The sequence below is a fragment of the Catharus ustulatus genome, chromosome 1 (assembly GCF_009819885.2).
Source record: "Catharus ustulatus isolate bCatUst1 chromosome 1, bCatUst1.pri.v2, whole genome shotgun sequence".
Taxonomy (NCBI): Eukaryota; Metazoa; Chordata; class Aves; order Passeriformes; family Turdidae; genus Catharus; species Catharus ustulatus.
The window spans coordinates 82322912-82467090 of NC_046221.1; the positions used below are offsets into that span (position 1 = coordinate 82322912).

At 38.8% G+C, this 144179-nt stretch overlaps 1 long non-coding RNA gene across 1 annotated transcript; it reads left to right on the plus strand.

The window, feature by feature from the left end:
* The first annotated feature begins 6073 nt into the window (after positions 1 to 6073).
* LOC116994354 lies at positions 6074 to 114684 on the plus strand. The gene is made up of 3 exons (XR_004417471.1): positions 6074 to 6211; positions 113231 to 113321; positions 114128 to 114684. It is a non-coding gene; the product is annotated as an uncharacterized LOC116994354 (long non-coding RNA).
* Positions 114685 to 144179: the final 29495 nt, after the last annotated feature.

A 144179-nucleotide genomic window follows, 5' to 3' on the forward strand; every position in this document is an offset into this window, starting at 1 on the left:
ATAGTCTCCAGAACAGACAACCCTTTCAAATTTTCATGAGATGAATTCACGTTTTTTCAAAGTAAAATGAGAGTTACTGCAGAGTTCATGCTTTGATCTCTAGAAGTATCCAAAATACGCTTCAGAGCACACAGTACTCTAATGAAAACAACAACATCACAGTGCTCTCTTCAGTATAATATTCTTAAATATTTTAGTGTATGCTTTAATGCTGGAGAAGGTTAAAAGCTGTAACAGACACAATTATTTCACTGAAATAACTTACAGTGTCAGTTCTCAGAGTTGTCCAAAAAATCCATCACAGGAGTAGAAAGATGGATTCACAGAGATCTTAAAGGGATGCAAATCACACATTTTAATTTTCTTTCAGGTAAAACCCTATGACACATTTCAGAATTCCTCTATATAAAAGGAATTACAGTAATTTCACAACTATAAGGTGCACCGGACTATAAGGCGCACCCCCCGGATTCGGCAAAATTTGCAACTTTGTAGATCAGATAAGGCGCACCGGTCTATAAGGCGCACTTTTTTTTGTGCAGCGAGGCCCCGCCTCCAGCTCACCCCGTGTGGTTGCTGGCCGAGGCCCGCCTCAACCCGGCAGCCATTGGCCCCCGGGCCCGCCTCCACCCGGTAGGGGCGGTGCTGCGAGCCACCGGACCACCCTGGACCCAGCAGCCATGGGTCCCCGGGACTGCCTGGACCCAGGAGTGGGGGTGCCGCGGGCTCCCTAGCCCACATTCACATGGCAGCCATGGGCTCCCGGGACTGCTTCCACCTAGGAAGGGGGGTGCCGCGGCCCCCCTAGCCCACATTCACCTGGCAGCCATGGGCTCCCGGGACTGCCTGGACCCAGGAAGGCGGGTGCCGCGGCCTCCCTAGCCCACATTCACCCGGTAGCCATGGGGCCCCAGGACTGCCTGGACCGGAGAGGGGCGGTGCCTCGGGCCCCCTGGCCCGCCTCCACCCGGCAGGGGCAGTGCCGCGGGCCTCCGGGCCCGCCCCCAACCAGCTGCTGTGACACTTCCGGCTCCCCCCACGGCTCTCAGCTCACACTTCTGGTTTGGCAAATTTCGCCGCTTTGTACGTCAGATAAGGCGCACCAGACTACAAGGCGCACTTCCGGGTTCGAGGGAAAATTTTAGTCAAAAGGGTGCGCCTTATAGTCGTGAATTACTGTAATGACTTTCCTTTAATGAAAAGTATTGACTTCTTGAAGAGTACAGATTACAGGTACAGAAATGGTTTAATCAGGAACTTTATCAGGACCAAAAAGTGGAACATATTTCAAGCAATGATCTCATTTTGTTGTGACATGGGATGTCCTTGAAAATGCGTAATAACTTCAGTAATTTCACAATTACAAGCCGCACTGTTTTGACTAAAATTTTGCTCCCACACCGGAAATGCAGTTTACTCTCAGGGGCAGCTAATATGTGAATAATTTTCTGACATTTCCAAACCTGGAAGTGCCAGCCAGGATGCTGAGCCGAGCACCTGCCAGTAAAACCCGGCTTTACGCAATTGTTACAGATTGGTTACTCTGTTGCCCCGAGGGGGGAGCCGGGTTCCATCCCAGCAGTACGGGGGGAAAAGGCGAGGGACTCCCTCCTTCAGGCAGTGCAGCCCGGGGGAGAGGCGGGGAGCTCCCTTCTGCTGGCCCCACAGCCCGGGTGGAGGTGGGGGCTCCCTCCTGCTGGTCCCATGGCCTGGGGGGATGCGGAGGGCTCCCTCCTACTGGCCCCGCAGCCCAAGGGGGAGGCAGGGGGCTCCGTGTTGCCAACCCCGCAGCCCAGGGGGAAAGCGGGGGGCTCCCATCCTTGCCTGCCAGCGCCGCCGCAGGAGCAGGCAGGCTCCTGTCCCCGCCTGCCGCGGGAGCGGGGTGGCTCCTACCCCTCCTGCTGTTGCTGGGTGCCGGCGGGCTCCGTCTCCGCCTACCACCGTGGGACAGTGCTGGGCCCAGGTGAGGGAGCCCAGCGGAAGCGGCGGCCGGTCCTGAGGGGCCCTGCCGAGCGACAGCACCGAGTTGGGCCACCTGGCCCCATCGGCATCCCTGATCAGGCCGAACCCACAAGCCCGAGCCAAGCCAGTAAACACCCCGATCCCATGATTCTGTTACTATTTGGCAACTTTGTTGCACGCAGATCCTCGCTGCGAATGACAGAGCGGGTTATAATTCAGTGCGGCTTGTGTATGAACAAAGAATGAAATGTTGCCAACACCCGGAGATGCGGCTTATAGTCAGTGTGGCTTGTAATTGTGAAATTACTATAATTCAGTTTCTCAAGTCTGCCTCTTGGGTTTAGAGGATTGATCTTGTATTGACTCATCTCACTTGTACGAAGGTGAGAATAAAAAGTCCTAAAGGTTTCTAGCACAGGGAAAACTAGTACAGTAATTTCAGGATTATAAGCCGTACCTGATTACAAGCTGAACTTTCGTTTGCAACGAGGACCCGCTTGCAACAAAGTAACGAATTAGTAACAATCGCCACGATCACAGGGTTTACTAGCAGGTGCTCAACTTGCAAGCATTTTTCATGGATCGGGATAGCCTTTAAATGCAGGGTAGCCTCTAAAAAACTAAAAAAATACAGAGAAAAATCACTCAGTTTTATTAAACCTGCCAGCTCTGCTCTTGCCCAGGTGAGGGGAGTGTGTGGCCCAGAGGAGTGAGCGCAGTGGGACCAGGCAGGCTGGGGACCTGCTGCCCCAGGCCGTCGGAGGCGGCAGGGGCCGCAGGCGGGAAAGTTTCCTGGCAAGCGGCAGAGCCCCCCCGAGCACTTTACCGGCCTGCCCTGGTGCCGGGGTGGCCCTTAGCACTGGGTGGACCCCGTTGCTCACCAGCCAGGTGGTGCCCCGCCCCGGGCGCTGCTCGGCAGCGGGCAGGAGCGTGGAGACCGGGCCCACTGGTGTCAGGGGCTGTGAGCCCAGTGGAGCTGCTTGGAGGGGTCCTGCGGGCGGAGGTGCCGCCACCCGGTCGCTACCTGCTGCTGGGGCCAGGGAGTGCCGCTGCTGCACTTCTGTTGCCCCACCGCCCGGGGCCGGGTGCGCTCCAGCTCGGCTCGGGGCTGTCGCGGGCTCGCACTTCTGAGTTGGGAAATTTCCGAACTTTGCTCATATATTGGCCACTCCTGAGTGTAAGCCGCACTTCTGGGTTGGGACCAAAATTTTAGTCAAAATGGTGCGGCTTATAATTGTGAAATTACTGTAATTGGAATATTTTAGGCTCTTTCTCTTTATGGAAATATTAATTCAGAGAGCATGGCACAGAGTTTTTAATCTTTCCCAATCTGGTCTGGCTTTTAATATGGAAATGTGGAAAAAAACAGCAATGAATATTGTGTTTTATCAAAACATGATGTACTCAGGGTGTCTGCCATGCATCATGTCTACCTCTGGATTCAGCATACAAGCAGAGATGGGGCCCGGAGCTTCTCAATCAGAAAGTACAACATCCATTAATTGCTGCATTTATTTAGTGGCCTAGGGCATGTCATTATGTCATGATAACCCCTTCCACTGACCAGCTTATTACCTGATTAATTGCTGGGGGGAAAAAGTGATCTCATAAGGGTTTTGACAGGTTTTTTTCTTTTTGGAGGTCTTGTTCAGTTTGGGGAGTTTATTGCACAGATATCTGGGTAAATGGGCTGGTAAGCATGTTTTGTGCATCTTTGAATTTACTGCAATTTCATCTCTGTAATTCATAGGACTTTATTTCAAACTGATGAACTGTAACAGAGTCACCAGCTGTTTTTACTCCTACCTGTGTTCATCTTATTTATCTTCTTAATAGACCTACCTCATTACACTGTTCTCAAAACTGAAAATTATGTGTGTACTACATTTAGTCACTTGTGTGGCTCAGAGAGCAAATAACTAAACTGAAATTGTGGTAAATGCTGAAAATCGTGCATATTTCTGTCAAAAAATAATTTCCAAAAGCTATTTTGTGATCAAACAGGCAGGAAAAACATGAGATATCACACAACTTTCTAGTGCAGATTGCTCCAAAGAGGTGGAATGTGTTGAATATTTTCAGTACTTTGCTGGAAAAAAATTTGTAAGTTTCTTGCAATATCAGCTTATTCTTGACAATTCAATATCTCATGTCAGAGCTGGTATTTTATTCATTAATAAAATAACATATAAAATGATCTTATATTTCCATCTTAAATTTGCAGAGTAATAAATTTCTTTTCCTAAATGAATGCATAGTGCTGTCAAAAGATACCCTGATATTTAAAGAAAATAAAAATGGTCCCAGAGTCAAATAATCCCCAGAAGACAACTATTTAAAATTCAACCCAGAAACCTCTATTTTAAATAGATATATCTATAATTTACTGATAGGAGATTGAGACTACTATGCAGAAGAGACTCTGAGAGGAGACACATGAAGAATAAGAAGCTATAATGTTTCGTATCAAATCTAAGTAGTCATATCCCCAAATTAGTAACAATTGGCAAGCCCAGTAACATGCACATAGAACCTTAACAAAATTAATATTTTGTTCCCTCATCTGTTATCCTGATCCTTTTGAAGCAGAAGCCAGCCTGCTAGGATGTCACTTAGGATTTCATAGCTGTGAAGGGACCCCAAGTTTGCCAGTACCCGGAGGTGGGTCTGTCAGCACTTATTTCTCAGAGCAAGTGCCCCCAGAGCCATGCCATGCTATGCAAGCTCTAGAGCCAGACTGAATCAGAACAAGAACAAGAATAAACTTTTTTTTTAAAAGAGAATAAGCTCAGAATGAGGCAGATTATAAGTAAAAATGTTTTATAAACAACTGCACACCATCCACTGTGTCCTTGGAGTGAGATCCTTTGGATCTAGACTGGATCCTAGTTCAATAACTCAGTTGCTTTTTGGGTGAGACTGAGATTTGTACAGTGCTGAAGTTTGCACATTCCCTCTTTGGGTCTGTTGGGAAAAAAAATCTCATGACCCCTGGGGCTTGGCTTCTTCATGTCCCTATTTTTCCCAGCTGTCTTCCTCTGTCTGCTCTGCTGCAGGCTCCTGGTTCTTTGTTATCTTTCACATGCTCTGCCTGCCCTACTTCACTCTCAGCAAAGGTGCCCCTCAGCTATGCACATTTGCTTGCTTTGGAGGGTTTGTTGCCCCTTTCCTCAAAAAGGCCCCGTGCAATCCAGCAAGACACCAACTGGAAAAAATCTCAATATCTTTCCAGCAATTTACCATAGCTTTTGGGTAGAAACAAGCATTCTTTAACAAAATAAAAAGCAAAGGTACCAAATTAGCAGCATTCACCATTAACCTTATTGAGATCTTCCACCACTTGAGTGACTCCTTTTAATCTGCGTTACCTGTGCTGAAGTCCTGAACATTTAACTTTAGCTAGTGCCAGAGACATTGTTCTGCACTTTGTCCTCTACATATCCATCTTGTCCAGTTCATCTGGCAGATGCCACAGCTTTCTTCATGCCCTCCCTTTAGCAGTTGTGTTCCTGCTGACCATGTATTTAAACTGCTGCCACAGAGCTCAAGTGAGTCTTTTTGGACAACAGCAACTCAGCACATGAATTTCAAACAAGAATGTCCCCGAACAATTATGAAACATAGCCCAAGATTATCACCCCTAGCTGTTTGCTTTGGCCAGACACTTTCCAGTTTGATCTTTGCTTCACATTTTGAGTTTGTACTTTGCTCCTCTTTCATTTCATTTCAACAAGCACTAACATTTTCTCAAGTTTTAGTAAAAAACTATCAATATGGTGCGCATCTAAGTGCCCCTACTCTGATGATGCGATATTCCTTCAGAATATCTCCAGAACTGCTTTTCCATTCATTAATTCACTAGCAAATCTTACTTGTCAATACCTGTGCAGAAATATCTGCTTTGAAAAGCAGACACTTAATTCACATTGACAATCAGTCAATCACTTTTGAATCTTATGAAATTGTTATCAAATTGAACAATATATGAAACATTGTGAGCAGAGGAAGGAGTATTAAAAATGCAAGGAAGACAAATGCATGGAGTGCATTTTTGAGGTGAGTTAAGAACTGTTACCCTGCTGTATCTGCCTAGCTCTCCAGCACTCTTTAAACACAGGCACAATTCACAGACTGTCTCCTGCAGCAAGCACCGAGAATCCCAAGCAGTCATTCTGGTCTCCTCTCTCAAGCATTTACTGAAATGACGCATACTTTTAATGAGAAAAAGAACAATTTTCACTACCAAGAGGTCAGTAATATTCTGTGTTCTGTGCTCAGCTTTCTTTTCCACCATGGTTTCATATTATGTTATATTTTATTAATGTCAAAAATGTAATAATTGAACTAGTCTGTTTAGAAAATGATATTTTTAAAAAATGGTTGATCTTACTTATCTGTACATGTTATCAATTAAGCAATTAAAGCTATGCATCTCTGTCAAAGTGCAGAATAATTCTCTCATAAATAAAGGGAATGATGCAGTAATGTTCAGAAGACTAAAGCACACACAGAGGTTAAGATGTCTGCAATACCAGCCTTTGTTTAAATACATCCAAGAAAGGAAATCAATATTCCTCAGGAGAGCATTTTGTTGGTACAGCTGCTGTTGCTAAGATTGGCTCAGTGTCATGTTCTCATTAATACAGTCTAATGGCAGTCCTAAGATTGAGAGTGTGCAGACAGACATAATGAATTTATACTAAAAACACAAAATGTAGAAATTCTAATTGCTTTGGCCTGATTGGCTACTTTAAATCTTGAAAGGATCATGTTTATAAATTAGAATTTAATGATATTTATGAATCTCAAAATTAGTCCTTCTTTGTAGCAATCATTAACATGAAAGCAATTGCTGCTGCACTTTGCCCTTTAAGAGCTACAGCACAAAAAGACTGGCATGCTCCAAAGCATTTGCATTTTTAGAGCAAATTGTACTACTGCAAGTAAAATGTTAAGGTTTAGTTACAGAAGCATACTTGCTAGCATTAACTCTGAAGCCCATTTCTCTCAGAGGAAGAGACATCTCTCAGTGTGCATTGTGCAGTGCCATTCTGTGAAAGGAAACATCCCTCTGTATCAAGCATTATCAGTCCTCCTCACTGTCTCTCTGAAGATGCACACTGCCCTGAACGCCCTTTCTCGTTCAGCTGTTAGTTTCTCTGGTTGAGCTCTGGAAGCCTGAGAGAAGCAGGCAAAAACATGAAAAAAGCTAATGGAGATTAAAAAAAAATATATATATATACATAAATATATATATATACATATATATAATGTGATAGGGAACATTAATACAGAAAAAATTTAAAAAAAAAAATAAAAAAAAAAAGCAAAGACCCAACTAAGACAGAAACAACATCTGGGCAGCACAGAGCTGGCAGCCTCAAAATGACTGCTTATCAAACATAGGTTACAACCCTAAGAGAAAAACCTGTGGGAGAAATTTGACATCTCCCTCTGCAGAATGGCTACATCTTGAATTTTAAAATAAAACAAACCCAAAACCAGAAAAATAAACAACAAACCAAACATTTTCATGACCCCAGATAACTAATTAAAATCTTGCAATGAGTTGCACAAGCATCAAGCATACACAAAAGCGTGATGTGCAAGCTGTATACATTGTAATCCTTCCTGCCCCCATCCTTCTCCAGCTCTCAGTGTCTGAAGGAGCCTGTGCTCTGTATGATACAGCACAGGACACCTTTTGCCTCCAGTGGCCTCTCTGAGTCTTGGACATCCCAAAGTCTGTGAAGTAATTGTCTCCACACTCTTGACTAAGATGGTCTTTCAGTGTCTGGTACTCCTTCACCAATTATTTTACTCCCATAGAAATTTGTTTAGGGAATACTGCTTCAAGTATTATTCATTTTTTTAATTAGACAAGCTGAAATAAGGATGTCTGAGAGTGCATGACTTGGGCAACCTAAATTAAGCTACGTGGGCATGTATACTACCTAATGTTTGGACTGCAATACGGCATGTGAGGCTTACTCACTTGCACAACTGGCCTACTTGGGTCTCAGAAAGGACAACGTGTGCCATCATCAGCTAATTTGCAGGTGGAATTTAAGCACCACAGTATCATTCATATCATCTGACATTTCAGCATCCTGCGTCCAATGCAAGGCTTCACAGCATCTTACACCCATGCACCCAGTCTCCCTATATAAACAGGGAACTAAAACTCCAAAAGGAAGACACAGAAAGGCAGTACACTGAGCAGACAGCCAGTAGGAGTCATTAAGGACATGTGTATGCCTTACATTTTACTGCTTTTTACAAAATAGATACTATTTTGAACTGTAGAGAAGTATCTCTGGGTTTCATAGCCCTAGGCCCAAAAATATTCTCTTTAAAATAGAAAGTAAAATTGATCAAGCCTTTCACTGGATGACTGAAAATGGCTATTTCCCTCATGTTCACACTTCTCACAGGTCAACTTGGTGCTTGAATAATGCACGCTGAGGATATCATGCTTCAAAGAAGTATAATTTGTAAAGAATTACAAAACTGATGCTTAAATCCCACTTTGATGCACACACACATTCCTCCATTGTTTACTTACTCCTGAACTAACAATGCTATGAAAAGGCTGGTGTTTCAGCTGATAAGACTGGGTGCAACCATATCAGTAAACACTGTATTTTAATATAAGGAAGGTTGCAGTTTTCTGCATGCTTACTGTGGGCATAGCAGTAGTCTTATTCTTCTAGATGTCATTTTTATGGAAAGAAAATAGATAATTATTGTCTTGAACTGAACAATGGTCAAGCTGGGCAAAATCAGAAAACCAACAAAAACCTCCTGCCATTCGAACAAAGGGTATTTCAACACCTTTGCACAAAGGGGAGCTGGCCAGATGCCCTGTTTTACTGTGTATCTGTCAGGGCACAACAAGAGACAGGATTCTGGGGAGCCAGGGGTGGACACAGCTGCGGAAGGTTCACAGCTATGAGTCAGGTCCAAGGGCAAGACAGAAAGCACCATGAAGGTTGGAGCCTGGTTTGGTGGACCCCACAGCCTGAGCTGTGGGGAGATGGAGACCAGCCCTGCTGGGGCATTGCTGGGACAGGGGCTGATGGCTCTGAGGGGCTGGCATGGGATTCTGTGCTGTGGGAAGTGTGGCAAGTCCCAGAGGGTGGGCAGGAATGGTCAGAGTTAGTGGTGCCCTCAGGGCTATGACAGTAACTTTATTTGTGAGGATTTCTGAGAAGACTTAAGAAATGTGCTTTTGCAAACCAGGAAGAGCATTCCTGACATCCTGACAGAACTTAGTCCGTGAGTGCCACGTCTGGATGCTCACCTGAAAGACTTGAGGACCTGGCTCTTAGTAATTGTACCTGCAAAAAAGCACCAATAGAAACTGCTATGAGCACAAATTAGAGTCCAATATGATTCAAATTTCTCCATTAAAACTGTGTTATAAGTATTTTTCAGACTGGCACCTGAAATAAAAATAAGTTTTGGAAAACTGAGTTTCTGTTTGTCATATTTATTTAATGTACTTCAAAATATCCAAGGAAAGGATCACAAGTCCAGACTGGCATATCTTGGTTCTTTTACTATAATGTGGATGTCTTAGATACCCTTGGATTTCTCTGAATGCCTGTGTTTAGCAAACAGAATCAAGCCCATAGTATCCTCTCTACTTTAAGAGAATGTGTAAAACCAGGGGAGTGAATTATTGCAGAGGCTTCTTATAAAAAATCATGTCTCTGAACTTGCAGATAGTTCAGTGTTTAAGAAACACTTTGAAAAATCTAGTAATTTCTTCTGCAGTGTTTAACACAAAGTAACAGATCCAATAGAGAGAAAAATGAACTATTGAAGAATTACCCATTCAACTTTTGGATCACAGGTAATATTGTGCCATTGACATATTCTATTTCCTCCTTGGGACTTGTGCACTTTTATTCTAAGTTTTACCCATTATATTTAAGATTTCACATTTCACAAAATTTTGTTTAAGAAGGGGATTTTTTCTGCCATAATTCTGTAACTTAAAAAGCAATAATATGGAATTTAAATTCACTTCAAAGTGTTTCAAATAATGTCTTCAAAGGTTTGTAAAATATTTCTTTTTTCTCACATTTGCTAAGTGACAGAAAGGCTATGAGAAATCAGGTATTTAGACCAGTTCAGGTATTATAGATTAATGAGATTCATATAGGCTTAAGTGACAAAAAATTAAAAACCTGCACTATGAGGCTGTGACTTGGTCCAGGTTTTTCCCCTGATAGATGAAAATTCAGTAATTCATTACTTATGCACTCCAAGAAGAGACTGGGGGGAAGAACTAGTTCGGGCACACACGGATTAGCTCATCAAACAGTTTGGCAAAAGATTTTGATGCAGAAAAAATAATGCTTTTGTGACAAGGATTTTTTTTTAGTAAGTTCTGCTTTGTTAGAAACAGTACTTTGGCCTGGTTGTTTTCCCTGGAAAAAATTATTAGTGCACTCAGTTGCCTTCAGTCCCTTTCTATTTCATTGCAGTGTAGCTGGAGACAGACCACCTGCAGAGACACTAATCCAATCTAGGCAAATGTTACAAAGCAGGGTGACAGAATTGTGGCTGAATTACGCCTCTCAAAAGACAGAGCCCCATCAAGAGTGCTGGGGAAATTTACAGACTGAATGCAATGCACTGGCCAGAGTCAGCCAGACCAAGCAACTCGAGTTGCTGCCAGAAGTGCCTGAGGGATTAGGCTGAAAGGTGACCCCAAAGTGTGCTGTTTAAAAAAAAAAAAAAAATTAAAAAATAAAAAAGAAAGATGTGGATCTTTAATCTCACACAGAGTATGTATCGCTGAACTGGGATAAAAGGGTTTTTGTTTTGATCAAACAAAAGCCCCAAAGTGTGAGCACGCTTATGTAGATGAAGAAATGTTTATACAGAGCAGAAGATGCAGGAGGTGTTGGTACATCAGCAGACTGGGCTGGAGGGTGAGTCAGGGTACTTAACTGTAGCTTACACTTACTTTTCCTATTAGACTTTGTCACCACTGGGATAAAACAACAAGGAGAAATGCCGTCTGTTTGGAAGGGAGAGGGAAACCCCACAATATTGTACTTATCCACGTTTACTTTTCCAAAACCACAGGAAATGCTGCAAAAATGACAGAAGACAAGTTAAACACAAAGGCAGAGACAATCTGGTTCATGATCCGCAAGAGAAACTTCAGCAGTTCCACAAGGGTTTGGTAATTCAAATCTATTAGACTGTGATGTTCAATGCAGTATAGGAAACACAGATTTTCAAGGTAGAATTCATGGGAGGGACTCTACATCTACTGCCAAAGCATCCCTGCAAAAGGCAGTTTCACAAAAACATACCAGAGTATCCATTTGTAAGATTAAAAGAAAAAGGGATTCTTCAGGTTTTCAAGATGCCTGTTCATTATGTAATCCTTCACACTGAATCAAATTTGCTAGTGAATCCTTCCTAGGAGGTTAGTGACAAATTGTGACTAGCAACTAGAAAAGAATGACATCACCATACTGAGCAACCAGCAGAAAAAATTAGTAATTGAAAGGAGATACTTGGAAGCAGTTGGCAAAAAATAAAACCAAGTTCAGTCAAAACACAAATTCTGAGGGGTGTGAATGCAAGGATTCTAGAGGCATTAGATCTTGAGTACTGTGGTTACAATCTTAATACATCTGCCTGTACTGTGCTTTTGTGCTGAAAGTGAGTCTTGCTGAAATATCCAAATAAGCAAAATATAAGGTCTCATGAAATAATTCTGTAATGGTTAAAAGCTATGAAAGTGTGTGCTTTATATCCTCAGATAACCTTTACTAGCTTGACAAAAAGACCTTGCAGCTCATCCTAAAGCACTGTCTGTTTGACAGAATATAAAACAGATTTGAAAACACCGATTACTGACTGGTTGCTTGATTGCAATTAGATAATGCAAAATTATTCTGCTGAGGAAAATTACTTGCAAAACAGCACTTATATGCAGGCAACATGGCCCTTCAGTCTCATCCTGTCCCCTAGGAGGCAGTGGGGGACACACGGGCATGGCAAAGGCCAAAGCAAATCTTCTAGACCCAGGCCTGAACTAGAAGAGGCTGGGGACTGCAGCTCAGTCCAAAGGTGAGGGGATCCTGGCAAGGGAGAATGGACAACACAGGACAGCTGCTAGGAACAGCCTTTCAGTGGGCAAGTCAGAAACAGCACACAACTCCTACAGACAGCTTAACCAGACAAGACTGGATATGCTCCAGAAAAGACTTTCTGTAGAAATGTCTGACAAATGAGAACTGTTGCTGTTGTTTCACTAATTCTGAACAACCAGGGCTGTGTTTGTGTTAGCAAAGATCATTTCACAACTTCTTCCGCAAGCCCTTTCTTTCCCTGTTGGTCTTCAGTGTTTGCCTGTTGTCATCTGTGTCTGTTAGTTCTTCATAACAGAGACTGGTCTGTTTGTGCATGTACTGATTCACTGTGGTCCCTGAATGTTCATGAAAAGTCGAAAAAATATATAACAGCAGGAACCCCTTACCAAAACCTTGAATTTAATTTTTACTCTCAAAACACAAAGTAAACTTACTCTTCATATTATTTGGTTTTAAAAGGAAAAAATAATAGAGAAAAACATGTTGCCTTGGTTATAATGAAGAAAAGGTGCACAAAGGTTGTACGATAGTTTCCATGTGTTGGTAGCCAAAATGAAGGTAGAAATTTAGAAGTGACTATAAAGGGTCCTATGATTTCATTAAGTTAATTCAATGTAGATGACACTGAAAAAAATACTATTTTATTGCATTTTTCTACTCTTTTAAGTGTCTCCCTGAATAATTATCCTTTATTCTTTTATTTATAAAAAAAAGAAATAGAGAAAAAAACCAAACAAAGTGTCTGAAATGTCACAATATAAAGCTGAATGATCATTTTTGCATTGGTCAGTGGATTTAATTTGATCCAAAATCTTCAAGTTAAAATTTTTAAGCTGATTTTTTCCTGAAGAATTATTTTGTTAGTCTGGCTTACTGAATTTTATAGATTTATACCAGAAATGTTCTGGAATTAATTTTCAGATGTCATGCTCTCAGTCTTTTCCTAAAAATTTGTATACAAAGGAACCAATTACCAATGTGATGATGGACTTTGAAATAGATTACAGTAAATTCACAAATACAAGCCGCACTGAGTATAAGCCGCATCTCTGGGTGTTGGCAAATATTTCGTTTTTTGTCCATAAATAAGCCACACCCGAGTATAAGCCGCTCTGTCATTTGCAGCGAGGACCCGCATGCAACAAAGTTGCCAAAGAGTAACAGAACGGTGGCAGGGTGGGGTTTACTGGCTCGGCTCGGGCTGTGCAGGCTCGGCCCGCTAGGGGCTGCTGACGGGGCCAGGTAGCCCAGCCCGGCGCTGCTGCTCGGCGGGACCACTGGGGCCAGCCACCGTTGCCACTGGGCTCGGTCACCACAGCCTGGCACTGCCCTGTGGTGGCAGGCAGGGACGGAGCCCCCCGCCGCCTCCCCGAGCCGCAGCAGTGGCGGCGCGGGGCCCCCCCTTCTCTTCCCCAGGCTGTGGCAGAGGAGGGAAAGAAAGAGCTCTCCCACCTCTCTCCCAGCCCCCCGTGCTGCCTGCAGGCAGCCAGGCTCCACCCGCGGTGCAACAGAGTAACAATTTGTAACAATCGCAAAATGCCAACTTTGCAGCTGCTCGGCACGGCACCCTGGCTGGCACTTCTGAGGTTGTAAATGTCAGAAAATTATTCACGTATTAGCCACATTTCCGGTTTAGGAGCAAAATCTTAGTCAAATTGGTGCGGCTTGTATTCGTGAAATTACTGTACATAAGCAGCAGAAGAGCTTTCTCTTCTTTCTTTAAAAGGTGGAATTTTGATTTCTTCAACACATATGGCCATTTTCTATTAAATGCATGGTTGTTTTCTTACACATAATACAATTTCAAGAGACTGCAAGGATTTCAAATATTTCCAGTATTTAAAGCTGGACCTGTTTTGTGCAGTTCTTTTAACTGCAATCACTTCTTTCATATTCTGACAGCCAGTGTTTTACAATAGCTTCTGTTCACTTAACGTTGTGTTAATCAACAAGGTGCAAGAAACTAGGTAAGTTAGGTCTATGCAGTGCTCTATTCATTTAGTCCTGTGTCTCTATTCAATCAGATTTAATATCCTGTTTGAGTGTTTCTATTCATATCTTGTTCCATCTATTATCTTGAGATGCCAATAAATCGGTGATCAACTGATCTATAATTGATCTATCCATTCTATGCCACTGAAAAATTATGGAACTTCAGCGTGAAGCTTTTGCAATGTTAAACAAAAAGAAAGGAGAATATATAATTTAAAACTGAAGTGTTCTGCTGAGACCAGGACTGAGACATTTCAGGTTTACACATTCCCTGTTGTGATTTGGCTGTGCAGACATTTCAAAATCTAATTTACAGATAAGATGAAACAAGAATGGAGTAGCATTGCCCTAATGAAATTACTTCTTTTTCCTGTGAAACCAAACCATGTCCTACATGGCCTGACAACCTGTCTACTACCAGCTCTGTTTAAATAATGCTGTTCTGAGCACAGCATCCTCCACTGCCACACCATGACTCAGTATTTTCATTTAATCTGATTTCATGCTCAGACAGACTTTGCCACATTTCCATATATATTCAAATGCACCTGAAAATACCTACTTCTTGCCAGGCTTCTCAATAGCATGCAGAAAACACAGGATACAACAGTGTAGATAGTGAAATGTGTGCCACTAGCATTTTATCACAAGGCAAAATCCTCTCCCCGTGGCTCCAACAATCAACAATGTAAGCATTTTGCTTTTTGAAGCTGAGGTGTTTCTGAATATCCACAGTCTGCTCATTTAAAGTAGACATGACTGTTTTGGTTGATTCACTCCATTGTTGGACTGTGCACCCCTCAGGATCACACAGTAGTGAGTCAGTCATTTGTAAAACAGGAGAGAAAAAGCCCAAATGAATAGAGAGAACCACAGGCTTCATTCTTGTGATTAAAAGCCTCAAAGAAACCATGCAAAGGGAGCATAATTATTTATTGAACAAAACTTATAACATGATCTTTCCTATACAACCTCGGCAGTGCCTGCAGCTGGCCTTACTCACTATTGAACTAGAAATAATTTGCACTTCACTAAAGATAACACACGCTTTGGATTCTCCCTTTGGGAAAAGAGGATGAGTTATATATTAATTTTCTTTTAGTTAGGGACTGCATCATGGGCATTTTTTTTCACAAATAGAGACGTGATTTTAGGTATATTTCATGAGCAAAAATAATGTGTTGGGTTTGCAGGCCTGAGCACTGAAACAGCACAGGACAACTTACAGCAGAGAAATACATGCTTACTACAAGCAGAATCAGGCTGAGGGGACTTAAAAAAAAACATTGCTAGGAAAGGATTTTTGCAAACACAAAGCTAATGAGACTAATTGGTATTATGTCAGATGTATAATGTTTCAGTATATTGTTTTTTGGCAGTGGTGGTTTGGTTTTCCTGGGCTCAGAGCCCAGTTTCTGTTTAATTTTCTGTAAGGTTTCATAGCAGCCTAAACGTACAGGGCTGGCTTGCTTGCAAATAACCACATATCTCAGCATACACATTGATTAGAATTCAAACACACCCAGCAGCCTGTTGTATGGATCTGCTTATGACATTCTTATCAGAAAATTCTCTTCTTCAAACCAAAGAGGATTTTTCCTATAAAAGAAATTATGAGGTTCACCAAAAAGAAGCTGGATGGAATTAAAGATTAAAAGGTTTATTTCACATATTAAAAACACATTGACACATCATTATGACTTTGAGCCCAAATCCTGTCTCAGTTCTGAACAATTTTGTATGCCTCCAGTGACCTTGAATATTTATTAGGTCTAAAGCAAGATTTTGAACTCAACAGAAGGTTTTTTCCAGGGTGACAACAGTCTTCTAGGTCTGCACTCTCCCAGACATCTTGTTGGAGGCAAAGGCTCTTCAAGGGGAGTTTCCTGAGGCACTGTGTTTCCCAGAGAGTTCAGTTCAACTCACAGAGGTATTAGCTCAGACCCAAATGGATTTTAGTGGCTTTTATCCAGTGTTATTCCTAAGATAATGAGCCTTATGGAGATAATAAGATCTTGGCAGAAAAGTGGAACTTCCTGTGGAGGCAGCCCTAGGGTCAGCTCCCACTGCCCTCCACACTTTCATTGTCACTTTGTGTGGCACAAGTCTGACTGCTCTCTGCATCTGCACAGCACCACAAATCTGTAGGTGCATATTTGCCTGCATCTCTGTGTGTAGCTCAAGACAGCAAAACTGAAAGGTCTACGCGCAATTCTACACCTCCTTGAAAATTCTAAACATTAATTATAACAAAAAGTGAATATATCCCTCAATAGTGCATTTATATTTACACATATTCATCTTGTTTTAAAGCTCATTGATTCACAACAGACAAGACTATGCAATAAAGTCAGAAAGGAATGAAAAATAATGAATATTTAAATATCTGGTTACTGGAACTGCATAGGTCTTGTGCTTGCTTCATGTGTCTTTTTTAAAATTTTCTTTCCAGAAAAAGTTAATAAAAATGGCATTAGGGTTCTTGGAATTTTTCATAGCAGGAAATTTATATAAGGTTTTTGCAAACAATATTTGTATGTGTTCAGTCACAGAGTGCACTTTGACAAGTGCAAGAAAGTAATGCAAGTCCCAGTTATAAAACATAAAGATAAGATTTCTAATGCATACAAAGCTACAATTATGACATGGATGAAACTGAAGACTTCTTGATCTGCTAAGGCTGTTCACAGAAGAGGGGAAAAGTTGTTACATACAAATGTATTTAAACTGTTATGATCCAAATCACTCAGAATTATTTGGAATGAATGCTCTTGTGAGACCTTACCTGGAGTACTGCATCCATGGCTGGGGTCCTCAGCAAAGGAAAGACACACACCTGGCTGGATTTACTGCAGAAGAGGGCCACATGGTTAGAGGGATGGAAGAGGGATGGAGCACCTCTACTACAAATAGAGACTGAGAGACTTGGGGTTGTTGAACCTGGAGAAGGCTTTGGCTGGCACTTATTGCAGACATTCAGTGCTTGAAGAGAGTTTATAAAAGAGGAGGAAGAGTGACTTTTTACATGATAGTGACCGGACAAGGGGTAATGATTTTAAGGTAAAAGAGATTTAGATTTGATATTAGGAAGAAATTCTTCATTGTGAAGACAGTGAGGCATTGGAACAGGCTGCCCAGGTAAATTGTAGATGTCCCATCCCTGGTTGTGTTTAAGGCCAGTTTGGATGGAGGCCCTGAGCAACCTGATCTATTGTGTGGCACCCGATCTTCTAATGATCTTTATGGTCTCTTCCAAACCAAGCCATTCTATGATTTAGGTGGCTGTGATTTTGGTCACATTAAAATTATTTATTTGTCTCTTCCTTTCCTCTTTGTCCACCGTTTCTGTTCATTTATTTCATATCATCCCTCAGTGACTGCTTAGAATAGAATCCATTAGAATAGATTTCATTTTGCACTGAGTCTCCTTTATAAGGATTTTCTGTTGTATCACTTTAGTTTGGTGGCCAGTATTGGCCACCAGAATCAAACACATCATTCACTTTATTATGCACAGGTATCTTTGTTGCAGCTGTTTAGAGCATCCTGACCTCTGATTTCACTTTTCTGTTCATGGAAGTTAAAAAATTGTATATAATAATAATGGAGTAGTGTGGTGAAATTGAAGGAGGAAAAATACCCATTCTTTTTTTTCTTGCCCAGAGAGACTTCTAGGACCATTAATAGTATATAATGCCACTGATCTCTACTCTGCACTAGCTTTCATCACACAAAGTCACCTTCAAGTCACACAGCAAAGAAGAAAACTTTTAAACTAAAACACTCACACTTCAATATCTTTTGATTTGAAATGTCTTCAGATAAGACTTTTCTTGTGGCAGTTGGAGATCATTAGCCTGGAACTGCAGCCTGAGCCAGAGTCTCTATCATCTTGCAATATTGGATTAAAAAAAAAAAAAAGCTATAGCATTTGAATACTATTATCGTCAGACTATTATTTCTATAAGTCTATCGTATAATAATATAATAGACCAAAATACTCTTATATTATATTAGTATAAAAATCATTATATAGAGAGTATATTAAGATATGCTTCACTAAATCACATTAAAACTTTCCCAATAGACCCAAGGGATTGTTTCTTGCTTGAATATCAAAGTGGAATATCTTTCCTAACTATGTGTTTTCATCCTAAAAATGATACATAAGAAAGAAATTATTTGCTGCAGATATTGGCAATGATTGTGTCAGAAAAAGACAAAATGGCTTCAATGCATTCATGTTTTGGGTTCACCCAAGTCAATGACAGGCAGATAAAATAAGACCAGTGAGGGATAAAATGTATTGGGTCAGTAGCAACCAAGGGTCATTAAGCACATCACTCCCCATATAATATAGAGTCATCCAGACAATTAAATTTACCATCACATTTAATTCTAATTGTTCCCATTGTTGACAGCCTCAGTAAAGAAAATCGAGAATGAATTACATGTTGAGCATACCACAGGTCACTATGGATACACACTTACAAAAAACTTTGATGTATTTTCCTTGCTAATGTGTTCCTGTAAATGTTCTGTTGAGTAGATTTCTACTTCTATTGCACAATCACCAATCAATTAAAATTCAATTAAAAATAAAAATAGAACTCAAAAGCTCAACATCCTGCTAACTGAAAGGCTTTTGGGTTTTGGGTTTTTTTTTTCACCTTCTCATTTCAAAATCTTAGATCAATTCAATTGGTAAAATCCTGTCGGGAAAGGAATAAGAAAGTATGTTGTTTTTGTCAAAATGTAAGTACTCTCAAATCAAACTTCACAGACTGCTTTAACTGACGGCAGGTGAAAAAGTTAGTCTAGTTCTCACTTTCTTGATGCTTTATCCTTGAGCAACTCCATTGAAAGAAAAACTAGAAATGTAAAATATTACAAAGATACACATCAGCAAACATGTAAAAGAATTAGGTCTTTTATTAGGCAATTTCTGAGTTTCTGACTCACAGATACTTTAGGGGTGGATTGTTTCTGCTCTTTTGAGATTTTATTTGATTTTGTCCCTTCTAACATTAGGGAAAACCTAAAATGGGAAATGTCTGCTATTAAATATAATGAAAAGCTAAGTTTGTCACTTTGAATTGATTACCTCATCCTATATTTTGTGCACTTCACTTTTATCCTGTTTGGTATAAGGACATGTTTCAGTTAAAGAAATGTCCTGTTATTCATAGTTTAATAGTGTTTCGGAGCATCATAGTGTCATCTAAATTTTGTAAAAATATATAGATCCTATCCTTTCTTACCTCAAACTGAAATCTGGGTGATGATGTCATAATTATGTGGTCATAATCTCAAATAAAGCAAATCAGTTATTTTTTCTCACTTGTTCAGCTTTATTATCAATTTTTCACCTCCAACATACCAAGTTCCAGCAAAAATGGCTGCTTCTTATGACACAATGCAACACATGGAAAGGAATTCTTCATTTATTTTAGTAACTTAATTTTTTGAGCCTTGCTAATATAAAGAGTAGTTCCCCAAAACCCTAGCAACAAGAAAATCACAGAAAATTTATTTTTCCTTCCCTATTTATGTCCTTTATTTAGAGTGTAGTAACACAGCTTGGGTAAACCACGTGGAGTGTTGTTCATATAAATTATTTCAATGATGACTCAGCTGGAGACACAACACCTTCACATAGATAAGACAAATTCAAATATGTGCTGCACTGACAGAAAATGAGACCCCTCGTTTGATTGCATTTCATTCTTTCACATCTGCTAGGCTGGCACCACCGTGGTAAAAACTGAGGGATGTTTCCAACAACAGTCTCTAGTTTTCAGAGAATGGAGATGGAGTCAGGGCTGGAACACAGGTTCAAAACCATTCTGAGAAGAGGACTGGAAACGGGGATGGAGACAGAGTTGCCTACAGGGTGTTCCTAAGTCCATCCAGCAAATCCAGTCCGTTAACCAGGACAACAAGGGAGAGAACCTGGACCACAACCATGACCAGGACCCAGGTTTACCTGAAGGAGTCCCGGGTAGGTTACTGACAGTCCCTGGCTGGGCTGAAATGAGCAGCCTGGAAGGAAGGACCCAGGAGTGGCTAGGTAGGAACAGTCAGGGCTGCTCAGGAGTCACACATTGTTTCATTGGTTTAGGGTAAGAGAAGACAGTAAAAGATGTATTCACTTCCAGATGTGTAAGACTGTTAAGATAAATTATTGATGTACAAAAGAATGTTTTCCATTTTATTAAGAGTAGTAATTACAGTAATTTCACGATTACAAGCCACACTATTTTGACTTAAGTTTTGCTCCATACCCGGAAGTGCAGCTTGTATTTGGGAGCGGCTAATATATGAAAAAAATTCAGAAATTTGCCAACCGGAAATGCAAGCACGTAGCAGCCCCGAGCTGGGGCCGTTTCCTGGCGGGGGAGGGGGAGCTGAACCGAACCGGGCTGTTCCCCAGAGGGGGAGGGGGAGCCGAGCTGGGCCAGTGCAGCTCTCCAGTGGGGGAGGGGGAGCCGGGCGAAGCCCACACGTCCCTGAGCCAGTAAACGTCGTGTTCCTGTGATTCTGTTAGTAATTGGCCACTTTGTGAAAGTTGCACGGGGATCGTCGCTGCAAATGACAGAGCAGCTTATCATTGGGTGCGGCTTGTGTACGAACAAAGAACAAAAGGTTGCCAACACCTGGAGGATGCGGCTTATAGTCAGTGCGGCTTGTAAACGTGAAATTACTGTAGTTCTCAGCCAGGATGCCCTACAACTTTTCTGCCTTTCATAAAATATCTATGACTTGGTAAACATCAATATCCAAAAATCAATTATTTACTATGTCATATTATAAGAAATTACCTTCTTTTTCATTTTAAAAAATGGTATATCTTTTAGACCTTGTATCCATGAAGAAAACAAAATTCAAAAAAGGTAATAAAATGGTATTGCTTTTATAAAGGACTTGAAGTCAGCCTATCTCAGAGTCTGATATTGATATCTAGAAGAAAAGACAGTTGACTTCTGGTGCAGTTTACCACAAGATGCCATTGTATGACGTGTCAAATAAATGGTGCAGCATCTTTTCTGCAAAACTGTTGGCTTTATTTTTTAATCAATAAACTTCCATACTGGCATTACCTCAACTTCATTGTTGGTGGATTTGTTCTCACCTTACAAGGGATTACACGAGGACTAAAGCGTTTGGGAAGTCAACATCACTGACTTTGCTCTGCAGTATCAGCCTTGAGACAGTAAACCATGCTTCCAGAGCTGTGAATAGGGCATCTTCATCCAGAGCTAAATTCACATAACAAAAGCAAATTGAAATAAAATATGGACTCAGTATTTTCTGCAAATATAATTCAGCTCCATGCAATATTTATAGAAAGCCTCTAGTTTTTACCACCTTTGGTGGTTGGGCTGTACCATATGTATAATGGGTACTGATGACTGAAACAAAGGAGAGACATCAACACATTGAGTTTTATCCTCTTCTGGGCTATAGTCTAGCTGATCCAAGCTTTAAAAGCATTAGTACGAAAGTTATGAACACTGATGATGTAACTAAAAATTGACTGTCTTTTCCTCCAAAAGAAATTTGCCTAAGCTAAAGATGGAAAATCACAGTTTCATGAGCAAAAAGTAAAACATGAGTAAATTATACTGTCTCCTGGCATTCTTTTTTCCCAATTTCAAAGTACCAACTGGATGATTCCCAGAATTTAAAGATATGTCATTTGAGTAGTGATCTTCATTGTTTTCAAGTTTGAAAAAGCTGAACTCACCATCCAGGTATGCAGTCCAAAAATCATGGTACTGAAACAGAGTCAAAAAGTGATGCATAAGGTCTTGGTTGTTTTTGAGTTTTTTAATATTGTCCCCTATATTTTTATTGCTTTCAATTGATATTGACTGTGAGTGGACCTGTACAAAAGTTCATAGAGGACATACTGATCACTGTTACACTTGGATCCCCTGTCTCACTTTTTCCATCTAGAGACAATAACATCTTTCATTTCCTAGTTTCAGCTGGAATGAGTTGTTCGTTAGATAAGGATCACTCTCTTTCAGTCAGCCAGTGGGGACAGTCTACAAATTCGGGAAGTAGAAAAGTACAGCAGTATTTAGCAATGTGATATTTTAAAATATATTTACAGTAATTTCATGATTATAACCCACACCATTTTGACTAAAATTTTAGTCCGAACCCAAAGTGCGGCTTATAATCAGGTGCGGCTTATATATGGACAAAGAACAAAAAGTTGCTGTTTTAGTTTGGAGGACAGGTGTCTGCTGAGAAAGGCAGGAACTTCTCTTTGAAATGGAGAATGCAAACCCCCCCTCTCCAAATTATTATATTTTGGAAATCAAGGGGCTTTCAGGCAAAAATATGGAAATTAAGAATAACAGTTCTTTTCTAGGGAAATCAAAATAGAAATACAGTACTACAAAGAAACAAACCCCAAACCCTGACACAGTCAGAGTACAGCCTGACACCCCGTCAGGCAGGGTGTTGGTAGCAGTCCCATTAAATGGTGGCTGCATCCTCCTGCAGTGACAGATGTGGTTCAGTTGGAGCAGTGCTCCTGTACAAGGTGCAGTTTCCCTCTGGAGTCCAGTGGTGATGTGGAGAAATCCAGTTTCCCTCTGGAGTCCAGTGGAGAAAGGGGCTCTCTTAGTGTCCCAAAGACTCTGTTTTTATCTTGGTAAGAAATGTTGGGCTCTTTCCCCCTGGCTGGAGCAACTTTCAATGGGATGCAGTAATTTTATCAGTCACACAGTGGGACTCAATGGGCCATGAGCAGACAATGACTCGCTGGAGGAAGGATGGGTTGTGAAAAGATAAAGAACAATGCCCTGCCTGGTTTCAATGGATGGCCCATTAGCAGATTATCTGCCATTGAGATAAGGATCACTGTCCCCACCCTCAACAGATGGTGATAGAATAGATACCTTTTATCACACTCTGTATTGTAATGTGCGGCTTATAATCAGGTGCGGCTTATATATGGACAAAAAACCAAAAAGTTGTTGAAACCCACAAGTGCGGCTTATCTCAATGGCAGATATTCTGCTAATGGGCCATCCATTGAAACCAGGCAGGGCATTGTTCTTTATCTTTTCACAACCCATCCTTCCTCCAGGGAGTCATTTTCTGCTAATGGCCCATTGAGTCCCACTGTGTGACTGATAAAATTATTGCATCCCATTGGAAGTTGCTCCAGTCAGGGGGAAGAGCCCAACATTTCTTACCAAGATAAAAACAGAGGTTTTGGGACACTAAGGGAGCCCCTTTCTCCACTGGACTCCAGAGGGAAACCGGATTTCTCCACATCACCACTGGACTCCAGAGGGAAACTGCACCTTGTACAGGAGCACTGCTCCAACTGAACCACATCTGTCACTGTAGGAGGATGCAGCCATCATTTAATGGGACTGCTACCAACATCCTGCCTGACGGGGTGTCAGATTGTACTCTGGCTTAGTCAGGGTTTGGAGTTTGTTTCTTTGTAGTACTGTATTTCTATTTTGATTTCCCTAGAAAAGAACTGTTATTCCTAATTTCCATATTTTTACCTGAAAGCCCCTTGATTTCCAAAATATAATAATTTGGAGGGAGGGGGTTTACATTCTCCATTTCAAAGAGAAGTTCCTGCCTTTCTCAGCAGACACCTGTCCTCCAAACTAAAACAGCAACTTTTTGTTCTTTGTCCATATATAAGCCGCACCTGATTACAAGCCGCACTTCGGGTTGGGACCAAAATTTTAGTCAAAATGGTGCGGCTTATAATCGTGAAATTACTGTATTTTAGAATGGGTTTCTATGCAGAAAAAGGATGCATCATTTCACCTTTAAAGATGTACCTCCAAGAAGATGAGTCCTACATAAAATTGTTTCCTAAAAAAATGTACACAATCTCTCGATCTCCAGAAAGAAAGAAATTTAAAATTCTAATATAATTATTATTTGTGATAGTGTATGTCATGCCTGGGTTTTTGCTTATTACTTAGAGGTCCAAATGGGCATTACCTTATACAAAAACAAAATAAAATAATTTTGAAATTTTGCAGCACATTTACATTAATTATTCACCTCAGTTGATCAAGTTTTTGTCTATTTACCTAAAATGTCAAAACTTGATTATTTTATGCAGCTTCTTCCGTAATTCTTAGTTATTAATAATACTTTTTCTTCAGTGTCAAAACAAAAACATAATAGATTCTTAGTTGAAATCGTGAAGTAAGTGAATTCTACAAGTTGCTACATTAAGTGAAATTATACTACCTGTATTTGTCCATTCAGCATAAGGCTGAATAGCATAATACCTGTATAGACAGAAATCACTGACCTATTTTGCTGGAAAGGCAGGCAAGTTAAATATAATCCTACTGGTAAAAAACACAGTTAATAAGGTGTTTGTGTCTTCATGTATTCCACTTGCCTCATGCTACTGTGTTCTCCTCTGCCATGGTGCAAATTGCACTTTCCCTCAGAGCAGGAACTTCTGTATCCTCTCTATTTTTTCCCCAGCCATTTGAGTGTGTAGCCTAGGCAACAGCAAGAATTTTTACTTCTACTTTTCTAAACTGTCCACCTTATCATTAGGAATAAACCTCAGCAAAACTGTGCCCACTAGACAAGGAACTGTTGATAACAGTTCAAACACAATGGAAGGTGTAATGCAAAAGCAAGATAAATGCATATTGTATTTTCTTCCAAAGGGTATTGTCTCTGTCCTACAATCCCAGCCCATCATGACTGTACTACAACCTTGAGTAGGTTAGAGAGATATGCAAACATGTTCATACCTCAAGCACAAGTGGTAGTGCTTCGAATTACTTTGATCACTTATTTCCAAGAGTTCTGTAAACATTAATTACCACCAACTCTCAGATAGGCAATGAGCATATTTACATCTGACAGTCCCTCACCAGTTTCAGAGGGATCTTTGCCCAAACATAAAGAGAATATTCAAACCAATTTCCTTTTTCTGTCTATCAAAGTCAGGAAATTTGGCTTCAAGAAACTGCAATGTGATCACTTTCTGTGAAAGTCAGGACAAAAAATTGTGTAGCCAAATTCAGTAATGCAACCTAGATCAACCATACATCAATTAGCAATAGAGTTTGAAGCTTGTAACATGTAAGATGCAGACAATGCTTACTCATATTGTTGCATCCCTTAACTTTTTTGTTTATTTGATTGCTGTATTGGCTTTTTTTGGGTTTTTTTTTGTTTGTTTGTTTTTGTTTTTTTTTAAGTTGCTTTGAGTTTTGAAAGCCTTGTCCTAAATGTACAGATGTACAGTCACGTTCCACTTTACTGTGTTGTGAAATTTAACTGACTGCACCAGGATTGATCTGAAATCTAACAGATGAATGCAATCCAGCACCTATGCTTTGAAAAAAACTCGAAAGAGGCCATGCAATTCTGAAGATTTTGGGAAGCTGACCAGTAATTGCTAAGCTTTTTATTACAAGAGGATATCTTTAAAATGATGGAAAGGATATGGGCTTCCATTTTATTTCTCCCAATGAATAAGGTAAAGGCTTTTATCTCTCTATATTTAGCAAATAAGATGCAAATCTGTCATTCTCAATCAATGTTTGCAAATTCTAATCAAGCTGATAATGGATTTATTGATGTCATGCCATATATTCTTGCAAGACTGTACACCAAGGAATAAGTGAATGTATTTTCAGTGGGATGGTTCACTAGTTCCAAACACATTGAATATGCACAACTGTGTCTAGAAATTTCTCAGAACAATTAAAAACTATATTCTCTAAGTCAGAGAAGAAAAAAAGAATATATTTCAAACTACCGTAGACAAATAAAGCTACTGTGGCAAGATTTTGTTTCTTGAGCTCAACTCTTAACAGAATATTACACATACATTGAGGAAAATATTTAAATATATATAGCTGTAGGAGATGAAAACTAACACTCGATGCAAAATAGTAAAGTCAGCAAAGAACTATAAGCTCAAGTTATGACCCATGCTTTTAGATAGAATGGACTTCCAAAAACTGCTTTCTTACATCACTTGCAAATGTTCAGAATCAGGCAGGTCAGGAACTGGTATGTGTTTTTATAGTGAGTGCCTTGCATCACAGCACCATCCTCCATCCTCCACGCTTGCCATGCAGCAGAGCATTTAATCTTTTACACAGTTCATCTCTGAGAGTAATCCCTCTGATTTATTAATTAATTTGTTGCTCCAGATATGATCCATTGAAAGGAATTGCTCAGGTATGTCAAGTTGCACAGATATTTAAGTTTGCTTGTGGTAGTATTTTTCTGCCATTGTTAAACCTCTACATGTCACTAACCAAATTATGCAACAAAAAGATTTTCAAAATAGCTCAAATAATAAACAAGGACAGAATTTGAATGTATTCCCACTGTGTGATTTTGAGACAGATTATGAAAACTTTACCAGTACAGTAGCCCTTCTGAAATACTCTAACCACTCACTTCAGGGCCTCGGTAGTTACAAAGATCCTCCTTGAAAACCTGGCACAAAAGTAAAGATTAATAACTTCTGGAAATCTGCTCTATAAGAACAAGTATTCCTTAAGCCAGCAAATTAAGATGTATTAAGATGAACTGTGATCTAATACTAGCTCATTTTGCAAAATATTTTTTGGGAAAGAGCATCCTGGTATATAGATCACTTGATATGTGCAATGCAACAACTGCATATATTCACCATGAACCTCTATCATACCACTCTTTAGAGACATGCAGAAACATTTTGGGGAGCACTCTGTGAAATCATGCAAATGGTCCAAATTTGAAAGCATATTACTGCTTTTATAAGATGATTTAAAATATTTTTTTTTATAGATTATTTTTTTTTCTATCTGTTTCTTTTCTGAGCTTTCATAATCTGAAATATTTTCCATCCTGGAAAGTATTTTGAGTTAGATGCTGAAATTTTATATGTAGTTTCAATTTTTGATGAGAGTTTCATATTTAGGTTCTTCTAAGAAGTGCTTTGGAGATTTTTCAAGACAAGCACTTGACAATGTTTTCATTTGTGCAATATTTGAAGGATACCTGAGCTGCAAGAAGGAAAAAGAATAAACTCAATTTTTCTTTCTTAAATTCCTCATTCTTAAAGAACTGCTTTGCACTCTCAGATGTTATTAAAGACTTTTCAGGATAGATTACTGCATATTGCAAATATTACTTGAATTCCAATCTCAAATGACACGGCTTTTGAAGACACAGAAGTCACTTCTGTTGATTATGTATTTTCTAAAGAAGAAATGGAAAAAAAAAAATCACAAAAAATATCTCTGATTAGTTCTATACTTAAAAACATCCAGTCTGATTCACTATTACTCTTCATATGTTTGGTTTTTTCTAAATCTGATCCTGTGTTCAATGATGAACAACTACAGTCGTGAAAGTACAGACCAGTCACATTAGACTCTTACATATAAAGGAGAGCTGTTATGCAAGAAATGTATTGTTTGATAAAAGCCCCAAAGCAAAGTGCTGTATATATTGCTGCTTCATGCTAGGTTAGAGTTTTAAATAATTACTCCCTCTTTGTCTGATAATACAGAGGAGAAAAATTCTCTGATTAATAGATAGGAATACAGCCCCCTTTTTTAATACAGCAACAAATGTTTTTCTTTTGAAAATATGCCTCTTGCCAGGATTAACAAGCAAGATACAGAGATGAAAAGGAATAAAAAATATTTTTGAAGTTCATTCATTCAAGAAACAAACTAAAATTGCAGTTTCTTTTCCACCTTATTTTTTTGAACACATTTATTGCTGATGAAATGAAGCAGAGAGAACCAAATCAATAACTCCATAGTCAGGTGAGCATCAGAAATTCAAACTTCACTTCATTGTTCAAAAACATGCCTCAACCTTTTTACCTGTCTCTGAGGTTAAAGAATAAATGAAAGCTTCTATTTTGGTCACTGGCCTTTTTGGGGCTGACAGTAACCTTGGCAATTTTCTTCCATATACTGTGAGTCATACAGGCTTACGGGATGATATTCAAGCAATTCAACTTTGTGTTCCTCAGACTGTTTGTCTGTGTTATGACTGAGGTCTTTACCCCATAATCCACGTGAGACCCATCTACTCATGGCAAGCTGAAGACACAGGTTACAGTAATTTCACGAATACAAGCCGCAGCAATTTGACAAAAATTATGGGTGGAAACCCGGAAGTGCGGCTAATAGTCGGGGGCGGCTAATATGTGAATAATTTTCTGACATTTACAACCCCAGACATGCCAACCAGGGCGCTGAGCCAAGCACCTGTCAGTAAAAGCAGTCATTCCGCGATTGTTACAGTGTTACTGTGTTGCCCTGGCTCCCTGCAGGCAGCACGGGGGGCGGGGAGAGAGGCGGGAGAGCTCTCTTCTTCCCTCCTCTGCCACAGCCCAGGGGAGGACGGGTGAGGGGGCACGCCACCATTGCCGCGGTTCGGGGAGGACGGCGGGGGGGGGGGTGCGCCGCCATTGCCGTGGCCCGGGGAGCCGACGGGGGCCCTGCATCGTCATTGCTGCGGCTTGGGGAGCCGACGGGGGCTCTGCGCCGCCATTGCCGTGGCTCCGGGAGCTGACGGGAGCCCCACGCAGCCATTTCCACTGCTTGGGGAGGAGGCGGGGTGCTTTGTCCGCGCCCGCCGCCGGCGCCACGGCCGCGGGAAAGCTCCGTCCCCGCCCGCCGACGCTGCCGTAGGAGCAGGGGAAGCTCCGTCTCTGCCTGCCACCGCGGGGTAGCGCCGACCCGGGGTGACCGAGCCCAGTGGCAGCGGCGGCCGGCCCCGAGCGGCAGCACCAGGCTGGGCCACCTGGCCCCGTCGGCAGCCCCTAGCGGGCCGAGCCTTAGCTCAGCCAGTAAACCCCCCCCTCCCGCGGTTCTGTTACTAATTGCACACGGGTCCTCGCTACGAACGATAGAGCGGCTTATATTCGGGTGCAGCTTATTTATGGACAAAAACCGAAATACTTGCCAACACCCAGAGATGTGGCTTATACTCAGTGCGGCTTGTATTCGTGAATTTACTGTACTTTTTTGGATACACTTCAGCTCCCTGTTTTTCATTTAGATGGTGAGACTTTGTGAATCTGCTCTCACAACAAATTTGTAGGGCACCTGAAGCATAGGCCTATATGCACCAGGATAATTTGTCTCAAAAAGAATAAAATGCAGTAATTTCACGAATACAAGCCGCATCATTTTGACTAAGATTTTTCTTCCAAACCGGAAATGTGGCTAATACTCAGGAGCGGCTAATATGTGAATAATTTTCCGACGTTTGCAACCTCAGAAGTGCCAGCCAGAGTGCCGAGCTGAGCAGCTGCAAAGTCGGCATTTCGCAATTGTTACAAATTGCTACTCTGTTGCGCCGCGGGTGGAACCTGGCTGCCTGCAAGCAGCATGGGGGGCGGGGAGAGAGGAGGGAGAGCTCTCTCCTTCCCTCCTCTGCCACAGCCCGGGGGAGAGACGGGGGGGCCCCGCGCCGCCATTGCCGCGGCTCAGGGAGGAGGCGGGGTGCTCTGTCCCCACCCACCGCCGCTGCCACGGGAGCGAGGGGGGCTCCATCCCTGCCTGCCACCAAGGGGCAACGCCGGGCCATGGTGACCGAGCCCAGTGGCAGCGGCGGCTGGCCCCCAGCGGCCCCGTCGAGCGGCAGCGCCGGGCTGGGCCACCTGGCCCTGCCAAGCCCCGAGCAGGCCGAGCCTGCACAGCCCGAGCCGAGCCAGTAAACCCCGCCCTGCCTCGGTTCTGTTACTATTTGGCAACTTTACACGCAGGTCCTCACCGCAAATGACAGAGTGGCTTATACTCAGGTGCGGCTTATTTATGGACAAAAAACGAAATATTTGCCAACACCCAGAGATGCAGCTTATACTCAGTGCGGCTTGTATTCGTGAAATTACTGTAATCCATTATTCTATAGAGACTTAAGGAACCAACAAGAATAAAATGCAGTGATATTAATCCACTCTTCTAATGAGACTAAAGGGACTTGAAAGAGAGGAAAGAATGTCAGTCCCATTCTTTTGTTCCTTCAGATAGTGCAAATGAAGGGAATTGCCTTCCAAACTGGAAAAGTTCAATTACCCAAAGGTACTTTTTCTTTCATAGGGAATCTTTTGAAATTCCAAGATGCTCTGTAACTTGATTCTGTGTCTAGGCACTTAATTTCTATTTTCTGTCACTTATATTTTGCAGGAACACTATCCAGGTAGTTCCCTGTGTCTTAGTACTACCTGAGTATGCTAATATAAGGTATTACTGCCTCCTCACAAGCTGAGCATCAGTGATGACCATGTAACTAGTGTTTATCACTCTTTGTTTCTCTTAACCACTGTATATAAAAACAGTTTACACTGACTGAGTTTCATACGTAACAGGGTACTCAAAGATTTGGTATAAGCCAAACTCTGGAGCTGTCATAGTAGGACCATCAAGATTCCTTTTTCCTTTTCTTGCTTAACACCCACATTACAGAAAATATTCTGAATGGTTTTTTTTAGATATAGTCTGCTCAGATGACAGCTGGTCACTGAAGTGTAGAGATTTCCTGCAGAAGGAGCCAAAATATTCATGAAAATTCTTATATTCTTGTTTCCAGCCAGACAGCACAGAGACTTGGATACTTAGGAGTTGTCTAACCATCACATTTTTCTGAGAATGTATCTCTGTCTTTTTCCTTTCCTTTAGTAAGCATTCAAGCATGAATCCTGATTGCCAGTTTTCTTCTTCTTCTTCTTCTTCTTCTTCTTCTTCTTCTTCTTCTTCTTCTTCTTCCTCTCCACTCTTTGTGATGAGCAAATTGAGCTGACTTAGTCACACAAGATAGCTTTTATCTTGCTAACCTTCTCCCAGTTATGCTTTGACACTCAAGATGTCTTAAAAGATGTAGCCATCTGGCTACAATTCCACCTGAAACTGACTTTTCTAGTTTTGAACTAGATAGTTTTGAACTAGCTGGATTCAGGCATGCTCTTTTCCTAGGATTTCATAACTTGCTTATGTGACTTCCAATTGTTTCTCCACAGGACCTCATCACCAGTCTAAAGCCTCCATTTACAGAGGGACAAAGGGCATCAGATGGACTATGGAGAAATTGCACTGCATGGTGATTGAGTATTCCAGAAACCCAGACTCGGATGACTGAGTTTTCTGCAGTGCTATCAGAAGTGTATTTTAAAATCAAAATTATTTTTTAATGGGAGGATAATGGAAATGGGAGAAAAAAGTAAAACTGAAAATTTTTAAGATGATAGTCTTAAAGTTCCAACCTTTATACATTAAAACACCAAAATAGGAACATTAACAAGAGAAAGTTTACAACCAGTTTCAGAAAAGCTGAGTAGCAATGTGTGAGGTAAAAATGATTTTATTTTCTGATTTGGTTTTTTTTTTTTTTTTTCTCTCAATGAAAAATATTTAGCATACTAGGGGTTGGGGATCCACTAGAACTTGAAAAGATCTTGAGTTTCACAAGACAAAAACATGTAATCTGAACCTCCTCACCCACTGGATTCCTCATTCCTAAAGCTGAAGAGAAATTACCCTGGAAGTCTAGCAGTTTAGAAAAGGAAAAATAATCATTTCCTTCTGACTAGAAAGGCATATTGCATACATGAAATAAATTAGACTGGAAGTGCCAGGACCTCAAATTTAATGGCAAGGAAAAACTTCTTCACTTCAAGAGGAAGAGGAGGCTGTTTTCTAAGCAGAGAAGAAATTCAAAGTAGATTACTGCAGACTTTTCCACAGCTTAAGTAAACCAAGCACTTAAAGTGATACAGAAAACAGAAATAAAGCTGAAAAAAATTCGTAAAAGTACCTGTGCTGTGAATATCTTCAGCATTAAAAAATAACCGGAGTAGTGTGAATGTCAGCCCTTTGTATTTTTGCACATTTGAAATGATCTAAGAATGGGTAGATTTTATATAATCATGCTACTGAATAGCAACTTTTTTCTTTCTTTCTAATATTTTAAGTTAGATCCAAAAGCAAGACTCTCAACTTTTTTAAGCATTGACATCTGAAAAGTAAGTTTTTTGGGAAATACATGCTTTTATACCACCTTTGAGTGTAGTTCTGTTTCTGCTGATAAAACTACCATTGGAAGAAAAGTAGGTCTGAAGAAACTTTGTGTGAGGTTTGGGTTTTGCAGTAAAGGTTGTGTGAGTATAGGTGGCAGTCATAATATTTCCTAAAGGAGTGGTCCACCATGACCCTGGAATTAAGGCTTTAGTTTTTTTCTTCTTAGCATAAAGCCACCTTTGTACAGAACATTTTGTGTGGGTGTGAACATACAATGCCATAAGAAAGAAATAGGTATTTATGCCTGATTTAGTAAATTGGTTGGTAAAAAATGCTTTAGTTAAAATAATCAAATTAAAATTATTAGACCCCATGAGGTGATGATGAAAGAAAATTCAACAGCAGTGAATTTAAGAGAAACTTGGGTTTCCATTAAGAAAAATATACACAAAAAATACATGCAAATTATAAATTTTGAAAGAGCCTTTACTATTTTCTAGCAACCAAATCAGGTGTCAGTTCCCTTCCTTCACCCTTTCTACAGCGAAATCTTTCAAACCATAGTCAGGAAAGCCCAGAGTAAACAGAAAGTTTAAAAAAAACTCATAGTGTTTGGTTTATCCAAGAGGCAACAAGTGATCTAATAATTATCTGGGAAAAGAAAAAAATATATAAATATAATTTAAAACTTGAAAAGTTAGGAAGGAATGTCAGGAATAACAGGAGTACAAGAATTTAATCAAAGAAATACAAATCAGAAGAGAGGAAAATCAAGGTAGCATTTGATCTGTTACCTTGTTTTGATAATAACTCACATTTAGATCTTACTTTGCATCTGAACTTAACAATCCCAACCATATCTAGAGCAATTTTTCATTTTCTTCTCTGAAAGGCATTGCCTATGTTCTCATGTGCACAAAACAAGAACAGACTACAGCACAAATGAGTCTAGGGAAACAGATCTCACTAGTCTAGGAAAAAGGCTCACTACCTTCTCTTGTCTTATTAGAAGGGTTAACCAATATTTAGCATTTCTTTCATGAAACATGTTGCATCTACATTTCATGTAATTTTTTTTTTTTTAAATTTGTAACTGTAAATTCGTACTTCTGTCTTGGAAAGCACATTCAGTTGGCTTGAATATTGTCCATGTTCCTGTTTCTAGTCAGAGAGAAAAAGACACACCTAAAAAGATGATGCAAAGAGTTTAAAGGCAGTTAGGAAGATATTTACGGCTTGCCAGGAGAAAATTCTCATTAAGTTTGTGATCTTTGGTGGAATTTAGACACTGGAAATTGAATAAGACGCTTCAGCAGATAACTTTAATAAATGTTTGATAGTAGGAAACACATTTTATCAAGATACCAAACTTTGTCTGCCTATTTATTATTTGTTATCTAAAGAAAAATATCTCCTGTCCTCTAAATTTAGCAGTTTCTCTAAAGCTGCAGAAAGTTTCTTAGTGCCACAGCCAGAAACCACATCCTGTGTTTGGGAAGATATGATAGATGACTGTTAATAAACTGGAAAGCACTGAAATGCAGATAAAACCTTAGCAAAAACATACTGTTAGCAATCACAATTGAAGCGGACAAGATGCTAGAAAGTATCAAAAAGTGAGAGGTGTGAAAAATCTATAAATTATTTTTGATCATGTACTAAATACTTCATGTATCTGTTGCAGAAAAAACAACAAAAGCAGCAACAGAAGCAACAGCAAAATATTTATTTTATAAAGCAAATGTAATGTAATTCTATTACTCTAGGTAACTAGAACTTTAAGAAACCTGTAATTCCGAGGAATGCGAATTCCAAGCCCCAAGAGCATCCTGAATTTATGTAGCTGGAGAAATAAATTACTAAAATCCCTTGTGTCTTTTTATCTGTGATACTGAGATGTTCTGCTTATGGTGGGTTCCTCTTACCTCATGAGATTTGAAAGACAAAACTAAGAATTTCACTGGATCACAATACCATTGCATGGAGGGAAAAAGCAAATAGGGACAAAAGGATCTTTATATCTATATTAAGGCCTAGATATTAAGGTACATCTGCAGGACTGTACAGAGACATGCATGCTTGCAAGGCTGCATGACACCTGGGTAAGAGCTAATACAGTTGCACAGCTCTTGGTGCAGTGATAAAGCACTCCTCAGCAAGGCCTAACATGCTTTTCAAACTAGATTTGGCAAGAGAAGGGCATGCAGAGCTTGCTTATTTCCATCTGTGCTTTCCAGCATACGCACTTTCTTCATAGGCTCTTCTATCTACCTTCTTTTGAAATTGGTAAGAATAAAGTATCCCAGGGTACCAACAGGATTTCAGCACCCAGCCAGGGGCCTCAGTATCTCAAAAGCAACTTACAGACATGAGACAGACAATGGCCATAGGAACCAAGTGTTAAAGAGGTCTTCCTTTCTATCCAGAGCAGCATTGTTCACAGAACAGCTCTTGGCAACCAATCTCTAGCCTTGGCAGGAAGGCTTTATACTGACAGCTTCAGCTTGCATGAACCGCATGTACCTACCAAAAGCTTTTAGGCAAAAACCTAGATTTGCATTTCCTTAAATATAATATGTAACTCCAGGATTTTACATATATTTTCTTAGTTTACATGAATCTGAAAAATGGAAGAAGAGGAAATTATATCAAGCCAAGTAAAAAAAGGAATGGTGTGAGACTCCAGTACTTTTTGAGGTCAGACTGAGCCCAAAAGAGTTTTACTTTTTTCTCACACATAGATTTGTGAGACATACATAAAAGTCTTCCCCATACAAACTTTTCCAGTGCAAATCAGAAAACTTTACGTTTTCAGAAAGTGTTCACACTTGCTCTATTTATTCACCACTATAAGGGACTACTAGAAGTGTTTTCTGTCCCTCCAAGAGAGAAGCAGCAGGAGAAGAGAAACAAAGTGTACAAGAGCAAAACTACTGCCCATGGAAAAAGCATAATCCCTGCTTTTTTGGTGTGACTCAAGTAGCAAGATGGCAAATTTAAAAATCTGATAGTCAAAAAAAGAAAAAAAAAAGCAATCTTATTTAATAATTCCTTGCCAGTTGAGGTATCCTGTTGTGAACAGGTAAGACTGAGTGTACCTTGTTGAATTTGGGGTGAATGAAGTGACATGTACTACGTGCACTGTCTAAGATAGGAGGCTGTGAATGAGCCCCTTCTAGATCAAAAGGTGAAAACTGGCTGACAGCCACCAGAATATGATCACTGTTTGCTTCTGAGAAGGCAGAGACACAACACTGGGGTCGAGTCTTTACTGCATGGTGCCAAAATACAAGGTAGCTGCAAAGTCTAAAGCAACACTGGTTTAGCAGAACTTCTCAGGACCTGAGGGGCTGTCTGTACAAGACCTCCACTCTGGAAAGATACCTACACAGAGATGATGAAAGCACCTGAGCTAAATTAGCTTGAATTAAAGCTTAGAAATACCGGTGTGCAACAAATATTCTTACAGCTTTCCTCCAGTCAATGCATCCCTACTGCTCAGCCCCTGGAATATTACTCATAGGATTTATGTTTTGGACGGGTGTTACTAAGAGCATAATTTAATAAGTGGGAGAGGAAGAGAATAGGAGCCTTTTTTGTTTGGGCTTTTGGGGTTGGTTCCTTTGTTTGTTTTTTGGTTTGTTTGGTTTTGGTTTTTTTCCCCTAAGAGTAAATCTTCTCTCAGATTTGCAGGAGAAAAAGAGGTCTTTTTGCTGGAAGTTACATCATGTTGCTTTCGTACTTCCTTGTAGAATAATTTGTATGGTACTATTTTTATATATTTCAGGCAATGTTCCCATTGCTACAGACTGTGACAAAATGAAAATGTAATCCCCATTCAGCTGTTAGCCTCTAAAATGAAAGATATCTGTAATGCTCATAATTCATAGATTTCAAAGTTCATAATAATTAGGGTTATTTCCTGTTGTTGCAGAAATAGAATGAACCTTTAACATTTTAGGAGTTTCCAGTTATATGGAGAACTGTCCAAAAGCCTTTAAGTTCCTTAAAACAGTGGAGTTTAGTGCCTAAAACTGTAACAAAGATGAAGAAGTAAAATCAGCAGATGCTTATCTATCCCACAAGCAGTTCTGCTCACATTCTTATTTCCACTTTTTTAAATGAAGAGCAATGCAGATTAGTTCTTTTATTCCATTATTATGACTTCATCTATTGCAAGGTAAAACTTCTTCTATACTCTCTTGTACTTGCTCAGTTACTGCAGTAGAATCTGGACTTGATTCTTTTTTTTGTTTGGTTGGGTTTTTTGGTTTTCTGTTTTTTTGGTTTTTTTGTAAACTGGGACAAGAAAGTACCTGAAATTATTTTACATTCTTCTACTAGTCAATTTCTGAAACATGCAAGTGTCAGACAGGCACACTACCCTTGTCAGTACCTCTGCCTTCATAGCATAGATTTTTTTCCCAATTTCATATTTATGTTTATTGCTCATGCAAAGCAAATATTTGCACCAGCCTGTGTCTAGCTGATCAGCATTCCCTACTAAAATAAAGTTCACCATTCCAGCTGGAGATGTTTAATGGAAGAGTTCATGTCATAGACTGTTAACAGCCTAAATAATAGAGGCTTCATTGAAGCTCCTACCCAAACTCCCAAGATCTCCCTCATCACTGGAACATGGAGGACAGCCCTCACCAAAAGAAAATACGTAGGCTGAGTCTTCTTTCAGAAGTGCCATCTAATCTCAGCTGCTGAGGGATCACAGTCAACCATCTGAGACTGAAATACACAGAATTTTTAAAGGGTGTGTAACAAGTAGTTCTTACTGAAAACAGCTTTCAGCCTGTCAGCTTCTTCTGAATAACCCACTCTTGCTTGTACTTAGTACAAGACCATGTAAATATAATTTACCTAATGTTTTACTTTGGTGTATGGCTGGGTAAAAAGTTCAGGAAGAAAGGGCTGTGCGCACCTGGACACAACAAATGCAAATAGCATGCTTCAAACTGAATCTGAGCAATCACTCATTTAATTCCTTCCAGATGAAATCACAGAGACCATGAGTAGGAAAGAGCTTTGCACTCAGTGCAACACAAAAGACCACAGGAATCCTCTAAAGCTACTTAAAATTCTTTCAAAATGAAAATAACTCATTTGAAGAAAATACATCTTAAACTATTTCTAAAGCTCTTCAGATATTTGTTATTATACTTCATATAGTCTTACCTAAGTTCAAGAAACCCCTGACAGAAGTCTGCAACTATAAACAAGGGTATCTTAGATTAATCCAGGTAAGAAATATTGTCTTTTCTTCATAGTGCAATGAGTGCAAACTGCCTGGAAGCTGAAGTAACAGCTGCAATTTATATGAGGCAGCCATACAGAGGAGGAAGCACAAAACTAATTCCTTGAGAACTGTATAGGTCTGTGTTAAAAGTGTCTAAACTATGATGCTTCCTTGATTTTGTTGATAACGCTGTTGTTTCAGAGCAAGTTACAGTGAAGAAATCGCACTGCACAGCTCCAAGATTACTTTTTGATTTTGATATTTTCTTTTCTTTTACCTTTTCTCCAAAACTAAACAGAAAAAAAGGAAAAGAAAAAAGGACCAGTTTTCCATAACACTTAGCCCCTTTTAAATGTCCTGCAGTATTGCAACAACATAATTAATATGACATTAAGATAATATTTTAATCCAAGGTAATTTTGATTTGACTTACTGAAGCCACTGCTAACTTTTCAAAACCCTTAAACCAACAATATGAATGAAGAGAGTAGTCTTAATTTTAACACTTGGTGGAGAGTGAGTTCTGGGATGATTGGGCACAACCAGGCTATACAGATAACTACTCTGATTTAACATGTGTGAGCTTGGGTGTAATTTCTCAACAACAATTTCCAAGAAAATTTTGGATTTGAACATTTTAAAATGTGTTTTGTTTTGTTATTCACAAAATATAAGCATTAAATCTCACTGCTAAAAGAGAAGACTATATTAGCCTTTGAAAACCCCTATATAAGGAGGACAGTTTCATGGTCATGTATGAATTCCAGTGAAGTTACCACAGTCCAGTGAAACACCATTTTAAAACTCAAGGGTTTCTCACACCAATAAATTGTATTAATTACCTTGGTTTTGAAAGAAAAAAAGGGATCTTTCAGAACAAAAAAATCTTTCACGCACTGTCATAATATTGCCTGACGCTATAGCTGTATTTTCATTTTGGCTTTGGTAGGTTAAAGCCAGAGTGATTCACATTACTCCAGTGCAGTTAGACTGGAAAGCAAGGTATTTCTGAGGAAAGAAATTAATTATAAAATCTTTAGACAAAACCTAAAAATTTAGAGACAGAAAAGATCTTAGAGAAGACATTTGAGTGGTCACAGTTTAAGTTAAATTATACTTAAGAAGAGAACTGTTACATTTGTTATTCTGATTATGGCAAGAGTCTTAAAGAATTCTGAGAGAATCACAGAATATAGTCTCTATCACAAGGGTAAATTTTTTCCTTTTTACACTAGCAGTCTAATAAATGGTGTCTCTCAGATGCTGCCAACATCATGACATATCTTCCTGAAATTACATGATCTCATGGCAAAGAGTTTAGATTTGGTGCAAAAATCTCATGGTTCTGGTCCCTGTTCTGTCACTGTATTTTGTTCTATGACTCCTTCACATATGCAAGCCATCCTTCCCTCCACAAATATAAACCAGCCTTGGATTAGTGGTTGCTCATTGGATCAGTAAACAGGCCAATGTAAATCCTGGTTTGGTCATTCGTTTTTGCCAATCACCTTCTATTGAACAGATGTTTTAAAAGGCAGATGTGGCAAGAATGAGAATCACTTCAGCTAACTTATAAATTATACTTAAATTACTCATTTAAACTAACTGTAAACTATCATTGAATAATATTGACCAGAATGAAGAAAAAAGTAGATGCATCAAGATTGCAGTGCAAATAAGGCCAAAAATAGGCTAATGCCCTGATGCTATCTTTTCTCCCAACAATAGTGGTTTTTAAAACTGTCATGAGGTACATCCAGCCACAAAAAAAACAAAAAAATTACAAGTACCTGTAAAAGAAAAAATAGTTTGGGCACATAGTTTGCTGTTTTACAAGAGGTCTGCTTGATACCTCTTGTATGATCTACTAATTACTCTTTCTGTGTAAAGATCAAGAAAAAAAAAAAAAAACCACCTGAAAATCACTGACTTGTAGGATCTTCACTAAACCAGCTATTTCCCCTCCAGAAGTTTTTCAAATTGTCTCAAAGAAATTAACATCTTTGTTAAGACCTCCTTTTTTGGATGCTATGTCCAAAACAGGACCTATCTCACTTTTATATTTCCCTATTAAGCTCACTGCAAATTTGTAAAATATTTACCAGGACAATACAATCAGATCAAACTTTCAGGATGTTCTGGACATGCCATGAATGACCAGGTGTTTTTGTTCAGTGGCAAGGCAGATGACTACATCTAAGGACAGGCACTAAGGGGAATTAAGAGCCAGAACTTGAGTGCTCCCACACAAACTTGACATTTCCATCCCACACAGATGGTAGAAAAATAAAAGGCAATAGCAACTATTGGACAATAAATTATTTATAATTCATACCATCTCCCATAGAGCCAGAAATTTTAACAAAAACATTGAAAATATCACTGTCATACTTCCTCTATATCAGTAAAGTTTATATACAATGTGCTAGTCTGATTACTTTTGAGCACTCCTACTCCTCATAGTCTTCAGCTTGCTGTCTGTTAAAGCAGCAAATTAGTAATAGATTTTTATTGAGACAATATTGTTTAACCCTTACAGAGATGAGCAGATGCTTTGGAAGGCATCTATCCATGGCAAAGATAATAATTTGCATTAACGGTTATTTTCATTTCTGTCTGTGAGGTTTTGAGATTCTGAGGGGATTGAAACACATTTTTGGCCACCAATTTATAGCACTTTTTGGCATTCCAGTTCTTGATTGTGTAAGCTGTAGAAATATTTAGGGATAGGCAATTTTTTTTAGAATAACTGATTGTAAGAAAAAAAGAGTTACACACTAGATTTCCATTCATACCAGTGCCTCTGTGTCATTTTCAGTGCAGAACCACAGCTTCACTAAACAGATTCACCCACAGCTTTCTCCCAGGAATTTTTTATCCTTTCTTCCAGGACTGGGCTTCTGACATAAACTACTCTGACAATGCTCTTTGGACTCCTCTGGTCATGCAATGGGCAAGTTCCTTAGAGGTTTTCCCAGCTGAGGGAGGGCCCCTCTGCAGGTTAAGAATGTCTCACTTGGACTAATGACACGGCAGGGAAATGCAGACAAACCTTTCAACACTCTTTGAGGTTTCTAAGTGTTTACATTGCCTTGGGCACAGCAGTGTCACTGCTCACCTGAAATTTACCACAGAGCACCACTCCAGAGAAGTGAAAGAGGACTTACTTGTTCAAATGAAGTCAGCAGTCACATTGCTGCTATTCTCTCCAAGACTTTCTTGGATGTCTTCAGGGCACAAAACTACAAAGAATAAACTCTGCAGATATTCTTAAATGGAGCAACCTGTCTTTCAGAGAAGTCTCTGAACAGGCATGTGTCACAAATAATCATTTTATGTGCTCCACTTTACCTTAGTTGTCAAAAAGTAAATTCCTCACAATAAGACTGTAGTTTGGTTATGGAATAAACACACTTGAAAAAAAATATTTTTTTTCCAATGCATACAAGTTAATCAAGATATCAAATAGAAAAAAAATGTACTAATTAAGTTGAAAATCGTAGCAATGCTCTTATAGTTCTTGGAATTGATTAATAATTTGTAAACTGGTAATTGCAAACACCTCATACTTACAATATAACCCAAAATGTTATTTTAGTCCAACAAGCTTCATCATTGAAATCTGCCAAATAAATTTCTCTGTTAATGTAATATTTAGTGATTTTTTTAATGTACTTCCCAACAATAAAGAAATGTTGTCCTGTATTGGCCTCTCAATCTTTTTTTAACATTTCCATTTTTTAAAAGATGACTGCAAGGTGGGATAATACGTTCAATGGTCAAATATCTCCTATTTTCTCACAAAATGATGACCTCCACACTTACCATTCCTTTGCACAGATATTGTGCCAAAATTATAAAGATTTGATAGCCAGTGTTCTACGATATATATTGTAAACTGTGTTACTCTTTTGATGAAAATCAGTAACTCTTTTCAATGAAAATCAGTAATTAAAAATGGCCCAACATCTATTGATTCTCTAAGAAATAAGGTTTTTCATTTCTGCATAATGAATCACCAGCCAATTCTGCTTAGATGGAATGCAGTATTGCCATCAAAATCTGGCCATTGCCTGTTTCTGATAACAGAGATTTCCTACCAAAAAAAAAAAAAAAAAAAAAAAGATTATGCTGATTATCTAGCTGACATTCCTAATGAATCCAATGAAGAAAAATTTGGAAGTGAAGTTATTCAGGGAAATTCTCATTAAAAAATGATATTTTTTTCTTCTAAGTTAAGAGCCTCAGAATTGCAATTTTAATTATGTGTACATCTTAAGGCAGACCAAGTCTAAAACATAAATAATTCCAATAAAATAAAACCTACATTAAATTCTTTTGAAATTGAGAAGCAGTCAGAATCTTCACCTGGTGACAGAATATCTTTCCATAGGAGATTAAAGGTGTTTCTGTTACATTCCTGTTACTTCTAGTGTAATGTTATCTCTGGTGAAACCGTGGGAGGTATTGTTACAGCAACAGGTGTTGATGTTATAAATCACAAGCTGCTGATGTCTAAGAACTCAGGATGAAATTTTTCAGAAAAAGCAGAGATCTAATGTATGAAATGGCTTTGAGACTTATTTAATGGGGAGAGAAAAAACTTGCAATGTGACCCTTTCCTGCACCGTGTGAGCTTTGGTCTAGTGGCACCTCTCTGAGTTTTTCAAAGAAGAATCTGTCCTTGTGAACATCTCTTAAGGAATTTGATGTATCTTCCACATTTTTTGGCAAAGAAATCACCCAGGGGCAATGCTAAGAGACTAAACATTGTTAAGTTCCTCAACAAGAGGCCAGATCATGAAGACAGTATTATCTGTGACTTTTCTACAAAAAGGACAATGGCAATATTCAAATAAGCCCCAGAGGGGGAAAATGTAGTGATTTATGCAAGCCAATACTCGTTTGAAGAAAGGAAGGAAGGAAAAGTGACTGAGCTGTAGGACTCTGATAAACTCAGAAGGACTAAACAGCAAAATATACATAAAGTAAAATTGAAGAAAACATGCAGATTTATATGACTGCAAAAAGTCTGTGTCAAATTTTGCAAATAAGAGATTAGACAAGATAAAATTATGTCCAATACTTTAGATTTTGATGACAAATAATAGTTTGAGGGTTTTTTTCCATTATCAATGAAGGAATTTTTATAATCAGTTCAATTTCAATATTGACTTAACATTCGTAGTTCAGACATTTCATTTCTTATGACATATTACTATCACACACTTTGATAACTGACATTTCAAAAATCTTATAATATGTGAGATACATCCTTCTGCCTGTATATTTTTTTAATATGAAATTTAAAAAAAAATCTTATTTTGGCAAAATGCAAACAATGTCTAAAAACATCCAAAACCTTTTAAAAAAGCCTTTTTAATCCCTAGCCTAAAGACACTTCACTAGTGTATATATACATGTTTTTGTTTTTTTGCAGACAATTTGTTATCGTCCCCATGAAAACAAAAAGTATATGCACCAGGAAAAAATTTTGAATAATAAAAGGTGAAGTCTGTGTGTATTTTTTTAATGTTCTGGGACTATCTCCTGTAAATACTCAAGAATTAAAGTGGTTCATCTGAGGGAGGAATGAGAAAGGGAGTTTTTATTGCTATTTTATTTCCACACACTTGAAACTTGTCTAGATATGAGCAATGACATTATTGAAATATTACAGAAAACATCCAGAATAATTCCAGTATTATGGGTCTGGAAATAAATCAAAGTTCAGTAAATTTTCCAAATAAAAACTTTACTTATTGATGCAACTGGAAATTGTGCTATAAAATTATCATCCCTGTCCTCTACTCCTAAAATTACTTATCTAAGAAAATCAGGACAGTAGAATAATTTGATTAGATACCTAGAAATATCAACACAAATATCTTGATAATTCCACACCAAATTAGAAAATCAGCCTTGCAGAATCAGGATTTTGACAACATTGCTTCCATGTTTACAAGATAAATTTATTTGTGTTTAATAGAAAACAAATTCATATTCTATCTATTGCGATGAAAGCTTAAGGATCATATCCTCACCAGATATACATTAATTCTATGAAGTTCATTTGTCTTCAAACGGATCATACCAAAATTTCCATTGCAATGGTGAAAACTCTAACCACATTAAGCTCTGAGAATCCATGTTGCTTAACACATTCCTTGCAGGGTGCTCTCTGCTCCTCATGAGCACACAGGACCTCCCCATGCACGCTGGAAAAGTAGAACACACATAATTTGATGTGGGTCAAGTCCTATTCTCACTGCAAAAGAGGTCTGTGAGACCAGGATTTCAACCTATGAGCATGGCTTAGCTATCTGCCTAGATAAGCTGCCATACCAACTTCTGTTCTTACAGGTTGTCACTGGGGTGGATTAGAGAAATAACCAGAACCACCTAACGAAATGGCACAGTCTATTATATTTTTTTGCACTGCAGTTTAGACTGCTCATCTGTCTTTTCCCTATTTTTTTTACATCTTCTGCTTTACACATGGAACTTCCCAAGCAACAAGTAAAGACTGTCCTGTCAGTAGTATCCATCATGTTTATTTACACAAGGGATAAAACTGCATATATGATTTGGCCATGCAACATGCAAGATACATAATGGAATAAGAGGTAAGATTAAATAGACACTGACAGAAAACAACCGTTTGAAAGCTATGGATGCCCTTTCAGTTTTTGCAGAAATCAGGCAATTGTCTGACTTGACCAAGGCATCACCAAGAAATTCTGGGAGGCTTCTCAGTAAACAGCTGCTTCTGCTTCTTTCTGAGTAAGTTAAAACATGTCCTGTCTCCTAATAATTCCTATACTAAGCCAGGTCTTCTGCACCATGGTTTAAATTCTCATTCATACCTAAATTCAAATCCTTTTTGTGATCATTCTAGTAGAGCAAATGAGATTTCCAAGGCCACACACAGACAGTCTACCCATAAAAAAAAAAAAAAAAAAAACCATGAATAAAAGCTGATTCAATGACTGATGTCTTCGTGACAATTTGTATAATGTTAATCCTGACACGTTACTGAACAGGTTTTATATTTAAGACAATTTCCTTTTGACAGCAATATTTCAAATCTAGTAAAGAACTGATTACAATACTTAATATTTCCTTAAATTTGAAAACTATTCTAAATAGAAGACAATAATTAAAGACATGTTTTACTGCAAAGACTTAACAAGGAAGTAGATACAAACCTGTAATGTTAACAATGTAGGAGTTAATGAAATTCTGTCGCAGGAAAAGATGAAAGAGCACAAAAATTAGTCCATTTTTCTATCTATTCTGTTATAGGAAACATAGGGGAATGAGAAACTTACCCTATTAAGTGAGAGAAGGTTGCTAGAGGACAAACAACTTCCTGCAATTTCACCAGAGACAACAAATCAGAAAAGAAGCTGCTAGGGAGTTTTCTGTAGTAACAGTGAGCACAAAAGAAAAGAATCTGTGAAGACAAAGATAAGCTTCAACCAAATACTTCACTCCAAACTTTCTTACCAAAAGCTTTGTGCCACCAGCAATATGGATGTTGAAGAAAATATGCCTTCATTAAAAAAATAAAAAAGCTTTCATTCTCTAATACTTTTCACATGAAAGCTTGCCAATTTTTCTCAAAACAGGATTTTCATCCAGATAAATGGAATTTCTATTTCTTCTTTAGTCAATCAAAACTCCTAATGAATAAAATAGCAATCCCTATGTTTTTAATACCTTTAATCATTTCAGTAGGCCAGAAAGGGTCCAATTCAGCATTTTTCATGTGTCTTTTTACTCAGATTACAAGCAAAATTCCTTGCCTTCTTACAAGTTCCTTTTCATTGTATATTTCACTACTGTTCTAAATCTCCTGGTACCTGCTTTTATGTTCACTGAATGATTTGTTTAATCGCTGCAGCTGAATTTTCTTTCAAGACATCCTTCTCTGACATTGCTCCAAGATAAAATGTGTCATAGAGGCTGACACATTCTGTAGCAAATCTCTCAAAAATTATTAAAACATCAGCTGCCCAGAACTTCTCAAGCACTTAAAATTCACTCACTAATTTTTCCAGTTGCCCATGGCTATTCACTCCTTCCTTCCCCCATTAGCAACATGGCCTGCTTCCAGATGTATTACCCAAGAATTTTTCAGTAGCCAGGGATGAGTTGAAATTTTTTATTTAGAACAGTGAGTGGACGAGTAACATACTAGAGACTTCATTCTATCACCTGTTCCACTAAATGAGACAAGGATACCCATTCCAAGATTCAATTCTACTGCTGGCAAGATTTACACACCCATTTTTACTTTCACATATCGTAAGCCATCCCATTCTAGTGCTCCCATGCATCAAATCAACCCAAACATGGGTTTAAACTCTTAAGGATTAGGGTTTCATGGTTGAGTTCAGGCAGGTTCAGAATATCATGACTTCCAGCTTTAATAGTGGTGGCAGGACAGATGTGTGACCACTCTTCAGCTACCCCAGTTCTTGATACAGCGTCATAAAATGTGCATTTCTGCAAGTTGTAAACCTTAAGCCAAAAGAAACAAAAAACAAGAATTATACTACTTCATTGAATGCAATATTTAGGTGTGACATAGGAGATTTGTTGTTCAGAAAAAAAGAAATTTTTATAGTGGTGTGGAACATTCACACATATATATATGTGTGAATATATATATATATATATAAAATAAATATGCAAATAGAAATATTAGGATATTGTTACCTTTCTGTGTGCAGCAAGGCAACATAAATAAACAATTGATTGAAAACAATTACAAAATGTTTGCATATTTCTTAGCAGTTAGAAGACTGTTCTACTGCATAATTCTGTGTGGATCTGTGTAAAACTACTGTGGATCAGTTTCCGCTCTCTTTCAATTAGGTCATTTTAATTTGAAAAATTTTTACATTCCTCCCATTGTGGAAATTCAGCCCATTTGGGAAAAGTAGAATATAATAGTGTCTGAAGCTTTTTGATTTAATATTTGATGTTGTGTTTTGCTACATATGCACAAAGACTTTCATACACACACAGACACGCGCATGAAGCAATTTGGTTGGTTGTGTGCTTGTATATTGTAACATACAAAAACTCCCACTTTACTGTCATATAAATCCAGTATTTGACAGTTAAGTGCCTCAATTAATGACATCATCATTTCAGAGCTATTCACATAATTCAAAAATGTAGAAGAAAGTGATTCTGTAGTTCTCCTCTTTCCATGGACCAGAGAGACCATGACTACAGGAAGAAGGAAATGAGTTGAGTAAATAATTAAATAGGTCTCTGAAACTGATGGCTAGTAGAATGAGAAGAGCATGAACCAAATTCAGCAGAATTTACAGCAATTTAAGCTCATTGGAACACAGTTATTTCTGTACCCTTTCCTGAGAGCCCCAGAGGAAGAGTAAGCACATTTCACTATTTGATTTTGCAAATGGGGGCAGGTACTAGCTCTCAAATAAGAAACAGATCTAATAGGTCCATATTAAGTCATTACAATACATGAAAATAGATATTATTATGAAGAGATCAAGACCATTCAGCTTCTTCAGCCCATTTTTGCAGATGCCTCCTAATTAAAAAAAGACTACAACCTTCAAATGCTTTGATAAGAATTCCTTATCTATCAAAGCTTGGGTTCCAGATTAGCCAAATCTCTGTGCCAGATGCCCAGCTGCTACAAATTCATGGAATTTCCCTGATTTAAATATACCAACAAAATGCCAATTCCTTTAAGTGTGCAGCTCAACTCCTTCTACCCATAGGGTGTTTTTTCTTTCTTTCTTTCTTACTTAAGAAAAGATTTTTGAAAAGCAAAGCCTGTGCAAGTACTATGGTGAAGTACTATTTGAAAGCACAAAGCGGTGTTAAACTCCCTCCAAATAGGTAAAAAATTTCAGCTCTGCTATGCCACTCATAAGTTTGTACTCAGGATAATAGTGATCAGATTTTTCTCATATATGGAGAAATGTATGTTTCCACAAGTAAGAAATGGGAAAAAATAGATGGAAAAAATCAGCTTTCTAGTTTACCATCAGTGTATCTTTCAACACCTGAAGCAAAAGTTTTCTACTTCTATATTTTGCTCTAGAGTCACAACTTTGTTTTTTGAATGGCATATAATATTTCTACTTCAGTCATCAAAATTACTTCACAAGTTCATTTTGAAGTTGAAGCTTGACACTTTGACACGATCTAGGAAATTCCAGCAGAGCAACCAAAGACAACTTAAAAACCAGTTTCATCCAAGTGGATGTGGTACCTCTCATAGTGGAAAAAAAATTAATTTTGAATGACTGCCAAAACATTGAAGAAGAGAAAGGAATTTCCCTACCCTGGAACTTCCTATATAGAAGTGCACAGACAGGTAATAGAAAACCAATGTGTCACCAAAAGACTTAGGTTTGGATTAAAAAACAAAACAAAAAGGAGAAACAAAACCAAAACATTTTCTAGAGAGAAGAGAGTAAACATGATAAAGAGTTGATCCAGGAGGGTTGTGGTACTAGTTACTAGTTCTTCAGTTTGCATATTGACATTATAAGTTCTTGCTGCTGCAACAAACAAGTCAGGAAATGGTTTTTCCCTTTAGAGGATCTGCCAAAACTCAAGCCACACATCGAAAAACTCTTTTGTCGTTTCTTCAAATCAAAAGAGTTTGACATATATGAGATTCAGCAACAGGAAATGCAATACAACAGAGACACAGGTTCAACATCTGGAAAGTCTGACCCAGGGAAAATGCATGTACACTACGGGACATGGAAACTCATCAGGCTCTGGATCTGTGTACTTGCGTGTGCATCACAACACGAAAAGAAACAAGTTTCCTCTATTCTTGCAGGAATGTAGCCCTGCCGGTTGCACTGAAAGAAGAGTTTGTGAATTTTCTCAATGTTGTCAACCTACATTGGATCCCAGGGAACATTTAAAAATTTCCAAATGTTACTAGCAGACACAGAATTCAGCTGACTTTCCAACAACCTTCCCAAATAATATTTCAGAGTTATTTTAAAGCTTCCATTTTTCTCTGACAAAGCTAACCTTTAGAAATGAAACTGTGAGAAAAATTTCAGTGTAACTGAAAGGAAAGCTTAAACTTTCCTCACATACATGATGGAATGAGGAATACCTCCCTTAGACTGAACTCAGGCAAAACTTGCTGCCTTATCCCAAGGGGTTGCAAGAATCAAGTGTAGGATCACCCATACTGTTCCACAAAGACAGACTTCTCAGAGAATTATCTCGTATTAGAACTTTTGTATGTGTCACTTATGATTGATTTAGTGAAAATGCAGGGTCAGGAATGCATTCACCTATATGTATCTCTCAAGACATAGTTTGAAGTGCTGTCAATGGTATAATTAAGTCTAACATCCCACCTGGAATACAGAGAAGACTCTCACACAATTACAGTGAAGGCAATGCTGTAAATACTCCCATCAGCTTCTCACAGAGTTACAGGAAGTGTTACTGCATAGATTCTGTTTATTCCTCTGAACCTCCATGAAATTAAATTCCAAGAAAAAAGATTCACACAAGTACCAGGAAAAATAAAGATAAAACAAAACAAAACAATTATGCATTCCTGGAGATCTGCTTACTTGAAAGTAATGCGTCCAGAATTTGGTTGAAAAAAATCCAAAGGAAATTAAATTCAGAAGCATTTTAATTGGTGTCAGAGAGCTATTTTTTTCCAGATTATGTTGAGAAATTTAATTTCAAGTAGGAAAGAGCACAGACATCTCTTAAGAGCAATAGATAAAGAAATGAGGTTCCTGTGCCATTGTTTCATTACTGAATTCAGATTTACAGGTGCTTCACATCATTCAATTAAAACTGAGTGAGAGAGAACTGAAAACTTTTTTGCTTTGCTGACAAATCACTTGAAAAAACAAAAAGTGCAAGCTAGTTATTAGAATGTTTTTTTTCAGATCTGTAGCCATCTATGAGGTATTATAAAGCCTATTTTCTGAAAACATAGCCATGAACTATTTTATATTTCCTGAAAAATGAAGTTATGGCGTCAAACATGAGAAAACTCAAAACCTGTGCTTATACTTGTTATAGATATATCGTTATTTGCCATAAAGGAACACTTTACATGGCTGGGAAGATGTTTTCACTTCAATAACCTCTCCTAACAGCATCTGCAAGTAACAAACTCAAATAGAATTGATTAAGCTCTCACAAGGTCAACATGGACCTGAGCAGTGAGGAGTATAGCAAGGGGATGGAAAATATTTCGAAAAATTTATTGAAAATTTCCCTTTACCTTATCTTTATATACTTCTACATCTATTTCATATTAAAACTGAAAAAGATAGTAGGGAAAAGGGGTATGTGAATTTTTATGATCATATGAAAAGCCTCTGTTTTGTCTAATCCTTAGCCTGTTTGTAGAATCAAATTTTGCTGGATATCTTAAAATTTTTGTTATGACCTTATTTTTTCCCCACTTTTTTGTCTTTCTGTGCTTCTAGTTGTGGAAAGAAAATGTGAAGATTCTCATGAAGCTTACTGAACAGTTTCACAGACCAAAAGGTCAAATTAAGATCAGATGTGGAAAGGAAAAGCAAATAGAAATGTGAAAGGGAATGTAGTCTCCTACACCTGGTTTGAATTTTGTTGCACTCTACTAATTCAGATACTCTACCTAAACTATTTCATTGTGAAGCACTCAAAAAAAGGAAAGAAATTTATTCAAGAGGGATTACCTTTATTTTAACTTTGTATTGTTACAAATCTTGACAGAGGCAGAACGTCAGGTAACACACTAATATTCATTGTATGACAAAAAAATAGGGAGAGGACTGAGCCATGATTAACAGTAATTTTAAATAAATAAGATATTCAAATAAACATTGTTGTATATAATTTTTATCATTCATTTCTCTGGTGTATGTAAGTTCTAGTTCTGGACCACCTCTGATAGAATCAATAAAAGCAGAAATAAATAAATAAATAAATAAATAAATAAATAATGAAAATGAAAAAAAAAAAACCCAAAACCCAGACCTGACTGGGCTTCAATTACATAAACCTTATAAAATCCTCCTAAAATTCTTTGAAAGGAAAATAGAAAAAAATTAAAATAAAGCAATCTTTGTTACTTAGCTCTTTAATCTACTGATCTGCTCTATGTCTGCTTTCCTGACTTTATAATGGTTGTAAAATTTTTTCAAATTGAGCCTGTTTATACCTGCTGTTAATAGCAATTTCCTGTAGTTATGCTTTATTTGCCAAGTTTTTTTACACTACAAAATGTTGTGCCTGTGAAAACAGACCTGAACAAAGCTCAATAAAATGATTGAAAGTGCTGATGAATTAGAATACCTGCTGATCAGCAGAAAACATGTTTATTTGTTATTGATCCTGACTCTTTACAGTCAAATCTGATTAGTTTAAACCACTTTAAATTAAAGATGGATATTCCATTTGGAAGAATAGATTTCCCTTTGGATGCCAAAACAGAAACAGTGCTGCATATTGACAAGATATTCTATTCAAAGCTGGACTGTAAGGTGAAATGACACAGTGGCTTTTGTTTCAAACTATCAAATGGCAAATCCAATTCCATTCTCTTTTTAACAAAACAAACTGTCCACTTCACAGCAGAGATCATCCCAGTATAGCTGCTTTGTGTCCCTTTATCCTGCTTCACATTAGTGAACTTAAAGCCAACTAAAGCACTGATGTACCCACAGCTGGATAAAACTGTTCTGTGAGTATTGCAAATTGGTGATGAAATTTGCTGAATAAGTTTCTTTAGTTGGTAGCATTGTAATTACTGTCTACCAAGGTTTGGACCATGAATGGGAATTACTTTTTGAAAGACTTTTAATCTAAACTTCAAAGTTATCATGGAGTCAGGTAGAAGATAAACATAGCTCAGTTTGAGAGAATGGCTAGGAAGTAACATGTCATTTATTATTAGAAGCAGGTGTGATATCTCTTGAAAGCTCAGGGTTTGGGGTTTTTTTCCTGGGTGTTCGGCGTCAGCGTGCTGACACGTCTAGTTTATAGCGATGAAAGTGCTTCTTCATCTCAGTTCACCAACTTTCAGGCTGTTATGGAATCCTGCCAAAGTTTAGTGCACACTGACAAATTCAATCTATCTCAGAACTAACCTCATTTTAGCCTTATTACTGTCTGCACAACTAGATTGATGAAATGAAAAAGAGGAAGTCTTCTATAGACTTGCAAATGAAGGAAGATGTCCTTTATCACCCCTATTCCTGAATTTTCCACCCTATTCTTACAAAGGCATGACACTTCAAAAATATTTTTTAAAAACCTAAAATATTTAACTGTTGCAGCTGAAGGTTTCTGCCATTTACTTAAACTTGGAACAAATATATATATTTATATATATATATATATATATGTTTGGGGGTTTTTTTAACATATAAATATATATATATTTAAATCACCATTATTTTCACAGATCTTATAAAAGAGAGGAAATACTGCAAAATTATTAGGGCAAGCTTGGGAGAGAAATGTAACAATACCTTCCCTGCCTCTCTGATTCAAAGATCACCTCTGCTTATTGTGCATCCCTGTAGCAAAATTCATCCTCTACCCACTTGTGAGCAACACAACATGTAGGATGATGTCCAGAAGACAAAAATATTTCTGCTACAAGTACTTTTAAGATATTCATGCCTACCTGTCTGGAACTAAAGGGTCTATTGGCCCTTTTGGTTATAACACCAACAGGCAAAAAAAGGACAATACACTTGAACTATGTAGCTGTAATGCAAATCCCATCTTGCTCTGGGGTCTTCAAGTACTTGGAGGAAAAAAGGGAAAGTTAGGGGGAAAAAAAAAGAGACAGAATGCAACCACCAGTCCACTCATCTCCCACAACATTCATAGACAAGTCTTAAACAGTGCCAGAGGAACAATTTCTCCTTCTATATAAAAGGTGTCTGCACTGAAGAAAACATGAACCACCAAATTTGACTCTTATTGAAAGATATCTATTTATTCTAATGTTGCTGTAACTCTTCTTAGAATTGTGTTTGTTTAGATAGCAGACAATAATTAGCATTATAGGCACTATGAGAAAAATGTGATATTATTTAAATGTGAAGTCTTGATTTTTATAACCAAAAAACAGATTTAGAGTAGATTGGAGTCATTAAATGAATGGGCCACATGAAGAAACAGTTATGACAGTTTCAAATCTACTTGATTTTGCCTTTAGGATTCATGGTTTTACATTAATAGCCAAACTGCCAAAGAGACAAAAAATTAAATGACAAATGCTGAACTTAGTTAACCATAGTGAATCTGTCTGCATCTTTAACGAAATATTCCTTACAGCAAAAAAATTGGATGGAAAAATACAAAAACAAAAAAACAAAGATTTTGCCCAGCAGCTTGTGCAAAAACATATAATTTTCTTCTCTAGATTGATAAATCATTCTGGTTTAACCTCCTTCTTTGGTAGGAAGTGCTGGGTTACGTGAGTGACCTGAGCCTGAGGCTTCAAATCTGAGCATTCAGAGAAATTAGGAAATTGTGCAGAGCACACAGAAAAAGAAGGGTTTGGCTGTAGATTTGCTACCTGAAACTTAGACTGGTTAGAAAAGAATATATAATTTGTGGTATTACCCTAGGCCTTGATTTCACTTGTCTGCATGCTTATGTCCTGCTTCTTAGTAACTCCAGCTCCTACCATTTATCTTCAAGTCTTAGGCATTTTTATATTGGGCTGGGGCTAGCTTTGTGATTATATTAATATTTGTGGAATGCAAATCTATTTGGGGAAAACCCCTTCTAATTCTGATCTGCCTCAATTCCCCTTTCAGTGATCAGTCAGGCCTACATCCTTCTAGATATTTAAACACATAGCTACTATGTGACAGTCTGTCACTGAAACCAAAATATCCCAGATTTTACTACTTTTGGACTCCAAATTTTTGTGTCATATTTGTGGTTGATAGTCTTGGTGTCCTTCTACCATATCCATTTAATATCTGTTGGGCTGAAGATCATAATGTCTGTCCCTTTCTGCAAGGCTCTATGAATATTTTGTGTGCTTTTCTTTGGCAGAGCAAAACAGCTCTTTGTAGCAGACAAATACAGAGAACACAACTCTGTGGTCTATCTCACTTCAGAGTGTTTAGAATATATAAAGTTTTAGTTCATGGCACATATGGTTCAGCCAAAAATTCCAGGTCATATGGAGTTCTAAAACAGATAACTTGGACCAAAGCCCACAGAACCCATATTTTAACCTAAAAACACAGCAGGAAGAGTCAAAACATGACTACCAAATATGTTCCAGCATTTCGGTGTTTACACTGCCATGAATTAGACTGGAAATTTAAACATCCCATTTTGTTAAAATATTATAAACCAAACTAAATTAAACACTGATCTTGTGTTCTAGGGTTCAGACCACTCACCACGCATGTAAATGACATTTTACACAAACCTTTACCATCAAAATCAGTTGTGGTTCATTTGTGGGCAAGGCAGTACCCAGAGGCTATGTTCTTCAGCAAAGTGGGCATTAACTTCTCTTCCCTGTGTCTGTTTGTTACCTTTCTTAAATGGTGTAAAAGCAACATACTCGGTAGTGTAAGAATATATATTTTTTATTGAGGACTGACTTTTGCTTACTTGTCTTTAACTGTGGACATCCATTCTTCTGACACATTTCTCATAAGAGCAGGGGAAAAATAAGGAGTACAGTTTGGATTAATGTATTAAAGGGTGAGAGATGTCATTTTTGCGTTTTTTTCTATCTATTCTCTTTCTGTCTTCCTCTTGAGAAGGTTTTAAATACTCTCTTTTACTAGTTTCCCTATTACTACCTCTCAATCAGTTTCTAATTTGTGAAAATAGCACCTCTTATGCCATGCATCTAGGAAAGCTCTAAATCCACTGTGGATATGCCCATGTCTTTTAAGCACAGTTGTCTTCCCCAGACCTCCAGTTGAACACACACACTCCTGATTTACAGTTCACTTTTTCAGGGATACTTAATAGCAAATTGACAAGCAAATTTTTTCTTGCATCAGGATAAGTCCCTCGCAGTACTTCCTCACATAGCATTTAATCATGCTAAGGTATTGTCTCGGCTGGGTCAGGGTGCTGTGCAGCACTCAGAATCCTTCCTCTCCCCTGGTTTTACTTCCCAGTAGTAAAAAAAACATCCTGTATGTCACCAACCAGTATTTAACTTTTTCTTCTCTTCCTACTCTCTTCAGCTTTCCAGAATCTTGCTAAAATAATTTCTTAAAACCTCAGGCTTCTTTCTCAGGCTTCCTCTTCTTGCAGTCAAAGTACTGCTTTGTCATTCAGTCATCTCTCTGGAGAACTCAGGCTTGAAAAAATGTTGTAGAAGAAGTAAAAGTTGATTCATTCAGATGAGCTTCCATGCAAATAAATGATCAAGAGTGAAAGCCACTTTGTTGCCAGGGCTCTGTTACTTTCTCTGAGAATTGCTGTGTAAAGTAAGGCAAGCGAAAAGACAGATAAGCTCTTGCATGTGTTGATAATAGAGAAATTACAGTATCAAGTGTGTTGCATGTTATGTACATACATACATACATACATTTCCTTGGTTCAAAATTCAAAATTCATTGATGTTGTGTATAAAACACTGGGTAGAGCAAACAAGTATTTTCTGCAATGTTAACGGGATTTTCATTTGAGAATTAATGTTATTCACTCGGAAAACATATCATTGAAATAAAAAGGTTGCAAATTACGTAAATATGCACAGGTATGATTTCAATTCATAATAAGAGCTTTAGTCCACACATTTTACCCAGAAGATTCCTCAACACTGCATGAAAATACACTATAGCATAAATGAAATTTGAGCACTGTATTTTACTAACTAGAAACCAAGAACCTATGAAAAACTAATTGCTAGAAAAAGCAATCTCTCTAAAAGAGGAGAGAGATTCTGGTCCACTTAAATCAGTAGTCTTCCATTGACTTCAGTTGAAGTAGACCATAAACATTTTGTACAGCAGATTATCTTCCAGATCAGCGCTAACACATGCTTCTTCTGGTCTCGGCATTCATTAAATTAGTGGCAAAAATGAACTTGGGAGGAAATGCAAAGCCTCAGGTGGATGGTCAATTCAGCAGGAAGTTGTGAAAATGAAATGGTCCCAATCTCAAAACAGTAGGGCATCAGTTTGTAAATCTATCTCCCACCAGGTGATGTTCTGCCATCATGGATATTGCCTGCTGTGTCTTCTGCCCTTTGCATTAAACTTCCCAGGCACTCACCTGCATAGCCCTACTTTTGGTAAATTTGAAAGGGTAATTAATAGGTTCTTTTCTTTAGTACCTTATTTGATTAAACCATTGGAATCCCCACCATGCACTCTACAAAACATTAATCTTTGTACATTATCTTGTTTGCATTATTGGCATAGGTTAATCTGTTGCCTTGGTGATGGAGAAGATGGGTGGTTTTGCCATAAATGTTACTCTGTTCTCCAGAGAAAGAAGGTAAATGCATGATGCAAACAGCCTCTTAATTCCACCTTTCATTTGAACTTACATCTTTAAAATAGAAGTAATTAGAAGTATTCTGAAGATATCTACTTTTCCCTACTTGTCCATAAATAGAATACAATATTAAGAGGCAAGGAACATGAGTATTAATTCAAATTAACGCTGTCATTTAATATCTACTTCTTTATATGCCATCTCACAGCTTCAGTAAGAGACCACTACTAAGCAATCAGGTTTGACTCCAATCCTCAGCTCATCTTCTTCCATGTACAGCAAATATAGCAAATCTACAAATCCAGAAGTCACAGGCAGAGTTATTTTTAGTGCAGTCACATGACTGGAATTTGGAGAAAAAAATAGCACTGTTATTGAACATCCCTACTGTGAATGCATCATGGGAGAGAACCATGTAACAGTTCTTTTTCTGACACAGCTGAGAAAATGCAGAAACCAAATTTAATCATGACACGATCAGTCTTGAGAAAGATTTTCTATAAAATCTTTAAATTCCTTACTTTTTTAAAATTTTAATTTCAGCAATGGCAATAATAAGCAAGATAGCATGCTGTAGGGAAAAAATGCATCTACTTTTAAATACAATCATCAACTTTTCAATAGCCATGATTATTTTAACACTACTTTTTAGATCATAGAAAAGCAAAAACCAGGAACACTAGACTGTCAGTATCTCAGGAAATAGATAAAAATTACAGTAGACTGATCACTGTAATAAAAGTGATAAGAGGAGACAACCCACACTCCTTTGCTTTGCAGACAGAGTGAGGCCAACACATATCAGACTCTATAAATAAAAAATACAAGCAATTGCTATATTTTGTGCTATATTTTTTCTTTATCACTTGAATCATTAAAAGCATAGGTATTAGTTTTATAAATCTAAGCCTAGGTTTGAATTCTTAAATACAGACAGTTTTTCTGAATTGCTAACTCTTCAACCCTACAAAAAAAACAGCACTACAGAAGGAAACTAATTCGAATATTTATCCAAAATTGTCTACAGATTTATGCTGCAATGATAATAAGTCAATTGGCTACATGAGGAAAAGGGAGGAACCAACATGGACAAATGCTAGAATCTATTGTTCTATCCATTCTGGCTCTATGCCTATTGAGTTTTCAGGTACACAAATTCTTACTGCATCTTAAAGAATCAGAATCTCTAAAGAAACTATTTTCCTCTTTTCCCTATTCCCTTGCTTGTTCTAAGCAGAGAAAAGATGGAAGTAATTCAAACTGGCAGCTGCAGGCGAATTTGGTGGTAAAAATAGTAACTAAGAGCTTGGAGTTGTTTCATAAGATCATTTCTCCAGCAGTGAGGTTTCTGTTTAGACAGAGAAAACTAGAGCTTTTAATTCTCTAGATGAGTTCTGGAAGCAATAATTCTAACAAGTGAGGTTGTTTATAAAGCCTATATGATGTCCAGCACTATTACAAAATCTCTTTGTCTTGCAATGCTCAATACTTGGAAAACTTGCAAATTAATCCATTGGCTGCTAGTCCAAAGGCTGGCTGCTGGTTTTCTCTTGCCCAGGAGGAGAAATTACAACAGATGAGAACTCAGTAGTGGAGCCAGTTGAAACATTCCAAAAAATTACTCACATTATTATAAAAAAGTTACATCTTGTGAACATTTTTTGATCATTTCTCGTGAGCAGAAGGGGCAGGGCATTGGGGATAATTCCATGACACTCATCTAACTCTACAAAAAACCACAAAGGCCTGGAAGGCATTCACTGAAATGGACTTTTTGTACATGCCACACTAAGCACCAGACATGGGCAACCCAAGTATGAATGCACTGCTGGGTGCACAGCAAAGTGCCCCAAGGAGAGGGGATCTGCAAAGCACGAGCACATACAGATACAGACATAGAGATGCTGGCATTACACACAGAGCAGCTTGCAAACAGCTGGATGCTTTTGTTGTGTGGCGCAGACAGAGTTTTATGTGGGGAGCAGAGGAAATAGAAAGCCTTTGTGCCCCACTGTCCCTTCCTTACATAAGGACCAGGCTGAGCAATAGGGCTCTCCACCAGCCCCCTGACTCCTGCCTTTGAGGCAGAGGCAACAGCAGAAGAAAAGGGACGCTATTTAGAGAGAAATCAAGGGATACATTTTCTGCTTTTCCCTGCCATGTGGCAGCAACACATCACAGTGGTGGCTGTGTTTCTTGCAGTGGAAGTGAAAGCTGACTGCCTGCTTTGTCATTTAGGGAAGAACTGCCCTCCCTCAGGTCCAGGTTCAGCACAGCTGAGCTTGTGGGGATTAGGGTAGAGAGGGAATTTTTAGGTACCTCCAGCACACTGAAATCTTCAGGTGATGCAGTGAGCACATTGAGAAGCAGAATGCTGAAGTCTGACACTGCAAGGGAGAGTATTTATCCTGCTGTGCTTTTCTCTTTTTTAAGACAATGCCCAAGGAAATCACTCTGACCTTAAAATTACTACACACCTACAATAGATTATAATAAAGGCATTATTACACTGATATAACTGTTGCTGGGGATGTGCAATAACATGTGGTTCAAAACTAGTTTTCAATTCTGGGGAATAAAAAGCTAAAACAAATTATATACCTGTCACAAAATGGATAGATAAAGTAAATAAATCTCAGTAGACAGAACAGATGAAAACAGTGTAGATGGGCATAATCAATTCAGAGATCTGAGGAATTCTGAATACTGCCTGTTGACAAAGGATAAGGGTAAAGCTAGAAAACAAAAGGTGTATATATCTAATGGAATTCATTCAGCCACAAGGTTTGGGGATTCACTATACAAAAGGCACATAATTAATTATGCTTCAATCCTTGACCTATTTTATGTCAGTAAACCACAAATGCTTATGTTCATGTTAAGCCTAGAAATAAAAGCAACGCTGTGTCAGCTTTCAGGATGAAAAACACTACTTTTTTGTTGCCTCCATGAAAGTGTGTTTAATTACCTCCTAAGGTTAAAGCCAATAGGAAGGTTAAACTGTGATCCATTCTTGTTATTCATTACTCTGATTTTCTGAACTAGAAATGTGTAAGGTTTACACCAAATAAATACAACCATCTCCAGGCCTATTTGCAAAGTAATTCAGGATTTCCACCAGTAGTGCCTTGAGGTTTGCCTGGTGCAGAAACTGAAAGATGGGACTCCTTTTGGACAATCTGACTTAACACCAAAGAAGTATCACTTAAGATATTAATCCTGAAGTCATACAGCAGAGCATACAATGGTTTAATAGGTCTTTTAGTAAGCTCTGTAGCTAATGGAGGTAGATAAACTCCTGAGAATCTGAGCAACCCTCTAGTTCAGGCCAACTGGGTTACAGAACAAGGCACAGTCTATATTCTTTTGCTGTCCTTTGTGTCATCGTGAGCTAAGTAGTGCAGAGTGTGTTCCCCGTCTCAATAAAATAATGATCTTTATTTGTCATTCATGGCTAATTTTGGTTATCAACTAATTCCATGAAAGGAATCACAGTAGTTACCCAGCCAGATGTCAGAAACTTCAAAGTACAGTAATTTCACGACTATAAGGCACACCCTTTTGACTAAAATTTTCCTCTGAACCCAGAAGTGGGCCTTATAGTCCGGTGCGCCTTATCTGATGTACAAAGTTTGGAAATTTGCGAACCCGGAAGTGCCAGCTGCGAGTTGAGCCGGGACCCACGGGAGCTGCCGCTGTGTGGAGGGAGTCAGGAACCGCGGGAACCGCGGCCACCGGGTGGGGGAAACTGGGAATGGCGCGGCCGCTAGCCGGGGAGAAGCGGGGGGAAGTAGCGAGGCTGTGGGGAAGCACCGAGAAGCGGTGAGAAAGTGCCCCGGGAAAGCACCGAAAAGCGGTAAAAATTGCCACAGGAAAGTGCTGAAAAGTGGCTAAAAAGTGCCACAGGAAAAGCAGCGAAAAAGCGCCGTGGAAAAGTGCCAAAAAGCAGTGACAAAGCACCGTGGGAAAGTGGCGAAAAAGCGCCGCAGGAAAGCACCGAAAAGCGGTGAAAAAGCGCCACGGGAAAGCAACGAAAAATGGCAAAAAGGTACTGTGGAAAAGAAGCGAAAAGCGGTCAAAAAGTGCCGTGAAAAAGTGGCGAAAAGCAGTGAAAAAGTGCCATGTGAAAGCACCGAGAAGCAGCAAAAAGCACCGTGGGAAAGTGCCAAAAAGTGGTGAAAAAGTGGCGAAAAAGCGCCGCGGAAAAGCAGCAGAAAAGCAGCGAAAATATGCCGCAGAAAAGCAGCGAATAAGCGCCGCGAGAAAGCACCAAAAAGCGGCAAAAAAGCACCGTGAGCCATGTCAACCGGGGCTGCGGGCGGGTGGGAGTGCCAGGGCCAACTGCACGGCGAGGGCACCTGGGGCTGCATTTAAAGGCTACACTGATTTTTGAAAAATGTTTGTAAATTGAGCACCTGCCAGTTATTCGTTACTTTGTTGCACACAACACGGCTCCTCGCTGCAGAAAAATAGTGCACCTTATAGTCTGGTGCACCTTATATGATCTACAAAGTTGCAAAAGTTGCTGACTCCCGGGGGGTGCGCCTTATATTCCGGTGCGCCTTATGATCGTGAAATTACTGTATTTTGTGACTTGTGAACAGTACAGCCAGCTCAGCCTACCTGTGCAGAGAACCAGAAGAGAAATATTTCACATTGATTCTCCAATAAAACTAGAAACAATTAGGAATAGTAGACATTCTTTTCTTGTCCCTGATTTTATGCTAACAGTTATTATATTTGTAATTTGCAAACACTCTTGTTCTGAATTTGCTGCAATATAATTATCATTCAGTTTTCAGAAAAACTTGGACCCACTGTTACTACTTTTTGGCCATTTTCCTGAAACCAAGAGAAGTCTCTTAATAATAAATATCTAACTATGGAGTTGTCCTAGTTTTGACTGGGACAGGGTTAATTTTTTTTGCACTATCCAGGAACTGGTGTGACCAAAGGACTCTCTCCCGCTCGCAAGGAGAAGAGCTTTCCTTCCACTAGAGAAAATGTGGTGGGGAGAGATGTTGGGAATTGTTTTATTGTTGTGGGATCTAACATGAGCATTTTTGCGTGTTCATCATTCTCTTTATTTGTATACTTTTGTTATTAATATTGGTGTTACTGTCCCTTTTTTATCTCATTACTGTTGAAGGTAAATTGCTCTTATCTCAAACCATGATATTTGCCTTTTGTGGTTCCAGTTGGAGGGGGTCGGGGAAGTGAGCATCACTTTGAATTTAGTAGGAGCCCTAAATTGAAGAAAACCCTCTCTACACCACATCATAGGCATAAAGGAACATGTAATGAGAGAGAAGACAGCTAGAATTTAAACTGCTATGGGTTGGCCTTATTTACCATAAGAAGTAAAACAGATTAAGTAAAACATGTCAGTTAATGCCACTTCCAACATAAGACTTTAGGATCTTTGGAGATACTCCTACTATTAATTCTTCTAATGTTACCATTTAATGCATTTCCATAGAAATAAATCTTTACATTTTTCCAGATATTTTTTCCCAATCACTTCCATCGTGATGTATCTCTGCACACCTGAGTAAAGCACAAAGTTGTAAACTTAAGAACAGCCATAATGATTGAAAAAAATCCACACATTTTTATAGAGAATCAGTGAATGTCAGAAGTCAAGTCTGGGTGGATTTTATATTTCAAAATTCTTTTAGGAAGAGTTTTTTCATTAAAAGAAAATATTCATCTTTTTAATAAAGTTTCATTCATACAATATAGATAGAAAGACTTCATTACATTAGTTGCAAACCTCACATTGAATTCAGCAGAAATCCTGCAATCTAAGCAGCACACTACTTTCAAAAGACGGGGAAGAGTAATAAATTTATAGCAAAAAATCCAAATGTTTGTAAATAAAATATGATTAAAAAGTACAGTTTTAATAAAGGTTTTCTTCTATGCTCCCATGACTTGCATCAAGTTGATAATTCACACAAAATTAGAATTTTAAATGGACAGATAAAACAATAAGCAGAACTTTTTTTTTTAGTGACTCAAAGCTATATTTTCATTTTAGCACATTTCCTACTGATTTCTTGGTACTCATTTTGCTGAGGTGTGTAGTAAACAAACTTCAAATGACACCTAAAGCAGGAATACTGGATCTGTCAGCTAACTCCTACATTTTTGACAAAAAAATTTCTTTTAGTTACTATGCTGACAATTTTTGCATCATTCTTAGAAGTAAAAGGAGAAGGACTCAGAGAGAAAGTAGGAAAGAAGACAAGGACCCAGCAAATATTTTGAATTTCTGTTTTTAAGGAAAGTGCACTATACTAGAAAGTGTACTATAGGAAATAAGACGGATACACAGTTCCCTGCTGGTGTGTGTGGAGAAGGCACTCACAGAAAGGCTCCCAAAGCCAAACCTAGAAACTGCAAGTCATGGTAACATCATTTCTTGAGACTGTTGCTAATATTTTTGAACTCCAGAGCCTTCACTGCAAGCCCTTGTCACATGAATTTGCTTATTTTATGGAGAAAATTAACAAAGGTTATAACACATGCTATTTAACAGAAGATCTGGAAATAGAAGTTGCTTCATCTTCAATTTAACACAAGCTTGTCTTGTTGCCTTTTGGCAGGGAAAAACAAAAATATTAATATGGTAAATATATAGCCCCCAAGAACATTTTGCCTTCCTGTCACTTTGAATTTGCAGAGTTCATGTGCTGAATGCTACATCGTTTTGAAGAGATTTAGGTCTTCAGTTGAAATAACAAATACACTCTCATATTCTGAAATCTGAGAATCATTCCCCCAAGAAAATCAAGTAGATAAAAACTCTCCCCAAGTTTTATCTTGTAATCATTCTTCAAAAGAGGATGCACAAGCCTCATTTTGAAGGTCAGATGCTGGAATTAAGAACATGGATTCTTGATTTATCAAAGAAAAGAGGAAAAAACAGCATCAGGAAGTGATTGTGTCTGTGTTTCTTCCACTCCTGGACCTTTGCTTAAACCACCTGTGAAGGTGAGTAGCCCTAAAACAACAACTAGAAATTGGAGCATGGAAAGTGTAAATACAGAGTGTTTTATGCTGAGTGTGTGCTCAAACAGTAATCAACAGCACAGAGGGTCACTTCTAAGCAGTAATGCCTGAAAGGAACACCAGCAGTGGATGGACATTAGAATCCTGTGTTTTTCTAAAAGACTGGGGATTGGCTCAATTTTTTGCAATCGACTTAGGAAGAAAAGTTATTTAAATTAGGTTTTGTAAAATCTAAGACTAGTTACTATTTCAAAAATAATTTCTCCATAATGTTTTCCTCTGACTAAACCAAGAACTCCCATTCAGGGACAAGGATTTAACTTTGATCCCTAAAGTATGTAATTACATTCCTCAGAATGTTCCTATTGATGTGATGACTCCTTTACTGATATATCAACAGACAGATGACTGTCCACTTCAATAAAATGTCGTTTCTCCAGCCCAATGAGCCCTCACACTCATGTTCACTTTGAAATACCATCAACTGCAACTGCTTCAAGTCAGGGTCTTCTGGCTTTTGGCATTTTGGTTTGGGTTTTTTAAAAAGATAGAGGGCAAGGGTCGTCACAGCTTCTTTTCTTCATCTTCTGGGGCTTGAAATTACACATCAAGGGGAGAAAATAGAAGAGGAAGTCAGTAGAGAAACTTGAGAGAAGTGGTAGGGCTCATATCAAGAGCAGCAGAGGAAAGGTATGGTTAGTAAATCCTACTATACAAAGACTGTGGGAAGTAAGCAGAAAGAAGAATAACTACAGTAATTTCATGAGTATAAGGCGTACCGGGGTATAAGGCGCACTTTCTGGGTGTCGGCAAATTTCCGAACTTTGTCCATATATAAGGCACACTGGAGTATAAGGCGCACTTTCATTCGCAGTGAGGATCCGTGGGCAACAAAGCAACCGATTTGTAACAATCATGTGATTGCGGGTTTTACTGTCAGGTGCTCAATTCGCAAGCTCTGCTCCCCCCATGGCACCCGCAGCAGCCTGCTTTCCCCCACAGTGCAGGTGGGAGGGAGCCCGCTCCCCCCGCCGCGCAACAGAGTAACCAATTTGTAACAATTGCGCGATCACGGGTTTTACTGACAGGTGCTCAATTCGGGAGCTCGGCTTGGCCCGCGGCTCGCACTTCTGGGTTGGCAAATTTCCGAACTTTGCCCATATATAAGGCGCACCGGAATATAAGGCGCACTTCCAGGTTGGGACCAAAATTTTAGTCAAATGGGTGCGCCTTATATGCGTGAAATTACTGTACATAAATTTTCTACTCTGAATGATCTGACTGCTCTAGGTTGAAGATATTCTGTCATAATTTTTTGAGAATGACATTTTTTGAGAATATCTTGTTGCAGAGGTGCAAAAATCTGTATCAATGTTAACCATAATTCTGCCAGACAGTTTGCAGCAAATAAAACAGTAATTATTTTTTCATAGCAGCCTCACAATGCAGAAAAGGTGATATAAAATACTGATTTTACAGAAACATTTCATTTGAGGACTAGAAACACCTGATTATAATTAAAAATGCACAACATATTTATAATCAACCTGTCAGCTAAAACCAAATTACACAAAACTGGAAGGATCTAAAATCCCTTACACAAAAGGAACACTAACAATAGTCAATAATTGGCCAATCATGACGTAGATTATTTCTTTGGGAATAAAGAGAGTTTTAGGAATTTGTCACTTATTATCCCATTTACAAATAGTTTATGAATAACTAAGAATATTTTGATAATACTCCTGATTATGTCACAACCATTGATAATATGTACAATATCTGGCTCTAAGCAATGCATTATTATAAATTACTCATGAACTTCTAGGGCTGATTAATGGCATTTGATTGGGATTCTGCTGGGTCTATTAATGACACGGTGTACATAATTTATAAAACCTTAATGCAAAGTTCTACAAATGTTTATTTTGACTTTTAAGTTACAGTCCTTATTCTTTGCATAATGGTTAAATCAATGTGTGAAGAAAACTAATGGAAATTGCTGTTGCAGAAAGCATATTTTTACCACACATCATTTTTCAAGGAAAGTATTTGTGTTTGAAGACTGGAACTCTAGATTAAACTTACTTCATATTCAGATTGCAAAGTGAGTTATCCTGCTAATTTACTTTATCAGGTTACTTTATGTGCCAAAATCTCTGCTTGGACACCATCTCTGTTGATGCACTACTGTCAGAAACAGCTATAAAGTGAACCACACCTTAGAAACAGGAAAAATACTGAATCTGAAATGATGCCATAGGAAAGGAAGTTCTGATGCCTTTAATTCATTCTGCCCTTCAGGTCTGGTTTCAGACTGTTCATTTATGATACACGTTTCCTACTTGCATAGTTTTATTGAATTTCTGACAATTGCACGCAGCCTAAAATCTGATAATTTGCCTGTACATGTGTTGCAGAGGGATGATTTGAGGCATCTTGAAATTTCGTCTCTGCTTCTCATAGGCCTTTATTGTATATGTGCCTGTCTTCCTCCCATGTACTGTCTTCCGTTCTCGATATTTAGTTATTGTGCCGTTTGAACAATGAATTGGTGATCTACTGTGGAGAAAATAAAATTCACTGTTTAAACATTGAACCAAAACCTAACTTTAAAAAAGGGTTTCTATTTGCTTTTCAGTATTCTGAAAAAATCTTTTCAACAAAGAAAATATTGAGAACTCTCCCAGTCATTGCTGAGTAATGATCCTGTATTACTGTCCCTGTCATCTTTCTTCTAACAGGGTCCGTTTATGGATATCTGTATCACCTTTTGCATTTTGACTGTCCTAGGGTATTTGAAAGGACACAACGATTGAACTTATACTTCTGTTGGTTGTCCTCTGCTGACCTCCACCATGCTTCAAGTCAAGAGCTTTACTAAATTCTGTTTTTCCTTTTCACATGAATAAAGGAACTAGGGTGATTCAAGGTATTATTAAAAAACAAACAAACACAAACAAAACAACAACAACAACAACAACAAATAAAACAAAACAAAACAAAAAACTAAACAGGGAAGATGTGTGAATTTCTTAGCCATTTCTTTCCTTTCTGTAGACTAAAGGGCTGCATTCCCCCCATATACCAGCATCAAATATGTCTTTCAGACTACCAGTACACATCTCTTCTCTGGAAAAGATTTCAGAATAGGCAGGACAGTCATAGCATTTCCAAATGAAAGGTTTAGATGTTTCTCTAACCCAACTATTTTGGATGAAAATGTAGAAAAGTCTAAATGCCTCTCACCTGTTCTTAAAATGTCCAACCAAGTCATTGTGTAGCTGTGCAATCACACTTTCAGTCTAAACAAGCCACGTGCAAAGCGCACGTGGAATGGAATCCGATTCCAAAGTACATTCTAAGAAATGTGCCCTGCATGCCTGGTGCAGTTGGTTCTCTGATATCAACTATTTGGCAGCTCACTGTTTGCACAGTATAGTCTGGTTTCTGCTTGGACACAATACCTACTGTACTCAGACTATTTACTCTGTAAATAGAAATAAAATTCCCCAGGGAAACTGAGGCAGTGGCAACACTTTGCTTTTAATTATTTGACTAAATTAACCAGTTCCAACTGTCTCAGGTTTGATCAGTTTGTAGTCATTCCATTATTAATTCAGTCTTCCTCACACAGTTTGCAATGACCATAAACAAACCTGCTGTATAAAGTGAAATTATGCCTTAAAACCAATAATTAATAAGGTATCATGCAGAGTATTGTCAGCTTGCAGTCTGGTACTTTCATTAATGTACAGGTTACACAGGCTTTTATTATCTTTGCTTCTTGAAGTTTCCATCTAAAAACTCACTAGGTCTATGAGAATGGCATACCTGAGCATTTAAAGCTGATAAAATAGTATTCCCTTTTCATGGTCACTTTTCTTGGCATGGGAAGCAACTTATTAAAGCCCATCCTGGTGAGAAAATCCATAAACATGATCCGCTCTTGAGCTAAGTTCTACACTTCTGAAGATAATCCAGCCTCTCTGAACACAGGCTCTACTGAACACAGACCACGAGTTTTACATAAAAGCGCATTATTCTCCTAAGTGGCACAATTATACCTCAAGTTATTTTGCTACATGTCTAGGAAAAAGTGGCCCAAATGGTGGGACTGTGAACTACCTGAGTAACTCTGAAAAATAACTCAGCCATTTAGGTCATTCTAGTCAAAGCAATGACACCTATGGGAGTTTTCAAATATTCCTGGGAGTCTATTTCAGTTTATTTCAATTAGAGATTAAAGAGGTTACTTGCATCTTTCTACCTCTAAGTATTTTTCAAATCTGGCCACTAAGCCATACACCCTAAAAGCCTGAATATTTTTGTCCCGGAGCTATAATTCCTCTCTAAGCCTTAAACAGGTTGATCACTGTTCCCATGAGTTTCTTACCAAATAATGACATACAGAAGAAAATATTTTTTTAAAAATCAGTTCACTTAAAGAAAGATGGTGTTCTCATTGTTGTACCTCAACACTCACTTGCAATAACTTCCTACTGATATAATTGGAAGAATCTTTCTGTCCCTTATCTTGAAAAAGAATATGAATAAAAACAGAGTGGTCTTAGCTTTATTTGCAAGACAGAAATAAAACTGTATGAAAATGAAGTTGAGAACACACCTCAATCCCCACCTCAAATTTTTTATTTATGTGGTTACAAAAAATACACTGTTCTTTCTAATCTTTCTAATTCAATAATATGAGTTATTTAGGGTATACTCTGTAGGACGGTGAAGTTATTAATTAAAAAAAAATAGGGAACAACCATTTTATTTTTCCTATTGAAGATATGTTTTGTTTATGACATCTATTATCTCTATCAAAAATGAAACACTGATTTTTGTCAATAAATTAGAATGCTGTCCAAGCGTGGCCTACATTGCCTACTTAATCTGTGTATAAGATTGTACAGTAATTTCACGACCATAAGGCACACCGGACTATAAGGCCCACCCCCTGGGAGTCAACAAAATTCACAACTTTGTAGATCATATAAGGCACACCGGACTATAGGGCGTACTTTTTTTTTGCCGCGAAGATCTGTGCCGCACTCAACAAATTAACTAATTAGTAATGGAATCCCGCGATCGTGGAGTTTACTGGCATGTACTCAAATTGGAAACATTTTTCACAGATAGATGTAGCCTTTAAACCCAGTCCCAAGTGCCCTCCCCATGTGCGGACCCTGGCACTCCCGTCCACCCCCAGCGCTGGCTGGCAAGGCGGGGCTTGGAGCGGGCGGCACACAGAGTGGCAGCGGTACGAAATGGGTGGTGCCCGGCAGCTCTTTGCTCCCACCGCGGCCAGTGGTGCCCGGCAGTGCTTTGCTCCCCCGGCAGCCAGTGGCGCCCAGTGACTCTTGCTCCCCCCGCGGCCGGCGGTGCCCTGTGGCTCTTCAGTCCCCCTGCACCCAGGCCAGAGCTGGCAGCAGCTCCCTCCCTCTCCGCATAGCTCCTGCCAGCTGCGGCCACCCACTCCCGCCCCCCCTCGCGGCTCGGCGCTCCTGTGGCACCACCCCCCATTGCGGCTCACACTTCCGGGGTGGTAAATGTCGCAACTTTATACATCATATAAGGCGCACCAGACTATAAGGCGCGCTTCCGGGTTCGGGGGAAAATTTTAGTCAAAAGGATGCGCCCCATAGTTGTGAAATTACTGTAATTTCTTCTCCACCCACATTCATATTTTGGTTTATCAACTTCTTTTTCTCATTGTGGTTGACAGTAATCTTAAAAGGATTACACTATCTCAACAACATGTATGAAGGGAGTTGACCAGCTGGGATAAGACACAGCAAAAGAAAAAAAAAAAGCAGAAGTTGAACTTGGAAACTAACAACATTCAAGCACAAGTCAGCCCTCGGTAATATTGATAAAGAACCACAGACAGTTATATCCAGAAAGGAATGAAATTAAAGCAATGTTTTTCTAACCTGATAGTAGAGTGACCACTCAATTTATAGATGCTGATCAGGACAGGTTTCTCAAAACTAGCAAGCTTACTTTCAGAGGCCACAGACATAATTTCTGCAGGTATAGGCAGATGTAGTACTTTAGAGGCACTGAAATATTTGGTTATGATTTTTTATTCCCTTACTCTTTTGATATCACATTAAAAATGAAGGATGACTACCAGACAAGTGGGCAAGCCTCTCCTCTATGTTATCTTGTTATTTCATTAAAGTACAGCAATTTCACGAGTATAAGGTGCACTGGAGTATAAGGCTGACACTTCCAGGTGTCAGCAAATTACCAAAGTTTGTCCATATATAAGGCGCAGCGGACTATAAGGCACACTATTTTTGCAGCGAGGATCCGCACGCAACAAAGTAGCGGATTAGTAACAGAATCATGCAATCACGTGGTTTACTGGCTCAGCTTGGGGCCAGGTGCTGCCAACGGGGCCCGGCGGTTTTGCACTTCCAGGTTGGCAAATTTCCAAACTTTATCCATATATAAGGTGCTCTGGGGTATAGGATGTACTTCCGAGTTCGGACCAAAATTTTAGTCAAAAGGGTGTGCCTTATATTTGTGAAATTACTGTAATTTTGTATATGTTTCCCAACTTCCATAGTAAATTAACACCATTTTTTAATCAAGATTTTTGTATGAGAACTGAGTTTTAAATTTTGACCCTTAAATTACCACACTTGCAATCTCATCTATTAAAGACATGCAAGATAATGTGATTTAGTTGGTTCACCTTTGACAGTTTAATTTGAACTTCACTTTCAAAGCCTGCTTTTGAACAAGCCCAAGTAGAATAACTGTGTTCCTCAGAAACTAAATATTTTTCAAGTTGTAGCTCAGCATCTAAACAAGAAGAATTAATAAGCCAAAAAAAAAATTAAGAAAATAAATTATTTGCATAAACTTTTAAGGGACCAAACTGATCCTAAAAGAACCCACTGATCCTAAAAGAATCCATCATGTATAGTACCAGAACCTTGTATGAGCATCATACGTGTGCAGATACAGCTGTACACAGCTCAAGAAAAACATAGGAACTTATGTTAGATCTAATTTAAAGGGGTGCAGAAGGTCAAACAGACAAGAAAAATTCTACTTCTGTGCTACAGGCAGGACTTTAAAAAGACGCTATTAAATTTCCCATGCTCAACACAGACCTGATTTCTTCTCAGGATTGGTTGTCATCATGACATCTGAAAATTAAGACAGATTTTGAACAGGTTTGATAACACTCAATTCTCAGGAACACTTCACTCTTACACAGATGAGGCCAGAATAAATCAAACCAAACCTGTGTTGTCAAAGCTGGAGTTAAAAGCATATTGATCGTAGAAGTGTAAGACATCTATAAGCTGTTCATATGAATTCAGGCAGTGATGGTTGCACACCTTACCCAAAGTCTTCTTGCAAAGCCTCCAGCTGGTGCTCTGCTTCTGCTCACTAGCTGGGGGTAGGGGAAGAATGTTCTGGATGTTAAATACATTATATGAAAGATCAGACTAGGAGAGTGGAAGAAGACTAACACTGCTATGTCCATTAAAGACAAACAAAATGTGCCAGTGGCTTTTGTCAGAAGACAGGAGCAGTTGCTCTCTTCAGGACTCTAACAAAGAACTGGAGGTTTTTCGGCTGATTTGTGGTATGGTTCTCACTAGCAGCAAACTATCAGGCTACTAAAGGTGTTGAAAAGGTATTACTAAGTCCTACTCGTTACAATATGTGCAGAAAATCATGTTTTAAATGGAAAATTACTGACTTCATTATGATTTTTGCATTATGGGGTTGTTCACTACAATACCTGAATGCTTGAGAAGAGTAGTAGGAAAACAGATGAAATTTTAAAGACAGCAAAACTTAACCCAGTTTAGAGGCTGACAAGAAAACATCTACAGGAACACTACCTTGAGATGAGTAGTATCTGTTCTTTCAGAACCCTCATCATTCTTACAGCTATTTAGATGCCCGAGTTTCAGTTTCCAATGGATCCAGTAGCAGCTGTGGATGTTTAGCACTTTCTTTGAAAATACGGCTAATAGTTAACACGAACAAGTTTAACTTGCCACAACAGTGAGAATTCTTTTACACAGCACCCAACTGCTTCAGTCTAGCAATGACTTTTTTATTCCTGCGATCCCTTCCCTCATGGGATGCAAGCCCTTCCCTCCATGTTTGATGTAAGCAACACTTGAATTTCTGCAGCAGTAAACTAGGTAGAAACCTAGTCCAAATACAGATGATAAATGATAAATTATGATTATAAATACCAATTAAAGTATTATTCCTTTACATGTTTTCTAATTTTAAAAGGCAAAGTTCATTTACTTTGCAGCAACTATCCTTTTACAGAGCCATCCATCCAGCAGAACGAAAGAGGCAGTCTAACAGAAAAGAAGTATCACGACATGATTAAATGATAGTTGACATCACAAAGCTGCAGAATGGGTCATGTTGGAAGGGATCACAGTGGGTCATCTGGTCCAACCTCTATGCTTGAGCAGGATCATCCTAGAGCACATATCACAGGATTGTGCCCAAACAGTTCTTAAATATGTCTAGTGAGGGAGACTCCACAACCTCTCTGGGCAATCTGCTCCAGTGCATGGTCACCCACACAGAAAGTTCCACAAAGAAGTTCTTCCTCATGCTTAGGTGGAACTTCCTGTGCATTGGTTTCTGCCTCTTGCCTCTTGTCCTGTTGCTGCACACTACAGAGAAGAGCCTGGTTGCATCCTCTTAATACCCACCCCCTTCAGATACTGACAGACATTGATAAGATCCCCTCTCGATCTTCTCCAGACTGAACAGGCCCAGCCCTCTCAGTCTTTCCTCTTACAAGAGATCTCTAGTACCTTAATCATCTTCATTAACCTCTGTTGGCCCTGCTCTGGAAACTCCCTGTCTCTGCTGTCATCTCTACTATGGAGTTGGAAAGAGACCACATTTTATAAATAACAGGGACTCATCCAAACTCTTATAAATAGGAAACAGCGTGACAGTAAATCACCTTTCTTTCTTTTTCTTTCTTTTTCTTTCTTTCTTTCTTTTTTTTCTTTCTTTCTTTCTTTCTTTCTTTATTTCTTTCTTTCTTTCTTTTTTTCTTTCTTTCTTTCTTTCTTTCTTTTCTTCTTTCTTTCTTTCTTTCTTTCTTTCTTTCTTTCTTTCTTTCTTTCTTTCTTTCTTTCTTTCTTTCTTTCTTTCTTTCTTTCTTTCCTTTTCTTTCTTTCTTTCTTTCTTTCCTTTTCTTTCTTTCTTTCTTTCTTTCTTTCTTTCTTTCTTTCTTTCTTTCTTTCTTTCTTTCTTTCTTTCTTTCTGAATGCATTTAAAAGTTTTCTGTCACTTTTGGACTAGAACCATTTTAAATTTAAGCTAATTTCTCATACTTTTCTTCCAATGCTTACTGATACGTCCCTTCATTTTCATCTTTTCATGCATTTAAAGTAGTTGATCTTCCCAGGAGTCATGTTGTAGATACATATTTGTAGTAAATAAACTAAAGCCATCATCACTCTTTTTTTCCCAACAGTCAAGCATTTGAGGTATTAGAGTCCTTAACCAATTATGACCTTAGAACTGTATTACAGGACAGAAAATAATTTCAGCATGGTTCTTGGGATCAGTGATTTTTGCAAATGTTATACTTTAACAGGTAAAATTGAATGCTTTTCTTATTTAGTTACATTGTAGTTCTCATTCAAATCTAGAAGGATCCTTGCTCGACTGCGACTTATATGGCAGTTGTAGAAAATAAGGACAAGAGAATTGCGTATTTCATCATAATTTAGGAGCTGAAGGGCATCCAATGAAATTTCCAGGTCTCAAATTTAAAACCACATTAAATAATAAACTGTCCAAATCATTGACACAGTAAGCTGTTGAGGCCAAAAGACTGAACATGCTCAAAAAAGAACTAGACAAAAATCACAGAAGACAGGTCCACTAGAGGCTTTTAAATACAGTGGACAAATAACAGCCCCTGGCTCAGAAAGTCTGCCGTGCCTGTTAAATGCCTTCAACTGGGAGGTTTCAAAGAAGCAGTGTTCTGCGCCTGCCCTGATTCTCAATCTCCCTCTAAGCATCATCTATGACCTATCCTCAGAACAGGAATAAGAACAGGAAGAATAGGAAACAGCAAACTAAACAGACCTTTGGTCTCAGTCTATATGACATGGTTTTAGAGCAACAAATTTTAAAAATGAGTGCTACATTTTCCCTTCCAGTGTCATATTTTAGAGGTTTTTCTAACTCTTTAGGTCATGAATGAGGGTAATAACTAAGAAGAAAAACAAGAAAAAACAGGAGTAGGTTTAATCAGTAAATATGCATTATTTATAATTTAATATATTGTTATTGCTCAGGAAAATACCAAATTAAATGTCAAAGATGAGAATGCAAAGGCAGATCATGCCAATGTTAGATATGAATAAAGCTGTCAATCATCATTACACCTGTAACAGATGGTGAGACTGTTAATCATTTTGTAGCAATAGTGAATTTACTGCCCAGAGCAAAATGCGATGTTCCAATTAGGCTTGTGCTCTAGTAATAAGAATGATCTCAATAGTTTTGGTTTTGAGGTATTTGGTTTTGAGGATTCCAAAACCTTTTGAATATGTTTTCTTCTCAAGTCCTCCCTCCAGGATGTTTGAATAGCTGTTTATTTGTTTTAGAACAAGACACAGAAATGCTAAGCAGAGTGACCACATTTGCAGAGATTTATTCTTTACAAAGTCCACATTCACAGAATGGCAGAATCATAGAATCAAGGAATAACAGAATGGTTCTGGTTAGAATGGACCACAGTGAGCCTTCTGATCCAACTTCCTTGCTCAAGCAGGGTCATCCTAGAGCATATTGCATGGAATTGCATCCAGACAGGTCTGAAATATCTCCATTGAGGGAGACTCCACTACCTCTCTGAGCAATCCATTTCAGTGGTCAGTGACCCTCCCAGTAAAGTCTTCCTTGTGTTTAGGTGGAAATTCCCGTGCATCAGTTTCTGCCTGCGGGCTCCGGTCCTATTGCTTGGCATCACACTCTGTCTCTTGACAGTGTCCCTTTAGATATTTATACACATTAGTAAGGTCATCTCCCAGTAGCCTCTTCTAGAGGCTGAACAGGCCCAGCTCCCTCAGCCTTTCCTCATAAGGAGATTCTCCAGACCCTTGGCCAATCTAGCAGCTCTCCACTGGACCTGCTCCAGGAGCTCCATGTCTCCCTTGTATTGAGGAACCCAGAAGGGCCCATATTCAGCCTCAGCAGAGCTGAGTAGGGGAGTAAGATCACTTCCCTTGGCCTACTGGCTCCAGGGGGCTCCAAGGCAGCTCCAGCCCCAGGAACCTCCATGGGGATTGGGATGTGCTGTAGGCCTTGGCTTGGCCCATCTTGGTGGAGCCATGGACAGGCAGGGCGGGGCTCTGAGGGACTGGAGACTGGCCCTGCTCTGGGGTCACTGGGGCAGGAACTGCTGGCCCCAGGGGTCTCAAATACAGCCCTGAGTCATGGGGTGTGTGCAGGGAAAGAGCCAGGCAGGGCTAGACAGGGATGGGCAGGACAAACAGTGCCTGCTAAAGGAGTGTTCTTGTTTAGGGGCAAGCATCCCACCTTCGCTTTCTAGTACAGCACACACATGCTGTCTGCACACTGCCTTTCCCACAGAGTAGCCTTAAAAATTACCATCTCAGTAACAAGAGAACTAACCTCATCAGGAATAGAGTACATTAGTGAAGCATGACTCTGTCATGTCAACATTGGTTATTTCACTTACTGCTTATTTCTGAGAGTAATGCTGCATATAATATTCATGAAAATTCAGTTGCAGGGATTTCTAAAAATAAAGTATTTTCCAAAAAATCATTCTCAGTCCTTCTCTGCAATTTCACTAGTTAAAGTACCACCAGTCAGGTGACAGCTTTCAAGTCCCAATTGAGCAATTTAGGGAAAGTGTCATATAAAATGATAGTGTAATTCCAGGCAGCCATTTCATTTATTGATATTTCCTACATCACTGCAGTAGCCTTCAGGCTTCATTTTTCCATCTGTCTGGAGACTTGGAGCTTCAGGGCCTTGTTCAGGGCTTTTCTTTTTTTTTTTTTTTTTTTCCCCAGACTAATAGCCTATGGCTATAATCTAAGGCCCCTAGTTCTCTTTTCATCCCACACTGTTATCTCTAGAAATCTGCTATTTACCAGAATATTGCTACAAATTCTAGTTACTGTCCTACTACAGCTTAAGTGCCTCTGATCTCTGCCTCCTTGCCCACAGTTCCCATAAAGGACAGATTTTTCCAGCTTGTGATCATCCTACATACATAAAATGCCATCTAGCAAGCTATCTTATTCCACTTATCCCAAGAGAAATCAAATATGGATGCCTGAAAAAGAGTGAAGAAACAGGGCAGGCATGTAACAATGCTCTAAATATTTACCAGGTTACTATTAACTTGCAGGCTGAGCCAAAACAGTTCTCTGCATGTAAAAGGCCACAGTGTGCTCCTCTACCACTAAATGCAAGTTTCCAGATTTTAATCCTACATGCAGGTTTATCATGCACATAATCCCACAGCACAGGTTACACAGTTTTATTGTATGTTTTCTAATGAATTGTCTTTTTGTTTTGTTTTGTTTTTTTATTTTCTCTGGTCACCTGATAGCTGGATCTAATGCCACTCAGTTTGTGTACTGGATAAGGAAGCAAATAGTTTCCTGTGTTTACCCTCTGGGTTATCATGTATAATCAGATACTGGTCCTTGACACATCCACATTGAAGTTGGCTGGGGTACTCTTACACTTCACTGCAGCAGCATCTGCTCTGGTAATATATTTGTACCAAAGTGGCCTGCAACTCTTAGATTGGCTGTATTGACTGAAAGCAAAGCTTTGGAATGCATTGAATTGGTTTTCAATGTTCTCTTTGAAGAGCTTTCAGTTTTCTGGAGTTTATGCCTGTAACAGAAGACAATTTTAGTCTGCCTTGTTCGACACAGTGTTTAATCTTTTCTATCTTTCCCTTTTTTCTTTCCTGAGCAGGAGCTGGGAAGGCATCATCACAAGCCAGTGTCAATAGGATGTTAGAGGTCAGTGAGACAGATATGGATCCATAAACCCTGGAATGTAGCGAATAAAATACTTAATATGAGGCAACAGAGCGATTGCCTTCCCCTTACTGGCAGAATCCAAGGGGTGACTGGTGAGTGGTGTCTGGACCACTGCTACTCTGTACCCTTTGGTATTCACATAGTTCCCTGTCCTTGCATGAGAGCTGTTCTTGTTTTAACAAACAATGAGCCTGACAATTAGGGAGAGGTGCATCCTGCAGCAAAGGGGCCAGCATAGTGCAATGAAGACAGAGAGCAGGGTATTGGATGCATTAAAGAGGTAAGGATGAAAAAATTGCTTGCAGCAGCCTACTTAAATAGAGAAGTTGCTCACCTGCAGAGAGTCAGCAGTAGACAAAAATTTCTGGATGGGAAGCCTATTTTCTCTTCCCTGTAGAACAGATCATTTCCTCTCATCTTATTCCTCTCCTTAATAACATGATATAACCTTTGCCAGACTTCTCTCTCACTTACAATTTTGCTGACTGATCTTTTTCCTTATTCTTCAATTTTTCTCTCTTTACAGCACATAACAAAATAGCATCAACATTTTTTAGAAACATTTATCTGTCAATCTGTCAACTCCTGTTTAGCAGATCTGATGATTACAGGCAATCATTTCAGATGCAGTGTAGGGATAAATCAGAACTTCCCAACAGAAACTGAGGTTCCCAATGAAGCACCACACTTACATTCTTCTCTCAAAAGACTGTGGTACCTAACTGAGATGAGGCAGGAGATCTGCAAGTTTCTCATAGATAGCACCCAACTGCTTTATTTTAAATGGAATTATATAGGAAATCACAATCCTACTACTGTACATGAAACTGATCTTGGGTACTTAGAGACAACTAGTAAGTGTCAAACAATTTACATACGATCATCTGACCTTTGTCTGATGGAAATTTTTCAAAGAAAATTTCTACAGCTATCCACTTTACAACAGAGAAACTTTCTTTGGATTTAGTGGGCATAAATATACCTCTCAAATTAAAGAACAGTAAAAAATTGCCTTAATCAGATCAGAGATTGTTACAAACCTCCATGAAACATTTTGGATAGGCCAATTCCTAAACTAGTGGATGGGTGTAAGGTAACCTGAAGTAACAAAACATACCCTAATGTTTAAGAAATCATGCCTTAGGATAGAAAATAGCTGCTTGAGAGTTCCTACAGAAATTTCTGTTATCAGTTCAAGCTAATGCTAAGTCTCTAGTAAGCCAGAGATGTGTATTTGCTCCATTTGGATGTGTAGGAGACGTTGAACAACCTTAGAATGATCTATTCCTCATGTTTACCAAATGAGGGAGTTTAGAGTTGCCTGGATTTCTTCATATGAAGTTGTCATGATTTAACTGTATCTGACAATTCAGCTCCACAAAGCCACTCCCTCTAGTTGGGATGGGGGAGAGAATAGGAAAAGTGAAAAAATTCATGGGATGAGATAGAGAAAGATTTACGGGGGAAGCAGAAGCATGCAGTGAATCAAAGTAGAACTGGGAATTCATTCACTATGTCCCGTGGATAATCAAGTATTCAGCCTTTCCCAGGAAAGCACATCTTCATCACACATGAAGGTGGCTTGGGAATACAAATGCCTTCACTTTGAACATACTCCCTTCCCTTTTTCCAGCAGACCTCTACATTGAGCATGATGCCATATAGTATGGAGTATCCGTTGGGTCGTTTTGTCCTCTCTTCCAATTTCTTGTGCATCCCCAGCCTCCTCACCAGCAGGGTGAGGAGCAAAAAAGGCCTTGGCTCTATGTAAGCACTTCTCAGCAATAACCAAAACATCCCTGTGTCATCAGTGTTGTTTTCAGCACAATACCAAAGCATGACTCCATGTCAGCTACTGTAAAGAAAATTCACTCTGACCCAGCCAAAACCAGTACAGAAGCCGTGACATACAAAACATAATTTCTCACTGCTACTGTTGACTCTAGAACAGCTAGATCACCCAGGCTTTATGAACCAACACACATAAGACATCTAAATAGATCAAACAGCATAAAATCATACTGCATGTTGGCAAAGCTCCAGTAAGCTCACAGTTCATTTCCAAGCTGAGTGAACCTAATTAAAGCATATCTCAAGATACAAAATTAGTAAGGATATGTCAGAAAGTAAGCGTAAGAAAACAGATTCATAAAGAAGTCAGTGATAATTGGAATTTCAAATGGTGACACTAGCTTACAATGTCAGCATAGTAACCATTCCTATGGAAATTAAGAATTCACTGAAAATTAATGTAGAGCCTTTCACAGGCTAAGCAATGAAAGATTTGAGCAGATGGAGACCCCTTTGCCTTAGGGGCAAAATTAATATTCTCTAAATGCATGTACTTCCCAGAATACTGCATACCCTAAGAGATCTCTAGTTATTATTCTGCCATTTAATTGCAGGGGAAGAAAAATCAAACATATTCTTAAACATTTTTAGGTAGCAAAGGAGAGGAAAAAAAATGAGGTAGGATGTTGCATAAAGTGTGTTGTCTAGTCACAGTGAATATTTCCGCTTCAGAAAATATTATTTTTTGTTTTAATACCATTCAAAAGGTCTGGGTCTCTGTCATGACAAAGCAAGCAGATCTCAGGGAATCCATTTTCTATTCTGCACTATCATATGACTGGCACAGACAATGGTAGAGTTCTTCACGCAAAATATATGAATGATATCACCAGTATTATCACAATTCCATAATTTTAGCCCCACAGTACAGAAGTTTTCCAGGATGACACTGCAGTGCACTTCAGAAATTTACAAGGTACAGTAATTTCACGAATACAAGCCGCACTGTTTCGACCAAAATTTTGCTCCCATACCCGGAATGTGGCTAATATTCAGGTCCGGCCAATATGTGAATAATTTTCTGACGTTTTCAACCCTGGGAGTGCAAACCAAGTCAGTGTAAACTGCAAAGTCGAGCTCCTGCCAGTAAAACCCTGCATTTACGCGGTTGTTACAAATTGTTACTTTGTTGCGCGGCGGGTGGAGCTGCTCTGTGCAGGCAGCACAGGGGGTGGGGAAGGCGGGGCAGCTCTGTCCTGCTGGACCCACGGCTCGGGGGAAGCAGGGACAGCTCTCTTCGCTTGGCCCCGCGGCTCGGGGGAAGGCGGGCAACTCTCTCCACTTGGCCCCGCAGCTCGGGGGGCTCCCGTCCCCGCGTGCCGCCGCCACAGGAGCAGGCAGGCTATATCCCTGCCTCCCATCACCGCCGCAGGTGCCGGCAGGCTCTGTACCCCCTCTGTTGCCATGGGGCAGCGCCGGGCCAGGGTGACCAAGCCGAGCGGTGGTGGTGGTCGGCCCCGAGCGGCCCCGCCGAGCGGCAGCGCTGAGCTGGGCCACCCAGCCCTGTCGGCAGCCCCGAGCCCTCATGGCCCGAGCCGAGCCAGTAAACCCCGCCCTGCCACGGTTCTGTTACTATTTGGCAACTTTGTTGCATGCGTGTCCTCGCTGCGAACACAGAGCGGCTTATACTCGGGTGCAGCTTATTTATGGACAAAAAACAAAATGTTTGCCAACACCCAGCGATGCAGCTTATACTCAGTGCAGTTTGTATTCGTGAATTTACCGTAATTAAATCTTCATAGAACTCTCTTTTCTTTTTTTTGTTTCTTTTTTTTTCTTTTTTTTTTTTTTATTGAAAAGAGAGTTCTTAAATATACAAGAAAAATAAATGGATTACTTTTGTAGTGGGGCTATTTTGCTACAAGTTTGGAGTGACCACAGTGGATCATGTGGTCCAACCTCCCTGCTCAAGCAGGGCCATTGTAAAGCACGTTGCATAGAATTGCATCCAGACCGTTCTTTAATATCTTCAGTCAGGGAGACTCCACAATCTCCCTGGACAATCTGTTCCAGTGCTTAGTCACCCACCTAGTAATGAAGTTCTTCCTTGTGTTCAGGTGGAATTTTCTTGTATGCCATGTCTTGTATTATACTGACCCAGGACAATGAAAACAATGCATCTTTTAAACAATTACCGATTATCCTTTTTACGTAAATATTCAATTCCTATAAAATATACAGGTAGTATGAGAATCTCGAAGCTGTGCTTCCCTTTGAATAGTTCTTTATGCATGGCTTTTTCAAAAGGTTGGGATATGTTATATTATTGTATATATATAAAATTATAATTATATACATTATAGGTATATTTATATAATTTGAATCATATAACAGAGCAGATTAATATCATTTTTTTATCATTTTTTAAACCTGACATTTATTTAAAGTAACCCCGTATCTGGAACATATTACTGTAGGAGGAGGAAAATCACCTGCAATGATTATCTTGATAAAGGCACATGCTGCTGAATAACAGCAATGTTTGCATATTGCAGAATATTCCTCTGGTCTTTTAAAATTATTGCACGTTACACATAAACTTCTAAGATCTCTCCATCTTGTTCCATCATCAAAGTGAATATTTTGTAACTATAGTGCTAGGAGAAATTGCTGAATCCTATACCTTAGTGGAGGAGTGCCGCATTAAATCAGGGAGGAATTAACACACTCAAAGCCAGTGGATTTAGGTTCCAGAGTCACTGTGATTCTGCTCTACCCTGGAATGACTGAATAATTTGTAGCTGTTTTAGATACTGAGTAACAAATAGTTATTGGTTTCTATAAACACTTCCAGGAGCATACTTAGCTGGCAGATGAAGTTATTTGAGGTTTTATGCATGAAGTAAAACATAAGAAACCTGTAAGAAAAAAAACTTGTCAAAGCATATCTTGTTGAGAAGCCAGAATTTAGAAAAGTTGTGCAGGTTTAAAAAATACTTGATCCTAGGTGCCATCACATGCATCTCAGGTTTGTTGATAATTGGTGTTCAAGGGAGTACAAATTTAATGTTTGCAACCCTTAAAATTGCAACATAATAAAAAAACCCCAACAAAACAAAGAACCCCAAACAAAACAAAGCCAAAAAAAAAAAAAAAAAAAGGGTTTTTTGTTGTTTTTTTTTTTTGCAGCTCAGAAGTAAATCTAAAATTCCAGGATGTGCTGCTTCCTGGGATGAGTGGATATAACTGTGTTAATCTGTAGCTAACTGCGTTTTCCTTTCTCAAATTGTGCCAGATTAATAAGGCATCTAAACACTGATTAACTCTTGCTGGCTGTCTCTGCATTACATGTACTGCAGGTTAATAGAATTCTTCCTATCAAGTTCAAAGTAGCAGGACTTAAAACATGTTTTAATAGACAAAAAAATTACATAAAGGGACTATCTGGATATGTTTCATATTTTACATTCAAAAAAATTTCCTGAATAACAGAAAACACTAATCAATTAATATAAACTTTATATGCAATTCTGATTTCTATCTCAACTAACTAAAACACACACTAAAATCCTTTTTTCCTGTGGCAGAAGGCTTCCATCCTGAGCACCAGATAAAACACTTCATTCTGGCCCTGTGAGAGTTGGAGTGAGATCTGTTACCAAAATGGAAGGTCAGAATGTGAACTATGGGTGTATTTTCCATGAATTATTGACTGAGATTTTTTTCCAGTAATAGGATAAATGCCTTCAGAAAAAAAAAAAAGAAAAAAAAAAAGAATTAGCTCAGAAAGAAGTTTTAAGCTTTATTTTCTCTGTGTGTGCTAGAGGGAGGGGAAGAAGGGCACCAGTTCATTGTTTATTTTAAGAAAATAGGTTTTTATATAAAGATAGAGAGCCATTACTACCCTGGTCACTGACCATACCAAAGTAAGAGCAGTTAGAAAATGTATTTCTTTTCCATTTCATGTTAAAAATCAATAATTCTTACACTGCATTTAATCTGCATACACTAACTCACATGCTCAGAGCTCAACAGCAACTGTTTTTCTCTTGTATCCATTGAGTGTATCTCCTGTCCCAGCTTTATGGTGTCTTACCCCTCCTCTCTGCAGAGAAGAAAACAATGACAACCAAGCACCTCAGGCCTCACTGTGCTGAGTCAGCTGCAGCTTTCACCATGAACCCAGGGCAGCTATTCCTGACAATCACTTTTAGTGTCCAACAAAGTACTTTGTCTTTTTGCTCATTGCCTTTCCCACATTTATGTTTCCTTTGTGCACAGCCAGTGCCTGAAAAGAGCTAAATAGGACACTGTATGGTTTTTGGGGATGCTGGGGGCAGGAGTATGCTCTTCGTTTAAAACAGAAACCTGGGGAAAATAAGCTTAATCTTCTGGTTGCTTGATAATGTAATCCTCATGACCAGACTTTTTCCCATCTGGGTTAGAAAGATGAGAGTATCCAAGACTTACCTGTTTACTAAACCGTAGAGTGCAGTAGATACATAATCCTTTAAAACATTAGTGATAATAGATAATTGCTCATAAATTTCTGTGATGTGGATGCCAAAAGCATTTTCTTTGTATGTATTTTTATGTTTCTTGCAAAATTTTTGCTCCGTTATACAGTAGAGCAAAGAGTTTGATTAGAAAATAAAATTTACTTTTTTTTCTGATTTTCATATTAAAATATGAAAGGCATAGGGAGGCATCTTAGTCCATAGCAAAATATTTATACCAGGATATGAAGGGAATTAACATTTCAGCACAGAATCAGAACATAGTTTTTTTGTCAAATGTTTTTGTTCTGCGAGTGAAACTAATTGAGTTAAGCATTTTTAAGTACCAATATTCCTTCATAAAAGAAAATATTGACTAGTTCTAAATATTGACAGATAAATCAAGTTGAGTAGATTGCTTGGTAGATTGAGTGCTGGATCCACTGACCTTCAAATCTATCATGTTTTCAATATATATTCAATTGCCTCACAGCAACACACTTTTCTTTATTCTCTGTCAAGCATATACCTGATGCAATGTGTGCTCTATTGTAAAACAAAATAATGATTATTTCCATGGAGTATGGTATGCAGGTGGGAGAGGAGGAGAGAAGTAAATGTTATTTTAATTTAGTTCTCAGCTCTCCTTTGGACAACTTGCTTAGCTCACCACAAATTCATCACTACACAGCTCAGCTACTCCTGATACACTGTCTTCAAAAATGTATTATTTATGGATGCAGTCGTGTATTAACTCAAATGTCTGGAACAATTCCACGACAGAGATTCAAAGGGAATATTACACCTTCTCTACAATTTGTAGCAGTCTTTTCTTAAGCTGATGAATCAATTAAAGTTAAATGCACCGTGATCCCTGTTGCTGCACATCTATGTTCAGAAGATGGTATTTTACTTAATTGCCTTTCTAAACCAGAGAACTCTGTTCCTGCAGCAAGAGCTGCAGAAGGAAAAAGCAGTCAGCATGATGCACAGGGAAAAGTTAATAGCGAAAACAGAAATGGTCTACTACATCTGCATTCAACAGCTCCCTAAAACAAAGTACTGTTGGATTACATTTTCTCATTTGGGCGTTTGTGTGAAATTCTAGAGCCATCTAGACAGGATTAAATAGGATAAGAGTGCTCCCTGTGATAATAAACATTAAATCCATTGACTGAATGACAGACAGAGGGTGATCCTGTTTGCGTGTGTGTGCGTGCGCATACTGTGTGTACCCCTGCATGTGGTGGCCCCTGTAGGCTTGAGTAATTTGACTGCATTTCTGGCAGAGCCTATTATTCTGCATGCACACAGCCAAACACATTAAATATTTATCATACTGGAGCAGAGGGATGCTGCAAATGTGGAGTGCTGGTAACAATCTTATCCAAGCTTCTTCCTAATAAAGTGCAGATGTGATTTCAAAATGTATCGGAAGTCCAGAACAGACGCATGCGCACACACATGCATGCACACAAAATACACTGTGGTTTATTTATGTTATGCCTCTTATTGATTGCTACCAGATGGGAGGGCAAAGCAAGAGCTTACAGATTAACCATATGGATCTGCTTTAATTCACACTGAGTTATAGGTTTGCAATTCTCTCTTCTCACTTTTTGGCTCAGAAACCTACAATTTGCTAAGTGGGAAAAAAACGTAAACTTACTGTGAGAAAAAAATGTAAACTTACATTTCCATCATAAGCCTCCTAATGCCACTCTCGGGGCTGAGCTATCTTTCTCTACAGGAACAGCAGCTCCAGCACCACTTCCTAAAGCCACAGTCAGTAAAATGAGCAGGAGATTTTTTTGCAGACTGACGAACAAAAAGTGTTTCAATACTGATGAGCCTTGCAGACAATAAATTCTAACTGAAGAAGCTTTGTTCAAGATGCTGCTTTTCACAAAGCTGCTTCAGCTAGTCTCATATAATATTCCAACAAAAAATCCAGAGACATTGGTCAAGACATTGTTCTATTCTGGAAACTGGGAGACCTCAGTAGTTGCTTTGAGCTTTAAAGCCTTGGCTCTGGAGGCTTCCTAAATACTTGCTCTTCCTACAAGAGTCAGGTACAGCAGTAGTTACAAACTCTCTCAAAGTAACAAATGAAAACACAGTCTCCCTGCCCAACTGTGACCTTCTGATACTCGTGCATTATGCATTGGAAGGCTGGAGTGTAAAAAGATACTTCAGAGATGTTTAAAGGAAAAAAAGAAAAGGTCTAATTGATGAAAAAAGCTATTTGGTCTGTCCGCTAAAAGTAGATTTGCAACTCTGTATTTTCAGTACAGTTTAACCTTTAATTTCTGTTGTTTTGGTTTTACAGTCACCCCCATCCCACTTCCAAGGGCAGGGGGCAAACAATCCTCTACCGTTCATAAGTTTTACTTATATATATATATCATTATAGTTGTCTAACCTTTCTGCTTTTCAAATCCATCACTTACACCTACTGCCAAATAAGTTGCTGCAGACTTTTCAGTTCTCTCTAAGTCCATAAAAGAGCTCTAAAAGCAGTGTCATGGGCATCAGAGAAACATCATACAGGGTCAAGACAGAATGAAAAGGAGAGATGCAAACTAGAAAATAGCTCTAGAGAGAAACGTGTACCATGCTTCAGTGTGCTATTCATATCTTCTGAGGGTTACAGACAGATTCCAAACTTTTTGACACTAAAATGCGTGAATCCTTTCTTTCAGTTCTTGAGTCAAGAAGAACTGTGATAGCCAGAATTTGCAATTAGTCAGAGTTTTGTCCCTCAGTTTTGTGATTCCTTTTGGGCAGTCTTGGACAGCTGGGGGGTTTTATTCAATTTTCTTATCCCTAAAAAGGGAATAAACACTAATTCATGCACAAAAATTGCTAGGGAAATTAGAAAAGCATTTTCAAGCTCACAGTTAAAAGCTATGCTCCATCTACTCTGCCTGGACATAATTCTAAAATCACAAAAAAGTTGAGAATGTAGCACCCTGTCCGGTAAACTATTCTCAGTTGAAAATTTAATAGCATGCTGGAACAAATAGCAAAAGCCCTGCTGATTTTAACACAGTTAGGATTTCACCCCACTAAACAAATTTCCTAATGGAAGTCATGCACTTCAAACATTTGCACAGTAAAGCCATATATATTCCATTTCAGAAAGGTATTTTGTATTCATACATGACTGATGTTTTACAAAAGAAAAAGAAAAAAAAAAACAACAAAAAACCCATTAAATAAAATACCAATGTTCTGTGGAACCTGTACAAAACATGGTGGTTTGCCTTAAGATCATGCTATGTGTAAAAAAAGTCTATTTTTAAAATCAGTGGTTGCTAGAGCAAGGAATTAATTCTCTATTATCATTTTTGATAAAAGCTAACAGCTTAACACTGCAATACTTATAATCAATGACCAAAGACACACTTTAGAAAACATAAGGACATTTGTAGAAATTCCCTTCCTCACCACAAGTGCTCAATTTACTGTTGCAGCATTGGTCACCTACCAAACCTGTGACAAAAGCAGTTTGGGAATCTATAGCTCTCAAATCCCAGCCCTGCACACTAGCAGATAAAGCACACTGTTTTCTTTTGTGCACATGCTGCTTTGATGGAAGGTAAGACCGAAGCCATCTTACAGAAACTATTATTTCACCATAAATGAAGAAATGTTACAGATGTTTCCCTGAAGGTGAACAACAAAGAGCAATATATGAGAGCTTCTCTTGAGAGTGGAGGCTCTGTATGCGACTTGTGTGCCCAGGACTACTATTTACACCTCTGTGGAGAAAGATGACATCCTGGTGATAAAGCCTTGGTCATTTACTCAGTGACACAACTCTTCCTTATTGGAGTGTGTTGGCCCTTAATTCTAAATGGTGTCCCTGGAGCCATTCCAGCAGAAGTTTGGAAAAGAGGTAGAGCTATACTGAGGTTCTTCAGTTTTGGCCCAAGGCTAATGCATTTGTGCATCACCTCTGAACCTGCACAATTAGTACAGGATGCAATGAGAGGCTATTTAGATTCAACCAATGCTGTAACACAGAGCAGGAAAAAGAGACTCAGGTTGGTGTATTAGACACAGGCAAAAAGACACACTGCACACACTGGGAACCCGGTTAAAATATTCCAACTGTATGTATCAAGTATAGGCATGAACCAAATGTCGTTTTCTAGACAGAAAGTTTACTTTTTTTAGAAAGCAGCTTGGAGGCCAATCTCAGTACTCAGGGTAGATCTCTTTCAGCTCCATGAATGCGCAAAGTCAATCATTCACACTGAAAATCCAAATTCAGAAATGCTGTGGTTCAAACTGCTTTCACCAAATCAGAAAAAAAGCAACTGACCCTTGACAGACAGCTTTACTCCTAAGTATTCTATCTGTATTTCAGCTCAGGGTTTCAGGCATACCTATTCAATGTCAGGTAAATCATCAGAATACTTGAGTGGGATTTAAATGACAATGTGGGTGCAAGTCCCTCCAGTACAGGCAGGGGCTGTGTTATTTGTTTACCTGAGATGCCACATGCAGTGTACTGCACATATGTTCAGATCACAATCGTGTTAGTAGAGCCCCTGACTGTAGCTCAAACATACTCAGCAGCTGTGCTGGACTTCTTGATTTAGCTATTTTGATACCAGGAAAAAGTAATGTCACTTCTGATGTCAGGCAAACGTGCGACTTACTTGCCCATGTACCAGTGTTTAATGAAAACCTATGGATGCCTCCATACATAAAACCGTGTAAGAAAATTTAGCTGTATCAGTTATACTGGTTAAATGGGGTGCATATGACTTGTAAAAATCCTTGTGATGCTGTCTAAAGTCCCAGGTTTGTGTTCTGACACATCTGTGACAACAGATTAAAACTAGATGACACAGGTATCCTTCTGCACCTTCCTGACAGATGCTGCTAGGCAGTGAAATGGACCTAAATCAAAGTTGTGGGCTATAACCCCTAGAACTGTCTAGTTTTAATCCATTGCCACAAATCTGCTGGATACCATAGAAGCAGTTATATTGTCCAAAAGTGCTTTTGTCAGTATAGCTCATTTCACACATTGAACCACTGTAAACTATGCTAGCCCTAGCACTTTTTTGCTAGTATAACTCTGATTCTATTAGTAGGGTTTTATTGGAAAGCTATCCAGTAAAGCTATCTGTAAAGCCAGGTCTTTCATTAGGAATGAAACTGCTAACAAGTTTGACATTTAAATTACCATTACTAGCCAGCTGAGTTATCTTGCTGAAGTGAATGAGCCATTTGGACCTCTCAGAACTACTGCTGCAAGCTCTTTGCTCTCTCCCCTGTGATGGGTTTTTTGTTTTGTCTTGTTTTGTTTTTTGGTTCGGGTTTTTGGTTTTTTGTTTGTTTTTTTTTTTTTTTTTGCAAACAGAACCCATAAAAACATCATGTATTTTCAAAATTCAGAGTATCAAGCCATTGATACAAAATGGTGCCTGATACGATCTGCCACCATTTTCAAATCTTCTCCAAGCACTTAGCTGAAACAGGAGAAAAACCCATAGGTTGCCTGGAAAGCTCCCAAGCTCCTTCTTTGCCTAGGAACAATCTCATTGTTAATGCTTAGGTTCTCTCCTATGTGACTTTGGGCAAATATTTTTATATTCTTTGCTGCTGTTTTCCTCTCTGGTGAAAGGGTCTAGTTCTCTTCCTCTTACCAGACCACTGTGATGGACTTTGTAGATCACTGCATGAGTAGGGAGAGCAACATCCCTCTTTCAAATGCTTTAAGAAAACAAAAAATAAGAATTTACTCTTGTTCAAGAGACTGCTACTGAAAACAAACCTGTAAATACATCTCCTGTGCTCTTTTTGGCTGCTCCTCTACTGAGTTTTTTTTGGTTGAAAGCTGCAGAAGTCCTGTTGTTCCAGCCGTAGGGACTCTTAGCTGAGACTTTGGCTACATGATGGAAGAGGCAATGCTGCAGGTGTTGACATGGATCAGAAAAAATGTACCATGGCAGCTCCTGAGAAAGTAGTAAACTTTACATTTGAAAGCCTGTGGAAGAAGCAAGATGCATACAGAAATAAAGACATTTGATCATCCGATAAACAAGGCCCTGACTCATCCAAGGGTGTTTTGGGACAGCCCCAAGCTGTACTCAAATCACATGATGGCTTTGCTGCTTGTCAGAAATCAGGACAGCTCTATTTGCCTTGGGTTAACTGGTTCACATGTCCCTTGCCTACAAGTGTTCTTATGTTCATTAGGACGTCGACTTTGCACCAAAAAAAGTAAAAAAAAAGTTGCAGACAGTAAAAACCCACAGGTTTATGGATTTGATGAGGTGGGAAGATAAAATGCACATACTTCATGGGTAATCAATATCCTGGTTTCTTCAGACTTATTAATTCAATAGACTGTGGATAACTGTATAAAGGTAATTCCAGATTCTGAAAAAATCTTGGAAAATCAGTTGTTAGTAAATAAATATAGGCAGCAGAAGAGTGCTCTTGATTTTGTACATGAAAGGAGAAAAAGGACACAGGAGAAGGCCTGACATTCCTCTTCCATGGACACTAACACAGCTCAGAATTACAGTCCCATCTCACCTGCTTCATGCTTCAAAGAGTAACCCCTGTGAATGGAGGTAACCCTGTCTCATATCCTTCCCTGTTTGCTTTCATCATCTGCAGTGTGCTGGCTCAGGGGCTGACTAATGCTGCGTAATTGACAGATATACACGCTCTGGAGCATCGTGGTTTGGTAAGCAACAGCTGGGAAGAAAGATTCTTGTTGAATAAATAGAACCAGAATTCGAAGGCAAGGATTTTAACTGAAGCTAGGTCCTCTGATGCATATTTCTGACAGCTCTTTTACTTGCACTGAGTGCTTCAAGATGTGCAAAAATCTGCATTATTTAAGACAGCTGGTTTTCTTTGCCATCAAGTGTTTCTGAAGCTGCATTTTTACAGTTTGAAAGCTACTATGCTAACTTGGTGCCATGTATTTGAAAACTGCTTACTAGAACAAGTGAACAAAACCAAAAAACAAACTATTTTCATTTGCTGCCTTTTTTTTTTTTTTTTTTTTTAATATTGCATTGCAAGGATTCTTGAAGGATAGAGAAAAAGGTGGCAGGAGCATTTTCTAAGGGAGGTAAACATAGATCAAATTTTTCAGAGCTATGAGAGCTACAGACAGTAAAAACACCCACAAGACCAGGCATAAAGCAGAGTAAGGTAGAAATGCAGAACACAGGCCAGGCTTGCAATAGTGTCTCAAGGGGAAATGAGGAACATTATTAGGCTTAGGCTTTACCCTTTGGGTTCATGTAACTGCCACAGATTGGGTGTTTTCTGGGTTTCACCCGCAGGTGGTCAGACAACATTTGGCAGTTTCACTTTAAGATGGCTTGTAGTCAAATTTAGAGCCAAATTTAGTGGCATTCTCATATCAGATTCAAGAGCTTGGTGCTCAGGCCCTGCTCAGAGGGTGAAGCACTGGGGTAAAACAGTGAAAGCCCACAGGTACCAAATCAAAGAAAATTAAAAATCTTTTGCAGGATTTTTTCCTCTCTTTTTTTTTTCTTTTATTTTTTTTTCTTCTTTCAAACCTATTGTAGTGGTTCTGTATGATACACAGATCAGACTGACTTAAGAATTTCACAGAGATGGGTCTTGAAGTAAAACCAAGATGTTTGTGCTTATCTCTCTGGGCACAGTTCTGCACTCCCTCCTGCCTATTTCACTCCAGTGAATGCTGTCAGAACTCTCCATACAGCATGTCTGGCTCTTACAGGGTTGATCAGCAGTAAGTATTTCAGTCACAGAGTTTTTCAAACACATGGGAGGAAAACACTGTGATCAATTTGGCTGTTTGCACCACTGGACTACTCCAAAAGATACATCCAGTGAGGTAACTCTGATCATCAGGCCAGTTATAATCTCCTTGTCTTCTTTCTTCCACTACACTTTCCTCTCACTGAACAGAAACACTAACCAGGTGAGTGAGTGGGTGGGTGGTGGTGTGGAAAAAGTGCTGGCTCAGCTTGCTAATGACTTGAGCTGCTCAACTTAATGACAGATTTTGCCAGGTTCTGAAAATCATGATAGTGGTAACTGGCCCATGTTATATTGTTTCTTCCATCTAAGCTTCCTGGAATACATTAAACTAACCAGTTTCTAAAATATTGTTATTTTTTCGTGTAGTACCTGGAACGAAAACGAAGTGGAACAGAAGAAAACCTGCTATTGCACTTTCTACCAAGCCAATGTTACAACAAGTTTATTAAGCAACACTGAAGACATAAATCACATTTTGGTTTTGTCTACTTCCTTTCCATAGATTTGCAGAGAGCTAGGAGTTGAACATTCAGTAATACATCTTATCAAATAGCAAAATCTTATATCAACTTCATTGAATCTGTTTGATGGCAAATAACTGCACTAAGAACAATAATGAGAAATATAATTTCAGTTCCCATTGGAAATAAGAGGCCAGATTAATGTAAAGATGGTACCAAAACCAATTGTGAGTGGATTTTAAAAAACCCTCTTCTTACTTACCCAGACAGTATTTAAGCCTAGAACAAAATTTATTATGTAGTTTTTGTAAGGTGCATTTTGTTCTTCAAAATACTTCATAAATGTTAGAATTCATATCCTGAAGTACTCTAACGTTCTTTATTTCTTTATTCCATTTAGGAAGCCACTTTACAATCAGAATTTATAAACTTCTAAGAAAACAACTTGTTCCCTGTTCATATATAAAGAGGAAGTGAACATAAAGGGTAGCACTGGAGGTCCAAATCTCCAGCATTCCATCTGCTGAGATTTAGATTAGACTAAACCACGTTCTCTGCTTGTCTGGCTGTGTTTTCAGTGATAAGAGTTCTTAGAAAGGGGGCTGTCACTGTGAGTTTCCAACAGTCACTTGATGCAGTTAAGAAAACCTGTCTTCAGCATGCAGAAGCAGCAGATTTTATCATGACTGATTAAATTATAATTCATTATCAAGTACTCCAATAGAATCTATCCACCCATAGAGTCATAGAATAGTTTGGATTAGAAGGAACCTAAAAAGATCACCTAGTCCAATGCCCCCTGCAATGAGCAGGGACACCTTCCTCTAGATCAGGATGCTCATAGCCCTGTCCAACCTGACCATGAATATTTCCAGTGATGGATCATCTACCACCTCTCTGGGAAACCCATTCTAGTGTTTCACCGTCCCATTTTACAAATAATTTTTTCCGTATATGTAGTCTATCTTCACCATGACCCCCATTGGTGCCCCATGTGCTAAGGACCAGCCAAAGGCATTTGTTCAATACTGCATTTTGTTACTAAGGAAGACATCAGCTGGGAACAGGCACAGTCACCAAGAATAAGTTACTTCTCCAGATTCAGTCATTTCATTGAGTCTCTTTTAAAGAAACCTGAGAATAAACCAGCATGGGTGGCTGAACCATCTGCTGTTGGGCCTAGAGGCAATTTTGAGCAATTGAGGCTATGAGTTCTCATTCAGAAAATGTTTACACCCCACTCCCTGCTGTCCAGAAAAACATTTCAGAGACAGTTTTAAGGTATTTAGATCAGAGACTGCAAGCAGAGAAGTAGTCACATCCTAAATCTCAAATGGTACTAAGTAGCTCAAATGTTTAAGATTCTCATAAACTGTATTGAGCATTATGAAAACATTGAAAGCAGTACTTGGGTTAGCTAACTTTTAAGTTACTTTGGAAAAGCCTTTGTCAACTACAATGACTACAATATTGGCACATACCTAGGTTGCAAGATTTTTCAAGAAAGAAAATACCCATTTGACAATACACTGAGTAACTCTCAATATCTTTGCTAGCAAGAGCAACAGCACTCCAATGCCCAGCTAGGATTTTACTCGCAAAGTTGGAAGCAAGTGTTGATAAAAATAGTATGTCAAATACTGCCAAAAAGATGGTTTTTGAGCAGGCCGAGTGAAAAAGTAGTTACTTGGTTTTGACCAAGAGTTACTTTTGCTCGTGTCACCATTAAAGCAGGAAATCTCAAGAAATGTGAAAGTATACATTTCAAACAAACCCCTCCCAAACTAAGACAGCAAGGTCTCACAGAAATCTCTCTATATACTTACTCTGCTATTTTTGTTCTTATTGCCTCTTCCTTTTAATTTTTTTCAGACTTTCATTCTTGAAGTAACTTTTTATACTGCCCATCATTCACCACCTCCCTTCCTAAAATAATAATTAAGGCATTTATGTCTGATTTGCTGAAATCACTGTATTCATTATTATCCAGTGAAGAGTATAAAAATAAAGCAAAAAGGTTTTTGTTTTTGTTTTGTTGTTGTTGTTGTTGGTTTTTTTATTAAAATAATGTGGGTTAAGTTTGGGGTTTTTTTCTTAATTCCTTGGGTCACTATAACTTTCATTGCCACAGACTCTGGGAGTGTGACAGCATTTTTAAAAAGCATCTTCTAAATAAGTTAAAAGCATACCATACAGCAAACTGAAATGAAACAATGAATCACATCTCCCATGGGTATAGATCTGCAAAATTTCTTTCAGGTTAGCTATTTCATACTGATCTGCTGAGAAAGTGGTTGCGGAAAGGGCTGAATCTCCTTTCACATCATTCTTTCCCTCTCCCGCTACACTCCTATCCTCTTATCATCCCTTTTTGACTGGTAAAACTTAAAGTCAGAAATATTTTCAGGAAGTTTTCATAATGCTGGTGACACTTCAAACATGCTAGAGGGAGCTGAGAGAGAAAGATTAGCTAAGTAACTGTATTTGTATGCATTAGCTTAAAAAGCAATTAGCTCCTCTAACAGGAGACGTAACAGATCGGCGCCTAGCAAGAGTATATATGACTAACTCTGTTTGACTGTGTCAAGAAGAGGGGTTTGCCCACCAGAGAAGCTAACATTTCTATATAAGAAGCAATTCACTTTTAATTCACATTTTTAAGCTTACAGCTTCTCTCAACATTTAGGGATATTTTTTCAGTTTTCTGCTTCGTTTTTTCCATAATTATTTTTGACAACTCTGTCCCTCCTATTCAGCCCAGTGCAAAGCAATGCAGTGGAAAAAGCATTGTACTTCCACCAAGCAAATGAGTAGATGCATATTTTCTTATCTGTCTAACCTTCTCTCCTTCTTCCTCCCCCTGGAAGCCCCAGATCCAAGATACAATAGAGGACAAGGCCAGAAGATTCACTCTCCTAGAAAAAAACAATGGAACTATATTCAGTCCAGTTACAGCAACATCTGGCTTTATGTTAAAGCTTTTCTCACCTCCTACCCCCAGATTCTCCCTGGTGGAAAGTGACCATCCCAGATTTATGCATTTGACAGTTTCTCCTTATCCATTACTTTGAATTGTAAGACTGGCTAAAAGGAGAATTATTTTGCAGGTGGTCCAAACTAGGCCACATTTGAGCTTACATTACAATGGTACTTGTTCTGATGTGACTGCTTCTTGATTCAGTGGTATCTGATAATGTGGTAGCAGTGAAATCCCTAGAGGCCTTGACAGTTTGTCCTTGTAGGTCTCTTGGATTCTGGTCCTTGGGAGGAGGCAGATGGAGGATGAGTGAAATCCTGCACAGCTTCAGGTTGCACAGCTCAGCAGCAACCCAGTCACACACAGCTGTTGAGTTAAACATCTTTACCCTCCTCCTCAGTGGACCACCTTACCCATGTACATTTTGCATCAGCTTTTCATTACCTTCCTGGAGACAGAACACAGATCCATGACTTTCCACCTAACTAAGGCTGGAGAAAATTACATAACTCCTCTTCTTCAGCTTCCCTTTCAGTAATGCTATCAAATATTTTCAAGTCTTCAGTTCAAGCAAGTGGAAAACATTTGAGGCAAGGCCTAAGCTACTGATTATTAGGTTTTCCTGTAATACAGCTGGTAGGTTTCTCACAAGCTTAATTGTATTTTTGTTTTTAGGTGGTGCAGGAAAACTCCTGCTGTAACCCGACACATATTAAGGGAGTGCAAGAATTGATAAACAACACAAAGACTAAAGATCAATTTCTTTGAGAACAACTGATGAGATCATTTACTTATGAAATAGCAGCCTTGACAACAAGGATCAGGTGTCCCTGAACTAGTTCCTGAAGTGTAACCATACCAGGTAATTAATATCAGCCCTGAGAGAGACTAACATTTCTGTTCAAATCACATTTCTTTCTTCTATCTATGAGCTTTTCTGCAGGCTCGAGGCACAATGGAGCAGAACAGGGAGTGCGGTTACTACACAGGCTTCATTGTCTGCAGAACACACTGCTACCTAGTAGTAGAAAAGGCAACAAAGAGACTGCTGGACAGTCACTAAGAAATTGGAAGGAAAAAAAAATTTTAAAATCCAGAGCTGAAGCACTGGATATGCTTGCTATTACAATTTGGCTCAGAAAACAGAGAACTTTCCAGGGCCATTTCCAGCCTTTGCAAGAGACTGTGCTCTCTGGAACATAGAACAGAGCAAGCAGAGTGGGCTTGCCATGCCCTGTCACACTATTCACAGCAATTTTGCCTTTTTTATCCTCTACTTTTCTGAAAGGAAGTGTAAAAAGAAGTGTTCTAAACACTTCAAAAATATAGAAAAGGCCAACCCAAAACAGCAAAAGTAATTAAAACCTAAGACCAGTTTAAAAACCATGTTGGAAGTCACACAGCTGCAGCCTTCAAAGGCTTACTTTTTTCTGGAGAGGGGTGGAGAAGAGGGCTTTGATTTAAAAACCACCACCACCACCGCAATGGATCATTTGATCTTTTGGTTCCTCCTGCTTTATTTTAATTAATGTTTCAAAGTAACAATTTAAAGTCAATCCAGCTTTATTAAAGGTTCATTGCGGGATTAAGAGAGATTTGAAACCAAGCCCAATACAGTCAGCAGAGACAAAGTGAAAATGGTCACTCAACAAATAAAAAGCATAGCATGCTGGTAGTGTTTTGAGCAGTCAGCCAATAAAATCAGGCAACATTTATAAATACTGTGTAATTTTTTTTCCCCCAGCAATGAAAATCTTTTAAACTCCCAGTAAATAGGCTTTTGTGCCACTTGTGAAATATTTATTTCCATTTTTTTAAGAGAGCATTCATTCATTTCAGTTTATTGTTAAATAGAATCCTTCATATATGTGCATGAATATACTGTCATTACCCAAGCTAAATGCAGCATGTGTTAGCAACATCATACCCCTTGATTCCACTCTTTTTCCAGATATTCAAGTCCAGAAACATCACTATTTTCTAGTTGAAGGGGGTGTCAAGGCCCTAAAATACTCATGTCTGCACACTCCTCTCTACATGGACCATGTACAGGACACAGAAGAAGCAAGCCTTGTGAAGACAATGAGTTTACTTTAAATCTTGCAGAAGCAGGCACCTTTATAACTCTTGGAGATAGATTGCATTCAGTTGACAGCCAGCCTTGGTGGCATTAGAACTTCTAGGAACTTATTAGCATTTAATATGGATTAGATGCCAACCTATTTATTTCGCTCTCCATTAAAAGAGCAGTAAATCTGAGATCTTTTATGAAAAAGCACTGTGTTTTGTTTGACACAGGTATAAAAAATGTCTCTTTCTCCCTTCTAGGGGTAATGTTATCCAAGTCACAATGCTGAACTCCTCAGACCACATATATAGTACAACTTCCGTTCAGTGCTTCTGGCTTTTGCTGGTTTTGAGAAGAAAAGGGAGAGGCACATCAAAACTTCACATGAGGTGTAATACCTTGGAAAGCATTATCCCCTTTCCACCATTTCTTCAATGGACATGTGGGAAAAGAGGAATTGCCCTGTTTGAGGTCTGGATCCAGTGGTAAGGGAGGGCATTGTCAGGAAAGAGTGTCCAGCACAATAGTTTGGGCACTGGGACTGCTGTGCAGCAGTCCAGGATGCATCAGCACAGCTCAGAGTTCCTCTGCTTCATTTGGCACAGCTACTTCCCTCTCGCTCAAATGGACAACAGTTCACAGCTGTGGATATATTACCCTCATTGCTTTTCCCCTGAGAGTGTGTCTACAGAGGCTATGGGGGCCTCCATTACATTAGTGCTGCTGCTATAGCAAGACTACTTACAGACATGTATTTCAATCCCGAGTGCTGCAGACATGCTTTGGCTACTTTTGTCCACTTAATGAGAATATAATCTAGGGCCCAGCTGGTGTAAGTCGGCACAGAAGCAATGAGCCTAAGGAAACAGTGCCAATTTACCTTAACAAGGATCTGGCCCAGGGGATTCATAATGGATGGAGTTGTCTAGTCAACAAGAGGCTGGAACAGCTCGAGATGACTGCATTTCTCCCCCACTTTCACTGTTCAGACAGCTTCTGCCAAATGGTATGAGCAGCTGGACATCTCTTTCAAATCCATATTTAATTCCCTAAAGCTGCATTGAAATGAAGAATCCTACTCACAAGAAAAGAAAAAAATCAATATTTTGCACTGCTCTAACTTCAAATTTTAATGAACAAGGAAGGTTATGCTGTAGTGTAGGAAGAAATCATATAATCAGAGTCTCAAGGCTGAGGAAAACAAGAAAAAACAATCATTTTAAAACATTTCCTCTTTTTATTGCTTATGACAAATCTATTTATTAAGCAAATTTAACACCATTTTTACTCAAGAGTGTGTAGTAGTAGAAAAAAATTACAGTCTGATAACTTAAATGATTGTCCAAATTAAAGGAGAAAATGTGAGTTATTCTCATTCATGATATTGCCATCCATAGACAGATATACTATAAATATATCAAACTGCTTGAATTGGGATCAGATTATTATTAAGATTATTAAGATTATTATTAATCTTTTTACTTGCGTTCTCTCTTTCACCAAAAAGTTAAACAAATTTCAAATCAGTGAATAACTATAGCTATGGATGGAAAATAGAGGTCCTTTAAATTCTGATAGAAATTTCCTTTTTCACCTTCCTGATTCAAGCAGAAGAAAGTCCTCTTCAGCACCATCTGGTGTAAAAAACTAATCAAATATAGCTGAGAACCTGAATATAGGGAATGGAATATAGGAAAGAAATAATGATGTCAGGTAGTGTTATTGATTTTGTTGGGACTATGATACATTACAATATGGAGTGGAACAGAATCCATGTAATGTAGTGTCCTAGATTATAAATTCCAGTCTTACAAATCTGTTTTGAGGTCTCTCAAGTTGAATTTTCACTCTTGTTTGAAAAAAAACATTGCAATGGTATGCCCCACTGAATTTTGTTCACAGACTCGGAAAAAACTCACCTGAAACCCTCAGGTTTCACTTGAGTAGATTGAAGAAGTCTGGTTTAGATATTTCTGAAATTTTTGTTAGCATTAAATACAACATTCCATCAAATGGACATCTGATCTTTTCTAATGGGTCACATTTCAAAATTAACATCTCTGCATCTTTTTAATTTTCATTGATAGTCTAAATTGGAATAAGAAGTTTGGCCCCTTAGCAACACAGATGTAAGCTTCCACCTGAGACTATAAAAATCATTCGGACTTATTTTACAGATGGATCAAACTCTAAAAGCCCAAATAACCCAACAGCCAAAGATAAGATTATATCAATCTCAATTTCACCTTTTAAAGATTGAAAGTGATGTTTTTCCTCTTAAGCCAGAGCTTCATTTCTAGGAATAAACATAGGGAAATAGTTTTTCAGAGTGAAAGGCTTCATTTCTCAATCAGATGCAACTACACTGATATTTTCTGCAGTGAAACAACATCATTCCGAACTCCACCAGTAAATAAACTGAAGCTGCTTTCTGTTTTTGTAAATAACTCTCACTAAAAGGCTACGATATAAAGGGTACACATACTTGATAAAGAGCACATATTTGAGCAAATGTGCTTGGGCATGCCTTTTAGAACTTGTATTTTCCTGGTATACAAAGGATTCCTGAGACACTCAGAGCTGGTGTGATTTTGAATGGTAAAACTGCCTAACCATCAGGCAATGAGAAACCAGATTACCTGCTTGACACAGCTTCAAGGACCATGTGCACGCTCTGTTCCAAACCAAACTTCAAAAGAATACCATAATCAAACAAACTGCACATACAAGGTATCCAAGGAGAGCACAACAAAGGCTGCTTTGCAGGGACAGAAAGAAAGAGGAATGGGAAGCAATATAGTCAAGCCTCATGGGTAAAAGGATGAAAACTCATAAAGGAAGTGAAAATTGAGGTATGCAAGTGTATTTGAACAGGGCAAAAAACATGGGGTGAGTTTTTAATTAATTCCATAAGTGAAAATTCTATACACCTCCAGACCCATATGGACCAATCAGCTGTCTAAAGGTTTTCTTCACAGTTTAGAAAAAAGAGGAAAGTCAGAGCCGTGACTGACCTGCGTAGTAATCCAATAACTGCAAATTCTGAAGATTTCCCACCTCTGGTGACTGTTCACACCAATAAAAAATCAGTCTTTTTCTATTACTGTGAATGGGAAAGGAGCTGTGATAGATCTCCGGAGGATCTAGCCTTGCCAGGCAAGCATGCTTCTCTATGAGTGAAATTCGGGTGAAAAAAACAAAAAAAGAAATCTAGAAAGCAACATCAGTGCAACTGCACACAAAACCTGTTTCGGGTGTTGGTTGAGTCTAAGAAAATCCAATATGGAGCAGTGTTAGGTATTCTCTGTGCATAACTGAGTGACTAAAACATGTTAGTTTTTCAAACCTAAACATCTCAGTCCAACCAAATAAAACAATACCAAGAGTCTGAAAACTGCCCCTTCAAAAGGAAGTGTGTTTGGGGGTCAGGTGTCTTTGATGCAGGCCAGATACAGCACAGGAATGTGCAATATCCTGCTTCCTTCAACACCAGAAAAATCAAAGAGCTAGAGATCGTCTCCCTGCTCACAGCTCCAATCCTTTTAGCCAAAAAGTTCTTCACAGAGGGGACCTCTCTCTCAGGGAACTGCTCCAAGGCTGTGCTTGGCCATCTGTGCATCTGCCTTTTTTTCCTTTATGTTTTCCCTTGGGGGTTTTGTTGCTGTTGTTGCTGTTGTAGTTTTCTCTCTCTGACTCTGTATTCTGCCTCTCAAACAGCTCTGTGCCAGTCTACCCTGTACACAGTCCTGAGAGGTATTGGGCACATCTTTAGTTTGGAGACCAGTTCCATGCCATAAAGCAACTTAAGATTTTGCACTCAGTGGGGTATTTATACTTACCTACTTCTGTCTGCCTAAGCCTTGATGCTGCTGGGGGTGGGGATGTGCAGGGCATTTAACAGCACCTGCAGAGGTCCCTCCCATGCTGCAGGATACTGAGCAAGCTCCCTCAGACCCCTCCTTCTCCTGGAACTGTTTCTGCAACCTCCATGAAACTCTCTGACCGACTCTAGCTGCATTCAGAGCAGTCGCAAAGATTGCACACAAAAGATTTTTGGTGTTCTGCGGCTTAACACTCTACCTGTAAAAGCATTAATCATATGCCTCGACCTTCCAAAGGCTGTGGGACAGTAACTCAAATAATATTTGTCAAGTACACAGTAAGGTCATTATCAGCAGCAGAGCCCACACAGAAATTAATAATTGTTTACTCAGAACAGGCTTAGCTCTGCATGTACAGAAACAAAGGGCATTGAACAATGAAGGCTAGTGATAAAGGAAAAAAAATATGGCCACTTCCTCACCATCTCATGCATTGAGGCATGAGGAGCAAAACAGCAACTGATTAATAATTAAAACATCTACTATATCATATATGTGCTGGGATAAATTCTAAACTGAATAGAGACTATGTTCTCAAAATACTTTTTTGTTCTTTTTTCTTAAATTATCTTACTTCTGCGGTATATAAATTTTGCAAATATTGCTTTAAATGCAATGCAAATATGACTTGCAAAATATATTTTGCAAATTCAATTACCTTCTAATGGGGTACGATGCATTTCACCACCCAGACTGTCAACCAGTAGTCCAAACTTGCAGACACCCTTTTCCAGGGAAGTTTTACAAGTGTCAAATAGTCATATTCCATTTCATATATTTGCATAGTTAGCACTGAACATAACCAAACATTTGATAATCTCAATAAATATAGAAGAGCTCAATGAAGAAGAGAAACAGCAAAAAAAATGTGTCTGAGGGAGAAATTAGGAGAGAACACTGCAGGAGGATGGAGGATACAAAGTAAGCAAGCAAACCAGAAATTCAGTTTTTTCCTCTTCCTCTGCCAGCTGCATGCCAGCTCTAATGAGAGCAGCAGTTAAGTATTCTTGCCAGCCCTCCAGGTTGGAGACGGCTATGATGACAAGGAATGTGAGGAATGAAGCACTGCGACTGCTGTTACATCTGTTTTAAAATCTGACATCAGCCTCCCTTCAAAGCAAACTAACCCAGCAATTTCTGCAGCTATTAACAGAACACACTCGGTATTATTGAACTTAAGGTGCTGGAAGAATCAGATCCAAATCCATCCAGTCTCACAGCTGGATTGTTGCTATTTTACCCATTAAGATTTTGCTGTCCATACCTTTTGATAGAGGTGGTTGTTTTGGATTTTGTAATTAAGTCCAGGTCATTAAAAATGGTAGAAAACAACAACTGTAAGCGTGGTTTCCAAAAATGTAGGAAATTTTAAAAATTTTGGCCTCAGTAAAAGATATCAAAAAGTAAAAAGAATGAGGACAAAAGGTGGGAAATTAATGGCTGTGATTGGGAGTCCCCAGCCCAGTATGCTTGTTACTAGTTGTGCATTATGCCATAACAAAAAAATCAGCAAATTAGAAATTCCTCCTGCTGTGCACAAATGGAGCCAGAAATGACTGTCCCTGCTGCCTGTACAGAAAACATCAACCTCTATGGGATGCTTCACGAGCTGGGTATGTTTGGGTATCTCTAGACAACAGAGAATGAGCAGCGATTTTCATTATTTAGCAGCACACTTAGGCACAAGGTGGTTTCATTTCCATTCTGATGTGGATCCTGTTAAAAGATCTTTTGTGCAACCACAGGAGGATCTGAGATAGCCAAGGGGAAAATAATAATAATAATTTTTTGAAGTTCCAGACAGAAAATGACTGAATTCCACTCACTGATTTAGAGAAAAAAATTAAGGCAAATTACCATTTTTATAATGCTCTTTTCCCAGGGATTTTTAGAGGTAGAATGCTGCCTTTCTGGTTAGCAATTCTACAACTTCCTAATCTGTACATTTGTGTCAACAACTGTTATTGACTAACTACACAATATCACAGGCTCTTCTTATGATGTAATGAGGTATTAGGCATGATAAGAGTATTAGTTATGAAAATTTATTGTCTTCCAGTATAGTTGCCAAAAGTAGGGTTATTGAACTGTCATGTTACCTGATTGTATAAAGTGCAACAGCAAGTTTTATGTTGTGTATAAGATCCACGAAGAGTTAAATGCAAAATTTAAGACTATAAAGCAGAAACTGGTATTGCAATTTTACCCACTCTCTGATTTAGTGTCAGACCATTATCTAGAAGAAAATTTTCAAAGACTTTTTCCATGATCTAATTAGAAAGTAGACAGTTTTTACCATGTGGCAAGATTTCTCCCCAAATAAATTTCAAATGACTGGAGAAACAAATGGAGAAATCACCATTTTTTTAAGCAAGTTAGAGGGTATATCTTGAGTAAGGGACAACAGGAGAAGCTTAAACTGAGCAAATAAAAAAATAAACAGTTATGAATGACCAGGATTAAGATGATATTAACCCCAAAATGATAAAGAAACTCAGGCAAACTGCTGGGGGGTGGAAATGACAGTTTTTAATCTCTCTTCTAATAGTTTTTTCATCTGAGGAGTGAGAGGTAGAAAACAGGATGTCAATTTTAAAAGAATTTTCACAAGGGAGCTGAAGACTTCTAACTCTAGCCATATCTATGCTGGGAAAATTAGTAGAAATTATAGTAAATAACAGAAATAGTAGATATGTGGATAAATATTATATATTTGGGGGAAATAGCAGGAGTTTTCACATGGTTCTGCTTAGAAAATTTATGGGAGTTCTTCACATGGTCAGCAAGTATATTCACCTGCTGTAAAATACCTGGCTTTCTAGAGGTGTGCTGTTTAACAGTGTCCCTTCAGCACATTTTCAGAAAACTAATTAGTTGTGGCATTGCATGGTGAATACCTCATTAAAAGTCAGGAAACACAAAACAGAATAAAAATAGAACAGAACAAGATCATTAAGACAGAAAAATCTTATGTTGACGCTGCTCCATACAACGACGATCAAGCAGAAAGGATGTGAGCAACAAGTTGAAAATATCTGCTGATGATATGAACTGGTTTGAGTAGGAATAGGAGAGAATGGAGGTGAAAGAGTGCAGAGGTGCTTTGCACACTGCATAATGAAAATACAGTTTTAGTTCAGTAGAGATAAATGTAAAGGAATGTAAATAAATGTACAAGGGCAAGAAAAATCCTAAATTTGTATACAAAATCATGGGCTCTGAGCTGATTACTAAGAACAAAATTGAGAACAAATCATTCCACTGTAAGGAATCAAGGTTCCCTACATATTATGCTCTGTAATTCTGTCTGTGCATTTTAAAAAGGACACAGTAGAACGAGAATAAATGCATGAAAAAGATAATTAGAAATCTGAAAGGGCTTCAATAGTGGTGATGACTTAGTAGAGTAAGACTCTCATCTGGCTCAGAGGGAATCCTGGGGAATTAAGATAAGGGTCTCTAAAACCATAGGCATCCGGATGAAGAAACATAGAGATCAACCATTCATATTTTCTTTTAACTGAAGTACTAAATGTCATTGAAAACACTGAAGGAGCACACTTCAAGACGGAGACAGTGCTTCACTTAGGTGCTGTTAACTATTGGAATCCCTGGACAGAACAGTTTGTAGACTCAGAGTTTACCTGTCTTGCAGAGAATATTAGTCAAGTTCATACAAGGGAAATTCTCAAGAATTACTATCTGTCCAGAAACCACATCTAGCTCATGTCTTTTTCAGGATATTCAAGAGGGGAAAGTGCCTTTCCCCTTGCCACTTGGTCAGACAACCTGGAAGTTGATAATAAACAGATTTGTCTAAGAGGTCTCTCCAGAGACCAGCACCAGCCAAAAAAATATCTTTGGAGACCAACAGGAGAGGAGAGGGATTTTGAGATATATAATACTCTAGGACTGAAGCAAGGATGTTAGAAAATTGGATTTATGATAGAATAGGTTGAACAAATTAATGAACTCTGGCAATATTAGAATTTTCTATGAGGTCAAGGGAAGATCACACAAGTCCCTGGAGAAACACCACTACATGCTTGTCCTATCCTTACATTCTTAGCAGTAAATATCTATCAGTGGATATAGCAAATGAAGCTAGACACAACTTTGGTCTGACCTGCTACAGGTATTTTGTTAGATCTGGACAATGTTTCTATGGCACCAGGCAAGCAGGCAGTGACAGAGTTTAAAGCTCATCCCCTACTCCTGAGGCTTTGACTGCTGGGCTCAGGACCAGCTTAGAGAGAGCACAGCTGCTGACTTTGAAAGCTGCTGTAAAGAAAACTAGAAGCAGCTCCGGCAGACTCTGCCTCTCCTCCCCCGGGAACTGCTTTTAGCTGTGCTGTTGCCCTTCGCCTCTCCCTGAGCTATGTTGCAGCTGTGTTATGGCCATGCCTGCACCTGACCATGTATCCCACTGGTCAGAGTTCCTGCTCCTGGCCCACAGGCTGACAGCCCACTGCACCCCAGGACCTGTCTTGTCACCATGGCTTCACCTGGTGACCACTGGCCCACAGGTGTCCCAGCCCTTCTCTGCTTGGCTTGCTGGGCAGGGTGGATCTGCAGCCAGCCAGGTGCACAGCCCCTGCAGCCTGGGGGTACCTGCCGTGCCCTGCCCATAGCCCACGGCCCCTACTGTACCCCAACGCAGAGCAGCAGTGCAGAAGTTTGATCACTATCACCTGTTAATATCTACCCTGGATCAGAAGAACTCAACAACAAAATGTGAGGAATCTGAACAGTCAGGAAACTTTCATCTTTGAGAGAAAAAGTAACTGCTGGCATAGTGTCACAATTCAGAAGAGCTTCATTTATGTAAAGGTATCTACTGTGAAATTCCATTCATTGCATAATACAGCATTTCCTTTTGGAATTGGCAGCTAAAATATATAAAGCCCTTTATGGTAGAAGACTTGTGTCCAAAGTTAGTATGGAGGAAAAGTGGAAAGAAGGCTAAATACAGTCTGTTCTCTTTTTCTTTGCAATGCTTTTAGAATAATGTTCCTCATTCCTGTGCATTACTTCCTCCAGCACTGTGAGAAATAACTGGAACTGCCTGCTCTAGTAGGGTAGCAAAATTGCAAAGCTCTGGCTCTGAACACAAGTGTAAAAGTACATTGAAAGCCAAGAAGAAAAAGAGGGAAAGAAGAAAAAACCCTCAGCTGACATTTTCTTATTTGTTTGGTTCATGGCAGTGCATATTCCACTAAATAAAATAATACATTACATTTTAAAATACTAAAATTCTCAAAACGTTGGATCCTTCCTTCTGATTTGCATACCTGTGGAGTCCATTTATTTTATTTTTTCTATGCTTATGCAGATTTGAATTTTCTTTTTTGCTAAGATCATGGGATCTTAACTCATTTAGTCAGCTGAATCCAGGAACCAAGGTTTTAAAAGTAGAACATTAAACATTGACCGATAAGCAAGAAAGCTCTAAGAGCTGCAACAATTACAATTGCGAGGACTTTTGGCTTTAGCTCTTAAAATTTTACAGTCTGAAATTTGTATAGTTCTATCATCCATAGTATGATGGAAATAGTAGAAGGCTTTCAATACTGTCTCCCAAAACCTCTCGTTTTCAAACTAGGAATCCCACAAAATAGTGCCAAATTTTTTTTTAAAAAAAGGGCTTTTATGCAAAATACCTGCTTTGTGCACATATATTTTAATGCTGATATTTCACATTTCTTGCTTTCCCCATCACTTTTGCTCATTTGTTTCATTGTCTGTTATCATTAGTATTTTTCATACCTTCATAAAACATGTTGCCGGCATTCAGCCAGGGAGTCTAGAGTTCAAGAAGAATTTTCCTTTACAGACAAGATAAAGTATTAATTCTGTGAAGTCAGATCTGCATATATGATAAAAATTAGAAGTTAAAAATAGACATGAACAAATAGTTTCCGTTTCCCTAAAAAATTTATTTTGTGTTCAAGAAAGAGAAGAAGAAGAGTGACAATTAGGAAGAGAATAAGAGAAAAAGACAAAGTTCAGAATAGGCTTTATTTTAATACCTTGTATCACCAGAATTAATTCCACTAGAATCCTATCAAAACCATAAAGAGATTTCAGGTAAAGCTTTCTGAAATGGAGTTATGTATGTAATTATGGTAAATTACACAAAAGGAAAAACAAAGGTTTGTATTTGTAAACCTCGCTCTCCTTCAGGCATTACTACAGATCAGAAGTAAGACGTGTCTGGGCTCAGGAAAAACTGCTGCTGCTAGCTCAGATGAGGAACACAAGTTGCTTTCCAGTTACATTTAGATGAGAGTTCACCTGTGGTAGCAACTTTCTGTTTTTGACTTTTGTCTTCTCTTGCTAAGTGATATTTGGCTCTTTCCTTCATTCTACCTCGAGTCCAAATGAGAAAGATAGGCTAAACCTCTTGTGAGCGTAACTGAAGTGTTTAGCAACTAAGGTTTCCTTGCCATTGCCCTGCAAGGAGAAATTCAGATACCTGATTTTCCCTTCACAATGCCAAAACCTGAACATCATGCCCTCATATAGTCTCTCTCTCTCTCACTATCTTTTAAACCACATATTAACAAGACTAAAAGTTTGTTTCCAAAGAAGCCTTGGAGCATTTTGGCTGGATCACATAGGGGCTGATTTCTTCACATGTAACAGAAATACCATAGTAATCAATCCACTAAGGGAGAAAAATTAAATATTCCCCCAGCTACTCAACTTCTAAAGGATTCCAGCAGTTTCTGAATTTAATTACTGACAAGTTTAGATATGCTGTGAGATTCCAGGGCTGATTTTATGCACTTTCCCTTGAACCTCTCTTGTCTGACTTTCTCACAGTTCTTCATAAATGAAGGCCCCAATTGTTTAGACTAAATTGGAACACTGTGTTTATGTCCATACAGCGCAATACTAAACATAAACAAAATCACATGAAAATTCTTGGTATGAGAAAAGAGCACATATCTCCAGTGTAACTGTTTTATCAAAGAGCACATAATTTATCTTAACATCAAGAAAAAAATGTTGCTATTTAAATCCAAACAAATTATACTGCAATGTGAAAGAACATACAGATTTATTCTCAATAAAGCAAGTGAGCACTGATTTTTTCCACCAAGTATTCCGACAAGTTACTGTGGTACAAATATGTTTGACACCAAAATTCAAGACCACTGCTGAGGTTCAATTGCACATAAAACCATTGAGCAAACTTGCACAAAGTCAGCTATACTAGTGCATGTATTTTCCAAGCTGGGGGATGTTTGTATGTACACAGGACCTTTGAATTTGAAATCAGAGTTCCCAACTAGGCAGAGCTGGCAAGTCTTGGCTTATGAGTACTATAGCCTGAAGTCAAATAAATTGTTCAAAAACAGTGTAGCTGCACATTGATGCTCAGCTACAAAGGTCACATGCTTGACATGCAGAGATCCAAGAAAAAGAGTGAACAGGAGTTTGTGGTTGGAAAGAAAGTTCTTGAAAATATTTTGTCCCTACTTTCACAGCAGAATACTCTGAGTAGAGCCATTTCCCTTTTATTGTCATTTAAAACACTTTGTAATGAAATTCCTGAAGTTTTTTAAAATTAAAAAGTAAGATTATTAAAATACTCTCTTTACCAGAAAAAATTTACATTTCTCTTCACTCATTCCAATGTAATTATAGAGCAGTCCTTTTTATTCTTTTCCTTGTACTTAAGTAAAAATGCCAAGCCGAGGAAGATCACAACTAAACAGATACCCAGCTGTAAAAAACTGCAAAAATCAAGGACTGAATTCCTGATCCTTTCTCCATTCATCCTTCCACCTTCCTTCTTACTAAAACTGTGGTCCACACACCACCAGTAATTACATTTGTGGTCCACTGGTGCTTGAAATGCCAATAAGCGGCAATGATACTCAGGAATCATAGAAAGGTTGGGGTTGGATGTGTTTATCTTAGAAACTTGTTATCTTGCTCTGTCTGGTCAATAAATTGTCAGCAATCACATTATTACCACTGAGCTACCAAAAATACTAGGAATAAGTGCAAAAATTTATGTAGCTTGAACAGAGGAGGATTTAAAGTTATTACCATTTGCTAATGCCTATAGTGATGTTTTCATTACCAAGGACAAGAGGTCTAAATGGATGTCTCTCAAGTCACTTGTGACCTGAACCAAACCATAATTAAAACAGCACTTTCAACTCTGAAGAATCAATGGAGCATGCAGACACACACCACAAGAGAGAAACCAAACCGTGTCTGTATTTTGAGGCATTTTCACAAGATGCTTGACATGCCTACTATGGGGTTATTACAAGGAAACAAACAACTGAACACAAAAGGACATTTTGTTGCAAGAGTAAAACTCAAATCCTTTCACTTCTTACATTCCCATGTGTGAGAACTCATAAATCATTGCTGTACTTACAAAGACCTACATTTTCAGCCTACCACACTGTGTCTTACCCTCAGTACACAAATAAACCCATGAATCTATTTGGAGGCATTGGAAACACGCTTACACATGTGTAAGCATGTTTCAGATTTAATGAGCAGTGAAATATTAAGTGACAACAGTTCAACACAGTTTATAAACCAGTATTTGGGAATGTAAATGCACTGTAATGGCAGTGCTACGCTATTAATTGAAACAAAAATAAACAGCACTGTATTTAGAAAACAGCAAACAGCAGAGAACTGTTGTGCAGAGACAGGTCCTCTCAGCAGCTAAATTAGATGCAAAAGGAAATTATGTTAGCTAGAACTTACCTTTCACCAGAGCTCATTCTCTGTTGACGGAAACAAAGTTTGTTTCAGTTCTTTGTGGAGCTAAACTGCCTTCAGTATGAAGACCTGAGCAGGAGAGCCGACTCAAATTGGATGGAAAATCACCATTTCACCAGTAACTGCTAGCTAGCTGGATTCTTAGGTGTATCCTGAGTTTAATTTTTTAACAGCATTAAAATTCAACCAGGATATGACATGACCTCTCTTCACTGTGCTGTGCTAATGAGGCAAGAAAAAGTAGGAGCCTCTCCCCACTGACCCTCATCACACAGATTACTTGGCTGGGTTTGAGGCCACCAGGTGCTGTCTCACATAAAAGACTTTAAACAGGTGGATAGAGCCAGACCAGAAGATGAAGTAACTTTACTTGAAATGCATTAATTTTGTATAAAGGAGGTGTAAAATTGAGAGAACCAGAGTTGGTACAGGTCACTGAGGTGAAAGGGGAAAAATACTGCAGGACAAAAGAAATCCATTTGTTAAAGTTAAGAACTGGTGAATGGAAGGAAAAAATACTGTACAGATGAAAAAATGCACAGTCAAATTAAAGGGTTAACAGAAGACTTGAAATAGGGAACTACGAAAGTATTTCCTACCGGGGATAGCTGGGGAGGATATTATTCTAATTCAGAGAAACATGATTATGTTCTCTTCTTCCTTTTCTTTTTAACCCAGCATAAAACAAACCACTGGACGTTTGCATTGTCCTTGCATGTAAATAGAGAAAACACCAATGAAGGATAAGGGAACCAACTAGCATATTCTTTAGGGGGAATCCAAATTCCCATGGCTAGGAGGTTCAGCATATATAGCAAAGAGAAAATAAGGTAGAATTGTTTCCTTAAACAAAAGGGTTGGGAACTCTGTATGATCCCAGTTTTGAAGCTGTAGCTAGGTGACTTGAGTTAGCATTTTAACTACACTCAGCAGGTATAGTCTTTAGTAGATGGCTTCTCACAGACTGTGACATAGAGGGAACAAGACAAAAACTGAGCACGATGCAGCCTAAGAAATAGTGCACTGGGATTTTATTTTAAAACCTCCATACCCAAGCTTACAGCAATAAAAGAAAATACTAAAGGTGTTGGATGAAAATGAGGTGGTACTCTCCATTAGGCACGTACTACAGGACATCTTAGCTAAAGAAATGGGAATGGGCATTTCCAAAGATTACAGAAAGAGAGGTGTTTGTACACACACCAACTAAGGTTTCCTTTTACAAAACAAAAGCAAGAAACAGAGACAGGAAGGAAATCACAGGGAATAGCTTGAGCAATAGCCAAAACTCAGTTTCAGATCTGTGTAAATGTCAAGGTAGAGGAAAGAAAGCAAGGAATTCTCAGACAGAGAGCTAAAAATCAATTCTCCAATCAAACAAAATTATGTGAGAAAGAGGGAAAAAGAGAGAAAAACTAACAAGCACTTTGAATAAGACTTTTTCTCCTGAAAGTTATTCTTTCCACCTGTAAAAATAAAAACCTGAGTCCTAGCAGTGCTGGTAAAAATGAATAACAAACTGCAAACATTAGCTAAAAGAGCAAAAGTGTAATATGATAACTAAAACACAAGGCACAGGAAGAAAAATATTCAGAGTAAAAAATTGTCAGATGGAGAACACTCCCAGATTAAAATTATGTAATCTTTTTATCTTTCAGTTCCCAGATGAAAAGGGCTGACCGAAATATTAGAACAAAGAAGGAGGAAGAAGCATTAACAAATACTCTTTCTTCCATTTTCACTGAAAGTAATGAAGACTAAAGAAAATTAAATAACTGCCAAAGGCAGGAATTAATGCAAATAGGAGAACTATTTTAAAGGAATATAAATAATATTAGAAGGAAGCACACAGTGTGAAGTCTCTCAGGTGTCAGAGAGACAGGGAGTGCAGCAGATTCATTAATTTCCTGGGTTCCTTTTAATCTATGCTTACAAAACACTATTTTAAAACTTTTCTGGCTAACTTTTCCAAATCTGAATTCTTTTGCATGCAGAATTTGTTGGATGCCAGGAAAAAAACTAGCTTCAGAAATCATAGCATCATCTCTCATAAGGAACTTTTCTTTTCCCATGACCAGAAAAATGAAGCCTTACTGCAAGGTGAGGGAAAGACAAATTTGTAATTATAAAGTGAATATGTATCACATGACTGTGGTGGCTCTGGTGCTGCCTTCAGTAATATACAAGAAGCACAGAAACATCCATTTCTACAAGATCAGACTATGTTTGCTGCACAGAAACCTCATCCAGAGACATTCTTGTGGAGTGCTGGCGTGGGAGTGCTGTGCTCAAAGTATCTTTCTGACTCTGTATCCTTGTCCAATATATAGCTGCTGGCATGCTGAGGCAAAATCTAAATATGGAAAAGAGTTAAAGGGGAAGTAATAGAAATAAGATCTAAAATGGAGGCAGATCTCTTGTACTAGGTCTGCCTTTTAGACTTTCAGGGTTTAGCTTTCAGCACAACTCAGAAGCTGAAGCACACTGGATAACCCCTCTCAGGTTCATTCAAGCCACAATCAACAAATATAATCATGAAGAATATTACGCCAATTTATCTTATCAGTAACCATGGTTAATATCAGAGCCAGACAATGTAAATAATTTTGAAGTCTAATTTGAGTAGTAGATTTTTTGCCAATTAACTCTTTGGATTAGCAGTGAATGCTAAGGCATTCACTCAGTATGCCTACAGTTTCATCATTCCTATATAGGAGTAGGTAGAGTATAGCTTTCTGTTCCCTTGTAATTTCACTATGTGATCCAAATGGTTTCCTTGCAATAATCCACTGGGATGCACTAGGTTTCCAAATTATATAAAAAGATTTAGAAAATGAGGGTGCGTTTTCACTCTACCTTCAGAACCGAAGAAGGAGGTTGACAACGTGAGATGAACATTTGGGCAATCTACACATTTGACCTAAATTAGGAGCTTTTTCTGACAGCTGGAAGAAAGTCTGTCAAGAAGCTGAAATATTTTCATTTCAAAACATATGAAATGTAAGTGAAAAAAAACCCCTATGTTTTCTTGAATACTAATTTACATATGTATTCTTTTATTTACAAGTATAGGCTTCGAAATTTTTTTTCTCCCTGAAATACTAGAGGTAGATTTTGGGAGCTTTTTGTTAGGTTAAAAAGCTAATGATCACTTTTAATATTTGAAAAACATTCTGTTTGTTTGCCCTTTCTTGAAAATTCAGGTCAAGGCTAGTGAAGAAGACTGTATAGATGCCTGCCTCTACTTCTGAAAGAAAAGATGGAGTTAACAAGAAATTGAACAGAAAATACTACAGTGGCACGTGGGCACATTAACCAGCTTGGTTACTTACAGATTTCCTCAGTGAAGAAATCAGATTGAGGCCCACCATAGGTTTCCTAACGTGATGCATTTCTGTGATTTGAGAAGGCTGATGCTGACACCACTGGAATGGCTGCATTGCAGAATCAGCCATGCCCAATAAAAGGGCCAGGCCTGGCAATTTTTAAGGCAAAAGATAAAAGGATACAATCCTTTTATCCTGGAAAAAAGGAAGCTCTTTTGTCAATTAATGTGAGGAATGATTGACCTTAAAAGCCTAAAAATATGTTATAGAACCACTGACTGCCAAGCTCAATTACAGGTGGAACAAACATTATGTGGCAGGAAAAAGGAGTTTCTTTTTCTGCTGCCTCTCCTTTCATGCAGTCACCAATAAATGCAATCAGAATATGATGTACAGTTTTTCTACATTTGCTTTTTTGTCAGTAAAAGGTAAAATTTTCATAAATCATGTAGAACAAACATGGGGTAGAGATTTTCCACTCTAAACAAAAAAAAATCTTAAATCTTTTTTAAGCACATACAGAACATAAAATAATGACAGTGTGAGACGTTCTTTCCCCAGAAAGGGGACACAGTGGGCTGCTGCTACTTCAATCCAGTGAAAGGCCGAATTTTGTCTCCCCATGAAACTGCTCCTTGCACACTGCATTTCTTCCCCTGCTTCTCCTCAGCAAGAGAAAGAATGTACTAACTTTCTCCAACACTTCTAACATAGTGTGCTTATTTACATGCAGGTATCCCATCCTGATCTATTTTGCCCAACCTTGCTGTCCCAACAAGGGTTATTCCAATGCCTAGTAACTGCAGCACCTCAGAAATTCTGGTGAAGAGTGAAATGGGATGAATGGTCTTTTCTGAACCTTATATAATAAGGAAAGAAATTGTCGATGAGTCACGTCTGCCTGAGCATAATTTGATATTATACAGATATGAAGCTGAGCATTTATGGTATTGTTTTGGCATTAATAGCAATTGAACATCCCCAGGAAAATGCAACCTACTATGGAAAAATAACGATCACAGGACTTCAGTCTCTTTTTCATCTCTGGCTGATATGTTCCAAGTCATATGGCTTTATAAATTCTTACTGATTTCCATCAACACGTCTCTTTGATGTTTAAAGTCTCAGCTGGAGTCACATTTGTAAGCCAATAGCTCCTTTCAAAATATTTATGTCTTTTGACTCAAAGTTCAAAACAGGGCAAGATTCACTTTTGCATAATCACTTTGAGCAAGCACAGTATTTCTTTTACAGTAATTTGAGGAACAGGCATATTGAGTATTTTAAGACACTATACTTCATGCAAATTTTGACACCAGTGCCAAAGAACTACAACCTTTTAGTGAAAGATAACAAAGTGCCCAGCTCTTTGCACAGAAAGACAGTTTTGACTGTACTGAAATCAGCCTCAGTGATCTGTAAGTTTTCCACTACAAGAATTAAACTATAACAACATTCTAAAAAAGGTAACTGTATACACACTTTACTGTGGCTCCAATCGATACAAAAACTACCTATGAAAAAGATACAGTGGAAAGAGATGGTGGTGAAGTCAATAGGATTCACTAGGCCTTATCTCACAGAACTTTATAAATAACTATGTCCTTTCTCCAGAATTTTTTAAGCCATTTGTACTTTCTCTAGCAGGAAACAAAATGGTGGATTTTAGTTTATAGAGCTCTCTGTGGAATATAGATTTTTATATATATCACCACAGGATTTGCTTTGCAAGACTTTCAGATTTATGATTCCAATGCCCTTCTGCTTCCTAGGTATTCTTGGCAAGATGCTGAAGCCCCCAACAGGATGCCAGTACTTCAGCAAGATGATCCAGAGAGGGTGTGAGACAGATAGAGAGGAGGAGTAAGTTCTTTCATTTCTCATCTATTTGCATAGCTCATTCTGTCTGGGCTGCAGGGCTCAAACCAGCTGCTACACAAGAGATGGCAATTGCCACGTAGAAAGACACTCTCCAAATCATTCCATAACCCACATTCCAGATATCCCTGCTCTCAAAGCCAGAGTCAAACAGAGGATTATATTAAACATAGGTGTCACTTTCAACCTCTTTGCAGCTGAGCCTGAGAGGTGCTGCTGTCTTCTCTCTCTCATTTGCATTCTCCCATCTGTTCTTGCTTCATTTCCTGACATCCCTCACAAATTATTACACCCCTTTCTCAGTCCTCCTCCATCTCCTTCCTTCTCCTACTAAAGCCTCTGTCACTGCCTTCTCACTTGCCCTTGCCTTTCCAGACTGTCACAATCCTTCCTCCTTCCCCAGCTTCAACCACCACAATTCCTTCCCTCCCTTGCTCTGCCTTGCCTCTCCCCATCAGCAGCTGTGCCTGAACCTGCTGGCTTTATGACAAATCTGTACAAATACAAAAATATGGTATTCTATAAGCCTTTTGTGACAGTACATTGCAGTTTCATCTCTCACCAAGCATATATATAAAACTGAAAACAGTGGTATAGATAAAAGATGCGTCATTTAAATGAGATGTATATTTTCTTTATAGTTCAGTTAATTATTTTTCATGCATTTCAAATGGAATAAATATTTTGGGTATTCTCCCAGCCCCAGAAATTCTGTAAAAAATTCTAGTGAATTTCTGGCTAGGCTATTTGAGGAACATGTGAAATTACCAATTATCTTTTAATATTTTCAGGTTTTTTCATGTGAGAACAATCTACCACACAGAAAAAAAAACCCTAATGGAACATGGCTGCTTCATTAAATAAATACCTCCACATTGTCTTTCCTATATGAAATCCATTAAAAGGCTTTCAGAAGATACCTAGATGATCCAACAGAGAATTTCATGACCACAGAGGGGCCAGAGCAGGTCCAGATGTACTACAAAGACTGTTGTACATTGAAGCCATCAACTACTCTCACAAGGGGCTACCTTAGAAGACTGCCCAGGTTATTGAGGATTTACCCTGCCATGCTACAAGACGGAGATTTTAACCCCTGAGAAAACTGAGCTGACAACTACAATGCTGTGGTTCTTGCACCCTCAATACTTCATCCAACAGCAGCAATCTGCAGAGAAATCCACTTTTCAGGATCTGCTTCTGCTTCTCTCCTGTGGCATCCACATTCTTAAAGTTTCTAAAGAAATGGCATGACACAAACCCACTGTGAGGCCAATGGGCAATTTTGTCCGTAAGGTGAGGCAGGAGAAGAGAATTTCATGAGAATGTACAAGATCTACTTGACTTACACATCTCTCTGTTATTCTCTTGCAAGACAAGACAATTCTCTGAGGAAAATAAAAAATTTAGAAAAAATTGCTATTGTGCAAATTGCCCCTGCTTTATTTCAGGAAGGCTTGTTTTTATCTTGTGAGTGACCATATGGAAGGGCCAGTGAATTGATGCTCTGTGGAGTAGGTTGCAAAAATACAGAAAATAAATGTCTCTGCTTAAAAAATTTCTTTCCTCTGTAATCTGAAGCATTATCCCTGGTCTGCAGGAGCCTAAAGATTACTAGGAAAAGTTAATCACCTTATGATATAGGGCTCCACTCCATATCAGGATTTTTACTGCTCACCAAAGAAAGTTGAAAATCATGGCTTTAGATGCCTTACAAGCAGGTTTTGTCTGCATGGTTGCATTCTGCCAGAACAGCCTCATAAGAGGAATTAACTGCATTTTCACATCTTGTTTCTCTGTGCTGCCCTATATCTATGTGTCACTATTCTTACCTAATTTTACCACTAGCAAACCTTGACTTCAGATAAGGCCCAATGAGATTGTGCAGAACCCACCCACGCAGAACTCCAGCAAGTTTGCTGGGATTTCCCTCACTGAATCAGGCACAGAAAATGTATGTGATGTGCACAGCTGGTTGTATTTATACTCTTCTGACCAATCACACATTTGGGGATTTTGGTGTTACAGAAGTTACTCAACTCTCTTTGCTTTATATTAGGTGTCCAAGAAGAAAGTAGTACTGGGTTGTAGAAATAAGATAGCATAAGCATCTATGCTAGAAGCACAAAAACAGATCCGTTGTCATAGGGTGGCCTTGAATTAGGCCCTCAAAAGTAATTCTACTTTGACATTTTGAATTTTGCTTTGATTCCAAGTGAGGAAAAGGGGACTAACATACATGGCATAATTTGACTATGAATGCCTAAGAAAGAGTTTATTCTGGCTATTTACTTGGTATCCAGTCTTGCATAGGTTTATTTTTATATCTGTGACATCTTTATTTGCTGCTACCCTCTTCCTAAAAACAATGAGCCCTTCCTGTGCTTTTGCAGACCATTGTAAGTAAACAATTCTCCTTTTGGTTTTAAAATTATCTTTTGCACAAGAAACATTTGTCCTACATAACAGCCAGTAAATGAAAGAAATTGAGTGGGAGATACATCTGTGTATAATGTATTACAGAAAGGTTTATAACTTCCTACAGAGTGACTTCTCTACTATTTTACTGTTGTGGGCCAAAAGCTATTCTGAAGTGATCCAGAAGTCAGAAACTTCTCAAGTGTCATATCGACAAAGAAAATTAACAACATGCATTTGATGTTGTGTGTAGATCTGGACCTTCCCCGCTTCCCAGTCTCTTCTTCCACATTGGTTTATGGACAGATTTTCAAAAAAGATTGAACATGGTAGTAGACCATCTTGAAGACCTGACCCAAAACCTATAAAAATCTTGGGGGCTTAAAAAACCAAACACCAGAAAACTTGGAAATCCTGTCTGTATCTAGAACCTGATATTCTAGTCTATCTAATTTTTGGAAGTTTTCAAAATCACTTGCAAAATCTCAAGGAAATATTGAAACTGTTTCTGCATAAGTCGTACTCCAACTATATGGGATCCTTAAAATAGCTGGAGAAAATAAAATAGATTTAGCCAAAATTGTAGCCAAAAAGTTGTTCATTAATTATTTCCCTTTAGGGTGTGTCTCTTTCCTGTATTCTCACCACTGCCCACCCAGTTTCATGCTTCTATTCTTCCACTGACATCATTCCTCAGCTAAACTACTGATAGTTCTCATTTTCAGCCCACATTTCATTAAGTATAAGTCCTTTAGTCATGTATTCTCTCAGATTTTAACAACTATCATTTTAGTCTTTAATTTCCATCTATCAGAAATGAAGGCCACAATTCTGCTTGGTAGAATACGGTGAGAAAGAACTATTTGCTCTTCATCTTCCATTGTCCTTTCTGCCCACGTGGAAGCGGATAGACGTCTCTCATCCATGCTTTGTGCTTGTTACAAATGCTGTACAATGCCAGCTTTTCCAGTTTGAATAACTGCAAGTTTCCTGTGCAAGAAGAGACATGAAGGCAGCCCTGAGCTTAGAAGAGAGATGGAGATGAGACCACTGGAGATCAGTTTTGCTCTGAATTAGAAAAGCCTGATAGAGAGACAGCCTGTGAGCAGAGACATGACAAAGACAGGCTGACAGAGCCAAGCAGACTGTTGATCTACACAAGCAATTGTCATATAATGACTTTGTGGAGCACATAGAGCAAACAGGTCTGGGAACAGAGAAAGCAGGCAGTGAGTCTGCATGACAAGACAAAATGCTGTTTGGCCAATTCCACAGGTTTTTGCTCAGGGGTTGTCAGCACAGATGCAGACCTGAAGTGACAATACAGACACTAACCTTCTAGTGCTGCTATCAAAATCACGGTGGGTTCTTGCTGACTACTGGAAAGTAGCTTCTGAAAGAACCATGCCCTCTCATACCAGCCAGCCTGAGCAGGGGATGAGTCCTGGCAACATATCAGGAATTCAAACTTACTGCTTTATAACTATCTGTGACTTTTCAGCACAAATACCCAGCTTAACATATCTGTCGTGGCTTATCACAACATACTCTGTGATAACATATCAACAGAATAACCAAAGTCAGTCAGCACTGGTATTTTATCAAGAACCTCTTTCAAGCATTAGTTAGGTGGGAAAAAGAAAAGGAAAGTTGGAATAAACTGATACAATTGAAATTTTTAATTTTATTTTTGTTGCCTTTAAATATATTCATCAGCTTTTTACTTTTTCCAGTTTTTTCCCAAATGCGACTTTCCTGGTACAAATTATCACATACTGTGGTATGGAGTCTAAAATTTTTGAAGAATTAAGTCACAAACACACACAAGCCCAGACCATACAAGTTAAAGCTAGAGAGTTTTATGGGGAAAAGAAATGAAACATGAAGAGATATGTAAGGAGAACACACACTGTTTGAACAGCTCTTGGCCCTTTTCTGTTCATAGTTTCTGAAGGTCCATCAAACTGCATGTGGTTTACTAACATATAAGTAGAATGTCCACATCCATGTCACAGCTTAAAGAAAATAATGGCCCAGCTTCAACAGGATTGAAACCAACTTCATTTCTCCCTGGAAGCCAGCAGACTGCCAAGAGGAACAGATCCCTGCCCAGGTCAGTTAGCTGATCCATTTAGACTTCTCCCGTGTAACTCAGACCAGAGCTTAACCTCTGGCACTGAGATGGCAAATGGCATAATGTGACTCACCTTCAAATGGCTAGCCTGCCTTCCCAACACACAGCTGAATACCCTCATCCATACTATTTGTCAGGAAAAGACCTCAGCATATGTTCCTCCCCAAACCCTACCATGGGTCAGACAGGGACATGGAGACAGTTACGCATTACCAAAGGCCAGTGCCTGGCCTCAGCACTGTTTTTAGGGGACAAACATGTAGCCTGGTACTCCTTTTACAGAAGAGCAACAGGAGCCCAGCTGAAATGTGACACAAGGGAGGCAATACAAGAATTGGTAGAAACCAATTTGGCACAATTTAAAAAAACAAAAAAAACCAGCTAAGATTAGGGATGTTCTTTGCATTGTTTGTTCCTGTGACAGGATGCTGTCATCATCCTACTACATGTACCAATTTTCCAAAATAGAAAAAAACAAACCAACCATAAATGCAAAAAGTGTCACATACCTTGCAGTGAGTGCATTTTTCCTACAAAAAAAATATTTGCCCTATACAACAAACTTCTTTCCTCAAAGAGCTTCTGTTGTCTTCCCCTGTCAAATACATTCAATGAAAGTAAAATGGTGCCAAAGGGAAGAAATGAGCAAACAAAAATTAATAAAAAACCTATTTGGGTCATTTATCCTTCAGACTTCTACAAAGTTCAAAATAAAGTTATTTGTCATTGACTATCTGAATGCAGTAGGCCACTTAATTTCACGTAGCCTGGGGCTCTTGAACATTGAAAGCAACAAATCCCAAAACATTCCTCATTAATTTCATCTGATGAAAAGGAGTTTGAAGTTGTGGATGTTCCATCTCTGGAAGTATTCAAGACCACATTGAATGGGGCTCTGAGCAACCTGGTCTAGAGGAAGGCATCCCTGTCCACAGCAGGGAAGTGGAAACTAGAAAATCTTAAACGTCCCTTCCAATCCAAACCATTCTGTGATTCCATTCTTTGACTGTATCAAATGGGGGCTACATCAAGGAGAGACAACCACCCTGGGATAAGTCTGGAATGAATTTGTAAAGCCTGCACACTAATGTAAAACTTAGATAATCTACATAATGGTGTTATCTAAGAGGCAAAATGTTTGCTTTAGGCAGCTGAAGATTTCAAGGGGAACAGAACAGAGGGAATAGTGCAGAGGACAAAGTTTCAAGATTATTCCTAGTTTAAGCAGAACCTTTTTTTCTGTGATTTCTCAGTCAGAACCAATGCTCAGAAAATTTTCTCATGCTCTCATTCCATTTCATACACAGTGAACCTGCCTCCAGTTCGTACCCTCTCTTACGTTTAGGCAGTAGTGTTACTAGACAAAAAAGGGATCTTTTCTTTAAAAGTTTCATTTAGCAGCAGAAACTATGAAATAGAAAGATAATAGCCTTTGTATGAGGAAAATATGCTTTGCAAATTTGCTTTTAAGGTGGATTGTGCTTACAAACCTTCTGTTGCTGGGGGGATCATCCCATTTTCCATATGTATAGTAGAGGCTATCTAGGGTTCAACAGGTAAAACTGCTGTTCCACATTTTCCAGGGATAAAGCAACGTTCTTTACCGCTCCAATTTCACCCCAACATTTGCCAGAACCCAAGGAAGGAACAAGAATCTCTGAGTCCTACACTAAGGAATGAAACATAAGGTAAGTAGATATTACAAGAAGAGGTGACAGGAGGAGAAGCAAAAAGGTGGGTGAAAGCAGCAAACCTGCAAACCAGCAGAAAGATGTCCTAAGGAACAGGTGAGACAGATTTGATAAGCATGGATAAATGGGGCATGGATCTGATGGAGCAAAGATACCACAATACAAAAACTGTGAGAGATTCAGAACAAAACCAGGGGATAAGGAACAAATGACTAGAGGCCAGACACAGAGTGAAGAGATAGAGGACAGAAAGGTGAGAGTAACATTGTCAGAACAATGTAGAGCTCTTCCTCATGACAAAATATCAACTTTGTGAGTCTTGAAGACCTTACACGAAGAAAGGAAGGGAAAAAAAAGTGAATGCGGACCTGTTTTGACTACTTTTGCTTGTGCTTATGGACAACTACAGGAAATTCAAAGTGATCCTACAGACAACAAAAATAATAAGCTGAGAGGCAATATAGTCCAGTGCCTCAGCACGTGGGCATTTAAAGAGAGAATGCATAGAACTACCCAAACAGAGAAGGAAAAAATTAGATTTTGTCATGACTCCAGAAAGTAGGGAACGGGAAAAAGCTACAAGAGGAGCAGATGGGTACAGCTGCTATGGGTGAAGAGCATCTTATACTTCAGTGACATCCCACTACATCAGCAGCAGGCAAGGATAAATCTTAATGCTCCTGAGCATTTGAATTCATTAAAAAATCTTGTTACATGAAAGACTTCTTTTTGCATAAATCAAGAACCATCAATGCAGAACAATGGGTCAGAGCTTTGGCAAACTACACAAAGATGACTGATTCATGCAATTACCAAACCATACCGGCTGAACTAATTGGTGATAGAATAATGACAGGACAAAAATCCAGGCACTCAAATGTGAATGCTTAGAGATGCCATTAATGCTACAGAAACCCAGAGATGTGCACAGCTAGTGAACAAACTCACATGCAAATAGAGAACACAACCAAATCTGTCACAAATGTATTTAAGAATGCAGAGAAAGGAAAGCATGACAATTTACTGAAAATTCAACAAAGAAAGACATACAGATACAAATCAGAAGATATTAAGAAAATAAAAAAATCTATGGTTATTGAGCGGGAAAAAGATAATAATGAAATTCCCTTTACGTTCAAAAATTCTGAAGAGTCATTATGCAAAGGATGGCACACAAGAAAGAAATGCCCCATAATGAGAAAGAAGTCAGTGACTCAGAGATCTTTGCATGTATGTGACATCAGTGAAGTGCAAAAGAGCAAAAAAATAAATGGACTGTAAAGTTCAGACTAGTACCAGATGCAAAGACAGCAGCAGAACAGAGTAAGAAAGAGAATGTGAATGAAGAGTGGGCATCAATGTGTGTGAAAGGCACAAAGACCTCTTCAGAAGTGTACATAAAGGAGACAGAAAAATTGCATAACCGAGTTTTGACACTCTGAAATATAACCAAAATACCATGAGAACAAGTAAATTAAGATAGAATATCAAGTTAGAAGCATATAAAGTTCAGTCAGGAAGACATTTAGCAAAAGTAAGAGTTATTATGCCTGCATATTAAACGTAAATTGCAGATGATTCCTGTGAGACACACACCAAAAAACCACATTCCATGTGGCCAACACACTACTGCATCCATGTAATGAAAGAGTAGACTTTTGAGACATGAACTGAGATGTTTAGAGACAATAAATTACCAAGTATCCACTCTTAAGACAATAAAAAAGTTAATATCTCTTTTATTTGTTTCAATATCACATATTAAATAGCAAAATTTCAGACAGCAGCATATGGTAGATATCAGAAAGCCAAATGCACTAAAAATTAAAAGAAAGAGAATAATTGAAAGACCAATTGCTCACAATTAAAGAACTTATGACATACTAAAGCAAAACTCAGCATAATAAAATCAGCACAAGTTACCAAGTGAGAAGTGCTACCTATTTTGCAGTTGCCAGCATAGAAAATGACTAGTGCACGTTACACAGGGCATAAATTCTGCTCTTTCCCTTGGAAGCTCAGAAAGCTTGCAGAAAAACTTATGCTTTTTGCTTATGCAGAAAAGCTTTGCCCAGTGATGTACCACAGGGCAAAAAGGAGTCTCCTAGCATCCCAGTGTCTGATAGTGTGGGAGTGGAGCCAATATCAGGAGAGTGTGAGGAATACAAATCCTCTAAACCTTGTGGTTGGGATGGTGGGAGGAAAAAAGATAGCACTGAAAGTAGGAAGAGAAAGATACCAAAATCATTCATTTTCACTTATAACATGAAACAGTATTTTATGCCTTTTATAATTTTCTCCTACATGACAATCATCTGTAATTACACACACAGACAGCAGTGTTTGGATCCACACATTGCAGTGGGGGACATGGGAAAGGCATGACCCAGGGACCAACAGCCAGCCAGCCTGAGAGCTGGCATCCCTGTGAGGGGTGCTGTGGTAAACCCACCAGCAGTGGGAGCTGAGAGGGGGCGTGGTTCCTGTTATGACCTGTCCCTGATCTATTAACAGGTTCTTGTTAATAGATCTCATGGGGCAGATTAGAGTGAAATGACACTGATGATTGGTGTTCATAAATAAATATATTTTAATATATTTATTTATTTATATGCATATGTGCATATATATTTATATACATCATTTATGTGAATATACAGGGTTTCATTTGCCACTACCAGTGAAAGCCCATTGTGTGCCACTCAGGTGGGAAAAAGTTCAAGCTGTGTGTTCAGTAGGAGGGAACTATTCAGGCAAAGTTTAAATACCTGTGACTACAGATCATTTTTAAAGACTGGTGCCTGCAATGTTACATATTTGATGCATGGTACACAACACAGGTATGTGCTTACCAAGTTATGCAAAGCAACCTTACACCACAAAATAAATAGCAACTAAGTCAGAGCATGAGATATTCTGCCAGCTAGTACTCTTTCTATAACAGATAAATACAGAATATAAGGCTAAGGGACTGTTTCTACCATGCTGCCAGGGCGAGGGGATAGAAAGAGTCAGTAACAAATCCTCCAGAGCAAACATGAATACAGGTTCACGTTTAATGTGTTGGACACTTGCAGAGCAACCTCACCTGTCTCTCCAAACAGCAGGATTTCACATCAGCCAAATGTGGAGTATTTCCCCCTATATTCTCATAATATCCATACTAATAAAAGCAGATCTCCTAAGAGATCAGAGCCTTCTGAAAATAGGGAAGAAAGAAGGACCATGCAGTAGCCAACAACGGAATTCCCTAATTGTAGGCATATAGAAGTTACACATGTCCTTTAAACTACGTACTTGCTTACTCTGATCTTAGAGGCATAGACAGCTGTCTCTGGATGAGGTAACTGTCCTGGAGGCCCCTATTTCTTCCAAGTGATTTAAGGGGGAACCTTATAGTTAGTTAAGAGTGCAGACTGGCCATTTTCAAAATAAAGAATCAGCAAAATCCAATTTCCCAATGCCAGTCAGAAGAACAAGCTAATTAAAATTTCTTATCTACTTCCAAATGAAAGGTGGAAAAGTAAAAAATTTGCAAGACCACAGAATGGCCAAGGTTGGAGGGGACCTCTGGAGGTGATCTGGTCCAACCCTTTGCTCAAGCAGGTTGCCAGGATGGTGTGGTTTTGTAATATCCCCAAGGATGGTCTCTACCTTGACCCTGGGAAACCAGTGCCGCTGCTCAGACAATCTCACAGTAAAGAAGTTTTTCCTGACTTTCAGGTGAAAACATTATATGGCGTCTTTCTTGTCGTCCAAGAGATAATAGTAAAAAACGTAGGTCAACCCCTTTGTGACCAGCTCCCTGTAACAAATAATGGCCTTGATGAAACAGGGTAGTATTTGATCAAGCCTCAATTTTTTTCTTCACTGCCTACTGCACCAATGTATCACAGCTGATTGTTTGAAATGCTTGAGGCAACTTGGGGAGTTCATGGGGAGTTCATGCCATAGTAATTTATAAGACTGTTTATGAAAGAAATTTTGCACTGAGCAAGAAGAGGTTGAGCAAAACAGGACAAATGGCCTGATTAAAGACAACAAGAAAAACCAGAGCAAACTCTCAGGGAAAGGAAAGAGATTACATTTACTATACACGCTCTGTAAGAGAATGAATTTGATGGCAAGTGAAGGTAGATCACTTTAAAAGGAAAAGCAGTACGTTTATATTAAAGTCTCCTATATGAGGCAACCCAGTATTAAATTTTTATTTTCACTGGCAAACAAGACTGCAACATGACTGAGAAAAATAGTAGGAAAAGAGAATAGTAGGATTTAAGGTGTTTTTCTGAAATTCACTTTCATTTAGTCTTTAACAATTAGAAGGAACACTTTAAGTAAGTCATGATTAAGAAGGGGAGCAAGACCTACAAACTAATAAAAATCCCCACAATACCTTGGAAACTGTTGTCTCAGTAGGACTACTGGCAGACAACTTCTCAGAAAATATATTTCCAAACAACTCACCAAGTTTCAAAGGCCTGATGGAATACTTTCGCTTTATCCTGTATAGAAATGAGATCTTTCTTAAAATGGGCTCACAAATTCCAGACATTACTCTTTTCCCATTAGCAAATGACTCTGCTTTGAGGACGGCACAGATACACTCCTGAAACTCTTCTGCCTTACAGGTCCATCTTGACAACCTATAAAGCAGGAACACGTGGCTTAGCATGTGTTTGTAATGGTCAGCTTGAGTGATACTCAGGTAGAGATCAGACCAGTACTGGGACAGCTCTGCTTTTGCTGCTTATGAAGCTCTTTGTCAAAAAGCAGCTGACAGCTGTTAGATCCCAACTTTCTTAAAAACCCCAAACATCTAAGCACAAAACTGCATATCAAAGAACTATAACAATGGAAAATGGCCCCCGCAATTTAAGGATGAGAAAAAAACTGATGAAAGGGATGGAAGGAATGTCTTCTGAGAAGCAGCCAAGGACTTTGGGTTTGCACAGTTTGAGTAGAGGGAGGTTGGGTGGTGAACATGTTGCTCTCTTCAGCTTCCTGAGGAGGGGAAAGGGAAAGTGCTGAGCTCTTCTCCCTGGTATCCAGTGATAGGACATATGGTAAAGGTTCAAAGCTGTGCCGGAGGAAGTTTATGCTGGACATAAGGAAACATTTTTATTACAAAGGGGGTGGTCAGCCACAGGAGAGAACTTTCTAAAGAGCTGGTTGATGCCCCAAGCCGGTCAGTGTTGAAGAGGCTTTTGGACAACGCCCTTAATAATAATACAGTAGTTTCACGAATACAAGCCGCACGGATTATAAGCTGCACTTCCGGTGCCTCAACAATGTTGCTGTCTTTGTCAATAGATAAGCCGCACCCCGAATATTAGCCGCACTTTCGTTCGTCGCGAGAATCCGTGCGCAGCTTTCACAAATTGGCCAATTAGTAACAGGATCGCGGCATAGCGGGCTTTACTGGCTCGGGGCGGGGCCAGGCAGGCTCGGCCCGCTCATGGTTGCCGACGGGGCCGGGTGGCCCAGCTCAGCGCCACGGCTCGGCGGGGCTGGCCGGGTGGTGCTGCCGCCGCCGCCGGGCTCGCTGGCCCCCCTCTCCCGTCAGCACCGCCCCGCTGCCGCGTTTGCTCGCCCGGCCGGCAGGCTGCCGCCGCCGCCGCCAGGCTCGCCGGTCACCCCGCGCCGCGTTCGCTCACTCGCCCGGCCGGCAGGCTGCCGCCGCCGCCGCCAGGCTCGCCGGTCACCCCCTCCCGTCTGCACCACCGCCGCGTTTCCTCGCCCTGGCCGGCACTGCAGGCCCCTGCACCGCCGGGCTCCCCCACGCTGCTGGCCCCGATTCTGCTGGGCTTCCCCTGCTGCCAGGCAGCCCCACCCGCCGGCCTTCCTGCTTCTGCCATGCTCCCCTGCACTGCTAGCCCCAGTTCTCCCAGGCTCCCCCGCCCTGCTGGCCCAGGCTCTGCCGCCCCCCTGCCCCGCCCTGCTGGCTCAGGCTCTGCCGCCCGCCCCCCACACTGCTGGCCCCGCCTCTGCCAGGCTTTCCCACCTCAGCCGGGGCCGGCCGGGCTCCAGCTTGGCTTGGGGCTGCCGCGGGCTCTCACTTCCGTGTTGGCAGCTTTTAGAATTTTGTTAATGTATTAGCCGCCCCGGAATATTAGCCGCACTTCGGGGTTTCCACCAAAATTTTGGTCAAATTGGTGCGGCTTGTATTCGTGAAATTACTGTAACTTTTGATTAGCCCTGAAATGTTCAAGCAGTGGGACAAGATGAGCATTATAGATTACTCACAACTTAAAATACTGTATTATGTTCTATTCTATTCTAAAAAAAAGCATTCTTCAGACAGTCTACCAGTCTGATGTGAATAGAACATGAAACAAAAAGCAATAGATGACAAAATAAACCTAACATATCTCAGCCCAAGATGAAGCAGGTAAACAGCAGTAGGCAGTCCCCCCAAAAAAACTTGATATTTTTGCAACATCTTTTTCAATGAACAAAGGCTTTATACCGAGCCACAGAAGATATTATTCCCAAAAATATCTATTAAACTGTTATGATTTAGGAAATGTATTGCCCAATCTAGCATTATTCCCCAGTTTAGTGTTCCACCGAAATCACTCTAAACCATGCACTGCTCATTAACTTGCTTCTCCCCCTCCCTCTCCCTCTGCAAAGGGCCGGAGAGAATTGGAGGCACAAATGTTAAAAATCACTTGTGGAGATAGGAAACATTAATTAGAAACAATAAGATGAGAAATGAACAGTAACAACAACAATATTAATAACAGAGTGTACAGGAGAGGTGAACGATTCACACACAAGAGCTCAACACACGGAGTCTGGCACTACCCTGACCACTCACCCTTGTGAGCTGAGTTAATTGGTCCCAGGGTCAAGAAGAACAATATGTATTCTGTGGAGTGGCACAAGGTTGATCTTAAATCTTAATCTTGTTGGACAGGACAGCTCTGTAACAGCATTTTAATGCAAAGAATTGTACCTTTCAGCTCAAAACTTCCTGAAATTTTCCCAAATGTGTAAGCAAAACCAAAACAAAATAAAGAATGCATGCAGTAAGAAAAAAGGTATCTGTGGGAAAAATCTCATTCTCAGTTCAATGATAAAAGCAGAAGCAAAGCATGGAGATGCTGGAGATTAAGACTAGTTTTAATGGGGACAAAAAATGTCAATTAAAATGTTTAGAGTCACAGCATTTTGCTTTTCATAGCTGCATGAAAACCCAATATTTGTTCAAATAGCAGGGATAAGTCAATTCCACAGCTTCAAAGAAGTGCAAGTGAGCCAATTCAAATAATACCATAGAAAAAACCCTATAATCCCCTCAGTTAAAGAAAATTGGATCCCCGTGGATCACTATGTGAACACTCAAGGTATTAATGCAGAAATCCTAAAACTGATAGGACTGTGTTTAATACGTTGCTTTCATTTTTTTTCCCCTGTAGTCATCATCTAATTAGAGATGGGATAAGTGCGTTTCCCCACCTTTCTACACTGCACTTTCCCTCATGCCAGAATTCCCAGTAATTTATACAAACCTGCTTCAGCCCTGAACTGTTGCCAGTTACAGCCTAGTGCAATTCTGGTTTAAGTTCATAACAAACTAATATACTTTTGCAACACCAATCAACATCACTATTGAAAGTGAAGGGTAAAAGGGAAAATGTCAAGGTTATTGTTTCTGGCAAAAAAAGAATTTAAATATTTTCTCTCAAGATTAGATGAGCTCATATATGCTGGCAAGGAGGTGTGCAACATCAGAAATCCAGGAGCTTAAAACTGGAGGCAATCTGCAGGGGTCAGCAAAGAACAAATGTCAGTCAGTCACATTTAAACACAAATAGACTGCAGCCAATTTCTTTGTCATTTATGGAATTTGCCTTTCACCTGCATGCCTCAGTGATCACGGCACCTTCCCTTTCCTCCTGTAGGAACCATGATAAGATGAGGTAGCTTACTCACTGCTGCCTAACTGAAGAGTCTGGCAAAAAAAGGACCTGACCAGGGTTGACACATGTAGCCAATGTACCATCTCAGAGCAGATGACTCAGCTGAACAGATGTTCATGATTGATTGGGTGCTTCACATACCAAAGCCAACAAAAGGTAAGATCAATGAGAAAATAAAACAAACCCTGAGATCAGCTAAAAGTTGTACTTCCTGACAAAAACCAGAAGTCTTAAGATGTGCATTCAGCCTGGAAAGAAAGCCTTTTGCTCATTCAGCTTAACCACTTAATTTTGAAATAGACTTAATATGATTGTATGTGTCCACCTTATGGCCCATAAATTTCCTGGCTTGAAATGGGTCTCCCAATTCTGTATGGGTATCTCTTTATTAGTAACACTATAAAGAACGTGATTATTGTCTCTGCATTGCAAAATGAAAACCTCATGTTTACAGTGATGCTATAATTTTACAGTCTTTGACTTCTAAAATCCACATCTTTCATTCAAATTAATGATTCTCTCTACTCAATTGGTCAGAAAAAGTCTTAATCACAAAGAAAATTCAGATACTTGAAGAAGGATGCAGGTGTTTTTTAAATTAAATTATACTGATTTTATTTCTTGTCACAACTACAGGAGTTTAAAAGTACTCTTAGAAGAGTCTTAAGATTATTCTCCTTTCCATAATTTTGTCTGCATTTACTGCATATCTCTGGCTGCTACTGAGGGATATTCTTTCACCAACAGATATTTTTACTTTTAAGCAGGTCAAGAGCTAAAAATATAGGTGTTTTTATAAAAGCCGAAACATTACACATATTAAAACCATCTTTTATTCTTTGAAATAGAATATACATTGATTAGAAATTTAGGGGTTCAGTTTTATTTTACTTTCTTGGCATTTCTAAAACTGATTTAGGAACATCAAAAAGCCAACCAAAATCTATGAAATAACTAATACAAATGAAGAAAGGAAAATTACTAAATATGCTATTACAACACTTAGCCAGCAGTTATTACAGTCCCCCCTCTCTAAAATAAGTTTAATATTTTATTGATAATTTAAAGGATCCTATGACTGCTACACTATACTAAACACACATTTCCAGCTCCAGTAGAAGGATAAAAAGTAGGAGAGCAGGACAATAACATCCAAGGATCCAAGATTTTTTCAAGCAAAAAAGAACAATCATCTATTGCAAGTTTTCCTTTTCTTTGAGCAATTATTTAAAAGCCCAAAAAATGAAGATGACATTTACATGGAACAGTAACAACCATTTGCAAAACAAAAAAAAAATTGCTGTTGTTAAAATAAAAGAGATTTCACATTACAAATTTGCATTTCTAAAATATCAGACTATATCGTGCAGGATTTCTTGGTCTCTTGATTCAGCTTTTATAATCATTTGGGCTGGGATTGTCATGATATCTTAATATTTACAGGATTCTCGTAACATATGCCCAAATGGAATCCACAGCCCCTGAAATTTATTGCATCCTCCCATATTAAATTATTTTACTGTAACTGGTTTTTGATGGTCTGGTGGCCTTTTGAGAGAAGTTCCTGCAGAAAACATCCAATAAAACTGCGCATTCTAATATGAAGTACAGCAACAATGTACAAAACTTTTCTTACTTAGAAGGAGGAAGCACTAGCAGAGAGGTAACATTTCACCTGAGATTCCAGCTGGTTGAAGAACTGTTCATGGTGAATGAGAGTTTAATTTCTTACAGAACTGTTCTTTCTTGATTTTTCCCCACTCTTCCCAACTCTTAAATTTCTCCTATTTCTTCCAAATGGGGACATGATGGAAACCAGAACATGAAGTTTGGAGAATGTAGATTATTACCTGCCTATCAACAACAGCTGCCCTTGGTGTTTTGATTGTGCAAGCTTATGCTCTCAAAATGTGAAATTCAAACTTCTTTCTATAATCTCATGATTTCCCACCATGAATAGGTGAAAGAGTTTGTTTTCAACTCCTCTTCACGTCATTTAGTAAATACATGTGTCTTAATAAGTAATGATTCTTCTGCTTGGAGAAATTACTTTAATCTTTTTAGACCACCTGTGTCATCTGGAAACAAAGCCAGTGACTAAATGCAGATTATTAGTAACCGAAATTTGTATTTTTTAGAGGAGCTGGTGGTTCAAAACAATATTATAATGTTTGAGATTAAAAAGAGATAGAAAATGTAAATATTTCTATTATTTGGTAAAAAATCAAAAAATCATGACAAAACATTTTTCTTGTGTCTATCTAGGAGCATTGCCTGAGTATTACTTAAAAAAAAAAAAAAAAGGGATTTGCAAATTTCATTCATTTTCAGTATAGAAGTGACTTTCTGTTCCTGCTGGGTCACATGGTACATCTGCAAAAGTGTTGGGGTAGAGAATAAACCAAGCACAATCCACCTTGTTGCTTATTCATTTAAAAATCACAGAAATACTGACTTACAGAAGGCCAAAAAAATTAAATCTCAGCTAACAGAACACAGAGAACTCTGGCAGTCTGCTTGAGCAACTGAAGACCACTAGAAACACTTTTATTACTTTTTTAAAAAAAAATATTTTCCATTGGGAAAAGATCATAACAGTTAACTACCTCCAAGATAGTTGGAAAACAAAATTTGCACTGCACTTCCACATATTAAAACTTAATGAAGGAAGCGCAATCCAACGGATGTAATTTTACAAGGAACACAAGTACGTTGGAAAACAAAACACATTCTCAGATAAATTTTGGAATGAAATAGTGGTTTTACTTCACCCATTAGTTTCAAGAAATCTATATTTCTATTAATCAGTGTTTCTGAGGGCTCATCAGAAAAGATAGAAATACCTTCCAGAAGTTCTAATGGGAACCTGGCAGTAGGGAGGGTTGAACCCTAAACACATTTGAAACAGCCATGATTGGTCAGCATTAATATAAAAGCAGTTTTTACTTAAGTTAAATCAAATTTCTCTGAGGAGATTGTGGTTTTCATCTTGGAACATAGTACTTTGCACCAGGTGAAATTTTCTGGCTCAGCCTGAGTAGGAGATGAGATGAGTTGAGATAAGCTTTTAGGCTGACCATTAATTCGAAGAGAGTGATTCTTGCAAATCACACACAACCATGAAATTGAGGCCTATTTTGAATTCAAAAGCAAATTTTTCGTCACAGAAAAACTAGAAAATATGACTATGTAGAACTCCAGCAAGTATCACAAACACAATTAAATTTCTTGTTCTGTTTATCAGTGTCCTCTAAGGAAACAGCAGCAACAACAGAACTGTTTGAAACAGTTGCAGAGAGATAGAAAAAAACCCCAAGATAATTATTTGGACATTTTGGGTGTTTCTCTTCTCTTTGTCGAAAGCAAGTACTTAAGCACTTTTCAGACTGATACAGTATTCTAATTTTACCAGCATTTTTTTCCTATCAGAGAGCGAACACATTGATGAGAATATTTAAAATACAAAATATTCTTCATGTTCTGATGTCCAGTTAGGGGTAAAACATCTAAGCTAGCTACAAAGAAGGAGACTACAGCATATGATGGTGTTTTGGAAATTGCTTCATGTTGGAAGGCATAATTGTCAGCAGAGAAGGAGTCTCTTGAGTATCATATTTGACTTTAATCTGTTGCAGGAGATACACTAACTTCATTAAAAAGACTTCTGTACACATGGCTAATAAAATGAGCTATATCTGATAAGGTTGTTGAATTCAGAATCCTATCCCACCTTGCTTGCTTTGAATTTATAGACATGAGCATATATGTGCCTTGGCACAGATAAATTTGCTTTTATATGAAATGCATATGTTCACATATACATCTGTCCACACGTGAATTGGGTGGCAGAAATTTCTCCCATTCAGTTTTCTTAACATGCAAAAAATACTAAAATAATACAGAGGGGGGGAAAAAAAATGCAAACAAAAAAACCTTACAGAAATATGAAAATATAAATACGTATCAGTCTGGAGATTTTCTATCAATTGCTTATATGTCTTTCAACTTCTACCTGTTAATACTGAAATATTTCTTAACCTCGTTTCTGAGAAGTAAAGCGATTCTTTCAGAAATTAAACAATATGGTGGAACCACCATGGCAAAGCTTTTTAAGGATAGCTTTTAGGGCTCCTCTGCTCTTTTGAGCAGGCGCTTCACATGGATCACCTGTAATCATGTTTCTTTTGTGTTCTGAATGTCCACTCAAACTAGTTGGTAGGCACCAAATGTTTCCATTTGTATCTGCTCAGTAGTTTGGTATCTAAACCCATACAACTCTATCCTCTCTGCTCAGATGTCTACAAAGCCTGAGGGACCAACAGGACTTTCCCTGGAATTGCATCTGCCATGGCATAGTATCGCTGCAGTGGCAGAACGACTCAGTGGCTGCACTAAAAAGACCCAGGAGACAGAGCAATGGAAAAAGCAGCAGACTATTTTAGAGCAAATCAGAGAAGCAGAAACTGAGATGCAAAACCAGAACAGATGCTGGAGGTGTGTGAGACCATGTGATAAGAAAGTAAATGAGCAGCAAAGAGTTTCAGAGCTGAGAGATAAAAGCAAGATTATCCCACTGAATATTTTCTGTGCCACTCAATATACCACTGAGCCAAACATTTTTCCCACTACAGATGATTGATGCACAGAGTCTTTTAAATGTCTATTTTCAAACTGATTTTCTCCACTCCTGGGCTCTGATCTGAAGAAGAGTAAAGTACTTTATAACTACTGAGGGCCATGACAGCTGTGTTCTGAGCAGAGGAGACGCTTTCAGGGAAGCAGATGCCTGACTTCCAAAACTTCTTTTGTCTGGGAACTGAGAAGCTAAACATTCTTTTTTTGAGGGTTTTTTTTTCTTGCTGTTGTTGTTTGTTGTTTTTTATTTGTTTTGTTTCTGTTGTTCCAAAAAACAAAAAAAACCCCACCAAAAAAACAAAATATCACCCCCAGTTCCATCTGTCAAATGGTCCAGACTTTATTTCTAGGACTGTTCTCCAGGTGTGCCATATATTCTTCTCAATCTTTTTTACAAATCTTGTTAGTAAGTAATTTGTTCTTAGAAAGTGTTAAAATACAACCAGAAGGGAGAGATGAAGATCTTGATCACACAAGGTTTTCTGAATCAGCATTGAGATCCTTTGAATACATTATGCAGGCTACCACGCTGAAAGTCCTTACTGTTGGAATGTGTTGTATTGCTGTTTCATAGTATGGAAGGCACATTGTGTGAAATTCAGCAGCTGCTTTAATTTGAGAAATGTATGCTGTAATCACAGTATCAGATTACTCATTTTTATAACAATTTTCTATTTCACATGCTTTACAATCTCATGCGACCGGATATGCTAGAAGAAAATATTCCTCCTCTACTTGTCAGCTTTGTTGTATCACTTCAGTTAAAAAAAAAAAAGGAAAAAGAGAGAAAAGAGGGGAACCTTGCTCTGACTCAGCGCATGACCGCTGACCTTTATGCTATATATAATTTTTTTAAAAACAACCAAAAAAATCCCCCAAAAAACCTACCTAAAGTGGAAACTTTCTCTGTGATTTCATCACATACATAAAAAGTCCATAGAAGAAGGGTGAATATGAAGAATTAATTATGCATACAATTATCACTTCATCAGCTGATACTGTAATCCTGGAAGGAGGGAAAAGGAAAAGAATAAACCACTGCTGGTGGTTTATGTTCAGCTGGCACCTTTCCCTACAGAAATGACACTAGCTTCCACCACAAGACCTTTGCCTAGAACCTAAGCCATGCAAGACAGCCTCTTTGTCCTACAACCATCCTTCTTCTCTGGACCCCTAGAGTCACTTATTTTGTAGCAAACAGCTGTTTGGAGAAGCAGGTACTCCAGGGAGGTAGCTTATAATCACTGACTTTAGCAAAATGTTTCAGCTAAAGCAAAAAGACTTTATTTAATTTATTTTGGGATTTGCTTTTATCTCTGTAAAATAGAGACCTATCTAACTATAATAAAGAGCTATCTAATTATATCACTGCAATCAGAAGAACACAATAAATCTAGTATCAGGAAGCACTACAGCAAAAGCCTCTCAAAGCTTTCTCAACCCCTTCCTGAAACACTATTCAATCAACTAAAGCATTATTGTGACTTACCCTTCAAAGCAAAACCACTTCCTCTTTTACTCTCAGTAAGAAAATATGTGAGCTTTATTATTTAACAATTACCAATGGAGTTAAAGATGGAGATGTTAGCTGAAAAAATGTACAAGGATTGCAATGGGCTTTACTGAATAAAGTAACAGCTTTTGAGTGACAGTGTGAGATATTTGGAGGTTCTGATGCTGATACTGCATTTAATAACTATACACTTACCTACAGACTCGCCTAATTTAAATCTGAGCATAATTCTATACTCCCTAATTTTCCCCTTATCCTGAGCCATTTTCCTCTGACAAAGTGTTTGACACCATCACTTCTTCTTAGCCCCACATATTCCTGTTATTCTATGTCTAATTTCAGGTATCTAAATATTCCTCTGCTGTATATTAATCACCCAGTAGAAAGGACTCAATGTGGTTTAAATTAATCCAGGATATCAAAGCTATCACATCAGAGACACACATCATAATGCAGAACTTTTTCATATGATACTTTCTGGAGATAAAATAATTTGTTTAGAAGAATGTGAGCTTATGTGGATATTCCTCTCTATTTCCAAAGTAATAGTGTACATGTAAAACTAGCGTAGCTTCATCCTCACTTTTATGCTTTTTGCTTATTATTATGCTAGTGTTGATGCATGTTTCCATGTGTTTGTCAAGATAAGAGATTAGCTCTGATTATTTGAAGGTTTCACTTAATTGATTTTCTGATACATAGCTAAATTCTCTTCTGGCTCAAACTAGAACAGCAGCAGTGCATTTGATACAGGCATTTAGAGGGTCAGCAGAGTTTATTGGTCAAATTCAGCTTTCAGTTGCCATAAATTGAGAGTGGCTTAATTGATTTCTGCTAATGTATTGTAGAATTGCACTTGTACATTTGGGGGCCAAATTTAGGCCAAGGACAGTAAGGACTACAGCCACATAATGATTGTGACAGGAAAGTAGAATTTAAATTCAGTAGTTTAGGGACAGGTAATAAGCAGAACAAGGCAACACCAGGCTGGGTAACTGATCTGTCAAAAAAGCAACCACAGTTACTCTATAGTTGGGTTGCTGGTAGGCTGACCCCAGCTCTAAATTTCTAGCACTACCTAGTGTATTAAGCTGTTGGAGAGCATTTTGTGTTGTACCTGCAGAACAGGTATTTCCCAGGTTATAGGATTATGAAAAACCCCCACCGATTGAGCAGTCACCTACTGCTGATAACATTTTTTCAAATTAACTCCAAACAGTTTTTTACCACAGTTCCATTTCTAAAAGAGAGCTTACCACTTTCCCATGGTGTCATTTACAAAACAGCATGAAAACAACAGCCTCCAGGTGCTGTGAATTTCAAGCTGCTCCCTGTGAGATAAGTGCCATCAAGATTCCTTCATTTAGTATTGGCAATCCCACATTTAACCATGTTGTCGAGTGTGCTGAAAGAAAAACCATAAAGGGTTTTTCTCAGTGTTCATGTGAATGTTGCTAGAGAGATTACAGAATGATTATTTTTCAAATTTCCTTTGAAGTACACTTGTTATTTGGGCTCTTCTCTTACACAAGAGCTGTTTCTTGGTTGCATTTTAACCTTAGCTGAGAGCAGGGAACGGCTTTCCGAAGTTGCACACCACGTGTGTGCAGAATTTCTAAGACTGAGATACTTTGAAGCTGGTTTCAGATTTTAACAAGTACTGGAATTATGGTTAAAAACAAGGAAAGATAATCCTGTGCTTGAAAAACATTCTCAAATGTAGTTTTACAGATACAGACCCTATGTTTAATATGAAATTATGTTTTAAATTCACAATCAGCTTTTGGGATCCCATTAATTTCTGTCATCTTCTTGAATTAAAAAGATACAAACATCAATGAGCCTCTGAATCAAAATCTATGCTTTCTCATTCATAATCATAACAATGATTTTACCAAAATCTCAACACAATGCCCACTCAGTTTACTGGAGACTGACTACAGATGTTTGATTTTGGCTGGATTCCAGGAACCCACCAAAGCCACTCCATCACCAGCCTCTGCCACTAGATAGGGGAGAGAAAATACTGCAAAACACTCGTGAGTGGGATAAGACAAGGAGAGATTCCTCACCAATTACTATCATGGGCAAACCAGACTTCACTTGGTGAAATTAATTGAATTTATTTCCAATCAAAATCAGTACAGGATAACAAGAAGTACAATAGATCTTAAAAACACCTTTCCCCCAACCCCTCCCTTCTTTCCAGGCTCTGCCACCTCCATCCCAGCAGCACAAGGGAGACAGAGAATGGGAGTTAGGTCAGCTCATCAGAGGTTGTTTCTGCTGCTGCTCAGGGAGGGAAGTCCTTTCCCCAATCCAGTATGGGGCCCCTCCCATGGGAGACAGTTAAACATGAGCTGGTTCAGCGTGGGGCCCTCTCCATTGTCTGCAGGTCTCTACCAGGACCCTGCTCCAGCATGGGCTTCCCACAAGGTCACAGCCTCCCCTGAGGCATCCACCTGCTCCAGCATGAGTGTCCTCCATGGACTGTAGGTGGATCTCTGCACCTCTGCTGACCTCCACGGCAGCAGGAGCACAGCTGCCTCACCATGGGCTGCACCATGGGCTGCAGGGGAATCCCAGTTCCAGTGCCTGGAGCAGCTCCTTCCCCTCCTTCTGCAATGACCTTTGTGCCTGCAGAGTTGTCCCTCTGCATATTCTCACTCCTCCCTGGCAGCAATTTCTTCTTCACAACAACCTGTTTTTTCATTCTTAAATATGCTATCACCAAGGTGCTACTGCTGTTGCTGGTTAACTCAGCCTTGGCCAGGGGCAGGTCCTGGAGCCAGCTGGCATTGGCTCTGTCAGACATGGAGGAACTTTCTGGCAGCTTCTCATAGGAACCACCCTTGTAACCCCCACTGCCCAAACCTGGCCATGCATATCCAATACACTGATAGAGAGTATCAGTGAGCACAGAACACTCTGTGAAGCCATCTGGCTTTGGGTCAGTAAAGAGGACACCTTTTGGGAGCAGAGAATGGGGGATAAGCCAAGACCTAAAGGCGATCCCATTATGGCCATGCCCTTGATGAGGGGGGAGCCAACCTGTGGCATCTCAGAAGGACTGGGCTATGACAGAGAGGTCCCATCAATGGCCTAGTGATCATCTAATAAATGCAGGTGGAGTGACTTGAGACAGGAGAGGGATCACCCCATGAAGTCATAACAATTCAAAACAATCACCTGTGAAATAGCTCAGGAAAGAGCTTAAATGAGGTCCTGAGCTATCAGAATCATGGGAAAAGCCCCAAGGCAGGCTAGGCAGGGACAGTCAGGGCTAACAGTACTCTCAAATGTCGAATAGCAGCCAAAATAATGAATGTCTTGGACATTATGGTTATGCTATGATTTTTGGAATTGGTTAAGTGTTACTTAAGCCAGACTTTAATGTTCCATTCCAGGTCCAATTATTATTTCCATTTACGAATCCTAAGTCCTAAAAACTGCTATTCACAGATATTTGAGAGAAGTGTTTAATCTGCAGATGGATTAAGTAAGAACACATGCAGTTTAGCCCATAAACTAAAAACACATCAAAAATACATCCCTTTATACAGTATACACTGTTACAACCACCTATAACAGTGGCATCTCTTGCACTTTAAACTTAGCATGTAAAATGAAAACTACTTGATCACAAAAAGGCAGATGGAAAACTGTCCTGTACCTCACGTTTCTGAGCTAGTGAAACTGGTGAAACCCACTAAAAGCCATCTCAGCTAAAGAGAGCTTCCTCATTTCTTCTTTATACTCTGTGCCCAATTGAAGCATCATTTCCAAAAACTGTTCCAATTAGGAGGTTTGGTAAAGTTTCCAAGTCACATTTCTGTGGGATGAGGAAGTCCAGCATAATGACTCTCTGAAACAGACACAGCACATCCATTGAGCTATGAAAGCTGCTTCCTCTCCTGCTTTTCTTTGACCACTATTCATTTATTCAGTAAAGAATGCATTAGTAACTAGTATTAGCAACTGCTGTGCTTTCAGAATTTGCCACTCCACGGTTCCAGAGATGAAAATCCCCTTTCTCCTTTCACACTGGGTGGGGAATCTTCTGGTGTCTGTCTCCTGGTGATTTAAGGTTGTTCTGTAAAGCCCACATACATCCAAGAAGTTGTTTGAGTGGCTTCAGGCATTGCATGCTGAGAGGGTGGTTGCCATCTCTCTCGTACATGAAGTACACAGGAGTAGCTGAGCTGCTTATGTCCAAATCATCATATTTACCCACAGACACCTGCAAATTCTTTTGTGTTCTGTATAAATGTTCACATGTTGCTTACCCTTGAATTGGTACAAAACTTCCACTAACTGTGTGTGGCTTTCTGTGTATGATTTAATGATATTTATTATATATTTATTGTATCGGTTATTTGTTAGTACTTATAGTTTGTTTTGTTTTGTTTTGTTTTGTTTTGTTTTGTTTTGTTTTTTCCTGGGGGAACTACTGATATCCTTAGTTTTATTCAGCCTCTTTAAATAAATATAATTCAAATGTTTCTGAGCATCAAGCACTGGTGATTCATCTGCAACAGTGTAAGTCACTGTGGTTCCCCAGAAAGGGAGCAGCAGGGGAGTTATGCATCCATTCCTAGGCTTTCCCAGTCTCATACTGTACACAAAACCTCCTAAACAATTTAAAAACACAGGACTGTGAATTAGAGCAACACAGTCATGTTTCGCTTGCTATCAGAAGCAGGAGAAAAAGACGAAGGACAGAGGAGAAAGAAAGTACGGGTGCATGAAGCCAGTCAGGTCTTAAGCTGCCATGGTAAAATTCACAAGTATGAACTGTGATCCAGTGCCCTTCTTAAATGAAATCTGATTTAATCAACTTCATTAAAATTCCTGATTTGCAAATGGTTTGAGGTAAAAGAAAGCAAGGCAGTAAATCCAGCCTGGAGGAATGTCTCATCCTCTCAGTGGTCTGACAGGTTGCTTCCTGGGGATAGAAGACATAACCCAGAACTGCAGCACAGACTTGTGAAATGGGAAATGGAAGGGAGAAACTAGGTAACTTCATAGAAAATTTCAATCTTAAAACAGAGTTGTTTTAAGCAAGCAGTATCCTGCAGGGAGCAGAGACTGTGTGTGTCTTATTTCTGTTTCTAAGACTTCCCTGCTGCCCGCCACAGGAGATCTGTATGAACATGATTGCTAAGGGCTGTAATTTAAAACCCAGAACAATGCATTAATAAATCTGACAAAGAACACAATGAGCACAAGTCAGACTTGGGAACTGCAGCAAATGCTGGAAAGCTGATGTGGCTACAAAAACTTTGTCTCATGACTGCCTGGATTGCTTTTACATGAGTCACCCGACCTCAGAATGTGGTCCTGCAAGGGCTGAACTTTCCGATTTCCCTTATTAGGGGTTTATTGTTTCTCAGGTTTCACACTACAGTGCTGTCATTCCAGAAAATGACAATGGATCTGATGGAAGCATCCCCCGAGGGTGGCTAATGATTAATTTTGAGTGCTGTGATAAAATTGCATAAATATTTTGCTTACTAGATGAGCAGGATGCTGATGTGGTGACTACACTTACAGACCCCTCTAATGTGGTATCAAGGATACCCAGTATATATTTGTGATCATGTTTTCACTACATATTAAACATTTCTGCATCAGAACAGTAAAACTGTTGATCCTCAGAACCAAATCACTGTAAAATGGCTAAACTAAAACATGAAAAACAATATCCTAACTTAAGACTCCCAATTTATTGAGGGACACGAAAAGATTACACTTGCTAATAACTAAAAAAAAAATTATCCGTTCAGAATATCAGTTCTACCACCGAATTAAAATCCTAACTTCCTCAAGTGCTGTATCATCAGATTTCAGATTTCAGCCTATACCATGAGGTTTGAATTCTGAAGCCTGCCTAGATCCAGATCTGGAAATTCAATTCTAATCCATCTCGATTTATTACCAACTTTATACCTACTTTTCTCCCCACAGGGCCCAAGACTATATTTTCTTTAATGTCAGAAAGGAAATGTTCTCTTTAAAAATTTCAATCTTATTTCAATAGCTTGTCGCTACTGAAATCCACAAGGCTGCATTTTAAGCTTCATTTTAATTTCTATAGGTATTTAAGGAGTTCTCCTACTCCTATTTTAAAAATTAAAACTATAATCAATTTCTCACTTGCAAATAGATCTACTGTTGGTGAAGCACGCTTTGGCATGGAAGTGACGACAATCCAGAGGCCAAAATTTTTATTACAAGCTGTTTCGCATTATTTCCACTTCTGGGGCAGATACACTGTGAATCAAACCCTTAATCTGAGTGATTGATATGCCAATTTATACCTTCTTTGCTTTGATCTTTCATTCTCCTACCACAGAGCAAATTTGACCTCGTGTTTAAAACTTGGAAAATCCCATGGTTATAACGTCTTCTTTTTCTCACTTCCCATTCTGAAATAGTTGACTTTTTTGTGGTTCCTTTGAGAAGTGTAACCCAGCATCTCCCTTGAACTTTTTCTCTCTATGTATTTAGACAATTAAAGACCACTGCTTCAAGATTTCCCCTACTATTACTTTGCAGCAAATCACATGGTAGGGATGTTAATAAATTCAAAAAAATTGAGCATGCATTCAAAAAATTTGCAAGTCTCATTAAGCTCATGCCTGAAGAAAAATCCACCTAAATATTTTACTGAACAGAGTCCTTTTGGATCAGATCCAATGCACATTGCAGCGAGTCAAAAATTCCCATTGACTTCAGTGGGCTCCTAGCCGATTCCTGGGAGGTATTGTGTGTGTGAAGTTCAGCACTTCTGCCAAACTCCAGTTCTTGCTCTGACATGTGTTCTTTAGCTTTCTTACACTGTCTCCTCACAGCAGAAAAATGTAAAAACCTTAAGGCCTCCCTGAAAGGTCAGAGGAGTTTTTTCATCACTGCTTTAAATGCACTCTGGTCAAAATTGAGTTCTTTAAAAACATAGAATGCAAACTCATATTACTGCACATAATCACAATCTTCTAATGCTTTAAATAGTTAAAAAAGTATTTTTCTTTTTCAGAATTACAACTATTATAGGTTTATATTCTGTTGTAAATTTTAAAATAGAATCATTTTCAGTTCAAATTAAAACCAAATTTCTAACTTTTCAATTTTCCATAGAAGAAAAATTTGGTTTTTTTCTGTTGACACAGAATACTTTTAAAGCATTTCAGATGATACAATCTTCTATGCTTGTCCCTGCAGCCTTTTACTAGCAAACATGGGAATCCACTTTTCAACATCCTCCTCTATTAAAAATACTTCTTCGTTATGTGTACAACCAGTACCAGAATACAAAATTCAACTTGCACAAATGAATCTTTCAAGAGCACAATTCATCAGACACTAACCTTAAATGGGGGCTCACCATTAATCATAGTGTAGCTCAGACTCGGAGATTTGTACTATGACTATTTTATTAATTAATGAGTATGAGTACACCTGGCACTTTCACTTGCTTTGCCTGTTTGAAACAACTTAGAAACACTAATAAATTCCTTCTAAAATAGTCTTGCAGTTAAATAATGTACTTTGTATACAATGTGAAAAGCTAAGATAAATTCAGCATAGGAGAGTTCTGTTTTCTGGGAACTGTGTTAATTTTGTAGCAGTTTCGTTAAATATAAAAATTGAGGCCAAAATCTTAAGAAGTCTTAAGATCAATGAATGTTCTGAAGTCTAATAAGCTGTACTGGTTCAATGCAGCTGGAGAACCAGTCAGTTGAATATGAAATTGAATAACAAGAATCAAAGAGAAAGAAAGAAAGAAAGAAAGAAAGAAAGAAAAGAAAGAAGAAAGAAAGAAAGAAAGAGAAAGAAAGAAAGAAAGAAAGAAAGAAAGAAAAGAAAAGAAAGAAAAGAAAGAAATAGAGAAAAAGTCTCTATGTACACAGTGAGCCGTATCTGAAAGATGAAAGGTCTAAACTTTCTCCAAGGGAATTTCGGTGTCTCTGTGCCTGAGTAGTCATTGTGCTGGCTTTGGATTGGTCTTTCACCCTAGCAAGGATTCAAAGTGTGTTTGTCCTGTAAAGAGAAAAATTAAATCATTGTCAGTCGTCTTCTTCAAACATTTTTCCTCCTCCTCCTTCTTTACTTGCCTGTTATTTATAGCAATGACTCTTACAAGTTGAAGAGAAAATGCTAATTTGAAAATCAGCTGTTGATACAACTTTGAACTTGTCCTCTCCCACACTAAAATCAAAGGTGGTGTAATTAATTACTGAAGTGTTTTTCACAAGCCAATGCCCTTGTTCTGCAAGGACCTTGTTCTTCATTTCTAGTCAAAGCAAAAATTCCCTCACTTGAATTCAGAAACAAGATTAGGAAATATATTCTCTTTTCTTTCTTTGTTTTTTTAACATGTGAAACAGTGCTTGGTAGGATAAACACAGATAAAGGAGAGAGGTTATAGAAACAAGCAAGAGCAGTGACTTCTTTTACTCAATAACAAAAACAGATTCATTGGAGACTTTGTTCTCCAAAGAAAAGGTGGTCATATTCTTTCTGCCAAGATTTCAAAGTAGTTAAAAACAACCAAACCAAACAACAAAAAACCAAAATCAAAACCAAAGAGAAATAAGAAAGTCTTTAAAGCAAATAAATCGGACCACCACTGTAGAACCTGTAGCATAGGGAAAGTGGGATGCTGGTATGTAAGAGGAAAAGTGTAGATAATTTATTTAGATCATACTTGATGGATTCTTTAAAAGAAACAATGGCCAGGAGAGCTACAGAGTAAAGCAAAAGTCCACAACTGAGACTCTATACTTACAATATGTCAGCAGCATCCACCTGCAGAAGATCATAGAACTATTGCAAAGGGAGAAGTGAAAAAACTGCTGAGTGTCTAAGTAAAGAGAGAAAACTAATAGGAGAAAGCAGAGGACGCCTCCACCCTTCATGCTTTCCTGACGTCTTAAGTTTAGGTAGTGCTTTTAAATCCTCTCACTGACTGTTTCCCTGGTGCTTCTCTGGCAACTTAACCCTCTCACAGACTAGGTAAATCAACAGAAAGTAATTTATACTTCTGCAATTCACATAATGACTCTTCATCATCCCACGATAATCCTAAACCTTTTTTTCTTAGTGGAGCATTAGCTTATGTTTTTCAGATATCTACATAAAGGCAGCTTACCAAAATACCCAGTTGGAACAGCATTGTGCACAGAGGTTTAATAAATCTCTATAGTTTTGGATAATTTAATAGAGTTGGTATTATCACAAATACATGAAAACATAAGCCCTTAAGCTTTGCATCTCACCAGCATTATTTCTCTCCCTGTTTAATCAGCAGCTATACCAATGCTACAGCAGAGCAGCCACATCACCTTTTTTCCCCTCAGATGACACTGCCTAGTCGGGATAGAATATTTGGCTGCAAGCTCCCTGGACTCTGAGAGGCAAGGGAGGTGAGAGGAAAAAGTGGGCTACATCAGTAACTAGAGCATACCTGGTTCCAGAACAGCAGTTAATAATGAAAAGCACAGATACCTTCTCCAGGACCAGGCTGTGTTGCTTTCAGTTTGATTTTCCAAAATCAAAAAGGCTGTCATTCTCTAATGCACACTACTTCTTTGCCTACTGTATTACTGCTAGGCAGCTGAAGCCCAAACTAGGTGTGACTGCTTTAGATTGATTTCAAGCTTTGTTTTAGAGTGAGACCATTTTTTAACCTCCTGTGTTATTTTTCCCTTTATTAAAAGTAGAGAATGCATTTGAGAACATCTACAGAATGCTTCAGGCTCTAAAATCTTAAAAATAGAACTGATCTCCCATAAATAATAGGTATTAGTAAAGCAGCTGCTAAGTGCTGCACAATAAGAAATCAATAATAATAAAAATAACTTTACAGTGCCTGCTTGAAGCCTCCAGCACCTCTCAGGAGTTATTCTGATTACACTCCTAGGCAGTTCCTTTAAAACTAAACAAATCAAGGGGAGAAATTTTTGAAAAATTGTTTTGTCTTTGTCCCAAGGTAGAAAAATATTCATTAAACATAAGAGTCATGATAGAGTGGGGATATCTGTGATTGTCTGGGTTACCAGCCATAGCATGTGGCTATATTTCACTGTACAAAATTACTCGGCTCATTGCAACAGATATATGTAATGGGTAAACACACACTGCCATTTTTCTTCTACAGAGAAATCAACATGACTGGAAAATGCCAAAGTAAGGATTGTATAATTCTATTCATTTAATGAATAGAAATAGCATCACTTCTGAACAGTTAGTGCAGATAATGAGCATTATGAGCTGTTGCAATCATTATGATACCAAATACTTTACACATAGGACAAGTTTGGAATACTTCCCTAAAATGAAAATTATGAGAACTAGAAACATTGAAATTTTCCAGAGGGGAAAAAAAAGTAATTAAACCACAATGTTATTTCATCTCTCTTAGATCTTTGTTAACCACATCAGGAAAAGAAAAAGGAGCTGTCTTCTCTTCATTAACCATGTTTAGCTTTGATACAATGGCTCAAGGAACACAGCTCTCCGCTC